Below are 140,426 nucleotides of genomic sequence, written 5' to 3'. Positions count from 1 at the left end.
GAATCAAATTGCATATTTATTCCCATAGCTTTACATGATTTATATGATTTGATGCTTGCAAAAGTATGTTTTATGGTAAAGGAAACAGAATGGATAGTAAACACGGGACTTAGAATGAAGCTTGGATTGAGAACAAAGTCATTCGAAAAAGTAGGGCAAAATAACCAATTTGGTAAACTGGGTACGAACACGCAGTAACTGCCGAATTCAGTTTTCAAATAGTTTGGAGGCAGTTTTGGGAGGATTGTTCAGACAGATTTTGGACGGAAAAAGAGAGAGGAAAAGAGATAAAGAGAAGAGGAAGAAGAGAAGGAAGAAATTCCGGCCAACATTCCGACGATCCGTCTCCAAATCTCAATTCCACTCAACGAGAGCATGCTTCCTATGGTTTTCATTGTGATTTTTACCATGTGTTTAGGCTAAACTCTCAATGTTGCTCCAAGTTGTGATTTAGGCTTGTTTGAATGTTTCTACACCTTTGAATTCACGTTTGACATTGTTGATGTGTTTAATGTTAGATTCTATCACTTTAGAGACCTCTATCGTTATAAATGTTTAATCTTTGTTTATCGTCTCTTTAACATAGACTTGGATTGAATAATCAATTGATGTGTTGTTGAATTTGAATTGTTCAGAGGATAATCTGACAACAGATTAGGTAAGTTTATATAGTTGATCTTTTATCCTCGCGCTTCCGTAGGAATTTAATATCTTTGAAAATTAGTCCATGGAACATGTGTTCAACTGACTGTGAACTATACGTTGCAAACATGTTTAGTGTAAGCGATTAGGTTGATAAATTAATCCCAAAATTTGTGCTTTTGATAGGTGTAGAATATGCAAGTCTATTGGTGTGTTGTTGGCACGATGGCACTATGGCCTGACACGATGACACGATGACTTATGACACAATGGCACGATGGTCTTACACGATGACACGATGGCCTTTCATATGGCACAATGGCACGATGGCCTTTCATATGGCATGTGGCCTTGCACTATGGCTCGGTGGCCTTGCACTATGGCACGGTGACTTGCACACTAGCTCGGCGGCCCTGTACATGATAGCTCGATAGCCTTGCACACGATGGCTCGATGGCCTTGCACTATGGCTCGACGGCCTTGCACGATGGCTCAACGGCCTTGCACGCGATGGCTCGATGGCCTTGTACTATGGCTCGACGGCCTTAAACGATAGCTCGACGGCCTTGCACACGATGGCTCGATAGCCACCGAGCCTTGTGCTAGTGTCCCTTGAGCCATTGTTCGAGTGTTGCTAAGTTCCTTCATATGAAACGTGAAAGATATGCGCTAAAATGAAAGGTTCAGAAGTCAAACATATATGAATATGAATGAAGATGATATGTTAATATTCAATCCACGTAAGTGATTTACTTGCTGTGACCCTGCCCTACATGGGCTCTACCATTTTGCATGATTTTTCTAATATATTTGAGTAATACATGAATAATAAAAGATGAGAGATTATGTGATACTTGGTGTATGGTACATCGGATGTTACAGTTTATACCTAATTTGTTTTTTATAAAAATTGAATCTTGACTATTAATATTAACGTAAAATTTCCACCAACTTATTTTTAAAAAATTAATCTTGTCTTTGTAGTAAAAGAGTCAAGTTATGATTTACTGGCACGTGCTATTCACACAGTGTGTGATTTTGTGTGTTTGTCTTTATATATGGTTGACAAACGATGTAAGACAGGGGAAGGGTATTTCACCAAGTTAGAAATGGTAAGAAATTGTTAAAATCTTCTGCTTTTCCTATATTTGTCTACTATAATTAGATGGAACAACGCAAATATTTTGAAATTTCTAAAACCATAATTGTCATTTATAAATTGTATTTTGAACATGATTTTGTTTCTTATAACACATTCACCATTATGTATATATGGTTTCACTACCTAATCATTTATCAATAGGGTTGGCAAGTATCTGGGCATTCCTATTGCATCGAAGAGACTTGCTTAGTTAGACTATGGATAATTGATCGACAAGCTGACGGATAAAATAAAAAAATGGCCAAGTAAGACTCTTTCTTTTCCTGGGCGCATGGAACCGATTACATCGGTCTTGCAGAGCGTGGAAGCTTATTGGCTTCAAGCCTTTCCGATACCTGGGACAGTCATCGAGAAACTCATTGGGATTGCTCGCACTTTTCTTTGGGGAAAGAATTATGGTAAAGTTGCATGAAATGATGTTTGCAAGCTGAAGAAGGAAGGAGTTTTGAGAATCAGAAACCTCAAGGCTTGGAACTCGGCGCTTCATGCCAAGATCCTATGGAACATTCTCTCGAAGAAGGACTCTCTCTAGATTTGTTGGATTCATGCAAAATATATTGGCAACGGAATGATCTGGGAGTGAACGGCGCACAAGAAGAGGGACTCCATGTTCATCAAGAAGCTCTTATCCACCCGGGATGAGATGTTGGGCAAGAGCACTAGAGACGAGATCACAGCCCTCTGGAGCACATGGTTTGTGGGAAAAAGGGTTCATGAGGCTTATGACTGGTTTAGATCGAGAGGTGAGAGACGTTTCTTGGCTAAGTATGTTTGGAAGGACTTTGTCCCTCCTAAGTGACAAACTCATAGTTTAGGCTTGTTTTATGGGTGATTAGAGAGTGCTTTTGATGGTTTAAGATGTTTATTATAGGTTTTTCACCACATATACACTAATTAGGTGAGTTAATGGGTTTGTCGTAGTTTTGTGATGAAAACAGGTTGAAACGAGCCGAAGCTGAATTTTGAGGAGTTCTCCAGAAGAAAAACCAGACCGGGTGTTTCCCTTTTCTCGGAAAACCCGGTTGGGTGTTTTGCAGAAGCTGTGCGGGCTCTAGAAGAAAAACCCGACCGGGTGTTTCCCATTTCTCGGAAAAACCGGTCGGGTGTTTTGAAGAAATTGAGCTTTGGGAAGAAAACCCGGTCGGGTGTTTCGCCACTTACAAATCACCTGACCGGTTGTTTTGTATGCGTGCTCACTTACTCCTGATTTTCACTCCGAGTATGAAAGGGTTCTCACTCATTTTCGAACCCTACTTCCCCCACTACAAAATAGAGAGAGAAATCGAGAGATTCAAGAGGATTGAAGGCAAGGAGGCTTCCATCTTCAAGAGATTTAAGAAGAAAGATTCTCCCCAACATCAAGTCCACCTTAGGGAGTTCTATTTTCCATTTCTACTATGTTTTCCTTTGATGTTCTTGTATTTACTTTTGTTTTAGCTTCCATTATGAGTAGCCAAGTCTTTATTAGGGATATTGGTGAAGTTTGTATGGAATTCACGGGTTAAACCTTGATTTATGCTTATCTATCTCTTTGTGGTGGTTTTGTTGGTTATTGTGCTTTTTCATTGTCTAATTGCTTAGCTACCAATTGGATATGTCTTGTTCTAATTATTGTCATTGAGAGATGCTTAATTAGATTGTTAAATAATCAACAACTCCGTGCGTTTAATGTTATCGAGAGATGCATAGCTAGAGAGAGGGCTTGGGTCCGTAGGTTTTAGGAGTCGGTCTTGAAGTGTAAGGAGGAGACTCCGACATTAGAGGCCGATCAACGCGTTAGATGCACCCGAGAGGGGGTCTAACCAATTAACTCGACCTTCCTAGCCACCCGTGAGACCCAATAGATGAGCATGATCTCTAGGTGAACACCCGTGATACATACCAACGGATCCATATGCCTATCTTCTCAAATTTATGCCAATGGTTCCATGATCCGGAACCCAATTCTCCGATTAGTCCAAAAGGCTTGCAACAATCATCCCTTTGCACGTGCCGAAACAGGGAGTGTACAAAAAGATGAGCTATTTTTGCTATGGTGCCTTGTACACAAAATGCCAATGAATATGGTTCACTATATTGTGAAGAACATAGAGCGAGCGTCAAAGAGGAGTACGGGGACTGTATGTTGCGGTGCTGTGGTGGGCGCAATTGCGCGACACTTGGGTGTGAATACGAGGGGACTTGAGCAGGATATAGGGTCTAAGGTTATGGACATTGAAGCACTCCGGAGATCACATGATCTTGGAGTAGATGGAGGCCAGGCCTTTTTCTTGCAAAGGTTAAAGGATCACTTCTCTCTTCCGGACCCCATCAACACGTACATCAATGGGCCCGTGGAGAAGAGAAATTGGAAGATGAATTCCCCAATCCACCAAGCCATCGCTTCCCGATACCCGAATAGAAGATTTGAAGAAGTTGATCCGGATGAGTATGAAGAATTTGAACATGCGGCGTTTCCTGAGGCTCCCGAGGTCCCCGAGCACTTGATGATAGGGCAGGCGAACGAAGATGAAGATGAGGTGCACGAGGAACCCGATGAAGAGATGCCGCCACATGGTGATGATGGAGCCGGGACAAGCGCTCAGAGGACAAGAAGCCGCCAAGAGAGAGAAGAAGAAGACTACAGCTCGATCAACGAGAGGATGACACGTATGGAGCTTCGGCAGGAGGAACAGTGGGCCCGGAACGATGCACGACTGACCCAGTATGAGGCGAGGTGGATCCAGTTTGAAGCTCAGAATGACGCGCGATGGAACCGGTATGAGGAGAACTGGAGTCAATTTACCGAGTTCAACACTGCGCAATGGGCCAACCTCAATGCCCGGTTCTATGAATTTCGCGGCCCCTGGCAGCATCCACCTCCGCCTTCACAGTGAAGGTCCATGGGAGATCCACTCTCTTTCAAACTTATCCTAGCTTTGCTTGGAATAAGTTTGGAGGGTGTCTAGTGGATTCCATCTTCTATCTCTCTCTCTCTCTCTCATACTCTCTATTTGATGATACCCCGCCTGTACCCCTATTTTTTTATGCTATTTGATGATGATACGTGGGCATGTAATCTTAACTCATGACATTCTTTGATTTTGGATTTTGGGGAGTGTTTCCTTGTTTCTGTGTTCCAATTGTTTTTGTGTTTATGTTTCTTTTTTAGGTATGTTTTTCTTGTTTTCTTAGTGTGTTTAATAATCTCCCTCGGGTAGAATGATAGTAGGGTGAGAGAAAGTGATGTTTGAACGAGTGTGAGGATTTGTTGGAGGAGTTGCTAATGATAATTTTGTGCAAAAATTTTTGAAAATTTTGTTGATATGGCTAAGTAACATGTAATTTTCATTTCAAATTGCCTAAAGTGAATTGCATGGTGCCTTGTCGTTTGCCAAAATGACCTTGTGAGAATTAAGCCTATATTACCCATAAATGTGTGTTTTATCTCAAGCATGTCATATGTTTCTAGAACTTGCTCGTGATCTCCTTGAGTCTACATAGTGGCTATAGAGATAAGGGAGGATGTTAGGCCATTTTTATTAGCCAAATCCTATTTTTACCCGTTATGTTAATAATCCTTGTTGTGAGCCTATAAACATTTTCTTTGACAAACTGAGGGGTTGGAATTTTCATGTGGGACTTTTGAAAAATCAAAGAGAAATGTGGAAGTGGTGTTGGCAAATGAAAAACAAGTTTGTTGAGTTAGAAAAGAAAAAGAAAAAAGAAAAAATAAAAAAATAGTGATGATACCATGCAAAGCATGGAGAAAAAGAAAAAAAAGGAGGAAAAGAAAAGAAAAGAAAAATGAAAGCGAAAAATGGTGAGCAATTGACATTTGGTGAAAAAGGGTGCCTTGAAGGTTGAAAAAGAAGTATTGAACAAAAGTGGAATATTGGTAGATGAGAAGAGTCTAGGCAAAGCCTAGTACTAGTTAAGATTGGGGAAGAAAGTTGGTAAAGTTGAATGTCATAACTTGGGGATTAAAGTCATTTTAGCCAAAAATTACCTCACCTATTCAAAGAGCCTACATTACAACCTATAGAAAAGACCTTCGGACCTTAGATATTTAATCACACTGTAGTAGAGGAGAGTGTAGATTTCGAGCAAGCATATGGTAAACTATGCATGATTTGATGATTTGAGAGTTATGTCAAGAGCCTATACACTTTGAGAGTGAGTGAAATTTCTAAAATGAAGATTGCATTTTCTCCTTGTGAGGGCAAATTGGCAAGGTTGAGTACATGATAGTAGCTTGAAGCAATACTTTATAATGTTATACTTGTGTACGAGGCCATTGATACTTGTTGATTACTTTATTTCGACTGAGGCAATGATGACACTCCAACATCCTTACATGAGTTTGTCTTCTTATTTTCTTCTTCTTGTTTAGGGACAAACAAGTGTTTAAGTTTGGGGGAGTTGACAAACTCATAGTTTAGGCTTGTTTTATGGGTGATTAGAGAGTGCTTTTGATGGTTTAAGATGTTTAATATAGGTTTTTCACCACATATACACTAATTAGGTGAGTTAATGGGTTTGTCGTAGTTTTGTGATGAAAACATGTTGAAACGAGCCGAAGCTGAATTTTGAGGAGTTCTCAAGAAGAAAAACCCGACCGGGTGTTTCCCATTTCTCGGAAAACCCGGTCGGGTGTTTTGAAGAAATCGAGCTTCGGGAAGAAAACCCGGTCGGGTGTTTCGCCACTTACAAATCACCCGACCGGGTGTTTTGTATGCGTGTTCACTTAATCCTGATTTTCACTCCGAGTATGAAAGGGTTCTCACTCATTTTCGAATCCTAACTTCCCCCACTACAAAATAGAGAGAGAAATCGAGAGATTCAAGAAGATTGAAGGCAAGGAGGATTTTGAAGTGCTGCCTAGGTTCTCTGTCCTCGATGGTTTCGCATGTGGAATTGAAGTGTATCCAACTGATCAGGAAGAGATTCCCGACCCAGCTGAGTCGTTGATACGACGACCGAGACCTGACTTCAAACAAATTTCCTCAACCCATTTCTACTGGCTAGTATAATGGAGGTAAGGATCGAATCCCACGAGGATGGACACGTTTTGATAACTGTGGTGACTTTCCTGGGTGTTTTGGTTAGCTACCACGCTTGGGTTGAGATTTTACCTAGACGGGAAATAAAGGTGGTACTCTACTGACTACTAGGCGGAATAATAACAGACATATGAGAGTGTTCGTGAAAGTAGGGGACAAGGTGTATCAGAGACATACGGAAAGTAGACAGTTACTAAAAGAGGAAAGTTAGAAAACAAAGTGTATCTGATGGCTGGGGGCTTTCTGACAAGTCTGGATAGTACCTCTGAAAAGTAGGGAACAAAAGTAAAAAGTAACTTAAAAGTAAAAGTGGTTCAAACTAAAGTTGATTTTGACGTTTTATTCTTCACCAAGTATTAACAAAAATCATATGAACACAGACACCATAACTAAACTTCAGATTCATGAATTCAAACTCAAGACCCATCGATTAAAATGCTTAAACTTAATTTAAACGGTAAACTGCAACTTTTACTTCTACTGACTGACATGCAAGGTGGTAATCACGGCTCAGAAAAGAAACTCATGCACGAAAACTTGACTAACTTAGCTACAACTTCAAATCAACAGCTCTCGACAAGAAATAAAACTTAGAAATTGAAAGCAATGACTAAATCTAACTTCCCTAGGCAGAATGAAGCAAACTCAAACCAAAGTGACATGCGAAATAGAAACTTCATAATGTAAAGGCTGGAAATTAACAAAGTACTTCAAAAGAGCAACAACGATGAGTGTTTGCAAAATAACTAGCAATGAACAAAAGTAAACTTTAAACTAAGAAAGCGATTAAGATTGTTTGTGCCACTCCGGGCGATGATACTACTATACTACTGCGATAACTGGCTGGAAAGCGAACTGATGACTTCTTCGGCAGACTCTTGGACGTCAAGTGACCATGGCTGTGGCGAGGAACGAGAGGTAAGATAATGCTGAAGGATGGATCTTCTAGAGAGAATTCTACTAAGTGTGTTTTTTCAAACTCCCAACCGAACTCCTTCTCTCTCTCCAAATGGCTTCTTTTATAGGGAGGCTTGCCCTTGCTTTTAGGGTAGACTTCTCCCGCACTTTGACCTTTTTGCCCTTGTAAAAAAATCATCCCAGCTATCCTCCTTCTCCATCTCGAGCCTTTTCTCTGGCATGCATTCTGGTCAGTATCGCACCCTTCTAGTGCCCTTTTTCACTTGCGTCACACGAATCGCCACCTACTGGCTTGGATCCTTCAATCCTGCACACTTAAGCAACTGTTTTGCAGATAATACATGTATTTCACGACATACTGACCAGTAACCAAGGCTTAGAATACGACTTATCACATCTTCAAGAGATTGAAGAAGAAAGATTCTCTCAATATCAAGTCCACCTTAGGGAGTTCTATTTTCCATTTCTACTATGTTTTCCTTTGATGATCTTGTATTTACTTTTGTTTTAGCTTCCATTATGAGTAGCTAAACCTTTATTAGGGATATTGGTGAAGTTTGTATGGAATTCATGGGTTAAACCTTGATTTATGCTTATCTATCTCTTTGTGGTGGGTTTGTTGGTTATTGTGCTTTTTCATTGTCTAATTGCTTAGCTACCAATTGGATATGTCTTTTTTCTAATTATTGTCATTGAGAGATGCTTAATTAGATTGTTAAATAATCAACAACTTCGTGCGTTTAATGTTATCGAGAGATGCATAGCTAGAGAGAGGGCTTGGGTCCGTAGGTTTTAGGAGTCGGTCTTGAAGTTTAAGGATGAGACTCCGACATTAGAGGCCGATCAACGCGTTAGATGCACCCGAGAGAGGGTCTAACCAACTAACCCGGCCTTCCTAGCCACCCGTGAGACCCAATAGATGAGCATGATCTCTAGGTGAACACCCGTGATCCATACCAACGGATCCATATCCCTACCTTCCCAAATTTGAGTGAAAACTACCTTTCATTTGCTTACTTGTTCTTTGTTCTCAGCTCGTAGTTTAAGAAAAACCCAAAACCCCTTTTATTAGTCTAGATAGTGTTCAAAGTTGGATCATAGTACTCAAGCCGGCATTTAGTCTTCGAGGATCGATAATTTTAACTTGCCATGTGCTACATACCCCATACACTTGTGGGTGACATATTGGTTGCAAATTTAGCATGAGTCACTAAGTAATCGTTCACTACTTGGCTCGCACTTCGAGGACGCCTTTCCACACGGGATCGCCTCCACTTTTTGGAGAATTTGGACGCCACTTGTTAGATTTGCCACCAGAAGGAGGAATCAGTGGATCACTTTTTCTTCAAGTGCTCGAATACTTGGGCAGTTTGGGGAAAGATCATGCTTTGGCTTGACATTGCGAGAAGAACAACAACGATTAGGAGTGTCATCAAATGGGCAGGACGACAGATTCGAGGTTCACAGATTGTCCAGATGGCTAAGAGGATTGCACTCATGGCTACAGTGACGATCATTTGGAGGACCTGGAACAAGATTATCTTTGATGGGAAAACTTGGGACGCAGCTGGGGTCATCTTTGAGATAAAAAAAACTACCTACAACATCTTGTACTCACACTATCCACATGATCAGGTTCTTCTCCACCTTCCAACCAGATTATAGAGCTCATAGGTTTTGGATGTTTTTTGGTATTCGACGCACTTTGAGTCACTCATTAGGGTACTCTTTTTCCCCTTGGGGAGTTTTATCCTATGAGGTTTTTTTCCTCAAGGGGTTTTAACGAGGCCCGTCCACTCTAGGTTTAGATGGGTGACTAGAATGATCATCCTTTTTGGGGGCTTGCCCCGTGTTGTTCGTTTCTTGGTCTTTACCATGTTGCTTTGTACTAGCCAACTTGTGGCTATTTCTCTTGTACTTCCTCGGATATGCCCGAGTGTATGATGTAAACGTTTGATTTTGGTTCTATTTGATTTATTTATTCATAAAAAAAAATAGTGTTGGCAAAACAATTTTAGTACTTAGATGGATCATGCAAATCAATCTACTTATACCCAACATTTTTTTATGAATAGTTACATTCAAAAAATACATAATTCTTTTTCTAAAGATCAAAATATTTTGTCATTCAGTGAATCTAGAAATGAATTAGACAAATAGCACAACATCACAAACTGAAATTATTCCTATTGTTTTGAGTTACGTTCAAATGTTCCCCGCTTATGGAATCAACTACCATAATCTATACAAATTAAAATGATGGCCACATTTTAATTTCACTTCTCTAATTTAGGCATCTAATTTAGGTATCGACCATTATCTCATTACCGCCACGTACATATTCTAAGTCAGAATAAAGTTATTTATTACACAAGGTCAGATGTGTGTATAAATTATTTTTTATTTTATAAAGTTAATTTAGAAGTGTGAAACTGTGAATGATGAATGATAAATCTTTTAATTTGTGGCAAATGATGTTTTATAAGGTGGTGTGTTGGTGTCTGATTCGTGGATTTGACTGGAAAATAAACGATTTTACACTGTTAGTACTAATGATAGACGGACCTACCTTATAGCTTGGAGGGTCCTTGGAACCCAGTAAGCATGGGTTTGAATCCCCTCTATTGTAACTTTTTGGTGTTGGTGTCTATTTTGTTTATCATTTATTATTAATTGACTTATTTATTTTGTAACTTGCTGGAGTAATTTTTATTTTCTCACATTAGAATTTGTGTAATTTTTGTTTATTTTTTTATTTGTGTAAATATTGTTGTTCTATAATCATAAAATGGGTAAAATAGGAGAAAGAAAGAGAAAATATGAATAAAGTAGAAAAGAGAAAGATAAAATGTGAATAATAAATTAGGAGTGACTATCCATTTTTCATACGAGACTAATTTTGGTGGATGAATAGAAATGAAAAGATGAGTCTACTTTTTTTTGGACGGATGAAGTAAAAATTTAAACCCCCCATTGTACAAATTGAAATTAATAATAGGGGTTATTTGCCCGTAAATGAATTTTAAAAATTTTCTGATTTTTTTTCCTTGAATTTTTTATTTTGAATGTAAATATATGAACTTTGGGCTTTTATGATTTTTCTGCCCAACAAATAATTCTGGCCAAATCATAGCTGATGTAGAGTACATTTGACACATTACTACCAATACGAAAGGTGCCAAATCAATATGACATGTTAGAGTGTCCACAATAGTGAAATAGCCACGCTTCAGTCATAAAAAAACTTGTTCGCCTAGTCATAAAACTTGTTCAGCCACGCCTCATACTTTTTTAGTTGTTGGTATATTTTAATAGACTATAACAAAATCAATTGTACAAAAATAAATAGAAAAAAGAACACAATTCATTAAAAAAAACATAATTCATCCCCTCAAGCCGCCGCAACAACTGCATGACATCCCCAGCAGCCTCCGCCTAATAGTCGGAACCCCAGCTGGCCCAACTGAAGAAGTATATGAAAAACCATAGTTGAAAGAGAAAATAAGATCGAGAGATAGATATTGAACTGCAGTGCCTTTTTCTTTCTTATTGCACAATGGGTTCAGAGTACATGAGCATCATATTTATATACAAAGAATGAGAACAATTCAGAACACTAACAAACTCAGATATTTAAGCACATAAATCTCAACAGTAGACATTTAAGCAGATAAATCTCAACGGCAAATATTATCTTCTTTCAGCTGAGGTGAATCGCTCCTTTGGTCCAAATCAGATTTAATACATGCCATGTTGCACGTTTGGCATTGCAGCTCATTTACGCCATCGTCAGATTGATCGATCCTTCTAACACCAACAACTGTTTTATGAGAGCCTTGTACGTCCGCATGATCCTCGGGTTGGTTTCGCTGGTCAAACGTCCATAGACCTCGACCAGCTCCTTCTGCCGCTAAAGCATCAAGTTATCGGACATCACCTCCGCCTGCGCAGACATTCCCAGGCGAGATCTAGAAGTAGAAGAACCGGCTCTTGCGTCCCGAATAGTGGATTGCTGACTTGGTGGACGTCGGCGGCGGGAAAGTGTGGCCGGAGGTTCCTCCTCGACCTCTACGTTGAAGTCGATAGAATGTAAGCCACTATTGCTGCTGTATTGCCCGGATGCTCCGAGTCTCGTCCACTTTGGCGGCGCCTGACCCTCTTCCTCACAGACGACATTGAATTTCAGTCAATTCATGAGAACGAGATATTCATCCCAGTAGGTGAATTCGAAACATTTCCCATTCTTTTTATGCATCTTGTACGATAGTTTCTTTATGTCGGCCTCGTTGTGGCCGCTCTCGGCTAGGCGGAGATTGTTCGTGTGGATGCCCGAGAACCTGCTGACGATGACTTGAATCCTTTTCCATTTTTTGTGGAACTGGTCCTCATTCCGGCTTCAACACATTGTAGGTGGTGATGTTGTAGGCCCAGAAACCGCTTTCTGGATCCTCCGAGATTGCAAACCACGCCTTTGCCACAACAACGAACTCTTCCATTGACTCCCACCCCCTCTCCAGTTCGACGCCGACATCTCCATGCGTCCATGTATGGGTGCCGATGACGAGGGCGATACAAGATTCTCCCACTGCGTTGGACTGATACCCATCTGCTCGAATGTCATCGAATTAAAATCAGCGAAGGACTGGGGATGGGGCAAAGGGAGTAGTGGTATCAATCACTGGATTGTTCACCGCGTCAATGTTGGGCCGGTAGTCCCCAAATGCCGATTGGGGTCGATCCAAAGTCTTCTGGTTGGAGGGAGGACCCTACATCTGGGGTGGAGGGGCACTCTGATGGAACCATGATGGGATGGAGGGTGGACACCACATCTGGGGTGGAGGGGCACCGTACCCAAGCCCCATATCTGGCGCGGCGGCTGTGCCGGTGCTGCTGCCGGTACTCGGTACTTGAGTCCCGTTGCTTGAATACTGGCTCTCGTTGCTCGCTTATTGTGATTCTCCTGTGTCGTGGGAATCACAGTTGTGACCTTGCATTGTGCAAACTCTAGAGAGATGAAAATATGGTTGTGGATTTGTAGTGTGGACGTGTGAAGTAAAAAATGAGGAAGAGGTTATATTTATAGAAATAAATTAAGAAAAAAATTCGGAAATTAGCGTCGCGGCGCACAATAGACCGCAGCGCCACCATCTCGCCCACCACGCGCCTCCTCGTCGTCGTACTCGAGGACTCGGCTGTCCCCGACCGCTGCGGTGCCTCCTCGTCGTACTATAGACCGTCGCGGCGGTCTATTGTGGTTACTCTTATAAACATGGTAGTTGTTATACTGAAGACGATTCATGAAAGTTGTTTTACTTTGTTGCTCTATGCGGTGGTAATAATCTATTGAATATAATTATATTTTTATTGTTAAACTTGTAGTACTATGTTGTACTCCCTCCGTCCCAAGGAAGATGACCCATTTCTTGGGCGGCACGGGGTTTTATGCAATTTTATTTTGTGTGTTAAATGGAGAGAGTAAAATAAGAGAGAGGGTATAGAGTAGAGATAAAGGGATTTCCATTTTAAGTAATGAGTCATCTTGGTTGGGACAAACTAAAAAGGAAAGTGGGTCATCTTTAATGGGGCGGAGGGAGTAATTTCTAATGTATGATAAAATTGAAATCTCAAGATATGTTAAAATTGAAATCTCATGATATATATAGTTCGATTCATTCGATTAAATCAAGTGGTTCTCGAATCTAACCAAGAATTGTGTTTGTTGTAATGTGATCATCAGAACCTAACATATAACCAACATAGACGGCTAATGATGAACTTAAAATCAACCTCAATTGCTTAGTTATCAAATAAAATATTGATTAACCATTTAAGCAACCTTACCACTCGTATTTTTAGTTATTCTAAATTTTTAAATAGAGAGATCAATTATACGATGAATTAATGTATTAGTTGAGGTTTATGCTCCATATTTTTCTCGGACCATATTTTTCTCGGATTCAAGTCCTCTATGACCTAGTCTTTAAATCTATGTTCATTTATTTATAAAAAAAAATTATATTAGATGAGACAAAGTCAATAAAAAGAAATGTAGAATTTGAATTTTGGAGACATAATTTCTTTTATTGCAAAATCAAAATTTAATGATAATTTGTTTCAATTTTTCGTTATTTATGTCTGGGGAAAAATACGCCTACGATTTGGGACCTTCGCGTGATAAACTTGAAGCTGGAGGTCATATTGGCAACCAGTTCACCCAACATCCCAACCGCCACAATCCCTAAATTCATCCCGGAATGGTTTGGTGGCAGAGGCGGCGGCGAATCGGAGAGAGAGCGGTGGTGGAAGTTTTAGCGGAGAGAGAAGAAGGGTGAAGGTTTTTAGCGTCATAAGAGCATTTCCAATGGCTTTAGGCCAGCCACAGGCTAGCCACTCTTTTTCCCTGCCATGTCATCAGCACTAAAACTCCACCTGTCACATCATCATTTTAATCAAATAGGCTAGCCACAGGCTAGCCGCAATAAAAATAATTCAAAAACAACTACATTTACGGAATTAAACACAAAATACGGAATTAAATTTATGACACATATACGGGAAAAGTTCGTTAATTTTATTTAAATAAAAAAAAGTATGTTAACTAAAAATAAAAAAATTTACATAATAAAAAAAAATCCGGGCTTTCACACACGAGCCACCGCCCCACTCTACTCCTCACTGATTTATTAAAAAAATACATTAAAAAATGCAATAATTTTATATAAATTAAAAAAAGGTTCATCCTAAAAAAAATTACATAATTAAAAAAAAATCATAAATAAATCCATTAAAAATGCAATTAAAAAATGCATAAAAAATACATTAAAAAATGCAATTAAAAAATGCATAAAAAAATGCAACCGGCTAGCCGAAATTGAGCCTACAATGGCGGCTAGCGGGATCGGCCAGCCGTCGGCTAGCGCCCGCAAATCGGCTATAGCTCGCCAATCGGCTAGCCGAAATGCCGCTGGCCGGTTCCAATGGTTCGGCTACCCAACCGGCTAGCGACGCGAATCGGCTAGCCGGTGGGCTAGCCGCTATTGGAGATGCTCTAATTAGATGAAATTGGAAAATAAGATTTGTGAAGATTTTTATTGACTAACACAATAATATCTACATATTCCTAGCACTGTTTATATGTGCTCGAAAAGTTCCAAGCACAAATAAGTGGGTGCTCGGAAACATTGGTGGAAAAGATAATTTATTGTGAGCACGTACTAGGAGCTCGAGAATTTACTAGCACATTCATAGGATGCTCTGAAATTGCTCGGAATTGCAAATACTTATTCCGAGCACGGTCAACGTGCTCGGAATGTGCTCTGTAAGTACACAACTTTTCATCCCTCCGTCTACTTGTCTTTGTGCTCGGAAAGGTCCGAGCACATATTGATGCTTGGAATTGTGTGCTAGGTAACCAGTATTTTTTTTTTAGTGTGAATTCACATACTGGTCAGGAATTAGATATGATATTTATGAAATTTCGGGTTCGGGTACTCAAATTTTTGGATTTGGTATCCACGGATACCTGAATTTACAGGCATAGACGGGACACTTGAATTTGGGAACTGTCTATGTAGCTACAATCGATTGAGAGTGGGCCAGCCCGATCATGTTTCAAGACAACAAAAAAAAGTCGTACTATAACTTTAATAAATTAAAGTTGTGATCATAAACAAATGAATCACATTTAATGCTGCTTTTTTTTTTTATCCTTATCAAGTTCTCATGTGTATTTATGAACATATATAGGTCTTAATAATGTTATAATGCCCAAATATTAATGTTTTAGAGCTTGCTTAATAATTTTCCAATCATTCGAAATCGCAACGCCAAAATTAATCAAGCTAGGTAGACAGAATTTATTAGTAAATCCAAGTGTCCAAAATCTAGTACTCCAGTGAATAACAACACATATAAAATATAGCAAAGAATGATAATATGAGAACTAGTCACACTTGGATTTCGGAAGAATTTGCCTGCCAAAACAAGATATTAGGCATGTTATATCCTGAGTGGCACAACCTTGGTAGCAAGCAAGGCTCCCTATTCCTCCTCTCCTTGCTCCACAGTCCACTCCACACGACATCGTGCTCCCGCCACATCCTATTAGGCATTGCCCTACTTGGGATTGGCCCTCCGCAGGCTGCAACACTACTACCATGCATACGAGCACCATAACGAGCAATCCTGCAACCAAAGGATTTGAACTCGTGACCTTCATCTTATTGTTATTGATATAATATTTTCGATTGAGGAGCCTGTCACTTGATATTTATAGTGGGGAGGAGAGGAGCCATCTTGATCATAATTTGAATTTGTAGAAACTTATACTTTCCTTGTTTAAGACTTTTAGTGCATGAGAATGGTGTGAAGGGTTGTTAAGGTAGTTGTTCTTTTTTCATGAGTGTCTTATTTGCCTTCTCTTGTCAACCACTTGGATTATTGCTTTTGGTTAATAATAACACGCAATTAATGCTCTTTAAACTCGGGGTCACAACTTAGAGCATCCACAATGGATGCCCGATCTCACGCCCGATCGGCCGAGATCGGGCTCGGGCGTGATCGGGCATCCATTGCAGGCGTCGGGCACGCCCGAGCGCGACCGAGAGTTCGGTCGCGCCCGATCCATCGGGCGTGCGATCGGGCGCCTATTGCAGGGTCGCGCCCGATCACGCGTTGGCCCGATCAACGCGGATTTTTTTTTTCTTTTCCAATTCTATAAATATACCTTAATTTCACTCATTTTTCACACAACTCTCACACATCTCTCTCAACTCTCTCTCCATTGCAATATCTCTTTCACTCACTTTTCCAAAATGTTTCCCGGGGAAGATATTGGTCGGTCTATGGAACGCGCAATGTTTACTTTCGGGAACCAGATTCTCGCCGGTATTCGTGCAATACAAGAGCAAGAGCAAGCCGAACAGCAAGCCCAAGAGCAGGTCCCCGTCGAGAGCATGTCCTAGCTCATCAACGCCTGTTCGAGGACTACTTCGCCGAATATCCCCGGTGGGGCGTGACGGTTTTTCGCCGACGGTTTAGGATGCGGTGAGAGCTGTTTCTCCAGATTGTTCACGCATTGGAGGCGCGCGACGAGTACTTCCAGTGGCGGGAAGATGCGGCCCACAGAAAGGGTCCATCCCCGCTGACGAAGTGCACGGTTGCGCTTCGTCAGTTGGCATACGGCACTACGGCGGACATGTTCGACGAGTATCTTCACGTCGGGGATACAACTGGCCGGGAGTGTCTGGTAATTTTTTGTGCAGGCGTTATTGACGCCTTTGGCGCCACATATTTGCGCAAGCCGAATGCCCAAGACTGTCAGGACCTGCTGCGGATGCACGATACAGCGCACAGCTTTCCTGGAATGTTAGGGAGTATTGATTGTATGCACTGGGAGTGAAAGAATTGTCCTGCAGCGTGGAGAGGCCAATTCACCAGTGGGTATAAGGGTACCCACCCAACGATGATCCTTGAAGCAATCGTTGACCATTGGATTTGGCATGCTCACTTTGGCGTGGCGGGGTCCAACAACATCATCAATGTGCTGAACTCGTCCAGTCTCTTCACCGAGCAATGCAATGGCAACGGTCCGGTTATCAGCTTCACTGCCAACGGAAGACAACATCATATGGGGTACTACTTAGCCGACGGCATTTACCCGAGATGGCCAGTTTTCTTGAAGACGATCTCCTGCCCAACGGGTGCGAGGAGAGAGTTTTTTGCGGCAAAGCAGGAGGCTGCACGGAAGGACGTGGAGCGAGGATTCGGTGTGCTTCAAGCGCGTTGGGGAATAGTGAAAGGCCCGACTCGTTCCTGGTACATGCATCATATCGCCAATGTCATGTACGCGTGCATCATCTTGCACAACATGATTATTCACGATGAAGGTCGTGCAGCTAGCCAGTGGTCCGACGATGAAGCCGCTCCGAGCGCAGGTCATGCAGCCCCGCCGGTCGTTCGAGGTTTACCCTATGGACTCAGCGAGAGTTTACAAGCTCAGGAGAGCATGCGCAACCAACAAGCTCATCTTGATCTCATGAACGACATGATTGAAGAAGTTTGGACACGTAGTGGTCGTTGTAATTGTACCTCTTTATTGTAAATTTTTTTAGAAAAAAATTAAGTAATGTACTCCCTCCGTCCCAGATTTGTAGTAACATTTTGCCATAAAAGTCCGTCCCACATTTGGAGTAATATTTAGAATTTACCATATTTGCACATAAAATTTTACCTCATTATTCACTAAAATTACGCTCAAATGCCATTATCTATATTAAAATAAATCAAAACAAAAATAAAAAAACCAAAAAGTCAAAGAGGGACCCACCTTCAACCAACTCACTTCATTTATTATACACTCCATCATCTCACTTCATTTATTACACACTCCATCATCTCACTCCACCATCTTATTTAATTAATTACACACTCCATCAATTCCTTAAAACTCGTGCCATAACTAAATATTACTACAAATGTGGGACGGAGGGAGTATGGTTTTTTCTAGTTCTTTAATTTAGAAGTCTAATTTTGCTATTTATAATTGGTAAACATAAAAAAATTAAAATTAAAATTGAAATGAGAAATGGATAATAGATAGGGGATGCACTAGGGCTCCACAATTGCAGAAAGATAGGGCATGCTGACGTGGCAACCACTAGGGCTCTCACTAGGGCATGCACTAGGGCATCCATTGTGGATGCTCTTATATTATTGATAACTACTACTATCATATTTTTTTCCTTCTATTATATACTCCCTCCGTCCCGGATAATTCGTCCCAGTTTTCCATTTCGGCCCGTCCCACATAATTTGTCTCACTTCACTTTTATCATTTTTGGTAGTGGACCTCATATTCCACTAACTTATTCCTACCCACATTTTATTATAAAACTAATATATAAAGGTAGGACTCACATTCCACTAACTTTTTCAACCCACTTTTTATTATAATTCTTAAAACCCGTGTCCGGTCAAAGTGACCCGAATTATCCGGGAGGGACGGAGGGAGTGCTATGTATATAGTTCATGTTTCGAACCTATGTAGCATGATCGTCACGTCTCCTATGCCATCCTAATTAAATATATATAATACCAAACAAAATAAATTAGAGTAACAATATATGTTAATATAATTAAAAAAAGATCTATGAGTTTTGAATGCAATTTGTTAGAATTGGCCACTCACACCCTTATAAAAACTTTATAAGGATGAGAGTTATCTACTCATTTATAAAGGAATCAGAATCATCATTTTGTCGATGTGGGACAAAAAGAAGTTTCAATACGCTCCCTCAATATATGGGCCGAATCTCAATATATGGGCCGAATAGATCACGAACTTCCACACTTGTAACAAATAAATCCATCATTGACATGTTCCGACACCATATTAGAAATAAAGTACTCACATTTTTCAAAAACCTTTTAAGCGAGTAACCCAATTCTAACATAGATAACTCTATTCTATGTGTGACTGAGATAAATTTTGGCCTCCCATGCAATTCAAACCCAATACCAATAAAGTGGTGATTCCATGGTAAATTATATTCAAAATAATTAAGAACTGTGGCACAATTCATTCACGGAATAATAATTAAGAGGACATTATAGTTTTATTGATACACAATGGAAAGTTTATTTAATTACATGTGTTATAAATGGAGGAAATGATAATCAAGCAGGAAGATCCTTATTGGTGATGCATGTATTAACACATTTAACGTCGACATTCCCACATTCCTCAAAGCATGTAGTTTTGCCACCGCTAACACTACATTTGGCCGCACACATCACCACTTTCTCGCTGCATTCCAGCAGGCACTTCCCCATATCGTTCCCGTCCTCTGCTCCTTCCACCACTGCCGTCGCCACCAGCATCAGCACCAGCACCAGCATGCTCATCACTGCTCGTGCCATCTCTTAATTTTTCTTGATTCTTGATGTATTTTTGTATGGTATTTGAGTTTGATATGACAATGAAAAGCATGCATGTATATATATTAGATTAAATTTTAGGTAGGAGTTGCTTCTCAAAAGCCTTCTCCCACGAAATGCTAATTGTGTGAAAGTTTGTTACATAAAAATAAAAAATGTACTAACTAATTACATTACGTATGCTAATTAATTAAGTATAATCTCTTGTTATTTCGAACATTGCTTGTTTATTTTATTATGTACGATATGTATGTATATCTTCAACTTATGTTTATTTGTTTGAAATCCCAGACTTTGGATCATATTGTACTTATGGCCAGAGCTAGATTGATAACAATGCAGATGAATCACCTGCCTAAATATTGAAATGCAGTTGGGTGAATTTTTTTCTATCAATAATTACAACTCTCCAGTGATGAATTTTAAACATAACTTGGTGATAAATTTGAGGCAAACGATGCCTATGGGTGATGAAACTATGTACTCTAATAATTAAAATTTGTGCTAGAAACTACAATAAATAAGGAAGTAGTCACCCCTCCAAGGGTAAAAAAGAAAATAGAAAATCCGGTGATGAATTTTAGCCAAATGACGCCGTAGGCCCGTATGGGTGCACAATACCATCTATTGTGTTTTATGCAATAGCAGGGGATCGGGGATCCTTGCCCGATTCTAACACGTTTCCGTCTAGGCGGGAAAATGAATGGACTCTTGAAATTGGAAAAAAATCTTAATTTTATGCTTTGATTTTCGATTGTTCATACACTTACCACTAGTCCGAAGAATATGATATATTGTTACTAATGCATCAATCATCCACTAGTCCGAAGAATATGATATATTGTTACTAATGCATCAATCATCCATGCAATGTATTAAAAACTGAAATAAAATGACATTCATGCACAATAAAATGATATATTTCCCCATCATCTTTGCTAATACATCATGGACTCCAAATATCTAAAAAGAAATGTGCACATAGAAGTTGACAAGGTTGATTTATCCATTAATAACATCTCCTCTCAAATCAAAACATAAGTTAAAGCTCATCCATCTCAACTCGTCCCATTTCTCATGAGCATTTTCCCCGTCAAACCACACGCGATCGCCTCGTTCGGAATCCCTCTCACACGCTCCACCCCTTCCGCGAACACCACCCCCATCCCCAAATGCAGATGCGGCTCAATATGGCAATGAAACGCCCAAACCCCAGGATTATCCGCCACGAACCTCAACGCCGTCCACCCGTAAGGAAAAATCACCGCCGTGTTCCTATACGGTGGGTCCCTCAGATTGAACCCCGCCTCGTCCCCCTCCTTAAACTCACCCTCCCCGTACCCCACCACCCAGAAATCATGCCCGTGCAGATGCCACGGGTGAATCTCGCTCACGTTGTCCTTGAGCGCATTCGCATTCTGCAGCACCACATCCACCGTCGAGTTAAGCTCAAGCACGTACACCCCGCTCCCGTACGTGGAGTTAGGGTTTGGGGGCGGCCGCATCACGTTGTACCCCGGTGGGGCCCGGTCGGGTGGGCTTTTGGCGTCGAAGGCGTTGGTGATGTTGTATTTGATGGAGCCTAGGTAGGGGGTGGTGGGGAGGGTTAAGGAGATGTTGTTGATGGACCATTTGGTGTAGCCGTTGATGTAGTTTTGGGTGTTTAGAAGGATGATGCGGCGGTGGGGGGTTTTTGGGGGTTGTGGGGAGCCGGGGAGGGAGAGGATTTTGTGGGAGAAGGCTTTGCTGGAGGGGTAGTCGTCCCAGGGGGGGGAGGGGGGAGGTGGGGAGGTGGGGGGGTGGGAGGGGGAGGTGGGGAGGTAGTTGAGGATGGCGAGGGCCGGGGGAGTGTGGGGCTCGCGGCCGCGGACGGTGGCCGAGAGCCAGTAGTTGTGGGTGGGGGATTGGTCGGTTCGGAAGAGGACGGAGTAGCTGTCGCCGGAGTAGACGTCGATGTTGTTTACGGTGAATGGCTTCACATAGTTGCCATCCGCTTCCACCACCTTCATCTTGTGATTCTGTACGTTTATTAAATGATCTTTCGTTATATTTAAAATACTAATTTAATTAAATTAAAAAAATAATCTCAAATTTATACCTTAAAGGGAAAAGTGCGAGTAACCTGACACCCTGACACTAGGGGAGGGAGTAATACTTCTTATGGGAAAATTTAAAAGCCACATATTGTAAATGAAAATTTGAGTTAAACATTATGTCATGATGATGTTATACTTATATGAGAACGTTATAGTTAGGCGTGGTATAAAGAAAAAAGTGATGTTGAGAGGTATGCATTGAAACGAAATGACACGTGTTAATCTGTGTCCAAACATATGGGTTGAAATTTAAAAGATTTGGAAGCGGAATTGACCAGCACTTTGGTTAGGCCCACTTGGTTTTATTTAGAGCCATGTCACACTCAGAAAATATTATTCTAAGATATGAAAACATCTTCAAATCTATATTTACAAACCCCCCATTTTGCTACCAGTCTACCACTGTTGTAATATCTGATCGAAAGTGGAAAGACATGCTAAAATAGTAAACTGAACTCAAGTCTATCCTTTTGTTTTACCAAGAATGTTATGCATAACACATTTTTGCAATATTTCAGATGCAGAGAGATGAATCATTTTTTAGTTGAAAGCAATATTTTAGTATTTATTTCCCATATTGATAACTTTTCCTTTTTCCCATACTTCAAATCGGATTGGATCGAGAATTAATTTTAAGAAAATAAAAAAAAGTAGAAGCGTATGTTAGTAACGTTACCCCAATAGCCAAGTTGAGTGCAGCCAGTGCAGTGGAGCTGGCTATCCTGAGCCGGTAGGTCTTGTTGGGGTGGACTTTAAGGATATAAGGCGCGTACTGTTCATTGCCTCTTAACTTGCACGGGGCTGCGGTGGAGTTGCTAAAATGCGCCGCTAGTGAGCAATTGAACTGCCCTCTCCCATTGATTAACAAGGTCTGCAAACGGCACCATGATTAATTAAAAAATAACATTGAAAAATATATGAAATGATTTAAGTATTACAATTACCCTTTACCAAGATGTGAAACATTTTTCAAGAATGAGATAAGATATTTCGAATTAATAACTAATAATTTGAAATTATATTAACAAGTAGCCATACATATCGGCACAAACATATTCCACTTTTTCTGCCAAAATCTGTAAAATACTCATACCTTGAACTTGGCATTTTACGTAGTTTATTTATCAATTTGTCGGTTGTCAACATTTTTTAGGCACCGAGAGACATTAATAATTGAGCATTATCAACCAATTTAATAAATATAAATTACTAAATTAAAGCTTTAAATGAAAAAAATACAAAAATGGTAAGTGGAGCACCGAAAAATGAAATAAAAGTTCTCTAAGCTGTAAAAATGAGTACATTTGTTGAATGAATGATATGATATGATATTAATTTACTTGAAAAAAGGTGTATACATGAGTGTGTTAACATAGTGATTTAGTGGCTAATGCTTGATTCTATCAAGTCATAGTCTTTAAATTTATATTCACTTTCTGAAAAATAAAAGATGGAAATACAGTCGCACACAGTATAAATAAAGGCATATGTCAAAGAAAAATTGCTCCATAAAGCCATGCAAATGCAATGCACTTTCTTAAAGTCTATACATTATTTGGAGACTCTGAAGGGAAAAAAAAAGTGATTCTAAAAGGCAATAATATTTTGAAGTCTGCGGCTAAGATTAGAATTCACCTCCTTTATATTCCCATTTCACGAATTATCCTATTTTATCAATTTTGTTAAAAGAAGTAAATTTTGGAAATTAATTAACCAATTATCTCATAATAAAGTGAAGAAAGTTACCTGTGGCTCACCAATCCAACGCATGGGTTTGGAAGAGAGATCAACCTCTTGTTCACGAGAGCCCTTATGCCACCAATCACTCAGCAGAATACTGAACTCTCCATCATACTCAAACTTCTCCTTCTCCCCGTCCGCCACGTCCACGATCAACGACCCGTACAGCCCGGCTGACCGTTGCATACCGTAGTGCCCATGGTAAAAGTATGTCCCCGCCTGCACCCGATCATCTTACATTTTTTTTAATTCTATAAATGGAAAACAAAGGAAAAAAAAAAGTTTCTACTCCTGCAAAAAGTGGTATTCATGTTGTGGACCACTACCAACCACTCATTCTGTCTCATTGAGTGTTGTTTAGTAGTAGGAGTATGTGTCAAATTTTAAAATCTCGTTAATTTTTCCCACTAATTAATTACTACTACTTCTCTTTAATTTAATTTGATCCATGTTATCAAATTGCTATACTAATTACTATACGTACCCGGTCGACTTTAAACCTATAGACAAATGCCTCTCCCGGACTAATGGCACACTGCGAGATCGAGGCCGTCCCATCGGCCCACGGCGTCCCAATCTGCGGACAGAACAACTCACCTCAAAAGACTAATATATTTTCAAATGTAATTAATTAGTGTCATGGAAATGGAAACAGAAGAACTCATCTCAAAAGACTAATATATTTCTAAATGTAAATAAATGCGAATTGAAATGAGTAGTTTGAACATGTAACCTGTCTGATTCCGTGCCAATGGATGACAACGCCCTCGGTGTGAAGCTTGTTGGTGAGGTGGAGATGAATGGTGTCTCCGGCCTGGGCACGTATAGTGGGGCCGGGGAACTGGCCGTTGATGGCGATGACCACACCTTCTTGGCCATCTGGAGACCAGTGCATGTATTCCACCTCCCATTTCAAATGCCGGACTTTAGCAGCCGTTGCAGAGTTTATTATCAACAAAATGAAAACCAACAATGAAGCAACAAACACACCCATCTTCTATAAGAGTGGGTGAGTTTGGGAAGATAGTATAGTGCACCACTTGCAATAGTGGTGTTAAGTCAGTCACATATATATTGAAGAGAGAGAGAGAGAGAAAGGGGAGGGGCAGTAGAAATTAGACAAGTAGTATATTTTTTTTTAGAAATTAGACAAGTATATATTCAGTAATAGTACGTGGGTATAGCTAGCTGGGTCATAATATTCTTCTGAGTGTGTTTACACACCTTTATAAAAGTTTGAAATATCATGAAATTTCTTCATCATGGCTAAGATATTTTATTTCTGTTTTTTATTTTTTTATATATATTTTTCTTGGGAAATATGAAGAGTTAATGTATTGTAGAAAACATGTAGAGGATCTATGTATCTTATCTATAATGTTGCTAATATATGTACTACTTACAATAATTATGCTTCGCAAGTAATTAACAGGACTACTTGAGGACATATAAAACTAATCATTTCTTTCTAAATAATTACTTTCACAGTTCATTATTACATGTCTTTAACTTTTCGCTTTTTTCCATTTCCTAATAAATGACATATTTCACTTTACTAGTATTTTTTATAAATGGACATCACTTTTCTCTAACTCATCTCTATTTCATTTTATTATAAAAATAATATAATATAAAAATATGATTCATATTCTTATAACTTTTTCTATAATTTTACTTAATCAAACAATTTCTTAAAATCTGAGTCAGTTAATTATGAGATATCTATTGACAGATTTTTTACCATCATTTCTCTAGACGCATATACAATTATTTTGTTAAAAATTAATTGGAATAAATAGATTAAAGCTCCCATTTGTTTATACGGGATTGGAATTATGCCGAATTAAATTGGAGTAATTGTATTGCAGTTCTATCACAAATCTAGTTTGGTAATACTATTACAATGTCAAATCATGTTGTTTAATAATTTAAAAAATTACTCCCTCCATCCCGGATAATTCGGATCACTTTGACCGGACACGGGTTTTAAGAATTATAATGAAAAGTGGGTTGAAAAAGTTAGTGGAATGCGGGTCCTACCTTTATATATTAGTTTTATAATAAAATATGAGTAGAAATGAGTTAGTGAAATATGGGGTCCACTACCAAAAATGGTAAAAGTGAAATGGGACAAATTATGTAGGACGGACCGAAATGGAAAACTGGGACGAATTATCTGGGACGGAGGGAGTAATTATGATTCCGCATTGACTTTGACTTGATGAGTATCATTATTTGTATTAATTACTTATTATATGTATATTTTAGAATTTCAAAACAAAATTATATTGGAAAATCTCTTTAGTGGCTCTCTATCACCAGTGGTGCAATTCTTTAAATTATGCCAAAACTAAAACTTGAAATATCACATTATTTTTCACATTATTAACAATGCGTAAATTTATACTATGTGAATGTTAATAATCAAATAATACACATGTTACTATTAATGAGATATATACATATAGTCTCTGCATTTGGCTATAGTGGTAACAGGTAAAAGATCATGATAAAAAATTCCCAACATCACTTTATACATTTACCACCTTACAAGTATTATTTACTTGACCAAATATGACATATAAAAATTCAGACCAGGTTTAAATAAAAGTGACAGTTTACTATTAATGAGATATATATATACTAAAATAGTATCTGCATTTGGCTAAGGTGGTAAAAGATCATGATAAAAATTTCCCAACATCACTTTATACATTTAAAAGCTATCCCTCGTTACTTATTTACTTGACCAAATATGACATGTGACGACTGTGCACCAAAACCAACTTCATTTGTCAAATTGCACTTTAAGTTTTGTGTTTTAATTATGTTGATATTCACACAAGCGTATCAAACAATATGTGATAATGCATCATTAAATCCAGAGTCTCATGTTTGCATGTCATCTAGCTACATTGACTATCTTCAACTTTACTAAAATCTCTTATAAAATATTCTCTCTGCCAGAATAAGTTTTTTACTGCTAGAACAAGTCAAATTTTTTTCCTTTCTACCATAGAATGGTCACTAAATTCAATAGAAATTCATTGCATACAATCATATAGTATAATATTATCTGATGATTTTTTCTTCATTATTCCATCTTTTTGGTCGAGCCAACAAGTCACTCATTGTATCAACCAACACTTCAACACCCGTGTCAAGCGAATCTCCAATGGTACCATATTCAACCTTAATTAATCTCATCATTTACTTCTTGAAATGTTCTTGTACCTTGCCTGCGAGCATAATCTTTCGAGTAAAAATGTACTCTCTCCGTTCTGCCATAAGCGAATCACTTCTTTTGGCACAAGAATTAAGAAATTGGTATTTAAAGAGTTAAAGTGAAGAAAGGAAAGTATGAAAGAGAGAGAGAAAAAAAAAATAAAGGAGTAAAAGTAATAAAGTAGGTGTAAAATAAAGTAAGAAATGATTTTTTTTCTTAAATAAAAATGACTCACTTATGCACTTTTTGGAGTTTCCTTCTCATCTTTAATTAACATGTCATAAATCCGAAATTACCTGTTCTTTCATTATATGATATAAAATGATTTACAGATTTTCCAAAGAAAAAACAATTAGAATAAAAAGTCAATTAACTACACAGAGATATTGCTAGCCTAGTAGTCTAGTACTACTACTACTGTAGATAAATAAAATAGTATTCTGTCAGTAAATTACTTTTAAGGGAGTATAAATTAACTTATCTCGATAAGGCATGTTAGGGTATCATCACCCTTTAAAATAACACCATACCATCATTTCTAACCAATCATTTGTACACGTGGACGAATAACGACATGGCCAAAAAAAAGAAAAAGAAAATCTGAAAAAGACGGCCAGCAATTTGTTGCTCTTTATCCAACAATTTTTCTTGTCCAGCAATATCCGATATACTATACAGCAATCTATAGATTGCTGTGTAGTGTTTGTAATATTGTTGTGTAGCGTTTATAATATTGCTGTATAAGTGGTGTCACGGTGTCACTTTAAAAGGGGTTGTCATTTTAACACAAACCTATCTCGATATTGTATAAAATTGAATTTGTTCAAAATTATCTGATATTGAGTGTGTCATGGTAAAAGGAAGGCCAAGTAAATAATTATATGTGACATTTTTCCGAAATTAGCTAAATCAACCTATTTGATCACACACTTTGATCGGTCAAAACGCGGTATTCACAGTCATGAAACTTTAAGATCAGTTTCCACTGCTTTATTACATCATTTTAATGTGACAACTTCTCAGTGCTAGGGGTGGTTCGGCTTATATTAATATTATGGAATTAAATTTATAATAAGATATTTTGTGAATTGTGTAGCATATAAATCATGTATATTCGTACTTGACTGGAACCAATTTTTGTTAGAATGAGAAATAAAAATAGTATGAAAAGCTGGCTCGATTTTGTCGTTTGCTATAATCAAGCCGTTAGAGAAGTTTAGACATTTGAATATGCTTCACTTTCTTCTGCAAACTTATTTATCTAATGCCTGAAATTTTATGTATTGTTTCAGCTCCAATTGTTTGGCGCAACATATGTTTGGTCGTTAAATATTTGGTTCGTTCTGATAAAATTTACACGGTATTGTTCATGGACTATTTTATATTTTTTCATTTATTAGTAAATGTAATTTTTTTTCAGATAAAAAATTGTACACCATACTTTAATTAATTATATAAATTTGAGTAATTTCCACAAAAATAATGTGAAATGGCACCTTTTTCTTATTGGTTTATAGCTTTTTTTCCTACTTTTGTTTTTCTTTCCCACTTTGCTTTTCTTTCCATCATGGGCTGCAAGATCTGATCTTTCTCCTATGAAAAAAATATGTTGTTTCAATCAATATAGTATTTCCTCAGTCCATTATAAATAAAATATTTTTCTTTTTAGTTTATTCTATTAAAAATGAAACGTTACCTAAAATAGAAGGAAACATCTCTATCTCTACTTTTTCATCTCTCTTACTTTACTCTCTCTTTATTAACTCACAAAACAACACCACATAAAAACACGTGTTGATTCTCAAATGTTGCATATTTAATGGGACGAAGAGAGTAGTATTTATTTTCTACTAATTTCTCTGTGAAGGTAGAAATCTTGTCTGCAACGGAAGGCGCACGTTAGAACACCTACTAGTATACTATTTCTTCTGTTTCATAATAAAAGAGACATTTCTTTCCGGCACAAAGATTAAGAAAAAACGTGTAATATATTAAATAAAAAAGATAATAGAGTAAGAGAGAATGAAAAGTAGCTAGAGTGAGAAAATATTTTACTACTACTCCTATTTACTAAAAAATGAAATGACTCCACTACTATGAAACGTCCAAAATGAAAAAATGACTCTATTACTGTGAAACGGAGGAGTAGTAGGAGTATTAGTATCTAACAATGGTACACTTGTGCCCAATCTCTAAAATTAATAAGAGTATTATTATTTTCACATAGTGATGTGTCTGTCCCCAATAGTATTCGCGCCTCAATCCAATAAAATTTAAACAAGAAAGCCCTTTATATTAAGGGTAATGGGCTCATTTGAAATATGAATAAAATCCTAAAAATACTCAGTTACTTGCTTTTACAAATTACAACTTATACATAAATTCATCATTTATCATGGTTCCTTTGACATATAAAATTGACCTGAAATCTACAAATAATTGAAATTACCTAAATATTTTATACAAAACAAAAGTAAGTCAATGCCAATATTATCTTAGAGAATGAAGACAATTACGAATCTTACTGAAAATATGTTGCATCTTATCACTAAATTAAAAGCTAATGTGATGGTTACAACTTGCCTCGTAGAAAAAAGTTTAATATATAACCTTATAGGGTTAGAGTGTGTTAGGTAGCTAGGCGTAATTTGAACCATTTATCCATAAGAAAATATGATGTTTAAAATATGCAATATCGTTTTAAGTCCCTCCAACGCAGGCACGGATCTAATGTGCAAGCAGGAGGGGCAAATGCCTTCCCTCAAAATTTCATATCTATGTATAAAATCTATTATAGAAAAAAATTAATATTAGTTTCTTCTTTAAATGCCCCTCCTCAAATACTTCAAATATCCCCATGTGTATTTTTGCCCTTGCAATGATCATTTTTTGGATCCGTCCCTACTCACGTCAATCTAGCTTATTCTTTCTCGTACTTTTTCCTTGAACTACAGATTTTTCCAAATCTTCTATGACGTACGAGGTTAAGCACTCGACGTGTAGGTTGACCCGTGTTTATTCAACATGTCCGAATTAAGGTTGATCATCTTTCACCATGTTTTAAACACTTTTGTGTTTGTTCAATAATTTCAAGCTTCAAAACTTCTCTTTCATATGTTGTTGGTTGTGTGCGTAACTGAACTTATCCGTTGAACCTATCTTATAAAAAATATTACCTAAATATGTACGAACAGTATTACATCTATGCAGTGGGACAATTATCATAATTTTGACATATAATGAAAACTAAATATTTATTTAATACTACTTATATTTTCCAACAAAGTATAAATACTATGAACGAAGCATATTTATATCTATATGGTTTTATATATTCCATTTCATTGGGTTACTATGTACTTCATTTATTGATATTTTTATTTTACTATATAGTATATCTATTCACTTATTCTTGAACTTGAAAGAACTTGTTCCATGATGTATTTTATTTGTACCCGTGTAAAGAGAACAAAATCGATGAATATTAATTATGAATATAAAATATCAAAGGGGAATATAAATATATTAATAAAACATTGTAATTTAATCCACCATCACCGCCCCAATCATAAATATGTACGGATGTCTAACGCCAATGGGCTTCAAATAAATAAGTTGAAATCAGTCCAAAGATATATAAGCGCATACATAATTTGAATGAAGTTTGAACTAAATTATAGATCACCATATAAACAATAAAATAATTTACGCGAGTAGAAGCTTTTGTCATTTTCGTCAACTTATTTTATGACATAAAATGTTCTAATTATTGGAGCTAGACACTCGCTGTAAATATAATTAGAGTAGTACTTATGAAGTTATTATTTTCGAGAATATATAATCCATCATCTCACACGAATTCACCGTGATAAATTCACATGTGTTATAGTACTTTATTGTATATTAAAAAATGTTGGAGATACTATAATACCGTAACTAGTCAAACCTATAATGCAACAAGACAACTTCTTTTGTACTATTATAATTCAATCAAACAAATTTTTAACTCAAAATGTTGTATTATAATTTCAATCAAATAAAATAGTTACTACTATTATTTTTAACTCAAAAATAATATTCCATAAAAAAATAAAATCATGGACGCGACAAGTGTTATTATTGATCATTAATCTCAATCAAACTATAGTATCTGTCGACAGAGACATACTAATTAATAAATATGAATAATTGACACAAATTATTGCCTAAATTAACCTGAATTAGGACTATTCAATACGTCTATTTTAATATTTGGCATTTCACAGCGTCAACCTAATTTGCAACCACCACAAATCAAATATTGTAATCCATATTCTAAAATCATATTCAAATGCTGATGTCGGTCACATTACGTATACTTTACGGTGGCGTTCAGTTGTCATGACTAATAATCATGAGACTATCCATCTAGGATTAAGTTGTGGGATTATTTTAGTTGGAGGGGGAGGCTATGACTAATTATCATGAGACTATCCATCTAGGATTAAGTTGAGGGAGTTAATCTTATGAACCAAACATGATACATATTTAATCATGAGATTTAGTCTTACCAACCGAACACCCCCTACAAGTATAGGCAATATATACGCTTTGAAGTTTTTAACTAGTTTGATGTTGTATACTTGCTATCAAATGTGTGTTTTACTATAGTCCCTTATTTAATTAATTTTGCAAACAAAAAAGGCAGAAATTGATTTAATTGAATATATTATGTTTCGAGTCTAATTAAATGAGTCATCAAAAATATGTTTAAGCTTGTCCTACTTATAACAGAGTTTAAATGAGTTTTAGCAAAGATATTTCTGAGACGATCAAATTTTATGCCCACTCAAATGACAACGTACACATGTATTTATATCTTTATTTACATTTGGAGAATTTAAATCCTCTTACATATGTCTTCGATCAATCAGAAATGGTCATGTAAAATCAAAGGTGGAGAAATTAATTTTGGTATGAGCAATATATTATAAATATTAAATTAAAAAATTGAAAATTAAAGATGGCGACATGGCGTATGAGTTTCTGAGAAAGGAATATAGAAACTGTTGAGTTCAAGCTTCAAACCATTTTACATTGGAAGATTAAGAAGGTGCAAGCAATATATAAATGTAATCCTCCACTTTAGTATGTTTTGAAGAGTATTACAAGAGCAAAACTTAAGAAATTTATCTAAAACGGACAATATCATATTAGTGTAGAGTCAAGGTGTGGGTCGTCCATCCCTAACACAAACAAAACTATGACTAATATGAAAAATTATTTCGTGAAGCTATATTTTGGTCATTTGATTACCTTTTTACACAATATTCATTAGAATAATGTGACGATATATCTTAAGCAGGACCCACATCCAATCGGTTATTGGTAATTACTTGATCTATATATATAACTCGTTATAAATTAGAAAAGATATAAATATTGTATATTCGAAAGAATATTCTATTCGATGGATGATGGTGGTCACTATGATCATTACTAGCTAGGAGTATTAGGCTAGTTACTATTACAACTTTAAATTTACATGACACTTTATCTAATTATACATCAAATCTCATCACTTTTCTTCTCTAATTATACTGTAAATTCAAACTCTTTTTTGCATTTTCTTGGAAACAACATCAAATATGAGTATAGCTATTGCAAAATTTTTGTGACATATACTTAAAAATAGTGTAGACAGTTTAATATAAAAGGTTAGAGCAAAATTATATTTTAGAATGACATATATATACTCAAAAAATATATTTGAGCTTAGTGTAAATAATTGAAAATGGTGATTAGAATAGTATTTATTGCGTTACATCTTCTTACATTGTTTAAATTAGTGTTGATCATTGTTTAGAAGAAAAAGGAGTATTATGGCCTTTAATTTGTTCCTTAATTTTATAAAAAATGTTTAGAAGAAAGACAGAAATAAAATTCATGCAATTTCTCTGATGTGATCTAGCATCTCAGGTTTTGTGTTCAATTTATTTATGCTGAATCTTAAATTGGTTATTTTAATACCAGTACTAATATTTATTTTAATACTACTTTTATTTGAAAAAATTGAATTTAAAAATTATATACGTACTTTTGAATTGATAAACTCTAGTTATCATTTTATAATTAATTAACAAAAGTGACAATATGTTTTAAAAATTAACTATATACAGTACGTAACCTCTTGAGATTAAGTACAAAATTCAGTTAAACACGTACAACATTAAAATCAAACAAAACAAAAAATGTGTCTTTCTTGTGTTCTCAAGTATCAAACGAAACAATATGCGAAAAAACCTTTATTCATGATTTTAATATTTATTCATAAATATGCAAAAAGCCTCTATTCATTCATAGGTATTTTTGTATTACATGAATATTGTTTATGTTTCATTATATAATCCAATAATGTAAGTTAATACTTACATACACCACTAATAATAAAATACGAAATATAACTAAAAAGAATATTAAAATCACATGCCATTGGGGCGACAAGAAGTTGCGAACGAGCACAACTTCTTTAACCCTCTATTATTATTCAGTAAAATTAGGAATTCTGTTAAAATGAAAATGAATCCCCCCATGGATTATGTCATCTTTAACCATTTACACTAAATTCAAGTTCAACTTTAAGTATATATCATATATATTAAAAATTTTACTCTAATTATTTGTATCAAATTTAAATTTTACATAACTTTTTAATATATGTCTCACAAAATTTTTGTGTAGCTACTGTACACACACTTATTTGGTGCTATTCCAAAGAAAGACGAACAAATAGATTTGGATTTACAATATAATTGAAAAAAATTCTACATAAAAAAATGTCCTCGTGTGTGACTAAAGATAAACCTTAGAACTTTCTATGATTTAGTTGTATTGCTTGATATATTTGTCTTTGCGCATAATATTATGATGATCGTAAACGAATTAAAAGTTCAAAATATAACTACTATTAATTTAGGACTTAGGAGTATAATAATAGTCTTGTCTATATAGCTCATTAATTTAATATTTATAATGTAATGAGGCATTTATGTGATGACATTGCTTCTTTATGGAAGAGATTATCCATACCATTTGCTAGAAATGTACACATGGACAAATGGATCCTATTTGAAAAAAAAAAATTATTCTCAACACAATCTCTCTCCTCCACCTAGTTTCTTTCTTCTGTAAGAAGTTTATATAATAGAAAAATATTTTAAAAAATCAATCGGGTTGTGAAAAATCGTAAATGCAAAAGCTGCATGAGAGAAGTAATAGAGAAAAAAAGAATATAGTGGGAGAGAATGGTTGATGAGGTGGCATTCAATCGGTTGGTCAAGGGCCCCTCGCCCCATCCCACCGCGTAAAACACGTGTATCAGACTGCCGTCACACAACTATTCTACTCCATTAATTTATTCAATTATTGCTATTACTCATTTATTTCCTTCCAACTAAATTGTTTCAAACAACTTAACTATTCTACTATTTTAATATTCGAATAAAATAACTAAATCACAGAGTCTCTCTTGTAACTTGTATGTTTAGAAAAAGAATCAAACATAATTTTTTTGGAGACGTTTGAATTCGACACATGTTTTAAAAAAGAATTTTATTAAAAATGAAGAACACAGTCACTTAACTCAAATGCAAAATTTTCGTCCCTTTCATGTTAAAAACTCCATCATTTCTCCGAAGTTTCCCATAAATTGTTGTCTTCGCTACGGTTAAAAGCTGTGTTACTCCAATTGAAGCAGCGGGTGGTGAATCCCCACTCTCCTCTTAATTACCTTCACTTCCTCTTTTGTCCATTTCATATCGTTTGTGGTGTTCGACTCTTTCACCTGATCATCACGCCGATTTCAATTTCAAGTATATCTCCGTTTCAATCTCATATACCTACTTTATTTTACGTGATCCAATTTTGCTCTACTTACTTGCTATCTTCGCTCAACTCTTGTCTTGTTCGAAGAATTTATCGATTTGGTTGATTTTGCGAGTCGTGATTGAGTTTTCCTCCAAGTAGGCAGGAGATTTTTTTCATTATTGTTGGGATTTGGTTGGTAAAGTCCACTGCTTTTCCCCTAATTTTGATTTTTAGGTGACCGTTAAATTCAGATTAAGATATTTTACAGTAGATGCTGGTTTTGTGCTTGTGATCTAACTCTCTCTCTCATGATTGCCATTATTCTTAATTTTTTTAATTATGGATGATTGCGGTCGTGATTAGTATATCCAGGTGATGCTTATTTTACTCTTCTTTGGCCACGCTGTCAAGTTCAGCCGATAATAATTAAATAAAATAAGAGAAGTTGTCTAGTAAGTACGTTTTGGATAATAATTAATCTTAATCTGCTGCTATAATTAGCGATCATTGTTTCAACAATATGCTAACTGAGACATTCCTCCCAAATCTCTTACCAGAATTTTGATGTATTTGAATTTGATCTGTTTCTGTTGCTGCTAATTATGGGGTAAGAGAAGCCACTCAACCTCCCTCCCCCAACCCTGAATCCTGATGCAAGGAATTGTATCTTCTTGTACATTCTCAATTTGATTTGGAGCTGCTGTTATCCTATTAATTCTTAATGTTTGGTTGTAATGAAGTGCGGTCTCATCTTATGATGTTGGATGTTTCAAAGATAACATCAATGATAGATCTTTTCAATTCCTAACTGTAGGTGTATGTCTTTTTCATATGAGTGTGTCATCCAGCTATCATAAAAGTTATGGTCTCTAATTAAGACAAAGTTTAATTTCTGAAGCCTAAAAATCGAGAAAAATGAAGGCTTTGGATATTTTAAGCATTCTTTTGAAAGGTTGACAGGTGTAGTTATTTTAGTATTTGGGATCCCTGAAGATTGCAGTACTGCTTCTATGCAGGAGATTGACTAGGACTGCTCGCAATATCAACCCACCAGATACTCGGTTGCAAATGAATCAACCCAAAATTAAGCGTAGAATTGGGAAGTATGAGGTCGGAAGAACAATTGGTGAGGGAACATTTGCTAAAGTTAAATTTGCCAGAAATTCCGAGACTGGAGATGCTGTGGCTCTCAAGATTCTTGACAAGGATGCCGTCCTAAAGCACAAAATGGCTGAACAGGTTACTTCTTATTTCATAACATTATTAGTCATGTTCTTCTACCTAGTATATCTGATTCACCTTGTAGTTATGCCTCTGTTACTGTAATTCCTTACAGTGAAATGGCCTCATCCATCTGGCTATGGATTGCTCTAACATATCTTCTAAAAATATTTGGCAGATTAAGCGTGAGATAGCAACGATGAAATTGATTAAACATCCCAATGTGGTTAGCATATATGAGGTCTCTCTCTCTCTCTCTCTCTCCTCCAAAATTTGGTTTCTGTTTAGTGCTTGTTTAGCTGCAAAAAGTTTCCAGGGAGACTCTGTTCTGTGTTTGAGAAAAATTGTATTTCTATCCATAAATATCCACACATGTCAGTCATTTGTTCAATCGGAAAAGATTTTTAATCTTATTCTGCCAAAATGTAGTATTTGCTGGAAACCTGTCGATTTAGTTCTAGCTGTGCTTACATCATCTCAGTTTCTTGATTGCGACTAGCTTTCAATTACTGAATATTCTTATATTTTACAACCTTTTTTCTTCAGGTGATGGCCAGCAAGACCAAGATATTTATCGTTTTGGAGTTTGTCACTGGCGGAGAGCTCTTTGACAAAATTGTAAGATGTGAACTTCCTTCAGCTCCTAGAACTTCACATGCACATGCACCAAGTGGAGATCAAACCTTCAGTTCCTAGAACTTTGATTCTGTCATTTTCTTGCAAAGATCTCATGACATAACTCTCATGTTTTAGTTGGAATACTGGCAGTTACTGTTTGTCGATTGTGTGGTTTGAATTTGAGATATGTGACTGTGAAGGTAAATCATGGAAGGATGCGAGAAGAAGAAGCCAGAAGGTATTTTCAGCAGCTTGTTAATGCTGTTGATTATTGCCATAGTAGGGGGGTCTTTCACAGAGATCTCAAGGTATTTGACTTGCTTTAAACTTTTCTATTGATGTTACTTTATTATGCTTATCTTGCATTGCAACTGCTGCAGCCAGAAAACCTACTGCTGGATGCTGCGGGGAACCTTAAAGTTTCTGATTTTGGATTAAGTGCTTTGTCTCAACAAGTCAGGGTATATCTCGGTCTAGTTTAAAAAACTTGCACTAGTCCAAATTGGCTTGCTTTATTTTGTTCACTTGTTTGACTGAATTTATTTATAAATTTTTAAATGAAATTTCTCAAACTGTTTGCCTAGATATATGGAGTGGTTCACTAAAAAAACTTCTTATTGTGAGAACTCTTGCACCGAACCTATAGAATAACTGAGCTGGACCTGTAAGTAATTCGCGATATTTGCTGAAGGTAGAGTCCAGTGCAGTTACTTTATTGGTTGTTTTTTTCAGTTACTTTGAAGATATTGTGCAAGAGTTCTCACAGTTTACATAAGTCACAATAAAAAAGTATACACATGTATGTGAACTCTTAAATAAGTACTATTCCTAAAACTCTGTTCATGGGCTACCTGTCAGTTTACATATTTAAGTTGAAACAGAATCAGTTTGGGATAAAATAAAAACTGTAAACATTATTTTGGCAGGATGATGGTTTGCTGCATACTACTTGTGGGACGCCAAACTATGTTGCTCCTGAGGTTGGTTACTGAATATGTACTTCATTTTCTTATTCTTCTTCTAGGATTTGATTGACGAGATTATGATCTTCTTAGGTCCTTAATGATCGAGGTTACAATGGAGCAACTGCAGACTTGTGGTCGTGTGGAGTCATACTGTTTGTGTTGCTCGCAGGTTACTTGCCTTTTGATGATTCTAATCTTATCAACCTATATAAAAAAGTGAGCACTTGAGATTTCCCCAGTGCAGTGTTAATCAGATATCTCATTTATATTAAATCTTTTAATGTTCTCAACCTCTATCGTATTACTTCCAGATATGTTCAGCTGAATTCACCTGTCCCCCTTGGATTTCCTTTGGTGCCATGAAATTGATAACTCGGATCCTGGAGCCAAATCCGGAGAAAGTAAGACTATTATCAATTGATGGAATACTAATTGTTAGAATTGTCATTATTGTTTTCTTAATTGTACTACCTATTGTGCTGTGACATTTTTCTCAATGAAATCCTGCATTTGTGTGCTTAATTTGAAATAAATGGTACACTTTTGTATGTGTAGAAATGTAAGGTCTATAACTTTTACATTTATGCAGCGCATTACGATTCCCGATATTTTGGAGGATGAATGGTTTAAAAAGGATTACAAGTCACCATCTTTTGATGAAAAGGAAGACGCAAATTTGGATGACGTGGAAGCTGTATTTAAGGATTCTGAGGTATTTCTTGCAAGCACATGGAATTATTCTTTAAACCCATAGGCCAAAATATATAGTTCTGGAAATGTCTCATATTCCTTTGCATACAGGAATATCATGTAACTGAGAAAAGGGAGGTGAAGCCAGCTGCCATGAATGCCTTTGAGTTGATTTCAATGTCAAAAGGTCTGGATCTTGGTAATCTATTTGATGAACAGGTACGAGTCCCTTTATCTTCTTCGTTTTCCAAGAATTATAGTTATTGATTACAGAAGTAGAGAAAAGAATTAGAGTGGAAACTTACCAGCCAATTTATCAAATAGCAGAGGTCTAAGAAGGCCTAAGTGGAGAACTAGATGTACTTAGGTGCTATAACTTCAGAAATCCTATAGTCGATGAGAGCTAGTTGTATTTGTTACAAAAATCACTGTTTAACCATATTTAGTTATTTCATTGCTGTATAGAATAATCCTATTAGCTTATCTGTATTAAAAACAAACTAAAATTCACAAGGGAGTGGCTAATGTCAAATGCTAACCCCTGGAAAATGACTGTTAATGACCTCATTATTGTTTAGGAAAGTAGTGGTAAAAGTTATTGTGGGTGTTCAAGCTCTTATTACATGGTGGAACTATTTTCTTACCTCATGCACTTTTGCTTTCCCTGGCACTCTGATTGCAGGGATTCAAGAGAGAAACGAGGTTTACATCTAAATCATCGGCAAAGGATATAATTAGTAAAATTGAAGAAGCTGCAAAACCTCTTGGTTTTGATGTCCAGAAGAAGAATTACAAGGTATATTGAGCCCTCAATGCAATTACACTTCTGCTGTATGTCCGGACCCATGATGTAATAAAGTTAGATTTGTTCTACACCATATGATCTCACGTGTTGGTCATCTTGGTAATAGTACTTCTCTTTCTCTGTCTCAGATGAGGCTTGAAAATTCAAAAGCTGGAAGAAAAGGCAATCTCAATATCGCCACGGAGGTATATATAGTATCTGATAAAAAAATTGTGACTCTTGAACCAAGTACTTGAGACTTTTTTGTAAATACAAGGTATAGTTAATTTTTATTGGGTGCTTTAATCAGGTTTTTCAAGTGGCCCCTTCTTTGCATATGGTTGAGGTTAGAAAAGCAAAGGGAGATACTTTGGAATTCCACAAGGTACTCCTACTTCTTTGGATGTTTTTGTCTAAACATCTTAATTTCTAACATGAATATATGGGCTTTTGCTGTCAGCCACATCCTAATTTCTAACATGAGTCACCCCCCATCCATTGTCTTTTCATTGTTGGAGATTTTAACTAAACTAAGTGATGCCATTGCTGCTTATGCAATCTTTATGGAATTCTCCCATCTAGGGATCTCATGGATCTAAGGAGAGAAATTTAAATAGGCCGTTGTTTACTTATTTGATACTCCCTCCGTCCCAGGGTGAGACGTATTCCTTTTTGGGTCGACCCCACTAACTTGATGCATTTCCTTCATTGGCCAAAAAAACAACACTGTATCTCTCTACTACTTTTTTCTCCCTTACTTTTTTCTCCCTCCTACTTTTTTCTCCCTTACTTTTTTCTCCCTCCTACTTTTTTCTCTATTCAACTATACTGAATAACACTACCTAAAATCATGTGCCCAAAAGAGGCGCTCCACTTACCGTGGGACGGAGGGAGTATAAATTAGTATGTGGTAACTGTGAACAAAAATATCACTTGATTGTCCATTCCATAGCAATATATCAATAATTGTAGTGCAGAAACTACATCATCTAGACTTTTCCTTTAACTTGGAACAAGAATATCAATACTGGGTGGAAAATCTTGTTTGTCGAAATTAAATAAAAGCTCGTGAAATCGGATCCTGAATTGGGGCAATATTATTTAGTGCCCATCATTGCTCTTCATTCTTGCATGCATTGTCATCTTCGTTACATATACGTGTGCATTTTACATGTAAAAGAAGTAGAGCCAGTGACTATATGGAATGTAATTAAGAGATGTATCATGCTCTATGCGCTCATTTCTGTCGTATTTATACATGCAGTTCTACAAGAACCTCTCCACCAGCCTTGAAGATGTGGTATGGAAATCCGAAGATGACGCCCCACACAAAAAGTAGCAGTGTTTCTCCGATGAAAAGCTGCAGCAGAAGTCTCTTATAAGTGTGTTGTTGTTTCTTCATTCTTGATTTCTCTCACCGGACATTTTTTGCACGGCTAGATATTTGAATGGAAGTGGTTTTGATGCTGTTATGAGACTTATGAGATGAGATGTGGCTTTTGATTAGGAAAATCCACTCTTAACTGTATATTAGGGACTCTCTTGATAAAATGGAAGTTCCAAAAAAGAGACATCATCTTTTAGTGCCAAATTTAATTCACAACTCATAACTATCAGAAACTACATGGAATATAAAAGTAACAGGTTTCTCCATTGTATTCACAGTATCTCCCAACATATTTCCAGATACACCAATAAAAAATAGTACATCTACTGTGTGTTTATTATTTATAAAACAGCTACCTCAATCTCCTATGAGGACTGAGCTGGTGATTCATAGCTCGAGCTGAGGCTCTTGGAGCAGCGGTGGATTTTTGGATTTCGAGGAGGGCGGCCAAGACCTCCGTCATGACTGGCCTGCTCCTGGGATCCGTGTCAGTGCAACGCAAGGCCACGGCCGCAGCCGCCTGCGCCCCCTTCTTAGAGTACTGCCCTCCCAGCCTTGAATCCATGATCCTCAACACCTTCCTAGTGTCCGTGAGGAACGGCTTCGTCCAGTCCACCAACGTCTCCTCCGCACCCCCGGCGTTCTCGTCCCCTGCCGCCCGTTTCCCAGATAGAAGCTCCAGCAGCACCACTCCAAAACTGTACACGTCGCTCTTGGGGTTCAAGTGGCCTGTGGCCACGTACTCGGGCGCAGCGTACCCCCTCGTGCCCACAACCCGGGTCGAAACGTGGGTCCTGTCCCCCTTGGGCCCCTCCCTCGCGAGGCCGAAATCCGACAGCTTGGCATTGAACTCCTGCATTGATCATAAGTACGTATTAGGTCGAATGCACACGCACAAGAGTGAGTCATTGAGTGAGATAAGAAGAGATGATGCACCGAGTCGAGAAGCACGTTGGACGCCTTGAGGTCTCGGTAGATGACATTGGCGTCGAGGCTGTGCAGGAAGGCCAGCCCCCTCGCCACGTCCACCGCGATCCTCATCCGAGTAGCCCACGGCATCAGCTGCACTCCCTCTGTCAATGGAAGACTTACTATTATTAGTACTTAAAATTAAACTAGCCATATATATATGCATTCTTGACCAACAAAACTCATCACTCACTTCTAAACAAGTGATTCTCTAAGCTCCCTTTTGGCATGTATTCATACACTAGAAGCTTCTTCTCTGCCTCCGAGCAATACCCAATCAACTTCACCAGATTCTCATGGTGCAGTAGCCCCAAATAGTTCACTTCTGCCTGCAAAAATCATCACTCATTATTAATGTCGCAATTGTTAGCAAGTTTTTTTTTAAAAAAAAAAAACACTAGAGAACTTAAAGCAGTGTATAAGTTTAATGAGTCACTCATCCTATGAATTTCTATCATAGTATTGAATATAAATCTGCACTGAAACCGTGACCCAGATATTACAAGAAAAAAATAAAAGAAAAAGAAAATAGTGATTAGGAATAGACATATTACAAGCCATTCTCGGTGGCCTTGAACGCTCTCGGGCTTGAGCTTCTTGACGGCAACGACGAGGCCGGTGCCGGGGCGGCAGGGGGCGAAGGTTTGGTCGTCAATCCAGCCTTTGAAGACGTAGCCGAAGCCGCCCTCGCCGAGGAGGCTGTCGGAGCGGAAGTTGCGAGTGGCATTCTTGAGATCACAGAAGGCGAAGGATTTGAGGTTGCTTTTCTCACCCAACAACATGCTGCTGCTGCATACCACTCCTGATTGCTTCTCCTCCGCGCCGCCGCCTGTCATCATCAATTCAAGACTCATTTCATTCAATCACAATTCACAACAACAACAACAAGTGCATATAAGTGTATAAATATTGATTGAGTTTTAAGTGTTAAGTGGTATAGTACCTGAGAATTGGCCAGAAGAAGCATGCGCAAGTTTAGCAGAGGATTTACCAAGGCAGAGACCCATAGTGAATGAAGAGATGGAGGAAAGGAGAGGGAGGCCATCCTCCACCCTTATTCACAAACACATGTTGTTTAGTCAAAGGATGAACAAAATCTACTTTGAAAATTGGTGACATTGTCTCTGCATTCTATGGTCCCACCTGGACTACTTTTTTTTTTATTAATGCAATTTACATTGTTTGACTGGGAATTCTCATTTTTCTAAGCATTGACCAATCTACTCTATCCTCAATTATCAACTACTAGTATAAAATACAAGTTTTTTTTAAGTCTGCAATTTTCTCCATCTGATCCAAATATAAAATTTTCAATCAAATTTTGATCTCATGTGGCTAGCACAAAAATTTATGTTGCTTAATCTGAATTATACTCCCTCTATCCTCATGCTAATATTTCTTTTCAGTATAGGATTCAAGAACAATTATTTTAAATGAGTTAAGTAAAAGAAGAATAAAGTAGAAAGGAAAAAAGTAGAAAGATGGAGAAAGAGATAAAGATTTTACAAAAAAGTTAATGACCCAACTACAGTGGGATAACCCAAAAAGAAATACGACTGAGCTACAAAGGGACAGAGGGAGTACTATATTAAACGATATTATTTTGACATCCTAATTTTTGAATTTGATGCGAATAATGTGTCTAACCGTATGTCTCGTAGATTTGTCGGGTTTGAAGGATGATCTGTCAAGAGAAATTTACACAGATTTTAAAATTTGTGATTTTCACCACCTTTCAAAAATCGTGAGAAATACTTTAATTCACCCAAAGTTTATAATTTTTCGTACCAATATTTCTCTGTCGGGTTTGAAGAATAACCTACTATAAAAAAATTGAGACAAATCTTTGAACTTTCAAAATTCATAGAAAATACAAGAATACAATATATATTTCGTGCTATCTCTTCACCGTCTATTTTATGTATCAAGGGTTAAATTGTCTCTGATTATAGGACTTACGATTTCATTTTATTCTACTATTTAACAGCTTAAACGAGATTTAGAAAAAAATAAGTAAAGAATGGATAGTTTATTTCGTAGATAAACATGAGAAATAATAGTAATTGACCTATCTCAATTTTTTCACCCTCGAGCAGTGTCAACTATACCAATTAATGAAATATTTAATGTATATACGACTTTGATTATATTGAACTGTTCTTCATAAATGTAAATTTCCAAATATAACATGTGCATATACTGATTATTATATGCAGTTTGGTTGCTGAGGCGGTGATATCATAAGAGTATATTTGTTTTTAAATTCCCTTTTGTAAAATGGATATTTCTATTTTTAGAGAACGTCAATATTGACCTAATTATTGATGTATCTGAATTATTTGAGGTGGTACGACTTTTTCCAATTATTTTTTAAAATAAAAATTCAGTTTTTTCTATTCGAACAATTTGTCTTAGGTCAAAAAAAAAAGTAGAGGGACGTCAAACTCTTTACATGGCAAAAATTCGGATTTACGGGTATCAATTTTAATTAAAAATTTAATCAAACTTCAACAAATTTAATTTAATGAAAAGTTAATTAATTAAGGATAAATAAATGCACTAAAAAATTAAAAATAAATAAATATTTAACGTATTAATTAATCAGTCCAGTTGTATTTTATTGTCAAAACGATGACGATTGTCTATGTTAAGAACATATCAATAATTAAATTCGCACCATCTTAATTTATTCTCTAAAAAAAATACATATAGATGTCGCTGACCAAAATCAAAATTGATTTGTCAAATATGTGATATAACAACTCTTTGAAGTTTCTCCATTTTGGTTGTCAGTTACGAATAAGGAAGCTTCAAATATATTTCTTGTTTGCTGTATACAAAAGAATTTGAATATTCTTAAAATCTCTTTAATTATAGGTTGACATAGACTCATTTGTCGCTTAAGAGGAAGTTGCATTTTCCTTTTGGAGAGTATATACCACTGCGACATATATATACTTTTCGAAAATTTATGTCCAAGAAAATTAGGCAAAAAGGATGCTTTATATAAATAGGTAGCTAGACAAACAAAAAATTATTTTCTGATGTGGCTATATTTAGCCAATTAATATTTTATGTTCCTCAATTGTTTGATTAGTTTACGTTGGGTGCTTAACTGCTTATTGAGTAATCATTTGTTCTTGTGCAATAATTTTGTTTAAAATCATAAAATTGATATACAAAACATTGTTCAAGCATGCTATAATTTTCTTAATTTCTCAATGTTGGATATTTATTTGTAATGTGAATGATTCTTGATGAGAATATGAGCACAATATTATAAATTGTTCTATATCATTAACTTGAGCACATTAGTTGTTATACTGTACATGTACTTTTAGAATTTTAGTTTATCTTTTACTTTGCATATTTAATTTTTTGTTTATTAATTTGTAACCCTCCGCTTTACATGTTTGGCTCATAAACCATAAAGATAAATTTATTTGAAAATGATTTGCACTTTCGAAATAACTAATGAAAATTTGTAGAAAAGAGCTATCACGATGTGACGAATATCTTTTCACTTAAACTAATTTTCTTTATGAATCTATAAGTTATTAGGATTTTATTTGATTTAGTTTAATTGGATTTTATTTATTTCTCTTGATATTTCTTTTATCTCACATATTATGAATATATAGTACTCCGTATGACTCATTGATCATAATTAAGAATGAAGAAATAAAATATTTTTATCATTCTCATTCATGGAAGAAACTGATTCCTTTCAGCTTCTTCTCAAAAAAACTACGCTCTTCAAATAATTTCTTCGATACATATATCAAATCCTTAACTATTACGTATCACGATCAAATTCCACTCCTTTTTTTTCAGAACACAAAAATATAAAATCAATCAATTAGCAGGAAATGAAAATTTATCATTAGTAATTAATATGAAAGCTATCCGCAGCCATAAGTCAACATTAAATCATAATGAAGTTTAATTTGCGAAGTTTTCCGTATTTGGACTGAGTCACGACGACTTTTTTAGTTCTAGTATTTCATAAATTTAGTTTTATTAACGAAAGAAAATCTAAAAAATTGTGTCACTGTCAATGAAAACGAATTTATAGAAAATTATGATGGTCATTTCAATGAATTCGATGAATCTAAATCAGAATTAAAATGGATATGACCCATTAGAGACATCCCTTCTTTGAATGATAGAAATAGAATAATCGCTAAAGATGTCCCACTTGCTTTATAATGCGAAAAATGCCCATACAATCGAGCTTGAAATGATCTACCTGTAATTTTGTTGTATTTTTGTTATTTTCTAAATTAAGTTTATCTTCTTTTCTGTACTGTTATCTAAGAATTAATAAATAATCAATCAGTAAATTAATCTAACATTTTCTTTATGCTTATAATTTTACAGTGTGTATCCCACCATCGTTTTTGAAAAGGAATTGTTCCTAAACATATGATTATTAAGTTAACATAAAAATCGCTATTTTTAACATTTTATTTTTTTCTTCAATTCTCAAAATCATCTTTTATAGCAAAGTTTCTTTTTTTTTCTTCTTCTTTCTTAATGGAATTTAATTTGGTATTTAATATTATAAATATTTTATCATCTATTTTAACAAAATATATTTAAAACGTGTAATAGGATTAGGTGATAATAAAATTTTTGGCTGATGTACATGTAAGTCGTAACTATGAATGGTACACAGTTATTCACTGCTATAAGTGAGAATATAATATTGTATACATTGTCAATTACAGCTGGTTAAGAAGTCTATTGCATATACTGATATTTTATTTTGGTCTAAAATACTATATTTAATAATTTTTATTCTAAACATAATAAATTGGCCTATTTTGGTCCTAAAAGTGACAGTCACATTAGTTTTGATGGTTAAAACTATTTTGATCCAACTAGTACCTCAAATATTATACTACCATAAAGTCAATTTTGGATTCATCAACAAATGGACATTTTACGATTTTGAGTGAATAGTTTTAGATTTGTTACTTTTTTTTGAGCGTTATGTGCTAAATAAATCAATAAATACAAAATCATAAATTCAATTAATTATATAAACGATCCATGCTTTGAATATAATCTCACATTTTCGATTTTGTGAGCTGCAATTGAGATGAGAAATAAACTACACTTGATATAAAATTCCCATCACTATTTTGGGAACTCAATTTTCACCACAATACAAAACTCAAAACCTGTTTATTTACAATGCAGAGTTGTTACATAAATTATTCAGACCACACATTCACCATTTCCTTCCAAATGAAAAGACAATTACAAATCAAGAAAACAAAAAAAATAGCAAGAAAATTAGATCTCAAGGCAACTGACACCAAACCAAAAAAAAAGGAGCCAATTCCACAACAAGTCACCACCAAATATTCCATCAAGGCAGCCTATCTCTCTACTGTTACATTCCCTGAAATATCGTCAGCTCGCTCGATCAAGCTCCTGCATCCGGCCCAGCTAGCGTAATCTGTTAAAACGAGAGCATCACAATGTGTTCCTTGTGACGAAAATTCAAGAAGGTGAAACTTACATTACAGTCAAATGCAAATCTTCTTGCAAGCATGATAGCTGCGTTTCTTTCTCTCTCCGATTCAAATGCTAATACGAAGGAATGTCCTGCTTTCGCCTGCCAGTATACGGCCTGTGCTGCAGCATTCCCACCGCCTCTAACTCCACATAGCTGAGCACACCAAGAAAATTTTGTCGAGATTGTTTACATCAAACTTCAACGAGGATTAGACAGATTGCTACTTCAAACTAAGAAGCAGTAGTCATTTGGTTGATTCATTTAGTCTTTGAAGGATATGATTATTTTGACTGTACATTTTGTTAAACTACTAAATAGTATTAAGAAAAAATATTTGGTTCTCGATGAGTTGAGACAAATGCCAGAAACACGAATCAAACAAGGGCGAGATGAATACCTGCATTGAATTGGAATAGTATTCTTTTACGAGTGTTGTCTTGGCTCGGCAAAGTTTCATTCTCATCTTACCAACATGCAGTACATGGATGGCGTGCGAGTCATGATCTGCCCCATTCATCTGGATGACGACTACCTGCAAGGCTTTTCATGGAAAACGTGAGCAGCTGTGGGAAAAGAGAGAGCATGCGCATTGTTGTCTGTTGAAGTAAAAGAACAATCCATCTTATCAACAATATGAAAGCCCAATATTTATATTTTTTTATAAGACATGCTATTCACAGACTACATAATTTGAGTATGTTTTTCTATAGAGCTACCAGGGAGCAATGAATTGGATGAGTACTAAGTATCATTTTTGGAACTTTCGGGTATATTGAAGTACTAAAATATTAAAATTCAAGAGTAGAAATGTTCCCGAAAGAGAGGCTACAGCCACCTCAGAAATCAAACAAACAAACAGCAGTTGACTACCAAATTTTTCAATGGAAATGCAGGAATTACATACATTGAACTCAGTGTCATGCCTTCTCACAAGTGCTTCTACATAGCTTCCCAATCCTGCAGCTGTAATCAGAAAACAAGGTAAGTTTCCAATAGTCGAAAATCGCCAAATTTTAAGAACACAAAAGGTAATACTGACAAACCAGGATCGACAGGTCCAGAGGTTGCGACTGTAGTTGTTTGATCATTAGCCGAAATTTCAGCTTGAAGCATTCGTCCAACATCACAAGGCTCGGGAGCATATACAGATTTGGTAGCTCCTATCATCGTAAAAAGCCAGTTATAATCAACAAACATCATAAAATTGCAAAGCATAATAATTTCGAGCCACCAATGCATAGAGTGGTAGTTGAAAAGTGTACATTAGAATAAATGCTAACAGAAAATCAAGTGCAACAGCAAGACACCGTGGTGAACATCTAGATATTTAGATAGTAAATTTTGCTTATAACAGCAACAATGACATCTTTACCTATTGGCAGATTCACTAATACAAATGATTTATTAAGGTGCAAACAAGGACGACAGCAAACAGTTAAGCAGAGCACATACCTGATATAAGCTCCTTCTTGCCACTCTCAGGCATTAAACGATACCATTGAATTGCACATTCCGAAAGTTCTGGAGCACTATCAGAACATTGATATATAAACAAAACTGAACCTAATGCCTCCGTGCCATCTATGTCATACAAATGGGGTGTGTTTTTACCGCCATTCCTGGTTATTGCGAGCTGCAAATAGTCAACCAAAAGAACATTTAAGAAGGGAATTTGTGTGCGTGGGTTGGCAAAGAGGTAGAGTGCTTGATGCCCGGAACAAAGGTTATGGGTTCAAGTCCACCATGGCACGGTCTTTAAAATTTATGTTCAGGTGCCAATCAAACAAATAGAAGGAAATTTGAAGGATACTTTAGAAATTTTAGACATTAAAGAATAAAATACTGACAAACAGAGGATTGGCAGAAGAATGTCATAATTCATTAATATGCAGAATACGCACTGGTAACTGCAAACTAAATATTGCACCTCATATATTCACTTAGCCCAAAACTTAAGACTCTTAGTTTTACTTTTGGAATTGGAATTGCTTGTGTGGCTCCATGCCTCCATTTCCTAATAAGGGACTCCTTAGCAAACCTTATATCCTAAAAGGTAAGAAGTCTTTTGCAATTTGAGGGTGATTACCCGTGCTGAATATTGTACTTGCAGTTTGTCTGTGTTTTATCACTGTGACTTTCCTTTTTTGTCACGGAAGGCAAGCTTTTTGTTTCGCAAGGATCTTAAGCATGAAAACGAACGAAATAGAAGCAAATTACAACCTATATGCACTAGAGTCGTACTTTACTTTCTTCTTTTACAGGCCCATGATTGGCACAACTTACCAAATTTAGCTACTACAGATAGTCATTAAATCTTCCTTCTAGCAGTAATATATTTTACCCAAATTGAGATGAGTTTAAGCCATCAAATTTTTGCATTAATGAACAAAACCCACCAATAGGCAAAACCAACAATTCCTAACTGATAACTAGAAATAGAACATACTATACAAAAGGATGTACTAAGATAAAAAGGTGAGATTTATAAAAAATACCTCCTTCTGAAGCTGTAGCGAATGCTTTGACTTTTCAGCAAGTTGGATCCTCAATGCTTGAAGCTCATGTTCCATATCCATGACCTGAAAAACAGGTATGTCTCCTGAGTGAGATACAGAGTACAGACATACACGCACGATATCTATGTTTAAAAAAAAAGTACTGATTCATAATCTAAAGTATATCTTCCCAAGAATATACTCCAAAAGCTAAATGCTTAAGTATTTAAACCATGTGACTGCTATAATATTAAATGTCTTATAGATTATGATATAATATTTGAATTCTATAGATTATAGGAATAACACCATGATTCTTTTTAAATTATACTTCTTGATTGGTGCTGAGCTAACTATAGTATTGTATTGACTACTGACTGAAACTCCATGATAGCAAGAATAAATGAAACAGATGTAATACCCTACTAGGTTGATGTAGCATTTTTATTCGTCTAGCCTCTTGAACCTCCTTCATCAATTCATCCAAGTCCTGGTCATGGAAAAAGAAAATAGACAGCACAAATCAATGACGCTACTTTGGGATTTATAATAGAGTATGATATCTTGTAAAAGCTAACGATATGAACTTCTACAGGTCAGCTTTTCGTATTTTTTGATATGCAAACACGTTAAATTACTTCTCAAGTCTCAACAAACATCTAATGCTTAACAGTGGGACTCCACTATCACTATGCATGCTTACAGAAGTGTGAGCAAAAGGCTATCACAGAAGTCGTACAATTCATGAATAACAGTATACCCCAAGTTATGCTTATGCACTGAAAAAAGCCATCTTCACCTCTTATTACATGCATATATAAACCACAAGTTGGAGAATTCGTTCAAGAACATAAATAAGACACCTAGCTGTTAGGAAAGATCTAATAGAAAAGTCTTGTTGTAAGTTCATTTCGGTTGAATGAATACTCATTGAAGATTTAAAGCACCATAACAGAAGTACAAAGCCACACATATAGCTGTTTTTTTAAATCTAGGACGAAGAATATCTATTGGAACCTGTTTCCCTGAAGCTCGTGACATTCGCTCATGTTCCTGAAGAGCCTCTTCTACTCGCTGGACTGCTTTTCTAGCATTCTCAATTTCAGCCAGTGCAAAAGCTCTCTCTTCATCAACAAGTTTCTTAGCATCGTTAGAAGCCTAAAAATGATACTTTTCAGCTTTTCTCCTTTGGTAATGGAAACAAACAAGTTCATTATAGAACAAACATATACAGCAATTCCACCTGTTTCAAAAAAGTTGCAAGCTTTTTTACTTCTGCCTTCTCTTGAATGAGCTCTCCTTCTCTCTGAGTTAAATGAACTGCTAAAGCTTCAACCTATAAAAATTAAAAAAATCAACAAATGGGACCATTGAGGAAGACACGTATGATATAATTGCATCTAAGTAAGGTAGATAGAAGACAGTAAAGGACCAATATAGAAGCAATCATTTGGAGATTGAGAATAACCAACCATAGCTATAGCTTCTTCCACATCATCTTTGTTTGAGCCAGCTACGCGCCCTCTCAGTGCTTCAAGTGTGTCCCTGAGTTTCTTTAGAAGTACATGTTTCTCTAGTGTGACTGCCTCTTTGAGCCTAGCCTGGAAGCCAGAAGCAACCAACTTTACAATACTTGACATCAATTTAAAGACAGAATCACAGTTTTGAACTTGGAAGTACTAAAATGAAACACGGATATATGATATGCCTTTGACAGAGAGCCGCTTAAAGAGCAGACAATTCAAAACATAGATTACAAAGTAAAACCAGTTCAAACAAGAGGGGACCTCATCAGATAGCTTTGCAGCAGCAGCCAAACCCTTCTCAAATTTGCTAGCAAGGTCGCGCACTGAGAGGCGTTTCTGCTGCTCCAGCAATAGGGCAGTCTCTCGTGCAACCATGTCTTTCATAGAGGACATCTCAGCGTCTTCTTTCACCTCTACGATTTGATTGTTGGCACCAATTTTATAATGTGGAAAGCGACTTGTGGCAAAAAACACATCAGTAGAAACTGGAGAGACTGCATCCTTTTGCGTTGCATAGCTATAATCATGGGTTAACCTCGTCATGATTGAATTTTCCTAAATGCAGCAAAGAGAACACAGTTTCAGCAGTAATACAGTATCTTGGTAATTATAAAGGAACTTCACTAGATACTTGCTCCCAATAGTAGGGAATGCATTTAGAATTATATATTGAACTTTTATACCTCAGGTTAACCAAACACGAACACATTAACCAATAACCAGTCAATCTAAAACTTGAGAGCAAAATGTAAACCCGCACAAAATGAGAAAAGCAAAGAGTCTTACAAGCAATTCAAATGACACACACACACACACACATATACATATATTTAGGCTTTTCAAGATTAATTCTTTTCTTTGTTTTGCTGTGTTTTTTCTTAACCAGGCTGATTCTATCTTATGTACTCCTAGTATTTTACACCTACAGGCTACAGCACATGAATGCAAACATTAATCTGAATTCTGACACGATTTTCAATTCAACCATACAAAAAATAGAGAAGAAGGCCCAAAAGAAAAAAAAAATTAAGGTAAAGGAAAAACTAACAACCGAAATATACTACTCCTATTCACTGTATAACATCAACTACATCCAATTGCTGATATAGAACTCAAATGTGATGATCAGTCCCCAAAAATACAAAAAAAAAAGAGCAAAATCGTTCAATGTAGACAGCAAATAAAGCTCACGTTGCAGAGCGTTGAAACCATTAAAAAATTGTCCAATTCTAGAAGGACATGAGAAAGAAAATGATGTTGATTCTGAATAAGCAAATAAAAAGGAGACTGAACACGGATGCTAATTAGCAAAGGTAGACTAAAACAATGCTAGAATTTACCCACAGATCATGTCAGTAGAAGAAACTGGAGAGGATGTTTGACCCCAAAAAGTAGAAATAAACAACAGCTTTGGTGTTTAAATAGCAGCAGTTTTTGAATGTAGATAGAAAAAGAGTAGTATGAATGTAGGAAGGAAGGGGCAGAGAACTGAGAGAAGAAAGAAAAAGGCAGTTTGAAATAAATGGCCTTCTTGTTTGCTTTTTTAAAAGCTATTGAAACAAAGAAAAAGCCGCCCTAATTATACAAACATATGTTGACATATATATACTGCCACCGGAAAAGCTTACCCATCAACCAAAAATTTGATCTTTGTTCAATAATCAACTACTAAAATGTATACATATGTGATACTGATGATGCTGATGAAGGAAAGTTGAAATTTTTTCTTGGTTAGGAGTGTTTCAAGATTCCAAAAGATAACGAGAATAAATTAAAATTATAGTTAGTCAACTATACGATAGGGACAAAATGAGTTTTTATTTCTCTTTTTACTAGAATTTAAATTACTATTGAATTTGTGATTGATATTTGTGGTTGCTTGAAATCCCCTCATTTGTCGTGCAAGCATAATATTTTGATTACTTTAATATATGCATCTTATTTTATTGTAAATATTTTGTTTGTAGAGTACGTGTACAAAATATAGATTGAAATTGAAAGATACTAGGTTTTAAAAGCGATGAAAAAATGGGATGATTTGCTCTATAATTATTATGTATTCTGTTACTATAGTTGGATATCTGTATTTGATTGTATTATATATTGGTGAGTGGATAGCATGGAGTATTAAAATTTCATGTAGTTTTATCAAATAAAAGATAAAATCATTTAGTTGACATATAGAGCCTTAGGGAGGGTACATTCATTTATTTTGCACGTTGAAAGATTTAATACTATAAAAGATGTATGAAAAATATGCTAGACTTTGAAATATAAATACTACTACTAATGTAGGGATTGAATCATAATCACATTCCAAATCATAATTGAGGGACTGAATCAATTTGTAGCCATTGGCTTCGTTAAGTTAGATTTTGAATATATCTAATACGTTGCTTAATATTCTTAATCAGAAAAATAATTGCGAATCAAATACCGCGGCTATATTAACCTATAATTGCTAAACAAATACTGCGAGGTATTAAAAGAATCAACAAAATAACCATACAGGCATAATCACATAAACAAGTACTTATATTATTTTAAAAATAACGTATGAAACATTAAAGTGTGTGATGTAAATATGTAATACTTGGGGGTGGCGAAACGGGTTACCCGCAGGTATCCGCATCCGACAAGTCGAGTACCCGTACCCATTTTACCCAAATTTGTTGTCCTAATACCCGCCCCGCGGTATATCGGGATTACCCGATACCCGTGTCGGGTATCCCGTACCCAACATTGCGGGTACCCGTACCTGACCCAAAATCCTAATAAAAAATTTGAAAACCATAATAACCGTCAACGTTCCTTAATTTACTTTATTAATATCGATGGTGATGTTGAATAGATTGAGAATAAAAGTGAGGGGACACTTTATAGCTAATTCCGGTGAGTTTTCAATTGTATGTTCGTTGGAATATAAAAATGTTTTAAAAGGACTCTTAGATTATATAAAGTACTTCCATTATTTCCCCTTAATAGAGGTATTTCAATTTCTTCACTCATTTTGGAAATATAATAATAGAAATACTCTTCTCTACATTATTATCTCTCTAACTTTATTTTTTTTCCGTTCTAACTATTTAGTTTTAATTTTTCAAAATGAGTGCATATATGGCTATTAAGTAAGTAGGAGTATTATTTCACTATTTACTTTTTTTCTCCACTTTGACTATTTAAACACCTTTATTAATATGGAACAGATGGAGTATTAAAAGATAGAATATGACTAATACTAATAATAACGGGTATTATCGGGACTAACGGGTATACCGCGCGGGTAGTGGGCATACCCGCTACCCGCAAAACTCTAAAACACATTACTCGATCCCGCCCCGTTTCTCGTTATCGTCGGGTAGCGGGTCGAGATGGGAATTACCCATTACCCGCTACCCATTTTGTCACCCCTACTAATACTATATAAGTTGCATACGACATTAATAGAGGAATTACTTCCCAAAAACTAACGTGATTTATAAAGTTGATTTGGAATTCCACGGTTGAGCATTTAATATTCGTAACTCAATAGTAGGCTCGACAAATAGGTATCGCATTATTCAACGAATAACTTGAATTTATTGTTACACTAATCCACTTAACCTCACATTAACTTCCTATCTCTAGATTTTTTTACGCTTTTGTAACATGTTTTCGAAGCCGTTATTAGCTAAAGAGATATTTTTACGCTTTGTAACATGTTATTTGAAGCCGTTATTGGTCGCGCATCTGTTCTTTAAAATTCCATTACAATTAAAATTCATGAAAACTTGATCGGAGACTCAACTGGACAAATAGAGCAACAACAACCCCCCGAATAGAGAGATTTTACGATCACAACAATAACGAAATCCAGTCGTAGCAAAACAGAGGGAGAATCAGTGTCTTGCATTCAACCTGAACCTCCGGTACGATTTAACCTTGAATCATCAAATAACAAGTTATACATCGAGTTATGGAGATGAATTAAGTTACTGAATGAATTTGGTTACTTTAATTTGATTGTTTAGTTGGAACTTGGAAGAAAATTTATTATATTTTATGTGAACTTAAAATTATCTAAAGGTCATGTATTCGTGTAACAATTGGTTTCACTCACATGAGTAACAAAGTGCCCACCTACTGTTTTGTCATATTTTTTAATTTTTTTACGCTTTTGTAACATGTTTTTGAAGCCGTTATTAGCTAAAGAGATATTTTTACGCTTTGTAACATGTTATTTGAAGCCGTTATTGGTCGCGCATCTGTTCTTTAAAATTCCATTACAATTAAAATTCATGAAAACTTGATCGGAGACTCAACTGGACAAATAGAGCAACAACAACCCCCCGAATAGAGAGATTTTACGATCACAACAATAACGAAATCCAGTCATAGCAAAACAGAGGGAGAATCAGTGTCTTGCATTCAACCTGAACCTCCGGTACGATTTAACCTTGAATCATCAAATAACAAGTTATACATCGAGTTATGGAGATGAATTAAGTTACTGAATGAATTTGGTTACTTTAATTTGATTGTTTAGTTGGAACTTGGAAGAAAATTTATGATATTTTATGTGAACTTAAAATTATCTAAAGGTCATGTATTCGTGTAACAATTGGTTTCACTCACATGAGTAACAAAGTGTCCACCTACTGTTTTGTCATATTTTTTGATGTTCCTGTGGCTCATCCTATTTTAACTGTTATAGGTTGGGTTTAATTGGCAAAAGAGGAAAGTAGTCAAAAATAACAATTTAAACATGTTTCATCGCACTAGTAATATAGTAGTAGTTAATATGATCTTATAAAATTGGGCAACCACTCATTAGAACAAAACTCTGCCACGTTTTTCAATGACAAGCGTAGGTTGGGCAGTACTATCATGTTCGGGCATTCATCCGTCTTATATTTATCTATGTCGAGCTCACGGGTGCCCCTATTTTTATCTTTGTTAAGATCATTGGTGCCCTTTTCACAAGGTTCTCCGTGTTTACAACAAACTCGTGTTTGTTTCTTACTTTTACCTGTCCGATCACTACCAATACACATCACTCAAACCTTATCATCGGCATCAGAATCCTCTAATGATCTCATATAATCATCATATAATCATCTGGATCTTCTTCATCCGATGGAATTAAATCTAATATCCTTAGTTGCATTATAATGTTTTAAACATGTAATATCTATATTACGATAAAGTTAAACTGAAATCATTTAAATTAAATGTACATTTATGTTGTCGTAGAGTTGTATAGTCATGACTCTTATCTAATATCACGTTCCACCTCTCACAGCGTTGAAGTGCAGTTTCAGAGTTTTTCAATTCCCAGAACTCGGCCAAATCTGGTACGAGTTCAATGAGCCATAACTTCAAAGCCTACACAGCGCCTTTCAGGTGTTATATCGGGTTTTCCTTAATTTTTGTACTCGAGTTGGTAATATATTTGCTCAAAACATAATAAGATAACGAACTCCAAGCGAAGTTCTCTCGTACCTTTTCATCCTCAATTAAATTCCACAGCCATGGCCTCATTGCGTTTTGTCCAAGCCCAAGAAATACTGTGTGAACTATAATCAAGTTTTTAACCTTGAAAATATGTGTTAGATTCAGTTCCAAACCCCTTATCCTTAAGATCCCTTCAAATATGTGGTTCATACCTTCATAATAATGTGTGAACCCATTATTATGCTAGTGTATTTAACAATCTACCCACCAATAGAGAACCACTTCAGTATAGATTTGCCATCTATCTGTCGGGCAAGGAAATAATGTATAGCACTGGTTGACATTGACTGCTTCACACAGCCTTCCAATGACACTTAAACGGAATTTGCTCTCTTCTTTATCTTTAGATTTAACATCGACATCAACATGTCGATCAAACTCACTCTATTGTATCGACTTAATGTGTCATGTATAGTCATCAAGGTAGGTTTCATCCAGTTAAACACAACCTACTTTCATCCAAGTAAACCCAACCTATAACAGTTAAAATAATCGTAAACAAGACGAGCCACAGGAACATCAAAGAATATGACAAAACAATAGGTGGACACTTTGTTACTCATGTAAGTGAAACCAATTGTTATACGAATACATGACCTTTATATAATTTTTAGTTCACGTAAAATATCCTAAATTCTCTCCAAAGTTCAAACTAAACTTTTAAATTAAAGCAACCAAATTCATTAAGTAACTTAATTCCTCTCCATAACTCGATGTATAACTTGTTATCTGATGATTCAAGGTTAAATCAAACTGGAGGTTTAGGTTCAATGCAAGGCACTAATTTTCCATCTATTTTGATACGGTTGGATTTCGTCATTGTTATGATCGGAAAATCTCTTTATTCATTGTTGCTGCTCTATTCGTCCGGTTGAGTCTCCGATCAGGATTTGAATTTTAATTGTGATGGAATTTTAAATAACATACACGTAGCTAATAACGGCTTCGCACATTTAAACTTAAATGGGTGATAACATTGGAAATCAGTGATAATATTAAGAGACAAAGTCGTCGGATGCTAAATACCCGATTTTAAATTTCAAACGACTCCCAATGTAGTATTAAATTTAAATTTTAAACAAATGGGATCACATTTCACCTTGCAATATTATGTGATTTTAGCTATGTCTTTAACAAATCCAAAGCAATTACTTCCTCCATCCATGATTATAATGCTAAGTTTGACTGGATACAGAATTTAAGAAATGTAATACTAGTTGAAGGTGGTTCATACTTTCATATATTTGTTTTATAATAAAATGTGAGTGAGATAAAGATAGTAGATTGTGGGATCCATTACCAAAAGTAGTAGAAAAGTAAATGAAACATTTATTGGTGGACGGACGAAAATGGCAAAAATGAGACGATTTTAGTGGGCGGAGAGAGTACATTACAAATGAAAAGTAGAATACAGTTCAACCAATACTTTGTTATAAACTAAAAAACTCGTTGTCTGAGCTAGTGTGTGGTAATCCAATTCGTAGATCCCCTTACGCAGAGGCGGAGCTACATTGAGGTATGGGGTATCCTTTGCACTCCAACCATTTTGAGTTTCAACTAATACATTACAAATTCAATCGCTAGCTCACTTGGTTACACAAGTTGAATGGGAACTAGGAAAATATGGGATTGAAACCCACAATCTCTGGTTTTGTGGATGATAATTTGGGAGTGACTATCCATTTTGGTTAACGAACAAAAATGGAAAGATTAGACTATGTTTTTAGACGAATGAAAATGGAAAGATGAGACTATTTTTTTTGGACGAACGAAAATGGAAGAATAAGACTATTTTTTAGTGGGCCGAGTTTTGTGGATTTATTGATTTTCATAACTATTGTTTTTTTAGATTTTTTCATAGCTAAAATGTGAATGATAATTACTTAAAAAGTGAATGATAATTTGGGAGTGACTATCCATTTTGATTAACGAACAAAAATGGAAAGATGAGACAAATTTTTTTGGACGGATGAAAATGGAAGAATAAGACTGTTTTCTTGTGGACCGAGGGAGTAGTAATTTGGAACCCCAGTACCAAAATCTTGTGTCCGCCAAAATCTCATTACCATTACCCCAAAGACAAATTCATCTTTCCGTATACCTGTCATAGCGGGTGTCGTCTGAGCATTCATCTCGAACTCTATCCCTTACTTTTGATACCTCCCTTGTAAAAGAAACAATCAATAACACAATTTGTTAACGTGGTTTGGCAGTAATGCCTACATCCGTGGGCTTAATTGAAACGATACAAGCAACCAAGAGATTACAAAAAGATAGGAATATTTGGAAAAATCACAAAGAAACAGCTACAACACTTGAAGAAAATAGCTCTTATAAAAGCTTGATTGGAGCATGCTTTTCTTGCTCTAGGTTGAAAGTGGTGTTCTTGTTCTTTAAGTTTTAACTAAACTCCCTCCAACTTCATATTTCCCATCAAAGTCGAGGTATGTGATAGGTACTATCTCCGTCCCACTTAAGATGTCAACATTCTTGAGTGGCACGAGATTTTAGGAGTAGTTAGGTGGAGTAAGTAGATAGAAAAAAACACTCAGTAGTTGAATATTTTAATAAGGAGAGAGAGTAGAGGAAATTATTTCCAAAAATTGAAAGTGGACATATTGAGTGAGACAAACTAAAAGGGAAATATGAACATTTGAGTGGGACGGAGGGAAGTATTTCTCTTCATCTTGTGCTCTAATGATGTGATTGCATGTGCAGCTGAGATTGATTGTAGATTGTAATGTTTAAAACTGACATTTTATCGACAAAGAAAAGTATGCATGTTGGCTTGAATTTCGTGTATATATGTATGCTTAACAAAGTGTATTCCATTGTTGTATGTTTATGACCAATTCATGTCTGTCCCCATGTAATTACACTACAAGAAATCTATCTATTAAGGACACAGTCATTTGCGTTGGAGTATTTGAAAAATTACTAAATTTTAAGACGCAAAGAAAAACCGTTGTTAAAAGTTTTCATATTTAAGACGCAAATAGAAAAGTGTCGTTAAAGGTTTACACATCTAAGACACTACCGGAAAGCGTCTCTAATTTTAAAAGCAAATCAGAAATAAAATCTGCTCCTCTTCACGCTACTTTTTATAGCTCTTTGATTCTACGTTGCAGAAAAAAAAATTGGTTCAATTTAAAGTTTATGTTCTTCGATTTCAATTGTAGACAAAAATTGTTTCGATTTCACAACTCTTCACGTCGTCTTCTTATTCTTCGATTTCAATTGTAGGTTGAAATCGGTTCAATTCAGAGTTTCTGTTCTTCGATTTCAATTGTACAAAGAAATTAGTTCAATTTCGCAACTTTTCACGCCTTCTTGTTCTTCGATTTTCCATTGCAGACGGAGATTCGTTCAATTCAGAGTTTTCGCAACCATTCACGGCCTCTGGTAGTTTCCGCAAATCAAATGCATTTGTAAGGTAATTGGATAGGGTTTATGCTTTAAATTAATTAAAACCTAAAACATGCTTTTCTACGGTTTAGCTATTATACCTTGATGATTCTCCAAAGAATCGAAGATAGCTAGCGCCTTCTCCACGTGAAGATCTTTAGTACAAAACCACAGATCTTCTGTCTGGTTCTCGGACTGTAAACTGATATCAGGGTGGGCTGATCTCACCAGTATACTAGGACTTAAATAAAGAAGACGGAAAACCTATCCCGCGAAGGAGAGAAATCGTCCCTCACAGTATATGAGAGGGGGACGAAAATTTTGCTAGAAATTAAGTATATTTTCTGTCTCCTTTATTCTCCTATTTATATTAAGTCACATATTGGGCCCAGACAGGGATCTATGGAAGGTTTTGGATATGGGCTCCTCCAATTAGCTGTTTACTAATTAAATTAAACACAATTTGATATAAGCTTATAATTGGAATATTACGAGCAGCCACTACAGAAGTAATATTGCACTCCTCATCCAAATCCGAAATTATAAGTACTTCGGGTTTCCATTGCTTGATATTTATTTCTCGCGCTTAAGATAGAAACATCCATTAATTAATTATTGTCTGCTAAGGACTTAATTAATTAATATCTTTTTTAGTCCAAGAGTGGACTCACAAGAAATTCTGATTTATTATTCTTAGAGTAGTCAAACTCCAACTAGCTAGGTTCCGAATAATAAAACCTTATTTCAAGCTCCTCTTGAGGATGTTATCAAACGAAACTCACCTCGCGCATGATTCAACATAATAGCAAATTAGCAATCCTAGCACCGCTAGATATTAATCACCACTACCCAATATACTAGGCTTATTGGGTTGCGAAAAACCCGCACTATTTGATAAGTCAAAGTAGTGCATAATCAATATTGTATGCTTAATGCTAATGTACATTGATTAAGAAACAACAATTTACAAGACCTCGTCTTTCAGTAGATAGCATAAAGACTGTCTCGCTGTTAGATCCATTCAGTGCTATACCACACCAACGTCATCTTATTTCAGTAAGGCTTAAAAATAATCGGACTGACATTGCAATCTTTCACGATAGGTAGTCTAAGCCTATCTAGGTTGTGAAATTCTTTTTTTTTGTTTGTTCAGAACTGACCGTGTTACCTTAAAGTGAACGACGCCCACAACCGGTCTACTAAAACAAAGACTTAGACTTTGTTAAGTTACTTATACATTTAAACATGTAATAAACATCCATTAAATGTAAAACATAACAACATTATGATAAAAATAATTTGTTTATTCCTTTGGAAAATAAAATAAGAGTTTTAACAGTATTCAATCACTCGAAAGGTGATTTATAGTATACAAACTCTAACAGTTGAATGATGGAAAATTTTGAAGATGATTTAATTGACCAGATATAATGTCACTGCTACTGCTATGCTATATGACTGAATAACAGACTAATTGTTTCTGGCTGGATTTACTAGGAATACTACTACTTATTGTAAATGAAAAATGTAGTACAATACCATGTTACATATAAGAACCTAATGTTTAGGCTTAGTTATGAAAGTTAATATTGATTTTATCATCCCCAACACTAGAACACTTATTCAGGATTCAACTACATCTTCCATTATGTTGTTATTCATTTGGATGATATCCATAAGTATTAATGTTTGTTCTCAGATTTAACAGAAACTCTACAATGATATATTGAAGTTTCATTTCACGACTCTAACCATTGGAACACCCTTTTAGAGGTTAGTTTGGTTTATAAATACTTATTATATTGAATGAAGCATCTCTCACGTTGCTTTATTAATATCCGTGAGGTGTGAAGTAATGCAAGATTGATGTGTGCGAATATTTTTACAGCAAAGCATCTTGCTGGTTGGTGAAAATGGACAAGTCCATAGCACCGTGTGGCCTTATTCGAGAAGAAGTTAATCTGGTAATTCTGTTTTAATAAAAATTTATGCTATAGAATTAAGAATTCTACCTTTATGTGAATCTTGAACTGAACTGATTAATATAGGATAATACTTCTTGTTCGTGCACAATAAGCCATCGAATCCTCATTCATTACACCATCAACTCCACCATCAGTTTTATCAAGGAGAACAACACTGCAGCTGTCCTTATGCCTAGATTGGCTCCAAAAGCCGAGGTTTGCTAAAAATTTTCTGCCATCTTGATACATGAGACATGATACATTATTCATAATCTGAAAGTATCACAAAGGCATTGAAAATTATAAGTTCATTATGTTAGTCAGGGTTGGAGCCATAAATATAGTTATATGGTAGAGGTTATAACCTATTCAGTTGTTTCTCGGCTATTAGGTTTGGGTATTGTAATGGTGTATGTGTTTTTGCTTATAATTGTAATCTTGAGATATTTGTAGTCGTGGATCTTCTAATCATTATAATCTTGAGATATTTGTAGTTGTGGATCTTCTAATCATCCATTAACTTGATCCAATATTTTCCTTATGTTCTAATAGGATATCCTGGTAACTTTACCCGACTAATGATAAAGACTTTTCTAACTCCCCAACTCCCCTGGTGGTTCATATGAGATATTGCCTTTGTGATTTGTCTTCTTGATTTTGTGAACTCCCGTTTTCTGTTTGTGTCTTTATTATAATATTTGTCTTGGAATTTTGCTCCTGATATGGTGATTCTTTGATTTATCAGGCTATCCAACAAGATAATGCTTCACTCCTAAATTGCATTCCTAGATATGATGATGGACATGCTCAAGGTATGAGTTCTCATCTTTTGCTTTTTTCCTGGTTTACTATCTTATGCTCTTTATTTTTCCTTCAATTCTCAGTTTTGGCCCTACAATTGGATGTGTGTGTGAGAGAGACAGGTCTATAGAGAAAGATGAAGTGATATTATAAGGTAGTAGCAATGAGATGGGTAGTAGCCTCCCAATATCATACTCCCTCCGTCCACAAACAATAGATCTATTATTGTTCGGCACGGGTTTTAATGTAGAATTGGTAAAGTAAGAGAGATGAGGAGAAAAAGTAGGTAAAGTAAGAGAGATAGGGAGAAAAAGTGAATAAAGTATGAGAGATAGAAGAAAAAGTGGGAATAGTATGAGAGATAAACTTTCTATTTTTAGAAAGTGATCTATTTTTTGTGGACAGAGGGAGTATAATAGTAGATCTGTAACTATTTGCATTTCTCACTGATTTTTGTAAATATATAATGCTTCTTTGGCATTTGCAAATTATTTTTCTCTATTGTAATGAAACTCATGCAGATTAGCATTTATAAATGAAGTTATGGTTGAAGATCATTAATTATTAGTGAAGATCATCTTAATTGAGTATTTTATTTTGATTTATTCTCTTATTTTATTCCTTAAATTGCATTTGGGTACACTTCTTAATAATGTCTCTAGAGACGCTTTTTAAAAAAAATGTCTCTAATTTGCATTTAGGGACACTGTTAGAACTGAATGTCAAGATCAGCGAAGAAGATTTGGGAGAAAACTTGAGAGAGATTTTATTTCTTGCTGGAGTGAATTTGGGGAAAATTTAAAAAACAAATTTCTCCCTTTCTCGGCTATATATGAGAAAAGGAAAGCATCAACTCAAAAGTTGATCTAAGGGCTACAAATGCATCTATCTAACTAAAAGAGATCAATGGCTAAGATTTAAACACTTATTTAAAACATTAGCCAAAAAATTCACTAAGTGTATGAGCTATGTGAGCATATCTCTACAAATCTCCACCTTGCTCAAATAGCTCCAACAATCTGCTGAAGTTGGATCAGCTCCCTGCACAACTCAAGCTTCTCCCTCGGCAATGCTTTTGTTAACATATCTGCTGGATTGACTGCAGTAGCCACTTTGAACACTTCCACTTCACCTTCTTCCACTTTCTCTCTGATGAAGTGTAGACGCACATCAATATACTTGCTTCGCTCGTGAAATTCTTGATGCTTAGCAAGACATAATGCACTGCTACTATTACAACCAATCGATACAGACCTCTGTTCCAGCCCAAATTCTGCAGCTAAGCCCTTAAGCCAGAAGCTCTCCTTGACCACCTCTATTAAAGCTACAACATGTTGGAGGCTTGACTTCCAGCTTACAGTTGAACCAAACATGGTGAATACATACCCGGATTGAGATCTTATGTTATCCACATTACCAGCAAAATCAGAGTCACAAAATCCCACAATTGCATCACCAGACCAGGAGCTTGTTCCTCCATACCAGATACCCAGTTTTGATGTCCCTTTTAGGTACCTTAGTAGCCACTTCAATGCTGACCAATGCTCCTTTCCATGTTCAGACATAAGTCTGCTTGTTAAGCTAACAGCTTGAGCAATATTCGGCCTAGTGCATATCATAGCATACATCACACTTCCTATGATGTTAGCGTATGGAATGAGTTTCATCTCCTGCCTTTCCTTCTCAGTCTTTGGCCTCTGCTCCACTGACAACTTGAAATGTTGAGCCATTGGTGTGCCAACCTCTTTCAAGCCATCAATCCTAAACTTCTTCAAGAATCTCTAAACATAATCAGCTTGCCCGAGCCATATGCATCCATTTTTTCTATCTCTGACTATGCTCATGCCAAGTATTTTCCTTGCAGGCCCAAGATCTTTCATATCAAACCTTGATCTGAGATCCTCTTTCACTTGCTTAACTTCCTTTATACAAGAACCAACAATTAGCATGTCATCTACATACAACAACAAGTATGCAACAGACACTCCACCTCTCTTCTTAAGATACACACATGAGTCATACTTAGATCTGATGAAGCCACAACTCATCATGTGGCTGTTGAACTTTTTGTGCCACTGCCTACTAGCCTGTTTCAGCCCATAGAGACTTTTATTTAGCTTGCAGACTTTCATCTCCTGCCTTGGGCTAACAAATCCCTCAGGTTTTACCATGTATATGGTTTCCTCTAAGTCACCATTTAAGAAGGCAGTTTCACATCAAGCTGCTCTGACTCCCAGTTCTCCTTTGCCACAATAGACATCAACATTCTTATGGAGTTGTGCTTCACCACTGGGGAAAAGACTTCATTGTAGTCTATCCCATATTCTTGGCTAAAACCCATCGCAACCAGCCTGGCCTTATATCTTATTGAGCCATCAGCCTCTAATTTTTTTCTTAAAAATCCACTTACAAGTAACCAGCTTCCTGCCCTCCACCTTATCCACCAAGACCCATGTTTTGTTTTTCACCAAGGATTTCATCTCCTCATTCATAACTAGCAGCCACTAATCACTTTCATGACTTTGCATAGCTTCTGTGTAGGTCAATGGCTCCTCAAGCTCCACCTCCTATGTTGCCATAAGTGCATAGAAGACTATCACATAGTAAGAAAAACTTGGAGGAAGGCTTTGGTACTCTTCTGGCCCTATCTCTGGCCAACTTATAATTTCTCAGATCTTCACCCTCAGTGTGAGCTTGATTAGTCCCAACATCAGAGCTGTCATGGCCATCACTCATCAGCATCATTATGTACTTGCTGAGCCTTGTTCTGATCTTCTACTTCCCCTGGCTCCACCTCAAAGTCATTATCACCACTAGAAACAACTCTGACCCCATCTGAACCAGCCACCTTATTTAAATAAGGCATATCATGCTCCAGAAATATCACATCTCTGCAGATCAGAACCTTTTGTTACCCAGGCTCAATGCACCATAACATGTACCCTTTAACTCCCTTTTGATACCCCAACATTACACACATTAATGCCCCGGAGTCTAGTTTCCCTTGTTTCACATGTGCAAACACTTTGCAGCCAAAAGGCTTCAAATCTTCATAGCTTGAATGTTTTTCATACCATCTAAAGTCTGGAGTGTCTCCACCTATGCTAGATGAGGAATACTTATTCAGCAAATACACTGCTGTAGAGGCAGCCTCACCCCAAAATCGTTTGGCCATTCCAGAGGAGAACAATATGCACCTAATTCTCTCAACAATGGTCCTATTGGCCCTCTCAGCCACACCATTCTGCTGAGGGTTCATAGAGACAGTCCTATGCCTTTTAATTCCCCTTTCCTTACAGAAAACATCAAACTCCTTAGACACATATTCGAGCCCATTATCTGTCCTAAGTCACTTCACCTTGCACCCCTTCTCTAACTCTACCTCAGTACACCAATTTTTAAAGGTGACAAATGCCTCTAACTTCTCCTTTAAAATATAAATCCAGATCTTCTTAGAATAATCATCAATTAGTGACATATAGTATCTACCTCCACCAATGGTACTCACTGCTGGGGCCCATAAGTCACTATGTATGTAATCTAAAGGAGAAGTAGAGACATGTTTACTAGTAGGATATGGCTGTTTCTTGGCTTTGCCCTTGATGCAATCTTGGCAAGGATCTGGTTCTTGTGCTTCATCAGCTGAGATAATCTTTCTCTTAATCAATTCTTTGATGCTCCCCATGGCTGGATGACCCAGCCTTTCATGCCACAATTTAAGGCTTGTGTGCTTTGTCAGATTCACCTCATCTCTCTGAATCCTGACAACTGAAGCATAAAGATAATACAAACTACATCTTCTTTATGCTGTCATAACTACATCCTCCCCTTTCTTCACCCACATTTTTCCACCAGAGGAAAGGAAAGAACAACCTTTTGCTTCCAATGACCCCAAAGACACCAGATTCCTCTTCACTTCTGGAATGTACCTCACATCTGTGAGAAGCTTTATTGACTGATCTTGCATCTTGAGTCTTATTGTACCTACTCCTCTGACATTGCAGACTTGATTAGTCCCGAGAGTTACAGTACCAGATGCTTCATGAATCTGTTCATACCAGCTCAAATTCGGGCAAATGTGGAAACTACATCCACTATCCATTATCCAAGAGGCTCCATCTATGGTCTCCATAACATTTAATGCCTCAGATTCTTGATTAGTCTCCACACAATCAGATGACCAGGTTTCTTGCACCAAAAACACACCCTACTCTCCTTCTGATCATTTCCAGAGGGCTTGGGTGCATCAAACTTTTTCTTGAAACCTTTCTTTCCTTTGAACGCTTTAATATTCAAACTATCCGAAGAGAGATCAGCATTCTTAGTACCTGCTGATTGCAATTCCTTTGCTCGCAGAGCTGTTTGAACCTCCAAGAGAGTGAGTGTTCCTTCCGTCCCATACATGATCGAATAGCGGATTTGATCATACGCCTTAGGCAGAGCATTGAGGAGGAGTATCACCTTATCTTCATCTGCAATAGTCACATCGATGTTCTCAAGATCATCGATGGCTTTATCAAAATCCTCCAATTGCTCCATCACCCCTCATCCTCCAAGAACTTGTACGCATAGAGTCGTTGTTTCATCAGCAGCCGGTTGGCGAGTGACTTCGTCATATAAAGAGTCTCCAGCTTCGCAAGAATCCCAGCCGCCGTTGTTTCTTTGGCGACCTCCCTTAGCACTTTATCGCCGAGGCATAGAACCACAACACTATGAGCCTTCGCCATGATTTCAGCTCGTTTTGCGACGGCCTTCTCATCAGGATCAACCGGTGCCTTATCTTTTTCCTTCTCCTTATCTCCTTCAAGCGCCGCCGAAAGCCCTTGTTGAATGAGCATCGCGCGCATCTTCAACCGCCACAGACCGAAGTCATTTTTTCCGGTGAACTTTTCAGCCTCGAACCTTGAAGCCATCTCCTTTCGTGAGCTCGATTCCGATCAAGAAACGCAAACACAATTCGCCTCCTATTGATTCCCGCAGACGGCGCCAATTTGTTAGAATTGAATGTCAAGATCGGCGAAGAAGATTTGGGAGAAAACTTGAGAGAGATTTTATTTCTTGCTGGAGTGAATTTGGGGAAAAATTAAAAAATAAATTTCTCTCTTTCTCGGCTATATATGAGAAAAGGAAAGCATCAACTCAAAAGTTGATCTAAGGGCTACAAATGCATCTATCTAACTAAAAGAGATTGATGGCTAAGATTTAAACACTTATTTCAAACATTAGCCAAAAAAGTCACTAAGTGTTTGAGCTCTACTACTTAGTGTCTCTAAGTTGCCTTTTTAGGGACGCTTTTTAAAAAACGTCTCAATATTATTTCATCGACGCTTCCATTTTGCGTCCTTATCTTGTTTTGGCACGCTACCATTAGGAACGCATTTTAAAGTGTAGGTGATATATTTAACAACATAAATTAACGTCTCTAATGCAATAAAAAAGCGTCCTTAGACGTTATTTTTGTTGTAGTGTTACTTGTATTTGGAGAAGGGCAATATCTATAAACCAGCAAATTCAAAGAAGATGACATGTCTGTGTCAAATAAATCTTAGGTGATTGTTTGTGCTTTATTAATGCTATAGAATTTATAATATGTGATATAAACAAATACTTTCAACGCCTTGCCGACTATGAGGCCACCTTTGCAGCAACAACTTTTTTAATTTCACAAATTTCTAATATTATACTATGTACTACTAGTACTTATTCTCCTATGGAGGAATATTTTAGATGTCAATATTAAACAAACAAATAAGAATATTCTGCAATATGCATTTTATGCTATAAAATAGTACTAGATGATAGGAGACGGAGTATATATTCTACTGTAAATAAAGATGGAGTATATATTCTTGGAGATGGTGATGATAGTATTATTCTCATTCGTTTATATATAAACGAACACTGAATATAAAGACAAAAATCTTAATTTATAAAAAATAAATACAAGTGCAACTTTACTAAACAGTACTGAACTGAGATCCGATAGGAATAGGTGAAAAGCAAATAAAAATTTCGTCATTTATTTCTCGCCGATTCTAAACTTTGTTTATCCCTTTTTTAATTGAAAAAACCATATTTGATTGATAAATCAACAGCAGTATACTAAAAACTTGTTCGACAGTTTTGTCTGTGCAATATACATATTTCTAATAAAAATGTCAAATGAAGTAGCATATCAAAATTAATAAAAGTAACATCGCTTATGCATGCTCGGATTCAATACCATATAGCGTTTGATCAACAAAAATACGTATAAAAAATTACTGAACTTGAGAATAATAAGAAAAAACTGTAGAATTGGGTAAATTTGTGTTATATTATTCACAATGAATTTGTACATCATATATAGGCTAAGAGATAGCCATACAAGGTAAGATCTTACGCAATCAAATCTTCCTAATTACAATCAAAGAATATTATGCAATCTTCTTCCTTTGTAGAATATTCTGTATCTTCCAACACAATCTTCTTCCTTTGTAGAATATTCTGTATCTTCCAACACTCCCCCTCAAGTTAAGTGACGGGATTACCGAAGCTTAACTTGCCCAAAACCTCTTGGAAACTCTTTGCCGAGACTGCCTTAGTTAAGATGTCTGCCAGTTGGTCTTCTGATTTCACATAGGGGATCTCTACTATCTTCTACTCAAGATTCTCCTTTATGAAATGTCGATCAATTTCGACATGCTTCGTCCTGTCATGCTGTACCAGGTTTTCTGAGATATTGATCGCGACCTTATTATCACACAACAATTTGCAAGATTTCTGGGGTTCCAAGCTTAACTCCTTCATCAATCTCCTAAGCCAAAGGATTTCGGTTAATCCGCTCTTGATGCCTCGAAACTCTGCTTCGGCACTAGAGAGGGCGACCACTTTCTGTTTCTTACTTCTCCAAGTCACCAAATTCCCACCAATAAAGGTGAAGTATCCTCCCGTGGAACGTCTGTCGACCAGATTCCCTGCCCAATCAGCATCAGTGTATCCATGGATATCTAGATGCCCGTTTTTTTGAAACAAAACTCCATGTCCGGTGGTTCCTTTCAAGTAGCGAACAACTCTAAGTGCTGCCTCCTAATGTTCTTCCTGCTGGCTATGCATGAACTGGCTTAAGACTCCCACTGCGTACGCAACATCCGGTCTAGTATGGGATAGATAGATGAGTTTCCCAACTAGCCTCTGGTATCTTCCCCGATCAGTAGGAGCCGCCCCCTTGATGAGTTGAAGTCCGTGATTCTGAACAATAGGAGTATCTGCCGGCTTATAGTCCAACATCCCTATCTCTGTCAAAAGATCAAGAACATATTTTCGTTGACTAATGAAGATTCCTTTCCCTGACCTAAGTACTTCAATCCCGAGGAAATACTTGAGGTCACCAAGATTCTTCATCTAGAATTCCGTGGCTAAATGTTCCTTGAGTTGTTGTATTTCTTCGACATCATCTCCAGTAATGATCATATCATCTACATAGATTATTAGACAAGTGATCTTTTCCTTTTCCCGTTTGATGAAGAGGGTGTGGTCGGAGTTACTCTGTTGGTACCCATACTTCTTCACCACCTCTGTAAATCTTCCAAACCAGGCCCTTGGGGATTGCTTTAGCCCATATAGTGTCTTCTTCAGTTTGCATACCTTTCCTTGCTCAAACTCTTCTAAGAATCCTGGTGGAGCCTCCATTTATATAGGGTCCTTCAATTCTCCATGAAGGAATGCGTTGGTCACTTCGTACTAATGAAGTGGCCAGTCCCTATTTGCCGCAATAGAAAGAAGAACTCTCACAGTGTTCATCTTCGCAACTGGAGAGAACGTCTCAGAGTAGCCGATCCCTTGGGTTTGAGTATATCCCTTTGCTACCAACCGATCTTTGTATCGCTCGATACTTCCATCAGGTCTCCGTTTAATTGTGAAGACCAATCGGCACCCCACTGTATGCTTTCCATCGGGCAATGCGCTAATCTCCCAAGTACCATTCTTTTTTAATGTTTTCATCTCTACAAGCATTGCATCCCTCCAATGTTTGATCTTTACTGCTTCTTCAAAGGTTCGAGGTATCTCCTCCTCGTACAGTGCAGTTTGGAAAGCCTTTGCCATTTTGGAGATGTTGGCCTCAGCGAAGTTGGCTATTGAGTACCTGCTCTTTGGCCCTATTCTTTCTGGAGAGTATCTTTTCGGAGGGATTCCCCTAGTACTCCTAACGGGACGCACATACTGCCTTGTATCTTGATCAATACTAGTATCTTCTTCTTCTTCTTCTTCTTCTTCTTCTTCTTCTTCTTCTTCTTCTTCTTCTTCTTCTGTACTAGGAGGGTCAGAATTAATAACTGAACTATTAAGATGTGGGCTAGATATTACCTCGGATTCCGTTCCGGTTGGATCAGAGGATCGCGGCAGAAGTGTCGTTTGACTCATTTCTGTAGATAAGCTCGTCTCATGAACAGTGCCAACTTGCTCTATTGGCCCCATATCGAAGTGACTTGGCACATACCACCGAAGGGAGTCGGTTTCTTGGGTCTCCCCCTGAGTCCCAAGGTGGTGAAAGAATTCTGTTTCGAGAAAGTTGCAGTTCATGGTAGTGATAACCCGTTTGGGTTTTGGATCGTAACATCGATAGCCCTTTTGATTGATCCCATAACCGACAAAAACACACTTAATCGCACATGGTGAAAACTTGGTTCTTTCGTGTTTTGGAATGTGTACATAGACCGAACAGCCAAAATTTTTTGGTGGAAGAGATAAGTATGCGGGAACTTGTGTCAAGGTAGCCAAGTGGTCTAGTGGAGTTTTTTGGTTTAGTGTTTTAGTGGGGAGTCGATTGAGAAGGTAAATGGAGGTGGATATGGCTTCTGGCCAAAAAGATGGTGGAACTTTTGAGTCAAATAGGAGGGCTCAGGTCATTTCTAGGATGATTCGGTTTTTTCGTTCAGCAACTCCATTTTGTTCGGGTGTGTGAGGGCAGGAAGTTTGGTGGATTAACCCATTTTCCCTAAAAAATTGAGCCATAGAATTGTTCACAAATTCCCCCCTCCCCCTCCCGCCCCGTTATCTGAACGTAGGATTTTAATGGATGTTTGAAATTGGGTTTGGATCATTTTATAGAACAAAATAAATTTGTCAACAACTTCTGATTTTTGTTTCATAAAATATACCCATGTGGCTCTACTACAATCATCCACGAATATCACAAAATACCTAAAACCAAGACTAGTACCAACAGGCGCACGGCCCCACACATCAGAATGTATTAAAGAAAAAACAGTCTTAACACGAGTATCATTCGGTTTAAAGGTGTTACGGTGGCTCTTGGCCAAAACGCAAGTTTCACAAGAAAAATTCTTAGGAACAAAAAGTTTGGGAAATAAAGATTTTAGATAACCCGGAGAGGTATGACCCATTCTTCGGTGCCAGAGCCAAGTCTCCTGAGTGGTGGGTCCGTGAGCAAGCATCGTCACACCATCTTGTCGAGCGATCTCGTCTACAAAATAGAGCCCACGTCGTTCAGTGCCATGTCCAATAATCTTCCCCGTCTGGATATCCTGTAAGAGACAAAATGTTGGTTGCATTAGCAGAGTACAATTCAAATCCTTAGTCACATGACTAATTGACATCAACTTCTGAGATAAATTTGGAACATAGAGGCAGTTCGAAAGTTGCACATTCGGAAATATTTCTATAGTCCCTGCCCCCTCAACTGGCATTATTCCTCCATTGGCAGTTTGTATATGTGACTTAGGGGTCTTATGAAATTCTACAAAATCTTTTCTATCATAAGTCATTGTATTTGTGGCCCCACGATCGAAAATCCACCCTGTATCATCAATTTCATCACTATCCCAGGCCTCAAAAGCATATGACAAACTTTCTAAGGGTGCAAATGAATTCTTGCAAATAATGGGTCGGATTCCGTAATACTCATTAAATGGGGTCCTTTTTCACATTTTTCATTAACTGGGGACTTAATTGCAAGAAAGAAAGTATTAGGGTTAGGGTTCTCACTCCCCAACCCTTTACCTCCACTTTCGGCGCCGTCAAGCTTGAGGGAGGTGATCATTGCCTCGGCTGTCCTTCCTCCTCCGTTGTCGCCGCGCCGACCACCGCCGGTTTGGAGACCACCGGTTTCCGATCGCCGCTCTTGGAATTGAGCCGTTTCACGGCTCCCTTCTGCCCCTGCTCCTCCCTGATTTTTTCCTCCTCCTTCTGTTTCGATGGCTACCTTGGCCTTCGCCGCCTTCTCCTCCTCCCACCAGTCTGGATATCCAATTAATTGGAAGCAAGTTTCCTTTGTGTGCTTGTGCATCCCACAGTGGGAACACCATAGCTTTGATTTTTCCGGTTTGATGTTTCCGCGGCGGTTTGTGGTGGGGCGCTGCGACGGCGGCGGTGGTTGACTCCTGTGTTGAGGTTGCGACTGGCGGTATTCTCTGGCTCCAAAGCCGAACTCTACTCCCGATGATGAGTCGCTTCCGACAGCGGTGGTGGGTGATTCGGATGCTGGTGACATGATTTTCAATCGAGCTGCCTCCCGTTTCACCCATCCGTACGCCTCATCGACTGAGGGATATGGATCCTCCTTGAGGATCTCGCGTTTGACCCAATCGTACCTCTCGTTCAATCCGGTGAGAAATTTGAATAATCTCAGCTCCGATTTGATGCTCCGATACTGTGAAACTCCTTTATCACAGCAATCTACGGTCTTGTGTGGGCACCGATCTATATCCATCCATGCTCCATGGAGTCTACTCCAGTAGGCCTCCAAACTTGTTTCCCCTTGAGTGATTCTGCCTGCTTTATCTCGCAGGTCATATATTAGGTACGAATCTGCCGAACTTGCGAAGGTTACGGCGAGCGTATCCCAAAGAGATTTCGCCGTTTGTTGGTGTGCGAAATCGGCTATAATATGTGTCTCCATGTTGTCAATAATCCATGAGAAGACTATCAAGACTATCTCCTCCCAATCGGAGTATCCCTTCTCTCCTGGTCCTGGTGGAGTCGGATTTCCAGTGATGTGGCGGTAGACTCCTCTGCCGCCGATGGCCACCTTCATTAGGCGAGCCCATAGTGAATAGTTGGAGCCGTTCAATTTGAAGGCTACGGTAACGCTTTTACTCGATCTGATCTTCTCGGCAATCGGCTCGATTTGTTCCTTATTATCGTCGGTCATTTTGATTGTTGGTTTCTCGCCGTCTCGGTCGAGAATTGTATATCTGTTCTGGGGTTATTATCTTGGGGCTATGATGATATTTTTCTGAGCCGATGCCATGTAGAATTGGATAAATTTGTGTTATATATTATTCACAATGAATTTGTACATCATATATAGGCTAAGAGATAGCCATACAAGGTAAGATCTTACGCAATCAAATCTTCCTAATTACAATCAAAGAATATTATGCAATCTTCTCATGATCTCGTGCAATCTTCTTCCTTTGTAGAATATTCTGTATCTTCCAACAAAAACCGCTATTTATAAGCGAGGAGAAACCCTGTAACCACAAAAAGAAATAAAACAAATAAAATTAAAAATAAGCCTGGAAAAATTAACAATCTTTTTTGTCCTTAAATAATGTTGAATAGCCATAACTCATCATGTGGCATAGCGACATTTTAATTCCTCAATTGATTCACAAGTACCACACGAATTTCAAATCATTTTGACGTAGAAAACATTTTGGACTTTATCGGCTCATCACGACATTTGTAACTATATCATCAGCTATGAATTTGGATGTCCAACAAATTATGCATGTATGATAATTAATGAATATAATATATGCGAGAAATAAGGAAATCTTTTTTGCAGAACATGAGTGAGGATATAAATATAATTAAGCAACTTATACAGTGATAATATGATAATACTAAATAATGGACAGGTGTTACTTTAAGCAAAGAAATTAAAATAGATAGAGGGGGTCGTCATTCATCACATCACATGTCCACCGACACCCCAACCTCTTTAATCTTTATGCTTCCCTTTTATTTTTTCAAGAAACTACTTATATTATCCCTTCGTGAATTGAATTATTAATACTAGTAAACATAATATAGTACTAACCAAAATTACTTTATGTATATGATTTCAGCTTTAATTACCTTAATCCCCTCAAAAACTAACCATTTGCCGCGTTTCACTGACCGCCCTCGTTCACTGTCAGCCAACCAATATTCCATCCATCTGTTTTTCTAAATGATAGTACTCCTAATTAAATAAAAGTATAAGATCATTTGCTCTAATTTTATTTATTAAATTTGATAATCGTAATTAATAATCAAGTAAGATAGATATCATAAGATTGTGTCTAATATATTATTGACGGCCTAGTTGATGAGAAAAAGGCCAAAATTACATGTGTTTTCTGTTATTACTATTTGTCAGTACTATTTTATTTTACATTGAGCTTTAATCAATACGAAAATTCAGTTATATCTTGTTCAACTCAGCCAAGGGGCTCTAAGTCTATAGATGAAAACTAAAAATAAGCTTTACTATGCGCTTAACTAAAATGATCAAAAGCATTTGAGGTTAATTAATTAGAAAACAAAAAAATAACATTGGGAAATTAAATGTGTCCTAATTTAGTACTCGTTTGATTGATTCCACTTAAAATATAAAAATAATTGATCTGAAAAATTGATTGGATTAATACTTTGAAATTAGTGAAGTTGTGGTAAAATTAATTTGAAAGTTCCTACTTACTATACATAATCTTATACCTCGATTCACTAAAATATTCTACTTATTCGATACAAAAAGGAAAAGATGAGAAAATGGAATAATCTTGGTTTATTTTTGTTATCTTATCTCTTTCTTTTTCATCCTTTTGTCCATTCTTATATTGTTTAAGTTTTCCAACTGTTATCGAGTGAAATCACATACTAATATCCCCCATCTTTTCAAGGATTGAAGAAATGAATTTTTCTTTATTAAAATTAATGAAAATGGGGAATAATAATGTAATTTAGATGCAAAAAATATCAATACATGTTTAAATCGATAATTAAGTAAAATAATAGTATTTCCATATGATCCAAGATATAGAGAGAATATATAGTTATAGAGTCCCACTCTGCAGGTTATGTATAGTACTACATTAATATCCATCCATCTAATTAATTAAAGGTGAAATTTACACACACCAACTCATTATATACACATGAGAGAGAGAGGGCAATTCCATTAATTTGACTTTTGATAGAGGAATATATATTAAGGGATACTAACTAAAGCTAGCAAAGAAAATGGGAAACAAGAGTGGTTTGATCTTCTTCATCTTCTTCTTCTCTCTCGTCATATTACAATCAAATGTTGATGCCTACCAAAACTACACCGTCGGCGACTCTCTTGGGTGGTACGACCTCCTCGAAAACCCCAAAGTCGACTACCGCAACTGGACCGCCGGCAAGAACTTCTCCCTCGGCGACTTCCTCAGTAATTCTCTCTCTCTTGATCACATCATACCATCATTCATTTATTCATCTTTATTACTTCTACTTATTCCTAAATTCAATTGAGCATTTAGTAAGAGTGTCCCACTCTGCTACTTAATTAATTCGTACGTATATTATTTTCAAAAAGAGAAAAATTTGCAAAGATATTTTGTGTATAGTAGTGCTCCGATCCATGTTTAGGAATTGCCACATTTGTGATCAAAAGTGCGATACGTGAGTAAATGTAAGTTTAGCTTTTCTTAGCAACTTCATTAGTTTACGAGTTAGGGTAATGCAATTGAGTTTAATTATGGTGTAATGATTGGGGCAATATTAGATAATTCGAGTATTACGATAACATTCTAGCACAAAGTAACCAATCATAGCATGTGATCAGAGGGAGAGATGAACAGTTGGCGGCAGGTCAGATGTAATGTCCAAAAAAGATTTGATGATAAGTAGTGCTTCTGACAGCTGTATTTATGCATAGGTTAGATAGAGTTGTATTTTGTGGGCAAGTTCATATTTGTTACTGTTGATTCACTTTTTAGTAAAGAGCATCTCATGTGCACTCATGGGGGGCTGTCTTGCATTTTGGGCAACTACTGATTCCAAGAGTATAAAGTCAAAGACTAAGTTATCCCAAGTTGAAATTTTATTATCTTTTTAATTATGTTTAAGATCAGGCTTCTGATCAATCCATAACTAAATACAAATGTATTTTTGGATAATATAGTGGCCCATTTTATTTTATACAAGAAAAATAAATTACGGATGTCATTTTAAAATTATTTTGTGTTAGCATTTAATTCATTTTTAGACTTTTTATTGTGAAAGAGTTCATTTCCTAGATCTGAAATAGGTCATTTCATATATGCAAAATAGGTCACTTCATCACTTACTATTATAAAAGACTATTCTATCCATCAAACAGTTTATCCTCTTTGAGGTGTCCTTTTGAGGTGTTCGGTTGACAAGACTAAAATCTCATGATTAGAAATGTATCATGTATGGTTCATAAGATTGACCCCCTCAATTTAATCATAGATGGATAGTCTCGTGATAATTAGTCATCAAACTAAAATAATCCACAACTTAATCCTAGATGGATAGTCTCATGATTATTAGTCATGACAACCGAACGCCACATTTATGAACTAAACGCTCTAAAAATAACCTCCATGTTTGGTTATTCAGTAATACACTAGGATAAACTTATTTTTTTCTCACTGTTCTGAGACTATATAAGACATATTGGAGTTTAAGTTTATAGATGAACTTTTGGACCACAAATAAACAACGTTGTCAAAGGATCGGTTCAAATATTAGCAATTTTACTCTACAACCATATATAGGATGACTTTTTTTTTCTTCTTTAATGTATTTATATTTTTAAGTAGTAGTATTATTAGTATATGTTACCAAATTTTCACTTGACATTTATATTTTGTTTTAGACATGTGGACGATGGAATCTATTAGGTGTTATTGTACTTAATCGTGGTTGATTTTTTTATTTTTAAAGAATATCTTTTGTTCCATAATTAATTAATATTATTATAAAACAAATGCAGTTTTCAACACGGACAACAACCACACAGTAATCCAGACCTACAACTTCACAACATACAAGCTCTGCGACTACGACAACGCCCTCGACAACGACACCATCGAGTGGTCCGCGGCGGACCCTTCCGCCACCGCGCCACAGCCGGTCTCCGTGGCAGTCCCGCTCACGAAAGTCGGGATGACTTATTTCTTCTCGAGCGACTACGACGGGGAGCAATGCCTCAACGGCCAGCGCTTCCAAATCAATGTCACATACGGGCAGGGCCTGCCCCCGAGCCTACGGCCCGACGACACCTCCCCGGGACCAGTCGGCCCGCAGTCGGGGGACGACGAGTCGGTGCCGGACACCATGGTTCCCTCCAATTTCGATAATCCTAAGGATAGTAGCGATGATAATCAAGATGAGGCCTCTAGTTCTATTCCGTTGTTGGCTTTTTCCAACTTGTTTGGGGTTTGGTTACATGGATTGCTTGTTGTGTTTGGCTTTTTTGTGCTGTGTTGTTAATTTTTTTGTTTGTTTAATATTGGTTTGTATAATTATTTCTACTTTTTAGAGGGGGTGTTGTGTTGTATAATTAAGGTGTGTATCTTAGAGGTGATCATATAGTTGATATATTTGTTTTTATTTATTACATGCTGGAATAAAATGAGATGCATCTGCATTTTGCAATATACAAGTAATAAAATATGTTGGTTCTCTCCATTACTGTGAATCGCAAAAATCAAATGTATTAGTAGACAGTAGTACTTAGTAGTAGGAATCTATTTGTTCAATTTCAACTATCAATCTTGAATTAGTAGGAACTTCGATGAGCATACTATACTCAAGAGTGTATGCTTGACGGTCGTCGACTCCAAGTAGTCATTTATGCTAAGGTTGAGCTCTGGAGATCAGTCAACCTGGACTTTCCATCCAAATACTAAATATGATATTTTCCCTATGTTTAGATATTTGAAATGATATTTCAAAGTTATATTGTAAATTTATTCAATATAAATAAATAAAATAATTTTCATCTCCTTTTTATGCAAAAATAATTAAAAATATTTTTCAATTCCTCGTGTATGAATAAACAAGACATAAAGTATTATTTTTGTTAAAATTGAATATTCATAGTTAGTCAATTTTAATCTGTGCAGTAAATTATCTTAAACATTACTATTAGCTTTTTCTTCTTATTTTAATTTTACATGGTACCATAAGAAGAAATAACAAAGGAAGAAAAAGAAGAAATGAAAGAGAGATGATTTGACATAAATCAAAACATAAATTTTATTTATTTATATTCGATAAATTTATAACTTTTGAAATATTATTTCAAGTATTCAAATATGAAAATATATTATTTAGTACTTAAATGAAAAGTCCAAAAATATCCTCTATATCTTCGAGTCATTTTGGGCCCAAAACTCAACTTTGGTTCCATGAATCATGAATGTGATTATGAGATACTAATTGGCTCTTGTGTCGCTTTATAATTGATTCACATTTTTAAATGAGTCATTTTCTTTTTGACACTCTTTTCTTCTACTTTTTTCTCTCTATTTTTTATCTATCTTACTTCATTATCTCCACTTAATTAATAAAACTTAACTTTCTTAAAATTCATGCCAAAAAATAATACTCCCCCACCTAATGAAGGACGAAGGAAGTAGTAATTAAAAGGCTACAAAAATTCACCGGTAATTATTGAAATGTGAATAACTATCTGTATAGTTCACTCATTTTTTAATGATTCGAGAGTTTTGAATCATTTATTTGTATTAATAATTTAGTAATTTATATATATAAACCAATGCTACTAACAATTAGGGTGACGTGGTAATTAAGGTCTGGTCTCGCATTCAAAGGTGGAGCACTCCGATTTTGATTTTCGACTCGCACGAATTAGTCTTGAGAAGTAAGGCACTTTCATTCCAAACACTATTCATTCAATATGGCGGGCCTCTCCACCTCCGGCGCCTGGTCCTCGGCACTCTCAGGAAAGTCCGATGACGAGAAAGAGGACCTCCTCGACAGAATGCTCACGCGTTTGGCGCTATGCGACGATTCTAAGCTCCAAGACTTGCTCGCCAAGATTCTCCCCCTCTCCATTGCCGCCCTTTCCTCTGCTTCCGCTCCTCTCCGCAATAAAGTATTCTCTCTTCCCCTCCATACGCTTTACCTATTACTCAATTCCTCACTTGCTTATTGTGCCCTATCAGGAATTGTTCAATCGGAGTTTCTTCCAATATGTTTTTTTTTTTTTTTTAATGTTTGAACTTTTATAGCTCTGCGTGTATAATGGAAAATTAATGTGATCCGCTTACTTGTCTGGACTTCTACAATTGAAATGTTCACTTGAGTAGGTATTTAGCGATCATATTGATTTCTGGATAGCTGAATTTCGATTGGAAGTTTAGTTGATGGACGTTTTGTATTTCATCGGTTTTCTGCTGCATTACTCCGGCAGCAGAAATGTTGTCGAAATTCGTCTGTGGTGGCTTGGGTTTCCTAGTCATAGTTTCCCTGAATTTCTCATGACTTTTTCTGTGTTAATCATGCTCTGGAACAGCAAACTTCTTATACTTTCTCTTGAGAGTTGAGAGGGGATACACACACATCTGTGAGGTATAAGTTACAATGTGGGTGCAGACTGGGGCACCTTATCATCTGGTATTAGTGGTTAATGTTTCCTTGAGAAATGAAGTTGGGATTAATATTAATCATTGGTTGGTTGGATGCGATTACCTCAACTGTGCATTTACACTTTTACTTCTGTAACTGTCAGCTTCTATATGTGACTTTTCCCCATATTATTATTAGGTAATGGAAATCCTCAGTCACGTGAACAAGAGAGTGAAGCACCAGGCAACAATTGCCCTACCTCTGTCTGATTTGTGGAAATTGTACATGGAATCTAGTTCTGCTCCTATGGTTAGAAACTTTTGCATTGTCTATATAGAGATGGCAATTGACCGTGTGCAGAAGGAGGTAGGTCTTTGTTATTGAGTATTTGACCTTCTTAAGTGAAGACTGAAGATATTAAACATTTATATGGCCTAACCATGAAACTGCAGGAAAAGCAACTACTAGCTCCGGTATTTTTAACCAACATCTCTAAGCTGCCTTCCCAACACCAGGATATATTACTTAAGATCATAGCAAAGGTATATTTGCTGCCTTTTGTTATTTTCTAATTTGAAATACATTTTTATTTTACCGTTGTGCAAGTATTATTCTTGAAGATCATAGCAAAGGTATATTTGCTGCCTTTTGGTGACTGACAATCTTTAATTTAGGTTATTGGCGAATGCCATACATCTCAAGTCAGTGATGCGATTCTGGGACAATATAAGGCCTTAGTAGGTTCTAAGGACCTCGAGATATTTCTTGAGTTTTGTCTTCATACAATTTTGTATCAGCCATCTCCTCAGAGGTTAGACTATTATACAATATCTTTTCCCTGAAAGCATGTTCTCACTTTTCACAATGTGATTGGTCTATACATATAACCTAAAAAGTAATGTTGATGGCTTCCTTTGCAGTGGAGGACGCCCAGCTGGGCTTTCAACTATTCAATTTCGACGTGTTACTGGAAATGATCCCCTTGATTATGATAAGCTACGCAATAGAAAGGTGGGAAGTGTCAAACATCAAATGCTCACTAGTTATCCATACATCCAATAAAAAGTGTTGTCTATTACATGTACTTTGACCAACACTTTGAATGTCAGATGGGATATTCTTTCTTTTGCCTTTATTAAATATCACAAGCAATTGACTATTTGTATTCCATAGACAGGAATGCTTAATATAATTGAAGCTTTGGAACTTCAATCTGAACTAGTTTATCCTATCTATATAGCTGCTTGCACGGACAGGTACAATTAGTTGAATATTTAAAATAAAAAATGCAGACCAGTTTTTTAAATCTTTTAGAACTTTATATAATATGGTGCATGTGTTTTGGGGTTTGCTTTCCAACAGTCATGAACCTGTTATTAAGAAGGGGGAGGAGCTCTTGAAGAAGAATGCATCTGTTGTGAATTTAGATGACCAAAATCTGATCAACAAATTATTTCTATTATTTAATGGTGCGTATTGACAAGTTTATTTGTATTTATGTTTCCTTGTATATTTCTCTACTTTTGTATAAGACTTTGTAATGTAAGCATATCCTTTTATTTTTAGGTTTAGGTTGTAACATAGTCCATACTCGCTCTATATATGTGGAAGTTTTTGAACTTGTGCTGTATACATACGATTCTCTGATGCTACATATTTTATTCTCATTTACAGTGCGCCTTATGTGTTTTTCAACTTCTAGATCCACTTCACGAACAATGTATTTTTTGAATTGGGTAAAAATAGTTGAAGATAAAATCCAATTTGCTTTCGGAAATATTTTAATTTTTGAAGTAGCATTTACGTGAACCCTTTGTTTTTTTGAAGTCACCTGTGTTGATTTAGTTCTTTAAGTTTTGAGGTTGCACTTTATTTGGACCTCCATTTGTAAATGCCAAGCTGCTTTATTGTAAAACCAGTTTTTGTTTCATGAAATGTAGGAACCACTGGCTCTGAGAACATTGCTCCAGATTCCAAAGTAAATCCTGGAAATCTAGCCCTGAGAGTGAGACTGATGTCTATTTTTTGCCGATCAATTACTGCAGCAAACAGCTTCCCCTCAACTTTGCAATGCATTTTCGGGTGCATATTTGGTAAGCTGAAAACTATGTAATATGCTATAATATTAATTGTGAAGGCCTCATGAAGTAATGCCCGGTTATCATATATGTGGTGTACTGCCTGGTAATTTTATAGTACCATATCTTTTTGACGGATGTTCTCAAATAAAACCTATACGGTTTCATGAAAGTTCTACTCAATGCTTTGCTCATTCACTTCTCTGGTATATTGACATGGGATTTAATTTCTGGGTGGGTGAAAAGTATGTTTCTTACTTTTATTATCCAACCTCTTGTTCTAAATTATCTTAAACATCTCTTAGAATCTGAATGCTTCATAGTGATATCGGAGAATGCATAGATCCTAGGGCTCTTAACACTTAAGCTGATTGAAGAAATAGAGTTTTATATTGAATATATGGTTGGGCATTTTATTAGGATTGATTCATTCACTTATGGATGTGATTGTCTGAAACTAAATGAGTCCGTTCTCTCCCACTGAATTAGTCATAAGTAGACATTACCGACACTGTTAAAATACTTTCTGGGTGATGCTTACATTATTAGTATTCCAAGGTTCTGACTGACTGAAGTTAGGGCCTTAGGCTTGTTTGGGCGTACCCTAATGCACGTTCAAATACATTTTTTCATTTTGAGAAATTGAACATGTTCCTTTAGGATAATGAGTGCAAGGTGCGTTTGAGAGCCATTGTTCCCGGGAGGCTTATGGTGTTTACTTGAGTTCAGAAGCATAATGAATTTATGGACCTGCTTGTTTCTGTCTTGCTAAGAGATTGATGTTTGGCCCCTTTCTGAGTTTTTTGTTCAGCCTTTGGCAGGTTCTGGTGTGGATATTTTGTTCCCTTGTTGTAACTTTCATTTCTAATCTACCAATTACTTGTTTCTTATCACAAAAAAAGGTTTAAAAAACTTTCATGCAAATAAATAATAATATACTCTGACACTCATCGCAAGTCATGCTTTGTCAGCTGTTTAGTTTCTTTTACTGAATCACTGGAATTTTTTTTTGATTCTATATTTTTGCATTACTCAGGGGTTGATGCCACCTCCAGGTTGAAGCAGTTGGGTATGGAGTTTACAGTTTGGGTCTTCAAACATGTAAGTAGTGAACAATAATAATTCTGATTGGGATTCATGTAGTGTACATGGTCATCCTTTATATCTTCAAGCAGGATGTATACATGGAATTGTTATTTAGGCATAGTAATAGTTAGTAACATGCTATCAATCAATCATACTCCCTACGTCCCATAAAACACTGCTCATTTTGTCATTTTAGTCTGTCCCCCATCATATTGTCCATTCCATTTGTGGTAACTACCCCACCACTACCCTTTACATTTCTCCACACTTTATCAATTTACCAAGCATGACCCACACACTTACCTATTATTCCCGGTGAAATACAATACCCTTATAATAAATGTGGGCCCCTTTTTCCATTCATCTATGGACCTACCTAATATTTGTTAGAACCCTTGCTGAAAAGAATGGGCAATGTTTTATGGGACAAATGTAGTATTATGTTTTAATAGCAGCACCTCTTGTGAAATTATCATAGGATGGTAGGAAATCTTGTTCTGTCATCTTTCCTACTCATCCTCTAAAGTTTGGATGCATTTCAGCTATGATTTGTGATTGTCATTCTAAGTACTTGTCCATTTTCTGACCCTAAAAGTCCTTATGTTTATCAAAATGTTCAATAGGCTCCCTTGTAATATTTTTGGGATATCTATTGTTGTTCAACTCTATCATTTTCAGCATCATAACACTTGTTATGGTGTGTATTAGTTAATTTTACTGAGAGGAAGTGTGCAAGTGGAATGGGGTTGATTGATTACTGTTTGACAATCAAAGTATAGTTGATTCAATGGTTATGCATTACTTTTATATATTGTTTTGAGAAAGTGCTTAATTTTCTCAATGCCCTTGAAAATCTTATATGCATTCCCCCCTATAACTTTTTCAGTATGTATCTTTGCAAACCATGTCAATTAATGGATCAGTTGTTGGATCTTGATTCTTGTATGCTGAATTTTCTATGCAGCATGCCTTTTTGCTTATGTGTATATAAATCCATGCTCATACTGCTGGATCCATAATTGTAACCTCTTCCACCATCCTTGCAGGCTAGAATGGAGCAATTGAAGCTTATGGGTCCTATAATATTAACTGGAATTTTGAAAACTCTTGATAACGTCTCGTCTCCGGAATCTGGTCAGTTCCTCTGATCTTGTTGAACAATTATGGTGTCTTTAATTAGGCTTCTGAATTACACTGTTGTTGCCATAATTTTGTCATCATTTCAGATGCTGTTGCTAGAGAGACTAGAAGTTTTTGTTTCCAAGCAATTGGATTGCTTTCACAACGCATGCCCCAGCTCTTCAGGTATATTTTTTTTCCTGTTATTTTTTGGGTGGGTGGGACTTGGGAGGGTAACTGTCCATCTGGTACAGCCATGTTATGTGGATTCGATAAGTTCAGCGCTTCTTTATTGTTATCACTGGTAGGGAGAAAATTGATGTGGCAGTTCGACTGTTTGATGCTCTGAAGCTTGAGGGACAGTATCTCCGCTTGATTGTTCAGGAAGCAACAGCTTCCCTTTCTGTTGCATATAAGGTATAAAACACTTTGTTGCCTTCTTAATATTTTAACCTGCATTTCTCATCTTGCATGTTGATGGTGACTTTTTTGGTTTCAGGATGCTCCCCCAAAGGTGTTAAAGGATGTGGAGTCACTGCTGTTGCAAAATTCTCAAGTGGTAAATCCATTGCTATGCTTGTTGACAAGGCCTATTCATCTATTTTCCTCTTATTAAGGTGGTTTTGCATAATTGGTTAAGCTCAACTTATCTTCATCTTTTCACAAGGAACAAAGTGAAGTTCGGTTTTGCGCTGTAAGATGGGCGACATCCTTATTTGATTTAAAGCATTGTCCAAGCAGGTTTATTTGTATGCTTGGAGCAGCAGACCCAAAATTGGACATAAGGTAACTTGCTTTACTCAGAGTTGGTTTCAGGCAATCTATGTTTAAACTGCAGACCAAGACTTTTTCTTTTTTAGTTAATTAGTTCTAGTCACAAATTAGTGATCCTTGTACTTGTAACAATATTATTGGAATGTTTGAATTATCTTCTCAGAGCCTGTTCAGTTTGAATGATTATATCTCATGATTGAGTATGTATTATGTTTGGTTCATGAGATTGAATCTCACAACTTAATCCTAGATGGATAGCCATATGATAATGAGTCATAGCCACCCCCTTCCAACTAAAATAATCTCACAACTTAATCCTAGATGGATAATCATATGATAACGAGTCATTGCAACTGAATGGCACCTTAGAAGATTTTTCTTTAAAATGCCAGTCTTCTACTAAAACTCTAAACTGGCTCAATTTTCTGTGTTTCTTCTTAATTTAAAAGGTATCATAAAAAAGTTCATGTTTATTTATCATTCCAAAGTCTTTTCCTCAAACACTGAACACCTAAAAGCCTGCGAATATTTATGAAAGTTTAGCTTTCTGAAACTGCAGAATATTTGGCACACAATACGGTAATTTAAATGGTGGTATAGGAATTGGTGATATCTCAACAAGGAATAAGGCATTAAGTATTTGTTGCTTGATTTCTCATGTTGAAATGGATTCTTTGTGGTAAGAAAATACGGTCTTCATGAGATAAATGGGAGCATGGTTGGCTACAAGAGCCACTTTGGAGCCCATCAAAGTTCATCTAAAAAATATACACCGATTATCTCAAATTAATTGAGGTCATAGGAGGGAGTCACTGGGACTTTTGGTAAGATAAGTTATGCACATAAGTTCAGCTAATATATCCTTACATCTATCTCCTAATTGGTGCTTGTAAGAGGTGCTGAAAGGATCAATTTCACATTTTTATATTTTTTTCCTTTTTATCTGCTGGGTAAAGTGTAGAAGGAACTAATGTGTTGGGCCCTACCTAGTTCAGGAAGAAGTCTATATTCTTTGGTGTTTGGGCTATGGTTTTAGCCGAAAAATGCAGATTATTAGAGAATCTGTTAAGCATATAAGATAGGGAACCTAACTTTACACTAAACCATGGTCATAGGTAAATGGTTGACTTCCTATTATATGCCATTCCACACTTACCGTGTGGAACCGATGTGGGATTTGTATCAGAATCCTTGTCCATATATTTTGTGTTACGAAACACCATGGAGTTATTTAATTGTTATTTTATCTTTTAAGTTACGCTTAAGCTCACAGGTTGCTTTTACAGCCAGTCTTGTATTGGACTGTCATAAGTCAGTAAGATTAGTTAGTATTTAAATATGATGAAAGTTGTTATTTAGGGTTAGGAAGAGTTAATCAGAGCTACCGGTAATCTGCTGAGCAGGAATTTCTACCTTAGGCTCAATATGTTCTCAATTCTCATTGACTTCAAATATTTTTCTGGTGTTAATCACTTTTCTCTTAGTAAAGATTACCCTTGGCTCTATCATTTTGTTGGTCCGTTTGAGTTGTCCATGAGGCTGAAGAATCACTTGTGATGTATGGGAGAGTTGAAGTTCAAGTGTTCAACATAGCGTTCTCCTATTTTTGGTCAGTAGGTGGATTTTTCGTTCCTATTAGTACGGTAATAATTCGGTTTTCCAGATATCAGTTGAACAATAACCGGACTGAAATTAACCGGTTATGAACTAACCAAAAACCAAAAATTGCAATTTCGGTTTGGTCTCGGTGATTAGTATCGAAAGCGATCAGTTATCGGTGATTAGTCAAAACCGAATTAATCGATAAATAACCAAAATAATAAAATTCCCAAAAAATAAATTGAATACTAGCAGTGTTATTAAATACCATGGCATTTTTCTGTGGCAGATATCTAATCTTAGCCCATCAGGCTGAGAAATACATGGTTATATTACTTTATCACTAGAATTTTATAGATGTAGCTCATCTCTTATTTTCTATCCAAAATCAATGTTGGATGCTCATTGGGAAGGTATTGAAATTCTTGTATTTACTGAAAGTTTTGTGGAAATAGAATTATCCCAAGCAACCTGTGAGCTTAAGCATATATATGGGGAACTGTACTAATGAATGTATATATTCCAATAGATTTTTCATCAATGTATATATCAAGTTAATTTTTCAGTTTTTTTACCAAAATCAATAGATATATAACTGTACTAATGAAGTGTTTGGTTGACGAAAGGAAAATGAATGATTATAAAATCTAGTTTGTTTGGTGTACAATCACAAAGGGTATTTATTCTCTTTTCTATTGTTTGATTCAAGTTGCTGGCAGGTTTAATGGCTCAAGAAATTCCAAAGGATCAAATTTTTTGTAGTAACATAATCGAATTCTTACCAGAAAATAAAATCAACAAATTTGTTAATTACTACTACTAATTTCTGCATGAGAACAAAGAAACAACTTGGTTTATCAAAGAAGAAATAACTTTATTTCCCACATCGCAAATTAAAGAGAACCATGTCCACATGTGTGGTATTTGTTAACCCTAAGCATGACATATTAATACATACCGTTCTGCTTTGGGCTGCACTTTGTTCAGTTCTAGTGGTTACCCGAGTGAACTACTAGTTCTAACCGGTCAGTTATTTTATTAACCGAATGTCAATTCAGTGCGGTTCTGGTCATGGATTTGGGGAGTTTTTTATTCGGTTAACCGGTCAATTCGGTTCAGTTAGAACAGAATCCAACTAAATAATCACCCCATTTAACAAAACTTTATTTCATATGGAAAGAGGAGAGATAAAATAACCTATTAAGTTAAGCATATTGGCGAAGAAGATCACGTTCAGCAGCTCTTGTGAGCATTTTATAAATGCTGCGAAGTTTGGATGTAACCTGTCCAAAACTAACTACTCCCTCCCACTCAAGATGTCCACCTTTCCTTTTAGTTCGTTCCACTCAAGATGTACACCTTTCCTTTTAGTTTATCCCACTCAAGATGGCCACTTTCTATCTTTGAAAATAAATCCATCTCTCCTCTCTCTTCATTAAAATATTCAATTACCTTTTCCTCTCTACTTACTCCACCTAACAACTCCTCCTAAAATCCCGTGCCACTCAAGAATATGGACATCTTGAGTGGGACGGAGGGAGTACATAAAGAAGTTTAAATGGCAAGGTGAAAAGATATGCAAAGTTGGAAGTTAGAAATTGTTACAACTTATGTGCCTCCTGAAATTTAACCTATCTTTGTTTATTTGAAGTTTAAAGTGCTGTCTTTTTCTTATAATACTATAAATTTGCGATTGTTCACAGAGAGATGGCACTGGAAGGGTTATTTCCTGGTGATAAATTAAGGAACTCAGTGTCGCAAAGCATCTCAATTGAGTATCCCAAACTTTCAAGCATGCTGGCTTGTATCCTAGAGCAGCAGCCAATGATCTTACATTCTACTAGCGTTGGAGATACAAAGCTTCTTTTCCAGTCAAAGACTTATGTGGTTATGGTGAAGTTTCTGTTGAAGTGCTTTGAGACAGAAGCTGCTCAACCTAACTCATCTGATGAATCCGAGTTCTTAAACTCAGTAGAGAGACTCTGTTTATTGTTGGAAAATGCTATGACATATGAAGGTTCTGTTGAATTGCATGCATCAGCTTCCAAGGCTCTCATTACTTTGGGATCTCGTTTCCCTCAGGTAGATGATCAAATGGGTTTTTTTACAAAATGAATAACTTGATTTTACTCTCTTATTACTTTTTCTCATGACAGATGATTACGTCTCGCTATGCTGAAAAAGTTTTATGGCTTAAACAATATCTCAGTCATTTGGACTATGATACTCGTGAGTCTATGGCACGTTTACTAGGAATGGCATCCTCTTCCCTTCCTATTTCTGCTGCTACTGAACTTATTAGCGAATTGACGTCTTCAATTAGTGGAACACAAAAATTGAGGTTTGTCTCAGTGTCTTTCACCTTTAAGTTTTCATGGTCTCTATCTGCTATTACCTCATTATCATTGACTTTTTGGGATCCATAGGTTTGAAGCACAACATGGCCTGATATGTGCTTTAGGATATGTTACAGCAAACTGCTTGTTGAGAGCTCCTCCTGTAAGTTGTTCATCTTTCTAACAAACTGAGAGAGAGGCATTTATATATCTCATATATAGAATGCTAGTGGATATCTATGGATATGGTTAGCACTATTTACAGGTCTTAGTAAGTAGATGTCTTGGATTTTCATGTCTCCATACTGTTGGTATATATGGTTTTTGACTTTATATATGGTGTTGTGGTCTTGCTATTCTGTTTTTAGGTCTCGCGCGGTTATTCCTCTTACAATCAACAGTATAGAGTGAAAAGTATTCTTGCTTTCTTTCTTGGATCTTCATGTCTCTATACTGTTGGTATATATGTTTTTTGACCTTATGTAGTGCTGTGGTCTTGCTATTCTGTTCTTAGGTGTGATTATTCATCTTACAATCAGCAGTATAGGGTGAAAGTATTCTTGCTTTCTTTTGTTTTCTGTTTAGTTGATTTAGTCTCCCAACTTGCTTGAAATGATACGGGTAAGCAAGACGCTAGTGGCAAGTAAATGGGAGCTTCATCACTTTTGGTGATACAGTGATACTGCATCATATGCTGCAAAATTGAGATGAGGAAACCCGTTTACATGTAGAACCTGAATCTGGAGAAAATTTGACGGCATGCTGACTGCAGAACATAGCCAATTTTCATTGCTTTAACCTTGAGTGCTTTCATTAAGCCTATAAATTCTTTATATTCTTCATTTTTGAATTTTTTGCTTTTTATATTTCATATTAGTATGAATATATTAATAATGTTTTATTTATTCATTTGTCGACCGTCATATCCCACCATGCCGACCGCAATAACCTTGTGGTGGTTTTTTGGTCGACCACCATAAGCTTCCATGTGCCATTCATTCCTCTTTAAGTCATTCTATTTGACATTGGTTCAGTAAGTTCTAGTATAAAAATATTGCTTGGTTTGCTTGTGACAAATTTCTGAAAGTAAATTCTGATGAAGATGCTATAAACTTAGTAAATTTTATTTGTAACTTCATGAAGAGCCCCAGTTGGTAATTTGCTGCAATGTGAAATTCATCACAATTTGTTAGCTACATATTTGCTTTATTTCCTTCACCATTGATCTTATTCTATGTCCTTTTTTGTACTCACCAGATCTCCAATTCAGTGCTTCACAGTGTATTGAAATGTTTGGTCGATTTAGTTAATAACGAGACTTCCACATTAGCTTCTGTGGCGATGCAAGCTCTGGGACATATTGGAATCTGCACCCCACTGCCTCCACTGGTTATTGACTCTGCTGAAGGTGAAGTAATTGTGCTGTTAAATTTTCATGGTTTTTTTGGCATTTGGTGCAACTTTGAGTGATTCAAAATCGTTTAGAGGTGATAATACCAATTTTCTTTATAACTCTGCAGTTTCAACTTGGACCGTCTTGCAAAAAAAATTAAGCAAACTGCTTGCTGGTGATGATATCAAAGCAGTGCAAAAAACTGTGATCGCTTTGGGGCACATGTGTGCAAAAGAATCATCTTTGTCACATCTAACTATTGCTCTTGATCTGATTTTCAGCCTTTCCCGATCGAAGGTAGGTGACCCGTTTCGATGATTATTAGACGATCAGTGTCCGTCCTTACATTCTATGATCTTGTCTCCCTTGGAAGATTTTTATTTTAAGGAACTTATAGCATATATTTTTTTAGGTTTACTTTAATGAGATGAACAATTCTTTGGAAATTAAACTATATTTTGGCTTTTTAAATTTTTTAACAGGTTGAAGATACACTATTTGCTGCTGGAGAAGCTCTTTCATTCATGTGGGGAGGTGTTCCTGTCACTATTGATGTGATACTCAGAACTAATTATTCCTCATTATCCATGAGTTCTAATTTTTTAATGGGAGATACATCCTCATCTCTGCCAAGGCCCCCTTCAGAGGAATTCCAAAACAATGAAGATTACCATGTTGCAGTTAGAGATGCTATTACCAGAAAACTATTTGACGTCCTTCTGTACAGCAACAGAAAAGAGGAGCGCTGTTCTGGAACTGTGTGGTTACTATCACTTACAATATATTGCGGCCATCATGCAAGCATCCAGAAATTGCTTCCAGATATCCAGGTTTGTACTCTAACGCTTGTTTGGAGTTTGACAAGGAGTTTGATTCTTCTTGCTCTGCCAATGGATGAAATAAGTTGCAATTGCCAGAGTTGCTGAAATTCTTCTCCACCAGAGTGCTTCTTATGCTTTACCAGAGATGGAATTGCAATAGATGCCTAAGTTCTTCGTTGTTTTGTTGCATAATGTTGGCACTTCATGTACTTTCTTATTCTAGCCATGATTTTGAAGAGCTTGTCTTTCTTGGTATGCTTTACCTCTGTCTCTACTAAAAAGGTCTAAAAATTGGCGCCAAACAAGGGACCAGTATTCTTCAATTGATTCTTAGAATAATTGAAAAATATAAAATAAACAGATGATTCTACCTTCTCCTCTTCTCTCTCTTTTTCAGCTGATAAGCTTAATCAAATGCATTTTTCTTCAAATATATGTGTTTAGTATATAAGAATTCATAAGTACATGGACCGTTATAAATTCACATCTGACTTAATGCAATATATTTTCTAGTGAGATATGTCGTATTACTGTGCCGAAATGTTTCCGAGAAGAAAAATTTGCACTGTTAGCTCTCTGAATTACTGAAAGGTGTTTCTGTTATACAGGAAGCATTTTCGCACCTTATCGGTGAGCAGAATGAACTTACTCAAGAGTTGGCATCTCAGGGCCTGAGTATTGTTTATGAACTTGGTGATGATTCTACAAAGAAAAATTTGGTTAATGCACTTGTTGGAACTTTAACTGGCTCCGGGAAGAGGAAGAGAGCTGTAAAGGTCAGTATACATGGCTTTGTGATCCTTTATCATGATAATACTTATTTTGTACTGTATTTTCCTACATTATTTTCTTGGATGTTCTTATTGTTATAATTTTCAGCTGGTTGAGGACACTGAAGTGTTCCAAGAAGGTGCCTTTGGTGAAAGCCCTACTGGAGGAAAACTGAGCACTTACAAGGAGCTTTGTAATCTCGCTAACGAGATGGGACAACCTGACCTGATTTATAAATTCATGGATTTAGCCAATTACCAGGCTTCCCTTAATTCAAAACGAGGTGCTGCTTTTGGGTTTTCCAAAATAGCCAAGCTTGCAGGGGACGCCTTACAACCTTACCTCCGTGCATTGGTTCCTAGACTTATTCGCTATCAGTATGATCCTGAGAAGAATGTCCAGGTGCTAATCTCTCATTGCTCTATGTACAAACACTTGGCTTGTCAATGTGCTGAGTATGATTCAGTTTCAAATTTTATCATTGGAATTTTTTGGATCTGATACTCTTTACCTAATAATTCCACAGCTTCTGGTTACTTTGTTCCATGTTGCCCCTAATCTTTGCTACTGAATTTTCTCTTTCTTTTCCCATTGGTGTATGAAATGAAACATTAGTCCCTCTCCCTTTTGATTTTTACCCTGACTAACTGCATTTGGTTTGTTTGCTTATCAGGATGCAATGTCACACATCTGGAAATCATTGATAGCAGATTCAAAAAAAGCAATTGATGAACATCTGGACCTTATTTTTGACGATCTGTTAATACAATGTGGGTCTAGGCTCTGGCGGTCCAGAGAGGCTTCTTGTCTTGCTCTTGCAGATATACTCCAGGGACGAAAATTTGACCAGGTTTCTGTCTATATATCCTTATACCATTTTTTTATTTATATTCAGGAAGTGGGAGCAGTATTTCTTTAATCTCCTAGAAATCAGTGAGAGTAGTTTCAGGCCTACTGGTAGGGTTAATCATATCCTGCATTGTTAATTTGTTGAAGTAATTTCCTGATTCTGTTTTCCCTTGTGATACCTAGTTCTTTGGTTTGAAATATGTAGTATTGATTCCTGAAACTCTAGTTTTCAGATTTTCTGTTTTAGTTTTGTCGACTTCTAGCTTCCATATATCAAAACAGATGCACCATAGAAGAGGAATAACACAACTTCACCATCCAAAAGCAATGACTTTCTGAACATATGTTGTGTTTGTAAATATGAAGAACAAAAGCAGCATTTATGTTTCTCCATTTTTTCTAATATATTTTATTTCTTTGAATAATAGAGTAGAACACAGACACATATACCTAGTCATGTTGCACACTCAATGAAGTTGAGTGATTCAAAAGCATTTTGATAGTTTGTAGTCTGTGACTTGTGAGCCTTTGTTGCTAGATGCCTGCACATCCTTTTGGTAGTTTGTGGCCCTTCTCAAAATTTGGGAAAATGCCTAAGAACGTATCCAGGCCTAACCAAGAGATAATAATAGAAGCTTAGACTTAGAGATGTAAGGTGCACAATGAATATAATGTATTTAGACACTTTTTTAGCTAATAACATCAGCGTGGAAGAAGAAAAGTATTGACATGGCTCATGCAGTGATAGGCGTATGAATTTTATTTTGATTCTATAATCTAGGTATCCTCTCTTATATGATTAGCCCTTTATTAAAATTAAATACTGCAAATAGGTTAGGCAATTGCTTAATTTCCACAAAAGTGTAAGGAAGAATGCCAGTTTTGACATCATGTCATATAAATATTAGTTTGATTATTGAAACGGGGAAATTAATTTGCAAAGCTCTTTACTGTTTAGGATTCATGGTCAGACAAAGTATCAGCATACTTGAAATGTATATTTTCCCCAGGTGTTCCCACTTCTTTATGCCACGAATAATGTGTCCATCATATATAAGTGACATGTAGCTGGCCTTTTCATTAGACTGTTTACTGCAACTCAGGTTCTCTAGGATCAGTATTAGCTGGAATGAGTTTCTTTTCTATTTCCTGCCATATGCATTGTTTTCATAATATTTTCTGGTTTCACATCTTATATAACTGTCAGCTAGTTTAGAATGTGCTATCCCGAGGGATGTGATAAGACTGTTCTCTTATGGATTTCTCTGCTGTTGTCATAGGTTGAGAAACATTTGAGAAGTATATGGATAGCTGCGTTTCGGGCTATGGATGACATAAAAGAAACTGTCAGAAATGCGGGTGACAGATTGTTCCGTGCTGTTTCATCATTAACTGGGAGGTTATGCGATGTTTCCCTCACACCAGTTTCAGAAGCGAGACAGACAATGGCTATAGTTCTGCCTTTGTTGTTGACTGAAGGCATAATGAGCAAGGTTGACAATATTCGTAAGGCTTCCATTGGTATGGTTACGAAGCTTGCAAAGGTAAACTATGTAGCTCTAAAACAGCTAAATTTGTTAAAATTCTCTTGGTGGCTCTCATTTCACTTAAATATATGAAAACACCTGGGGGGTTCCTGAATTCCTCTCTTCAGTTTCTATATTATCATCTGTATATTATGACATCTCGCATGTCGTCCAAGTTTTTATCATGGGAGGTTTTGTTACCATACTTCACAACAATCTAATGAACTCCAAACTCCTAAGTCCTACATTTTAAAAGGTCTCTATGCCGCCTTTTACCATGTATGTGAGTATGTCCTTTAGTTCTGCCGATGGTTTCCTATTTTGTACCCATGTTTTTTACAGTAGTGATATCTATCTGGTTACGGTTATTTCCTGCTCCAAAATTTTGTAAGATGATTGTATCCTTAATTGTGTTCTCTTTGAGCTTTCTCACAAAATTGTATAAGCTTGATCAAAATTTAAATTTTACATCTTCCTCTGGTGGCTAAGTGATCTTCTTGTATTTTAATAGTAAGGGCACAATATAGATGCATTCTCATAGCCTATTTTCCTGCCCACGGTTGTTAACTTTTTTTATTGACATTTGTAGGGTGCAGGAATTGCAATTCGGCCGTACTTGAGTGATCTGGTTTGTTGCATGCTGGAAAGCCTGTCTAGCCTTGAAGATCAAGGAATGAATTATGTAGAGGTCTGGCAACTTATGATCTTATGATCACTCAAATTGTGACATTTACCCGTACGCTTATTTGCAATTCTGTTTCCTTTTCCCTTTACTGCATTTGTTGATTTTACAGAATACTGATCAATAATCTAGATGTTATTACGCTGTGGCTGTTTATTAATTCTCTTTACTGTTTCCCCCTACTTTATTAACACATATTTTCTTTCTGTCTACTAGATGCATGCCGAAAATGTGGGTATACAGACTGAAAAACTAGAAAACTTGAGGATTTCAATTGCCAGAGGATCTCCAATGTGGGAAACTCTTGAATTCTGCATAGACGTTGTTGATTCCCCTTCTCTAGAATTATTGGTTCCTCGTCTTTCCCAGATGGTGCGTTCTGGAATTGGCTTGAACACCAGGTATTTTGCAAATACGTATACATTCGTATAAGGCTCCGATAGCCATACATGTTGCATAATATTCAACCGATTTTTTGTTTATTTGTTCCTGAGATACTTTTTGAAGTCTGGTGCCATTAGGTTAAAGTTTCACATGAATATATAGAACTAAATTTTGAATCTAATGGGATCTGAATTCTCAAGTCAGTGCTTCTATAATTAGTTCATAGTTTGAAATGATTGTTTAGTACTTGATCTAGTAACCAAGGACTGTCATTCTGTCTTCTAATTACTACATATTCTATTTACTACTGCTTTCAGGGTTGGTGTAGCTAACTTTATCAGCCAGCTAGTTCAAAAAGTTGGTCTTGACATCAAGCCGTTCACTAGTACGCTATTGAGGCTCTTACTTTCAGTTGTTAAGGATGAAAGAAGTGCTTCGTCAAGACGCGCCTTTGCAAGTGCTTGTGCAATTGTTATGAAGTATGCAGCTCCTTCTCAGGCCCAGAAATTGATTGAAGATACTGCACGTTTGCATTCTGGTGATAGGAATGATCAGATTGCATGTGCAATCCTATTGAAAAGTTATGCATCCACAGCTGCAGATACTTTAAATGGATATCAAGCCATTATAGTTCCAGTTATTTTTGTTTCAAGGTAATGTCAGCCACTTTTTGTTTTACTTAACTATTATGATGTAAACCTGATTCTCTTTGGTTAAAAGTAAAGCTGGCTATATTGCTTGCCATGCATTTTGCTGAGGCCTCCCAGTTATCCCATTCAATTCCCTTACAAACAATGCATATGCATGTTTATGTAAACATGACTTGGAAATTCATGGTGTACATTAGAGATGTCAAGGATTATATGCATTTTTAGTTGCTGCTGATATATAGTATAACGCTTATGCTTTAAGAGATGATTGCATGCATAGAATGATATAATGGAAAGACTAGAAGAGCATATTTATAAATCTTTGCTACAATGATGCGCTGCATTCATTTTTTCTAGTCTTCAATTTGTAGCTGAAATTGCTGGGCAGATAGGGTTTAAAAGTGGGAATTGAAAGTGAAAATTTGTAGAAGAAACATAGCATTACTATTTTGTCTTCCTGTGTAATTATGAAATGGAAAAGTGAGTTTCTATTTGAGACGCTGGTGTATTTATGTTCCTGGTATATATCTTGAAATTCACAGGAATCTATATCGTATCTGTATTATTGACTGTTACATGTCTCGTGTTGACTGATCATGACACTTATTTTTCTACTGAGGCCTATCTTTTGAAACTATAAACTTTTAGGCAATGGACTTCGAAGTGTCTGATACGGATAATCATCGGTTATTCGAAAAATGAACAATTTTTTCAGAATAGTGAATTGTAATAGAAGCTTGTATGTATCTGTAACATTATTTGGAGCAATAATTTGTAAATTTTTTAACATGTATTGCACCTGTTTGGGTAATTTGTAACAATTTTCTTATCAGCATTTAGCACATAATGCAGTATTCTTGGCTTCTGTGCTAGGGTTATTAGCACATGACACATTTTTTTTCTTCTTATGTAATCATCATTTTAAGGGAATAGTGGTTAAAAATATTTGATTCATAGGCTTTTCAGCATCTGGGATAATATCAATGCGTCTATTTGTTGAAGCCTGTTAGAAATCCATAAATTCCATCATTTAGTGCTTATTAACTTGAAATTCGGTTTTCTGCTTTTTATCTTCTTGTTAACAATACCTATTTTAAAACATGTCCTTGTTGTCTTTTGCAGATTTGAAGATGACAAGACTATTTCTAGTTTGTACGAAGACTTATGGGACGAAAATATGAGCAACGAAAGGATTACTCTTCAACTTTTCTTGGGAGAAATTGTTGATCTTATTAATGAAGGAATCATGTCGTCCTCGTGGGCAAGTAAAAAGAAGGCATGTCTAGTTTCTCCTCTCCTTAGTGAAGCTTCTTATTTCTTAACCACATAAGCAAAGTTATCCCAAGTGGTCACACTATTCTTCCTAATGTTAATTCACTTAAAAGTTGGATTCGATCAAATGCATCTTTTGAATGTGCAGGCATCATTGGGAATCTGTAAGCTCAGCGAAGTCCTTGGTGAATCACTATCTTCACATCATAGTATTTTATTGACCTCTTTGATGAAGGAAATTCCTGGGCGTTTATGGGAGGTATTTACTCCAATTTTGAAACAGTACTTATCCTACAATTTGAAAGATAAATTGGTTATGCTTGCAAATGGAAAATGCAAATGTTTAGAATATGATGATTTAAAGTCACTCGTGATAACGGGATACACGAAACATAATTTTTTAAGAGACAACAAATTTAAATTAAACCTTGAAAGCCTTTTTAAATGACTAAATGACGTAACGAGGATACCTTTCTCTGGCAAGCAGTAAGATAAATCATATTAACCCATTAGAGAGGAGTAAAGCCTAAGAAGAATGTATATAGTGGACTATTGGGGGCCATATTGAGCAAAGAGTGGAATTTCTAATATTGAAAACCCCGTAAATACATTGACTTTATCTGGAATTGAAGGCCTGGAGACAGTGGTGTAACCTCTTCTAGGAGCGCATGGCTTTGCTCCCAATTGTTTTTGAAGTCGCAAAAACAAACTATCTTAGAGCTAGTCAGTCATCTGTCAATAATATTCTGAAATATAATATGCTACTTCACATCTAACTTTTTCAAACCCAGCTTTGCTGACTCTCGTCTCTTGTGCTGCAGCTATAAAATATTATTACGCCAGTTATCTGTCTATATATATTTATTATATGTAAATAATGATTATATGTTTCTGTACATGGCAGGGAAAAGAGGTTATGTTAGATGCATTGTCAGCTCTTTGTTCATCATGCCATGAAGCTATTTCAGCATCAAATCCTGATGCTCCTAATGCTATATTGAGCCTTATATCTTCTGCATGCACTAAGAAAGCACAAAAATATAGGGAAGCAGCTTTTGGCGCTCTTGAGAAGGTATACCTCCATTCCTCAATGCACTTGTTACCTTGACATTGGCTCCACATGTTTTTCTTTCGTGCATGTTGGATGATGGTAAATCATAACATACCTGCCATCAGTGTTGAAGACTTGAAGTCAGTTCTTTTCCTTTTCTTTCTATAGCACGAACAAATAGTAGTAAGCCACTTGACCCTTTTGGCCAACGACCAGAAATTGAATAAAAGCAACATGGTATATGGAATAAAAGCCATGAAGTTGCAAAAACAAACTCTGGCAGTGCCAATAAATCATTTTCTGAAAAGGGGTTTAGCAAATTCACTATTTGGCAATAAAAATGAATACCGATTACCGAATCATGTGAAGCATTCTTATCAAAAGCAGATAGTTAAGATATCATATTTTGTCAGACTCATACTGGAATCTTTTTAGGCTTAAATCTTATTTCTTTTATCATATCAATTTTAGGTTATCAAGGCATTCAACAAGTCTGAGTTCTTTAACATGGTTATTCCATCTTTGCTGGAGATGGGAAATTCGCTCACTGTTGCTAAATCAGGTACCATAATTCAATTTGAAATCCAGGTCCTAACAACCCTCTTAAAATGAGAAGCGAGTATCAGAATTTTATGAGCAGCTAGCTACATTAAATTGTTATCAATGCTTTATCCTTGCAGTATTATCTTCATTTTGTTATGCTGTGTTGTGGTGTTTCTGTTTTTTCTCATGAAATCTGATAAGCTTTTCTAGTAATGTGGGATTGAAATCCCTTGCTTTTTCGTTGTGTCAAAATTACATCTGCGACTCCGTCAAACTATTATCTAGATCCTATCTTTATCTCCTTATTGTTATTATGCTTGAAACTCCCCATGCGTCTAAAGGATAATTTATATGTTGACCCTTCTGTTCTGCTTCTAGATTGATAATTAAAACCATTAGCCTGATTTAAAGTGATGTGAAACCAATCTGGTAAAAGTAAACTATCAATAAGAATCATGTGCCATATTCTTACCAGTAGGTGATGGACTCAAATTTTTTTCTGTAGGAATCGATGCTCACTAATGTTTTCTCAGTTAAGAGAGCAAAGGAGATTTTCCCTTTCCTAGAAACAATGATAATTAGATAGACGTTTGATTTATTGACCACATTTGAATTATTTAAAGTCATATTCTATTGTGAATGTGATGCATTGGGTCACTCTTTTTGCAGATGCAGATGAACCAGATACTTCACCAACTTCTTTACAAGAAAAGTTATTGAATTGCATTACTGCTTGCATCCATGTAGCCACCACTGCCGATATCATCAAACAACAGAAGAACTTCATAGATTTATGTTTATTATCTCTCTCACCTAAATTCTCTTGGACAGGTAGGTGTCTTGTCTTCACCTAGGCTCTGTCACCTAATTTCTCATCCTTATCAAATCTTCTCATATTCACACCACATCTCCTTTCATGTATTGGGCAGTTAAATTGTCAGCCTTTTCTTTTAGTAAAGAGCTTAGTTCAAAGCTGCATAGTAGTTTGAACAACTCACAAGATGGTGCCTTGCAAGCCAGCATAACCGCTTTTATTCATGAGGTAATATCTGGTTCCATAGTTCTATAATTACACCGTAGAACATATATATGGGGCTCTAATGTGGCATCTTAAATATTTGCAGTTATTTTATACTCTTTCGCCTGAACTACTTAAGTCCCTGCGCACGGTAAAAATTGGGCAGGTGTGATAATACTCTCCAGTTATCCTTCATTTTCTTTAAATACATACGATTATTGGTGCCTGAATTTGAATATTTGATGCGAGTATTGGTGAACGGATTGCAGGTTCATTTAGCATGTGCTGAATGTCTTTTGGAGTTGACGAACAAGTTCAGGGAAGCTCTGCCTGCCCAGTGGAGTGAGCCGGAGTTTATGAGTGAGCTCGTTGAACTCTCTGAAATCGAAAAGAACGAGCAGGCCAAGTCTTTGTTGAAGAAATGCATCCAAATCTTAAAAGATGATGTAAAACCCTCACCTTAACTTTTTTTAAGTTGTACCACCACACTTGCTGCATTCACTTAAAGAAACAGAGTATATTTACCCAATGGTTTATTATTGCTAGTTTGTAGCAGACATATTCCCCTGAATAAAAATATATACACAGCTTCGAAATGAACACCAATATCATATTTTAGGGGAAATTACACAATACATACAAAATGTTTTACCAATGTTTCAATTTAGTACAAAATGTTTTAAGTTAACATAAATCATACAAAATGTTTTATTAGAGTTTCAAGTTTATACACTCCATTACATTTTGTTTAACACCGTTAGTTCCTATGAGAGTAGATTGTTCAAACAATTCAAAGTACATATTTTCTTCATTTCACTGTCTTACTCAACATCAAACTCTACATCCATGCACACTTTGTTTCCATGTAATGTTTTACTACTATGCTAACAGACACACTCAACATCAAATTAAAGTTGTGGTACAAACTCTGATTAACAGTAGTACCAGCTATTAGTGCCACGGCTTCTGCAATAATAACTGAAAAATTCATCTCATTCATTGAGTGAATGAAAATTCTTGGTGCCAAGTTATCAATGTTGTCCATGAATTACAAGGCCTCTTGAAGAGTGATTAAGCCCACCAAAATTTCTAAGTAAAAAACAAATTTTGTAGATTTTTTTAGTCAATTAGATTAGCTTTACATTTGGAGGAGGAGGGATGATCTTCTAGAATGGCTCACTGGTGTCGGTCTTATCTTCTTCAGAGTGATAGGCGTTCTTAATTTCTTCTTCAAAGTAATCTAAGTGTTGTAAATACCTAATTTATTTTTCAATTTACCAATGAGTTGGAGCATATGATAAAAAGAACGGTGTTAACAAAATGTAATGGAGCGTATAAACTTGAAACTCTAATAAAACATTTTGTATGATTTATGTTAACTTAAAACATTTTGTACTAAATTGAAACATTGATAAAATATTTTGCATGTATTATGTAATTTCCCCCATATTTTACGATGCTAACTTCGTTTCAGTTGCATTCAGATTAAAATTTTGATGATTGGAGTGTTTAACAAACCATTTGAAATGAACATAATTCATAGTACTTGTTCTACTTTCATTTCCTAGTTTTCGTAAACATTGTGGAGTCTTCTCGTTGTTCCATTTAAACAAATGGAAATAATGCCACTGAAAGTTATATACGTATTTATTTACATGTAGTTATTTACAGTTAAATCAAAACAAAATTAAAATGCATGTTAACGACCACATAAATTTCGAACCTCCATTAAAAATTACTCCCTTCGTCAGCCATTAGAAGTCCCATTTATTGTCAGCATGAGTTTTAAGAAATGTTAAGAAAAGTGGATTGAAACAAGTTAGTGGAATAAGGATCTCACTTGTATATATATTAGTTTTAAATGAAATGTGAGTGCAATGAGTTAGTGAAAGGTGAGACCCTATTACTATTTATGGTAAAAAGTAAATCGAAACTTCTTTTTGCGGACGGACTAAAATGAAAAAAATAGGACTCCTATTCGCAGGGAGTATTTATAAATTGTAATAGAGACTCATATACATAGACTCTGTATCTTATTGCAGAATTGCATAACGGTCATATTTAGATAATTTAGATGTCATTTTTAGTTTGTTTTTAGTTCATTTTAAAATTATGAATGTCATTTTTAATTCGTTTCAAGCTGTCTTTCCTAAAATTAACTAAAAGCAAACTAAAATGATCTTTTGTATATTTAATATATGATAATTGAGTTTTTTTTAACATACACTAATCAAATTTTGATTTTTGCACTGTACATTGATTTAGTTTTTGAGTTGATTTTACAAGATCCGGTATGATCAATATATATAGATCAAGAATCAACGGATGTGATTAAATAAAAACTTTAAATATTCTATAAACTACAAACTATGGTCTGGACCATTAGAAAATATTAATAAATAATAAAATAATAGCAACAAAAAATGTCAATACAATATCAACGGTTGAAGCTGTCTTGATATTTTTTGTTCTTTGACATTTTTTAATACTCCAAATTATAATTTGAAGTTTGTACAAAATATAAAGCTTGCATTTTATCAGTGCACGTAAATAATAATCACTATAGAAACGTCTATCACAATTACTAGTATTTACAAACATTCAATTACTCATTTCCCTAGCTTCACAATTACTAACATTCAATTACTCAACATAAAATAATAAATCTCCATAAATCAGTTTTCTTTTTCTTTCTTTATTTTTCATTTGTAGTTTTTCGTATTTTCACAATTCATAGATAAATGAAGTCGGTTTTACTCGAAACACCCAAAATCAATAAGTATTTCGGAATATATAGAATGGTAAAATAAGGTCAACTTTAGTGTTTTGTTTAATTTATGATCAACTAAAGTAACCGTATACTCTCTCCTCAGTCCTCACCTCTCCAAAACCCTAAACGCCCAAACACGGCCGGCGGCGCCGATCATCCATCACATCCATCAATGGAGGACGTCTGCGAGGGGAAGGACTTCTCGTTCCCCATCGAGGAAGAGAAGATCCTCTCATGGTGGGACGACATCGACGCCTTCAAATCCCAGCTCGACCGCACCAAATCATTTCCCGAGTATGTCTTCTACGACGGCCCTCCCTTCGCCACCGGCCTCCCTCACTACGGCCACATTCTCGCCGGAACAATCAAGGACATCGTCACTCGCTATCAGTCCATGACGGGGCATCACGTCACCCGACGATTCGGCTGGGATTGCCACGGCTTGCCGGTGGAGCATGAGATTGATCAGAAATTGGGGATTAAGAGCAGAGAAGATATTCTCAAGATGGGGATTGGGAATTACAACGAAGAGTGCCGGGGGATTGTGCAGAGGTATGTCGGCGAGTGGGAGAAGACTGTGGTTAGAATGGGGAGGTGGATTGATTTTAGGAATGATTATAAAACTATGGATTTGAAATTCATGGAGAGTGTATGGTGGGGGTTTGCGCAGTTGTTTAAGAAGGACCTTGTTTACAGAGGATTTAAGGTAATGTATTAACACCTTCTATATTGAGTTCTATATTGATCTTATTATGCTTCTCTATTTTGGATTGAGGAACTACTCTACTTAGACATTTGATTCGTATTATGTTGCTGTTTTTGGGTAAATTTTGCGGATGTTATTGTGCAGGTCATGCCTTACAGTACTGGCTGTAAAACTCCACTATCAAATTTTGAAGCCAATTCCAATTATAAGGAGGTTCCTGACCCCGAGATAATGGTGGCTTTTCCTGTTGTGGATGACGCTGATGGTGCTTCATTTGTTGCGTGGACAACAACGCCATGGACACTGCCTAGTAACCTTGCACTCTGTGTCAATGCTGGTTTTACCTATGTTAAGGTCCGGAACAAGTTTAATGGCAAAGTCTATGTGGTTGCTGAATCTAGATTACCGGAGCTTCCTGTTGAAAAAGGGAAGAAGAGTGTGCCTGATGGTGCTGCTGAGAATTCGAATTCAAAGCCCAAGGCGTCTGGTGGCAAAGCTAAGAATGTGGAAACATATGAAATATTGGATAAGTTCAGCGGTGCTTCTCTCGTTGGAAAGAAGTATGTCCCTTTATTCAATTACTTCAGTGACTACTCTGATGTGGCGTTTAAGGTTGTGGCAGATAATTATGTGACTGATGATAGCGGTACTGGAATTGTTCACTGCGCTCCTGCATTTGGTGAAGATGATTACCGCGTCTGTCTTGGAAATGGCATAATCACCAAGGGGGAAAACCTGGTCGTGGCAGTGGACGATGATGGGCGTTTCACTGAAAGAGTTGTTGAATTTCACGGCCGGTATGTGAAGGATGCAGATAAAGACATCATTCAGGCTGTGAAAGAGAAGGGCAGGCTTGTAAAAACTGGAAGCTTTACTCACAACTATCCCTATTGTTGGAGATCTGATACTCCCCTCATCTACAGAGCAGTGCCCAGCTGGTTTGTGGCTGTTGAAAAGATTAAGGACCAGTTGCTGGAGAACAACGAGAAGACTAGATGGGTGCCTAACTTTGTGAAAGAAAAACGTTTCCACAACTGGCTTGAGAATGCTAGAGATTGGGCAGTCAGCCGAAGTAGATTTTGGGGCACGCCTCTTCCTCTCTGGATCAGTGAAGATGGTGAAGAGATTGTCGTCATGGATTCCATTGAAAAGCTTGAAACACTTTCTGGTGAGAAGGTAACCGACTTGCATCGTCATAAAATTGATCATATTACTATCCCTTCAAGTCGTGGTCCAAAGTTTGGTGTTCTTCGCCGGGTGGAGGATGTCTTTGATTGTTGGTTTGAGAGTGGATCCATGCCGTACGCTCATATCCACTATCCATTTGAGAACGTGGAACTATTTGAGAACAATTTCCCGGGAGATTTTGTGGCCGAGGGTCTGGATCAAACTCGTGGATGGTTTTATACTCTCATGGTTCTCTCCACTGCACTCTTTGGAAAACACGCTTTCAAAAACCTTATTTGTAATGGGCTTGTGTTGGCTGAGGATGGGAAGAAAATGAGTAAGAGATTAAAAAATTATCCTCCACCATCTGAAGTGATAAATGACTACGGAGCTGATGCATTGCGTCTCTACATTATAAACTCTCCAGTTGTACGTGCTGAACCATTGCGTTTCAAGAAGGAGGGGGTGTATGGTGTGGTAAAAGATGTCTTCCTACCATGGTATAATGCTTATAGGTTCCTTGTGCAAAATGCTAAAAGACTTGAAGTGGAAGGACTCGCACCATTCACACCTGTCGATCAGTCTATCCTTCATAATTCCTCGAATGTCCTTGACCAATGGATTAATTCTGCTACGCAGAGTTTAGTCCATTTTGTAAGGCAAGAAATGGATCTTTATAAACTCTACACGGTGGTTCCTTATCTTGTGGAGTTTTTGAACAACTTGACAAATATATATGTTCGATTCAATCGGAAGAGGCTGAAAGGTCGTACTGGGGAAGAAGATTGCAGAGTTGCCCTTTCGACTCTTTATTATGTTCTTCTCACAGCATGTAAATCCATGGCGCCATTCACACCATTCTTCACTGAGGTTCTTTATAAAAATCTGAGGAGAGCAACTGGTGCATCTGAAGAAAGCATTCACTTTTGCCGTTTCCCTGAAGTAGAAGGGAAGAGAGGAGAACGGATTGAAGAAAGTGTGAACCGAATGATGAAAATCATTGAGCTTGCACGTATCATCCGTGAGCGCCATAACAAGCCTCTCAAGACGCCACTAAAGGAGATGGTGATAGTTCACCCTGATGCAGACTTCTTGGACGATATTGACAAAAAGCTGAGGGAATATGTGCTCGAGGAGCTAAATGTGAAGTCTTTGGTACCATGCAACGACACTCTTAAGTATGCTACGCTGCGTGCAGAGCCTGATTTCAGTGTGCTGGGGAAAAGGCTTGGAAAATCTATGGGTGAGATCGCAAAGGCAGTGAAAGGGATGTCAACAGAAGACATCTTGGCTTTTGAAAGAGCGGGAGAGATCACTATCAAAACACATGTTTTGAAGCTCAGTGATATCAAGATAACTAGAGAGTTCAAGCCTCCTGCTAATGTAAAGGCTGAAGATATGGATGCTAAAGGAGATGGTGATGTCTTGGTGGTATTGGACTTGCGCAGTGATGAGTCTTTGTATGAAGCCGGAGTTGCTCGTGAGATTGTGAACCGGATCCAGAAACTGCGGAAGAAAGCTGCACTTGAGCCCACTGATACTGTAGAGGTCTTCTTCAAGTCATTGGATAAGGATGAAACAACGTCTCGAGAAATTGTAGAGTCGCAGGATGCATACATCACAGGCGTGCTTGGGTCGCCATTGCTGCCACATTCTTTGCTTCCTCCCCATGCTGTGGTCCTTGCCGAAGAGAGTTACCATGGGATATCAAACCTCTCCTTCACGATCATTCTAGCAAGGCCAGCGCTTGTATTCAACTCGGATGCCATTGCTGCATTGTATGGTGGAAGCACCAAATTCGCGCAGGGATTGCAGGCCTACTTGTTGGCGAGGGATCACCATAATTTGAAGACAGAATTTCAACATGGAAAGGGCAAGGTGAAAGTTGGTTGCATTGAAGATCTGCCCCCGGTGACTCTGGTGTTGGGTGAACATGTGTTCTTGACCGTTGGTGACTGCGTCTCAAGCAAGAAAGGGAGCCTGTGATTTCCAGTGTTTCATCTTTTTTTGGATTATTGTTGGTTGTTCTTTGCTATTTTCTGGGATTGTCAGATTTATTTTTGTCAGCACTATCGTTTTTTATACTCCTGTTTTTGCGTTAGCCTTTGTTTCTTATACTCCATCTATCCACAGGCGATTCTAGTGAGTAGTCTCTTTGATCATTTGTGACGCTTTAGAGGGTGGGACAAACAGTTGATCTAAGGATTTAAACATGCTCCATATCTGTGATTTTGCACTTCCTTTGTTTCTGTTTAAATGATGCTTACATGTTTATATATATACCAAAGTCTTAAATTTAAACAAAGCTTGTAACATTTTTTCACATTTGCCCCCAAATATTTATTTCCAATTTTCATTTTTCCAACTTTCAGTCATTATTGTTCCAAAAACATCTCTCTATTTTGCCAACAGGAGATAAAAGGCCAAAGCTATTATCTGAATGGACCAAATGCATATATATAATACATGATGAAGTATGAACAAAACCAGATAGATTAAAATTCAGAGATAATACTAATACTACAATAAATATGCGATCAATGAACAACAAAGATAGAAATGGCAATTGATGTCACAAAAGCAGCATAATTTCCTCAATCATCAGTTCGGATCCAGAGTCTATATGGCAGAATTATGGGTAGTACTTTGTGCTGACATAACGGTAGTATGAAGCAACGATTTCCTTATACTTCTTCATTCGTTCCTCAGGAAGTCCTTGTATTCATTATTCTCTTAGCAGCATCTGTTGTTATTTCTTCATAAACCTGTTGTAGAATGAAAGAATTTTGGGTTAACAACTGTAATTAATCCTGACACTTTGATTCAAGGTATCAAAAGTGAAGAATCAGAATTTTACTATACTTACTAGTTTCTTATAAACTTGTTGAAATGCCTTGCAAAATCTTTCTGCATCAGCTGCACCCACCTACGAAATGGACATTGCAAATATATATAATCCATTCTTTTGAACCTTTGTTGGAATATGATTAATCTTCATTCTCTTATAAGATAAAAATGGTAAGGCGAGACAACTTCAAATTTTCCAACGTTTATACAGATACATGAAGCACACGTTTTAAACAAATACACTATTAAGGCTGCCAACAAGTTTTCCAGAAAAAAAGTAACTAGACCCAAAACTAGTCAAAAAAGTACTTAAAAGAACTCAAAACTATTGGCATCATTCACAAGACAGTTAAAACACAACATATACCTTCTTCTCAGCAGCCGCCTTTAGTTTTCCCCAAAATGCTTCTGTGGTTGCAAATCAACACAAAGATAATTGATCAGTCACTATTCTTTAACAGAAACACTCTAAGTCAACATCTGCCAATGGCATTATTTATACAGTTTTCCACAGTCCACACTGAATTGTTTTATAGGGATAGGGCTAAAATTGATATTTGTTTGATCCCAATCCACATTCCACACAGATAGACAATATCTGACATGGATTAATTTAAGGAGATAATTTCCCAATGAACCACAATGTTGTCCAATTAGCATCAATCAAGATCAGTGAGCTAGTACCTACTCAAGGATCAGCTCTCCCACAAAACTTTAATGCTAGCTCAATCAAGAGAGTTGGTATTTAATCTCTTAGAACAAAGTTCGTCATAAAGACAGTGCTAAAACAGGATAGGATCTTTGTAAGTGAAAGACCACAAAGATTGAAGTCAGGTTAGGGTAACCGAAACAACACTTTATATAGTGAGTCAAGTTTATGCTTTAAGGGCTTTAGGAATTGAGATAGACAATCTCAGACACCTGATTTCAGCTTCAAAATATGTATAGGAATTAGATATACATACCTATATTACAGAATATCTGGTTTCCATCTATCCCTTCTCTATAGTCTATATTCAAAAGACTGAGAAACCCCTAAAAAGGACTGATAAAGGACAACCATTCACATGCTTTTATCTATCTTTTCCTCTAATATAAATATTACATCGAGAGGTAGAAAAGGATTAGTACATGGCTAAAAAAATTATTTTTCATTTTTGAACATATTCATTGATTATAGATGTCCTTCACAATTAGTTTAACACTACCTACTTCTTAATTAATAAAGTCTCTAACCAAATTAGCTACAAGATTTAGTGTAATATGGTAGTTAATCTCTAATATTTAAATCTAGAATTAGTTTAAAGTTGTGTTATTACTATGAAACTATCAGATCCCACATATTCAACATTGGCTACCAGAGGATGTATGAGAGCGATAGTTTGAGAACAAGTAAGATACATTGAACTAAACGAGAGTTTATGCCTAGTAATATTATAAAACCAACAAGAGTCTCTCTACCAATAAGTCGGATTGCCTCACCATTATTATCCTCAGTACTACATCCATCTTGCCGTTCCTTCAACTGAGAACATATCCAGATGTTAGATAACAGTGAAGAAGCAAGCTTAACAGTACTGTGCCAAAACAAAGCATGCAGTACCTCTTGACTTGGAGCAGGTCCAGATAATTGGCTTGAAAAGTCCGAAGCAGCCTGCAAATGCACAATGTTCCTAAAATTAAGCTGGATATGTAATGGAACCTTTTATTTTAATCATTGGAAATGTTTAGAAAAGCTCATAGCAATATGCGGCTACTCATAACAACAGACTGAATTAAGCCAGAGGGAAATGAATAGCACAATTGATATCCAGGAAACAAACACAAAGATGAAATTCCGTCTTATGAATAACTATCTACACACTAAATGAACTTCGAGCTTACCCTAAATAAACAGAGAAACACATGATAAAAGCTTCAACAATGAGGCATAAGAAAAGTAGAAAACGTCTAGTTTAGGAAAAAAAAAAAGAAAAAAAAGAAAGGGAAGCAGAAAAGTGTAAAGGAATTCAACAGAAGGCGCTATTCATTCTATCTCCTAACAGATCACAATCAAAATATATTCAGCTACAAGTGTGCGAGCAAGGCTCAGTGTGTGCGAGTGTTCGAGAGCTGAGAGAGAGAGAGAGAGAGATACGCAATAATCGGTAGATCGGACGACTGGGAAGAGCTCGAGGAGCTGCCGGAATTCATTCTCGTCCATCGGAATTCGAATTTTTGCTGAAGCAATTCTCAATTTGTATGAGATTCCTTCCCCTTCTCCTCCCCTCTTTATTTTCCACGCTAATTTTGAGGCCTAATTATAATATTCATATTATCGTTGTTTCCATATTAAAAAATTGAATTTTAACATTTTGTTGAATTGGCGTTTTTTACATATAATTGAGAAATGTATTAAAATGATATAGAATGAAATCATTTAAATTTTTCGTACAATATGGTATGGTTTTTACTTTTTATAGGACCAATATCTCTGTAAAATTAAATAATAAATTTTTTTTGTCCGGTTAGTAAGGTGGTTTAGCTCGAAATCTGAAAGTTTTAGGTTACGATTTATGACTCGAAAAAATTATAAAATAAATGATATACTATAATTGAATAGTTCGACAATCCGATATGATTAGCTCAAACTCTAACGACTTGACACGATTGGCATCCTTGCATGATAAAGAATGTGTAATTAGGAGTACTATATATAAAATTGTACTCCCTCCGTCCCACGAAAGATGACTCACTGTCATTTTTAGTTTGTCTCAATCAAGATGATTCATTACTATAAATAGAAACACCTTTATCTCTACTTTATCACCCTCTCTTACTTTACTCTCTTTACTCAACACATAAAAATAAGTTGCATAAAAACCTGTGCCGTCCAAGGAAGGGGTTATCTTCCTTGGGACGGAGGTAGTATCAAATTCTTTGTCTGCAAAGTTTAGAAGAATTTAACATTAATTTTTATTATACTGTAAATATTTTTAAAATTTTTATTTACACATACCAATCGCAATCTTATTTCTTTTTTCTTCAAAAGGGTCGGGGCAGTTTCGATAAGGCCTAACATTACACTTTATAGGCTAAGATTGTTTTCTTTGATAAAGTAATATTTTTTCGAAAAAGTCTCTAAACACAATACGTTTTAGCAATATGTCTCGCAGAAAAGTGACAAAATTGCATAACAACATTCCTCTAAACCAGAGTAATTTTGAGCCTTATTAATGATAACAGTGCATTTATGAGATTACATGTCCATTCATCTCTTTTCAGAACCTTGAATACTACTATGAGAAGTGTCTCAACAATTGGATTCTTTCCCTCATGTCTTATAAATGATGGTAGTATACGTTGTATACTCTACTAAATATGTGAATGATCAGCAGCACTCTCTCGAATCTCTGCGGCTGATTGCAATCGCTGTCTTGGAGCCCGATGGACGCCCTAAAAACTGGCTGATATACTCGCCTGCTGACAAGAGCTTCCCCATGTCAACATTGGTCTTCACACCAAGACCGTTAAGCATGTACACCACATCCTCAGTTGCAACATTTCCCGAAGCTCCCTTGGCATAGGGGCATCCTCCCAGACCCGAAACAGATGAATCCACTGTGCTAATTCCCATCTATCAAGGGCTAATCCGTCAACAACCTCGTATAACTCATTCATCCAACATTTTCTATCCTGGAGGCTGCAGAGGATATTTTTTTGCCTCTGCACTCTCGCTCACTTTGAAATCTACTAGAACTCAATATTCAATTCTAGTAGATTTCAAAGAGGATGTGCAGTGCAGTTATGGTGGTAGGAAATGAACTAGATCGTGATTGCACCATACAAGATTAGAAAGAAGTTACTCACTTGGAGGGATAACAGAATATTAGGTAGAGACTGTCCATATGTGTCATGGAAATGGACAGCAAGCTTCTCGACAGGCACAACAGCCATCACAGCCTCTAGCATAGGAAGTACAGTACCTATGCCAACATAGCCTTTAGATGTCTCCAAGAAAACAAGAAATTGGGGAAATGTCAAGCAATTTTCTTATGACCTTTATTGTCCAGAACAAAATTACAAGCTAAATGAGTCCAAGTTTAAAGAATGGTGAACATTTTTTATTTTACGACGTATGATAGTAAACATTGAAACACCCAAACTCGGGGAAATTTTCTTTTAACTAAATGTAATATTAACTCTATTTTCTGAAGTGTGCACACACACATACGGAACACATAAGAACATTTATAAAATTTTAATATAAATAGACACACACGGATATATATGTATCGCTGTATTAGTGTATACTGGCATACTTACATATTCATGCATTACATACACACAGACACGTGGAGGTATATTCGCATACTTTAAGTAATAGCTCACTGACATAAAGGGGATAAGTGCAACAATGAAACCCCTCAACATCTACTCAGGGGAGTTTATTTGCCTAACTTACTCACAAAAATACCTTAGATGTTAACAAGATCTAACAAACATGTACTACATGTTTGTTAATTTGGCTGTTCCAGCAAATGTAGCAACTACAAGTTGCATCATGAGGAAGAAAGATTATGTATCTAATTCACCAAAAAAAAGAAACAACAACTAGAAGAAACTCCGTTACCTGGTGTAGCAACTCCAACTGTATCTCCAAGAGATATCTCAAAACAGCCCATATTATGAAGTTCCTTTGCTACATATGCAACTTTTGATGGTGAGATATTTCCTTCTACTGGGCAGCCAACAACACAAGACACATACCTGTTGAAGGTTTACATAAATATTTTCAACCAAACTCAAACTAAGATTGTGAAGAATGTTTGTCTTCTCCAACAAGTGTTTACCGAGATTTCTGAAAAACTATTTATCATTTAACAGAGTTTTCATGATGTTCCACAGTTTCAAAGGTTGAATAAATATTGCATCATGTGTGTAGCGTCAGTTAATTTCTCCGAGCAGTTGTTGATATCAAGTCCATGCAAAAAACTTGAATCACAAGTTATCTCATGACTCGTCAGAAGATTCGAAATTTGAACTTTTCTCCTATTTAAGTTCTAAGAAGAAGAATTGAGTTCTGAAGGTGGGGGGTGGTCGAACATATCATACCCGCGCACAGGAATCGAAAGTTTTTTGGCAGCAGAAGTTACAGCACGATAGCGAACCAAGCTCTCTTCAATACTGCAATTTATATTTGATTTTGAGAATGACTCAGAAGCTGATGCAAATACAGCAACTTCTTTTGCACCCGCTGCAACAGCAGCTTCAAAGCCCTATGAAATTGTTATGAAATGTTAATTCTCATTCCATCATAAAGAAATGGCTGGAAAAATTTTGATTGCAACTAATACCCACCTTAATATTGGGAGTCAGAACAGGCAATCTAACTCCTTCCAAATTCTGAATTGCTTCCATTACATCCTTTGCATCTGCCAGCTAGTTAAGCAAATATAGGGAATTAAACAGATGAAAGAACAAAAAACTTTACTCTATGCCAGCTCATAGATGCTGTAGTATTCAAGGCCACAAATGTGAGATAATGAGAACAAACAGGAGAGAATGGCTTCAACACAAATTAGTACCTGAGGTACCCACTTGGGTGAAACAAAACTTGTAGCCTCAACAACAGCCAATCCAGACGCAACCAATTTGCGGATCAATTTGATTTTGACAGATGTTGGGACAACTGTTTTCTCATTTTGTAGCCCGTCCCTGGGGCCAACTTCAACTATCTTCACATATTTTGGCACACACTTGAAAAGCTACAGTTGCCAAAAATTTGTTGCTTAAAGGATATCATAGTAAATCCCCATAAATATGATGTTACACTATAAACTGACAAGGACTTCACAAAATGCTCCTTGGGGGAGAGTCAAGAAAATCTTCATTGAAAGAGCAAAGCAACTATCCTTGTTAACCCAATACAGACATGGTGATATACACAGGAAAGAAGATCACAAAAGCTGTTCCAAAAAAAACTGTTCGATAGAAGATTTTTTGAGGATCATATTTTACATGCTATCTGCAATTATGTTTTCTCTAATTAATGTAATATCCAGAGCTCAAAAATCAAAACTAATAATTACTTTTAGGACTTGGAAAAACTTTTAGCTGAATTGATTACCTTGTATTTTGATTCCCCGGTGTCATTTTCACTCATGTTTCTACTGACCACCGAACCTCTACCTAGACTTGAAGTCCTCTGAAACAAGTTTCTTTTATGTCTTCTCCATGTCACATGCTCTTGTTCGTACTCTCCAAAATCTTCGCTGAAAATAAAAGCAGATAAATTGGTGTGCAAGTTAAAGTCATGTCTTAAAAGCGGTTATCACCACAATTCACTTGATCTTGTAATTTCTTATTCTGAAAGAAAAGTAATAAACAAACAAGGCCAATAACAATGAAGAAAGGCACACGTAGAAGCAGAAAACCATTCCCAGGTGAAATTTCACTTACTTGCAGCTATTAGATAAGCTGCAACTCCTCCCTTCAATCCAGCAGTTTCCCATTCCCATATCTTCTGGGACAGGCCTGCATGCACCGGATGAGAACCTATAAACTTGGTCAATGTTGCTCAAAGCTGGGAGCTTGTCAAGACCAAGAGGCTCCTCCAAACTTGACATTGTTGTGCAAGTGATTGCAGCAGTAACTGGAATAACAAGAAGAAATAGCTTGCTTTCAGAATAATTCAAGGCCTATAAGCTGGCAAAAGTCTATTACTGATGCATTAAACATAAATAGATAGAAGCTGTCAACAATTCATTAGCGATGCATGGAGAATCATAAACACATTGTTATAGCCAAAAATCTAAGATACCCTGATTTGAAGGAAAATTAGTGAGTAGTCGTATCAGGACCAATATTCTACATTTAGTTTACTTCAAGAAGAACTTACAAATAATCAAGAAAGTAAAATAGTTAGAGCATTTGTAAAGATCATGAGACTAGAGACTTATGTGAACATATGTAGAGTAAAATTGTTTGAAAAGCTCTTAGTAATGAGAGTCCAGAACTTCTGCTTTACAGATTCAGAGGTTTATAGTTATAAGGAGCCAAGGAATACGAAGAAAGTGAAGCAGAAAATTTGTCAACTACTCTTGCTTCTTTTCATCCCACAACCAGTCCTAAGTTTTTCCGTAATAACTTTACATTAGGTTGAAATGAAGTACTCTCTGCTGCTTAATTTACATAAATTTCACATGATAACTTGTACTACTACTTATCAGATAGTGACCCTGTTGGAATGAAGGAAATATCAAATTGCAACTTGATAATGCCATATTCAACTGTTGTTATCCTCCATGAATTAGCAAGATGAAAAAATGTGGCCAGGTAACACCTGTGCCAATTCCATAAACTACCAATCAAACAAAGCAACAAAACTCTGCAACAGTTCTGAATCTATTCTGGAAATGGCAAAGCTTAAAACTCCAAATAGGTCCAACCTTAATAAATGTCACCTATCCAACCTTAAAAAAGTAGATAACTTTTGAAATTTTAACTCTCATTTGAGATAATCATGCTGATCTCCCTGAACATTCATCCAAAGAGTACTCTAATGAAGCTCTAAAACCTCCCTCTTCAAATCAAAATCTATCCATCTCTAGTCATCTCAAGCGCGAAAAACAACAATCAAGGCATTCAAATGAACCTCAATTCCCATTCCCCTTTCACCGAAAACATGTGTAATCCCCATTATCTCCATCACAAGATATAATTTTCAAAATTCGAGCAACAAACAAAAATTGTTTGCATCCATGTGCAAAACAGAAAAAAAAAAACAAATAGTTCATGGAAAAGAATCCAATACCTAGAATAAAAAAAAAGGGAAACCTGCAGGCTTCTGAAATCGGAAACGAAGAATTCAGAAAAACCTTGCAAACAACCCTTTTTCCCTAAATAAGTTAGAGCAAAGCCGAAAAATTGAGGTGTTGTAGCGAGAGACGCAAGAAACGGGAGAGGTAGTGGTTGGTGCGTAAGGGACAGAATAGCGAACAAGGCAGCGTACAAACGTGACGGAGAATTCTGTATAGAATAAATGCACAATAAAAAGATCAAGTGCAGTTGTTGGTATGTGCGCGTGATTTTGATTGTGATTGTGATTGTGATTTAGGGTTTTGTAGGTGCTGGAATTATGAATTTCTTGCAATTGGGACTTCAATTGAATGCAATGGCTTGCCAGCACTAGGATTCTAGAGAGAGATGGAGAGGTATTGTGATTGTGGGAAGGTTGGTAGGTAGTTTTCAGTTGGAAGTTGCTCAATTTCCCACCTTCATAAATTTTTCATTTTTTAAAAAAACAATTATTAGTGGTAATCTCTTTATCTTTCCTTTTCCTCACTTTGTATGTATGTATATCCCATTAGAATTACTTAAAGTTGATGCCTTCATGCAATGTTTGTTCGGAGACTAAATCATTTCTAGTAGATTAAATAGTTTTCTATTTTTAAAATCACTTAATTTAAAATGAAAACTATGTCAAACAAAAAAAGAAAATAAATGGATTTAAAATAATTAATCTAAAATGACTTAATCAAGCTATGTCAGGTTATCAACATTCCAAAGTCTTTTTTTTTTCTTTCTACAAAATGAGAAAAGAGAAAATAGTAAAAGTAGTTAGCGGGTCTTATATGTCAAGCACAAAAAGAAAAAAAAAATCAAAGAAAGCTGAGGAGTAAATATTTTTTTAAAAAAAACTATAAAATGAAAAATCTATTTAAAATGCGATAATATAATTTGAGTTCACGAAAAATAAAATAGATAGAAAAAGAATTCGACGGTCTTGAGTAGTAATGCTGATGCAGATCATTGGTTTTGATTTGTGTTTGGTTTATGTTTGTTGAATTTGGGGTGGCTTCAAACCATTCTTGTGATATTATATTGGCTTAATCATATTAATTTAGGATAAAAGAACGATAATTTATGGATCATTAACAATTTTGATATCAGGATAGATAATGCTCCTAAATGAATTTTACAAAAAGCAATAAAAATATGAAGTCGTTTTGTAGGGAATAATATTCTACTCATTATATGAATGGTTCACTTTTTTTTAATATATATACGCTTTAAAGCTAATTGTTATACTAGTATTATATTTTGTAAAAATAGAGATTTCATAAATAATACAAATTTGCTGTTTAGTTTACTAGATAAAATAATAGTAGTATATAATATAAAATTAAATTATAATATTATTTAATAGGAGTGGATTGTCTATAACTTATTATTATATGATATCTATTTAGAGGATTAAATTATAAAATTCAATGTCATAAACCAAACATATAGTACAAATTTAATTGTGAAATATAATCTTACAAATTGAATACTCCTACTATATCTTTATTTTTGAATGGAAGAACGTACATTATTTACGCATACTATTATAAATGAAATTATTACATTGGGAATATTTTCCTTCCATTCATCGATTCTGTCTCCATTAGCCTAGGGATTGAAGAATTCCAACAACATTGAGCTTCTCGAAGCTTTTTTGGGCGGTAGACTATTTACATACGCCAAAAAACAAATTAATAGAGTGGCCCCCTTCAAATCACTGCCTCACAAAATATCAGTGTATAAGTAATATTTGAGGCCACAAATATAATTAAATTAGGTATGTTAATAATATTGTGGCTACTGTAGTGTCACCGAACCAACCTAGCTGGAATTGGGTGGAATAACATACGACTTACTTAGCTACCTTTACTTTTTTATCTCTTCTAAATTATTGCGTTTTTGGAAATAATTATAATTGCCTCCATATCAACCACTTATATACTGGAATATACTAGTAGTATTCATGTGTAACACAATTACTTTGTTAACATAGGAGACCACAGAAAAAAGCAATTAGCAGCGTAATTGGGTAAATAAATTTGTCCAAGAAAATTCATAATAATAATACGAAGTACTTAATATCGCATGGATGTATTAATATGACAACCTTTTTTTATTTTGGCACCATGTCACCATTTTAGGTCTTTAGATCTGAAGATCGTGTGATTCTCAAGCTGCTATGTGACAACTAATTTTAATTATGTTCAATCATTTTAAAACGCTAAGGGGTAAAATCAAAATTTCATGTTCCCGATGTAGTTTTATGAAATGATACCAGATTGCAGTGTTATGCACTGAATATTGCAGTGTTACTATGATGATTTTGCAATTTACATATTACTTTATTTTTTTGGGATAAAGAGTCGCGCTAAATTTAGAGGATATTTCAAATTTGGTACAACTTAATATTTTTGAAATTGACTAAAATGTCCACACCTACAATTTCAAATAAGGTAGACTGCAATCTGCACTGAGCACTCTATTCACAAAATTCAACCACATGCGTCCATATAAAAGATCTAAGAGCCTATATTTATGGTATAGTGTTACCCTATATATCTATGGTGTCTCCACAGCGTCCCTTAATCATATAATCAATTACGAAAAATAAACAATCCTTAACTTGGCATCAACGCAAACGAAAGATATTTAATCAATTCTTAAGTTTTTGCAACCAACTTTATGCTGAGACTTTAGGAAACCTACTTTAAATTCAAATAATCAAGATCCTAAGTTATCTATCAATAATCTATCATAGTGATTTGTCAAATTTTTAACAAATTTTAAATTCTAGAATTTGGATTTTTTTAATTGAATTGGAAACCGCTTCTACATAGTCTTTTTTCTTTTCTTCTTTCTTTTGAGAAATGTTACAGCTACCTTACCAAGATTACAATCTCTCATCCTCACAATAAAGAATTGGATCCTTCAAAAAATGAGATCTAAACACTTAACGCATTTTGGCTCTTGCGAAAAGTACTCCAGCCAACAACCCTGCAATAAACACATAGGGAAATAATTAAAATAAAAATAAAAATAATCAAGGTAAAGATTTTAGTGCTAAGGATAGATAAAAAGTTACCGAAGAAAATGCTTGCAGAATTCTCTAAACTTGTTGGGACTTTGAAGATGAAGATTCCAGCAATAGAAAGGGGTATCTTGTTCAACGACCCAACGAGGCTGTACGACATGAAACGGATTAGCAACAAGAGTATGCCAAGACAAGCCCGATGGCTTAACTAGGTAGGGCGTGCAAAATCATTTACGTGGTCTCTATCAAAGAAACAGTTTCAACACAAGGTTAACGAAACTACAGTAGTTACGGTCTAGTTATCGAAATTGTATTCTAGTACGAACCAGGAAACAATATCGAAGTCGGTATTTCGTCAGCTACACAAAGGCTGAGAAAAGGGAAACTTCAAGAGATTACCTGTAAGTAGTAGCCCCTGTTTGATGGAGAAACCACATTGACGTGAAGCTGATCGCCAAACCGAGGAAGCCGCTAAAGGTCATCACCAGCCAGAAAGTTGGCAATCTCAATAGTGGTCTGCAATTGCCAATAAAAGAAATTAAATAAAACAAGTTGAGCATAGATCAACAGCAAATTATTCAACTCATTTATGGATTAATGTACCAGATTTTGTTACTCACGTTTGCAAAAGATAATCGACCTCGTTGAAAACAAAAATGAGCAAAACCCCTAGGGGCAAGGAGAGAGTATTGTTTAGCAAGACCATTGAGAACTCATTCAGCTCTCCAGATTTAGTGACTTGCTTTGCAGTATCCATGACCCGCCGCAACGTCAACTGTGCAACAAGAACATAATCAGCAACCATAGGCTATAAGCAGAAGATATTATTGCAAGAACAAGTGCTGATACATATCTTTTATACCACAAATCACTCTATGTAGTCACTCTTAAACTTAGACTACAAGTCTAGAAGAATAGACAAGTTTATGCAATTAAGAGAATATAATCCATGACTATGATACATAAACTGTAATGAATCAACATGAATATGAGTACGAGCATAATTTTGATCCTTGGTCGATAAAAATCCATTTATAATCCCACAATCTGATATGCCAGAAAAAGGATTGGGTCTCAACCAAACAAAATTCAAGAAATCAAAACGTGCCAATCATGCAATAAAGACGAGTCACTGTGGCTAGAAGACCATAACACAGAGAAGGTCACAGAATATTAATACTAGAGTAGAAATAGCATTTCATAGCTGAGCATCATCACTCATCACGAATTGACAAGCAAGCAATTACTTACAGAGTACGATGCTGTCAAGAAACAGTTGATAAACTGCCATGTGTATCCAATAGCATGAAATGAGAGATCCGTGATTCCTCCTGATATTGCTGAGATTATCTGCATACCATGAACGGATAGTAACAGATGATTCAACCCATCACAAGTTTAACCGTACGTAAATGTGTTCAGTTAGGGGATGTTGTTTCTTGGTTATCTCAAACATGACAGAGAGGTAAAAAAGGGCAATTATCTAGTTCCAACATTGTCAGATAATGGAAGATATGCTCCTTCACAAATTCAGCTGTCATCAACTAAAAGAATCAATGCCATGACGTAGATAACCAGATTTTTAGCACTGTAAGCCCTAGCAAACTTCCACATGATATGGGGAGTAATCTACACTCACTCAATGGAATATTTGAAGTTAAGTGACATCATCTATTAATATCTTTTCCACATGACTTACCATTATAAAAAGAGATGCCCAAACTCTGTTGTCATGGTGCTTGTTGAACATATACATTTCACCTATTGCGGTTATCACATTGGTTACATTCTTCAGAACTGTGACCATGGCCACGTTTATGTAACGTAGACTGCGAAAAAAGTATATGTAAGACAAATTTCAAGGAACAAGAGCAACTTGGGAAACTTTGTATGAAGGACTAGAAATGATGAACAAGATATTATTTGTTGGCAATCTTGCAGTTATGCTTGCAAAATTGGGGTGACATTTGATAAAACAAAGGGAACGCAAAGCCAAATGAGAGTTTTTGCACAAGAACTTTCAACATTTTTAGTAAAAATTTTATAGAACTTCTTTTGTAACATATTAATCAAGTGACAGAGGTATAAAGCCTTCCACAAAGTCTTTTTTTTTCTTTCATTTTTTTCTTTATATTTCCATATTAGTGACCTGGGCATTCACAGATTAGAAAGAAAGGGTGACACTCGTGGAAAAGAGGAAATCCTGGTATGCTCAATGTAGAAGTTAGAATACTGGGAAAAGGAGGACGTGTGTAGGAAGGTCACAAACCCATCATGCTATGGATAATGAGGCAACAGACGTCAAGGTGGTCAATTCACTAATATTAGAGGCTATATACTTTAAATCCCAACGAATTTTACGCGATTAGCATTACTAAAATATTCTAAGCCAACGGAGAATTAACGAAAATTTTATAACTCGAATCAACTGCATATGTTAGTAATATAAACACAGAAGCAAGCACCAGAACTAAAGGTAAATATTAGTCAATGATAGAAAAACAGTTGAAACTTGTCACTGCACAATTTATATAAAACAAAATAAATATGGAAAAGTACCTAAACATACTTGTGACTAGCATCCCAACAAAAATTACATTGACAGGCAGCCAGACTTTGATTAATCTCCAGGTGAGTGGTTCGGTCTTAACTACGCCAAGGAGACTTAAGATGGAAACAATGACTACAGAAACAAGATTCTGCAAGCATTGGTGAAATTTATTATTAGCACAGGAAAATAATGTCTTCAATTAACTGAATTATGTCAGTGTAGGATACTTATAGCTAAAATTTATTTGGGTTAAAAAGTGTTATATAGTAGAAGATAACCTGGTAGAGCATCAAAGATATTCCGGCATTAAAGTCATAACTGGAGAGGACGTACTTGTTCACCAGTATCATGCTGCATGATGAGATACAGTATGCGAAACCAGACAACAGGGCCTGATTATGTATTGTAATTACTCTCTTACTTCGTAAAGGTCGTTCTTTGTCCTCTACCAACCTCCGGCTCTCCATATCAATCTCATGATTAGAACTGTGAGTCTTCATCCCAAAAGATCTGAAAACAAGCAGCACATTTCAATTACTGCTATCGTTTCCACAAATTAAATCAGCCTAAGCCTTTTTGTTCAATTTATTAAAGTTTCATATTAGTGTAGTGGCAGATTTAACCAAGCAGTGAACTCCATAAGCGAGAATCATAAGTAAGCCATTGAAAGCAGATAAAAGTGTAAATACTTCCAGTTCTTTCACAAGTAAGAAAATCAACATTTAAAGCTAACAATTCAAACATCCAGAAGTATGGATCAACACAAAGTTTCACTTGATTTTATCAAAGTAGACACCAATCTCTTCACATATACTCAATTTCTGAATTTATAAGCATGGACATATTTGGTTTTTCTTCATAGCATATGCAATATGCATCAATTAAATATCGAAGAGCAATACAGGGCTCCTTCCATGCAAAGCAGCGTCCGTTATTTTGATTTTCCACATAAGGTCATTTGGGCACAGAGAGCAAGTTAGGGCCATTTTTGGTATACTTAGCATATCATTTTTTGATGGAATTTAGTTTTTTTCTTATGTCTAGACTGCAAGTGAACAATGCATCATAATCCAGGAAACCACATTGGCATCAGACTTATATGTGTAATTTGTCAAATCTCATAATCTACAAAACAAAGTTGCCAACCAATCATGAATCACCCAAATTGATTTGCACCTGCCGGAAACACCCTACTAAATTAAGCTGCATTAGATTCATCATCACCGTATTTGACTAACAGCAGATTCCTAATTCACCAACTCCAACAGCTTCAAATAATTCAGCACAAAAATTTCTACCAATTCCCATTGAAGTGTTGTTGCAAGATAGGCTAAGAAGAGCAGTAAAAGTGAGCAGCGAATAAAAAAAATAAAAATAAAGGTTATGCTTGGGCAGGATCTGAAGTGCATCATCCATACTTGAAAATGAAACCAAACCAAATGACCAAAAATATTCAGTAGAACAGGAGGTTTTCGTGATTTTTCCATATGACGAAAATCCTACAATCTGTTCAAATGTTTACTAGATGTAGAGAAGGGGCATTTAATAATCACAAGAACAAAGCAAGATGTTCAGCATTGAAGGAAGATATTCAAGCATAAAAAAAGGCTACGGTTTCAACTATGAAAAAAATTTATTTGAATTACACTCAGAGAGCCTTTCATAATTTTTTATAAGATGAGATGAATAACTAAATTTGATTTGAATATCAACTCGACTGTAGAGAAGCAAGGAGACTGCAAGAACTCTTCATGCCAGAAATGTACTATTTAAGCAGATAATAAATGCTTCAAGCTTCAACTGTAATCAAGATTTATCAATATTAACACTTACAGTCTTCAAAGATCTAGCAACTACATCTTTTTCAAGAAGAGAATAATTATTATAAATGCAGAGCATTGACATCAACCAATGCCATAAAGTCCTTCATGAATGGGCAGGGGAACAAAAATGTACATGTTCCTAAAAAATAGTACTACAAGATAGAGGCAGCAATAACGGATTTGGGGTTCTAGCAGAAAATCATACCAGCTACCTATAACTCCCTCCACAGGACGAGACAGTTACACACTCGATGGGCTTTAGGCTTATTGTAGAACTTGAAAAATATTCTCCGATTCCCACAACCAGATTTCTCTCCAAAAAACAATCAGGTGAGTCCAGAGAAGCCCCTTTTAGTAATTTTCTGCATAAATGAAAATTCGATAACATCAACACCAGGGAGCATTGTAAATTATACCATTCGAGATTGGCTGGAGCCACAGACAAAGAACCCTATAACTACATTAACCAAGTAAGCATCATAGCAACTAATAATTCTATACAGTAACATTCTCATCAAACCACATTGAATTGAATGGTTTCCAAATTGAGAATGTTCAGCAAAAATCTTGTATCAGGATGGGCCCAATAAATTGATTTACAACAATGATTGTGCATAAGATTTTGTGCAGGTATAAGAAAAATGTTTTATGATGAAATACTGAACAGCATTTCCAACAAAAAACATGTATTGATTCTACCCATATCACCAATACGAACTTCATTCACAATATACCCATGAAACACACGGACTTCAAATCAGCTAATGGAAGAAAATATGAACAAATCAAACTACAGAAAGAGCTAGGATGCCATCTTGATTTTGTCGCAGGCAAATCCCAATTAAGAAAAAACAATAATTCCATCTCACTTCACGTTCAAAAATCAAAACAAAGATTGCGATTAAATTACTTAAACTAACCTAAAGAGCTTGATTTTTTTGCGAAAGATTGAATCTTTTTCTGCTCAGCTGCTATTTAATGACGAGGGAAGGCCTTTCAGCATGATTATGAATTAAATATGAAAGAGATGCAGAGATATGTTAGAGTCAAAGGCGCACAAACGAGTGAGAGAAGTCCTTCCCTTTTCTCTCACTTTTTCAACATTACAAAAACTATTAAAAAAAAGGACATTTTGTTGCTGCAAATTTACTGTATAGGAAACTACTTTTCCACGATGAATAATTTTACAAAAAAATTGGTCCAACTAAATGAAATAAAAACATAAATATTGAAGGATTATTTATGTAATGATTCCATAATTTATTTAAAAATGATTAGGTTTTTCCCGCCATCCCCCAGAATTGAGGCATTTATTTTCTTGCTTAAATGCTACAGAACTTGTGAATAGTATAATTTAATTATTTCCATATTAGCCATTAATTAAAGAAGGCTCTATAGATTCAAATTCGATGCTTGCGGTTGTTTTATTTTATTCCCAATTGCTTTAATTAAAGTATTTTTGTCTATTATTCGATTCAATCAATCATGTTAATGCTTGATTGAGCCATAAAATTAGGCAACATCACAAATGAAGCCACGCATATAAAAAAGAAGCTACAGAATATTGAAGTCTGATTGACTCTTTTTTCTAGCAAATATTGCAATCAATTTATCTTAAAAGAAAGTTAATTTGCAATCATAAAGCTCTCATTTAGCATATACTCCTATAATAGAAATGCTGTCATTATTTACTAAGGTCATCACATGTAAATATCCCAAACATTAACATATCTAAACAGCCATAATGTGGCAGCCCACATAATTTTTATTTAATTAATTTTTAAAATTTAATGTACAAAATTAATTATCCAAATAACTATCTGTCTTTTTCTTATTATTTGATGGCTTCTTAACTGCAATTTTGTTAGGCATGATAGCTTTGTCGCATTGTGATAGCTCCATCTTTTTGACACAATAAATATAACTTTAATTTGATAGCTTTGTCGCACTATGATAGCTCCACCTTTCATTATATCCAAAAAATATAGTAATTCGTACTATCAATCAAAACTTTGGTAGCCATCCAATTCAACAACGAAGATTAAGTCAACCATGTACAAAAAACTCATAGAAGATTAAGTCAACCATGTACAAAAAACTCATATTGGAATAGTACCAACTTTTGTTCCTTTTGAAAAGATCCACACGAAATGCAGGAAAACAACCAATTTCAATAAAAGGGGGTATTTGAATTTACACAATTTACTCTTCAAACCGCAACAGTGGATTTTCCTCATCATAAGAAAGGAAATAGATACTTGAATGAACAAGAAAGGTGTTTACCTTGAGAATGGAAATAAGAAACAAAAAGAGCCAGCATTCATTATATACATGGAGGGAGACCTAGTTTCTTGCAATACAATTTTTTAGGCAATCGAGTTTTGCACGTCCCATTTCCACCGGACAGGGATATTCGTTGTGCTAAAACATCACTACATGCTCTCTAAAGAATTATCGATGTCTTCCCTAATGATCTCCATTTGATCATACTACCTGCCAGTTACCAATGTACTCCAAATATATAATCAGCAGACAGATGTGTGGCGCCACAAAAAATGCCCAAGGAGATGATTGTCATCATTCTAGGGCACAGAATCTTCCAATATGCATTGAGAGTCGGAGCCAATATCCACTTTCAGCCCTTTACCATGTGCAGCAATTAGCAAAGCTTCTGCACGGCCTGCAGGATCCACAAATTAAGAGCATAGAGAAGGCTAGGTAGGCAATGATAAGTACTGGGATCCTCTTCGAAAAACTGTAACAATAGGGTTTCACTTAGTATAGTAGTCTACGGGTCTAATTTTACTAGGCTCCTTGTTCTCTATCTTAAGTCATTACCATCTGATGTTTTTCTTTTATGGAAATTTGTATCTTAACAGGAAAGTATTCGGATAATGGTCCCTTATGTTTAGCAATTTGTACGGGTTACTTGATTATGGCCCTGCAGATTGGGAAGCACAACCGGGTGACTTTAGAGTCAATACAACTACCAAGTGCTTCCAATTGGTCACAAAAAGATATGATAAGCAGTAACTCATAAAGTCCCCACACATGGGTTTTAGCTTCAAATGAAAAATCTTGGCTGATGCTACAAGATTATGACACCGATACCTTTCATTGATTATTGGGGATATCTATAACTAAGTTTCAGTCCTTTAACTTAGGTCAATAATCAGCAAACCACACAACAAACCAGAAATCACTGATTTTGAATGTTGGCCTTCTTCTCATATCTTCCTCCATATTCAGTTAACATCCGTAATATCACAAATTTTGTCATAATCACAACTCTAAAGACAGATCGAGTACCAGCATAATCCCATAGAACTAAACGCACAAATAATTGCTGACACACAAAAAAAAATCTTTACTCTAAGAGCAGAGAACACGATTTTCATTTAGTACACTAACCATGATCTTTCTTCCTTTTCAAAAGGGGACTCATTGAGGGAAACAGAGTGGTGGCAAGCTCTCTGCTCTCATCCTGTTGCAAAAAGCAATAGATGATAAAATTTTAATTTCTTTCATTTTCTGAATATTATTGAGTTCTAGGTAACTGTTAAAAATTTAAGTGAAAGGCCAATGCTCAGAATGTCATAACATGCAAAAATATTAAATTTGCAATGCAGCATGTCACAAAATGGAGTTGTTATCCAAGCCAAAATGTAGGTAATATAGATCATGAATTTCTCAGAGATTAGGTGCACCTTGCTAGAGCGACTTCCTGTAAGTTTAAACCCATTCTTCCATACTGACGCTGGAACTGGAACAACAGAATATCCTGAGGCAACCAGGACTCCTAGCCATAGACCATACCCAAATCCTCCACTCCACCATCCCTTAAGTCATAAAAGAAGGTATGCTTCAGAAGTCGTTGTCAAAAGCAACAAATCTAATTTAAGTTGATGTCAGGAAATACAAAATAATAAAAATAAATTCTTAGTTGTTGAAAAGGCATGAAACATGGCAGAGTTGCACTTGCACCCCTTGGTCTGATTAAAAGCAAACATGATACTGTGCTTTGTTGAAGTCGAGTTTGATTTAGAGACATTGAAACTAGGGACAATTAGGACACCCTTGATGGCACTTAACCAGCAAACAGCAAACATGCTTACCTCTTAAAATCAAGAAAGCCAAAAATATGTGGAGATATTACCAATCAGCATCCATTGAACAAAAACACGTATAAAATAAGTAAAACACAAATTGGACAATTACACAAATCATGAAGTGCTGATTGGGATATACATAAGAAAAGCATCAGAATAGCAAGATCCGAACGATGAAGCCACAAAGTGAGAAAAGTACACAATTCATTTCAGGAAAAAACATAGACTCTAGTAGAAAGACTCTAACCTGCTTACCATCTTGAGGATATGGAATTGATTGCTCTATGTATGCAGTGGTTCCTGAAGTGAAAGCGAAAACAGAAATAGGGACCATTGTAGGTTAAAATAGAGATTTAAAAGAGAGAAGACACGTAGCTTATTGTAAAATTATCACATCTCAATATAAATATCAGAAATTTGATATTGTGATTACATAAGAAATATACACCTTCTACCCATAATTGTACCCTCCATGCTCAACTCTAGCAACTCATGTCCAGGACAAGACAAAAGTTGAATCAATGATGATATGGAAATAAATGACTGAGTATTCATTTTAATGAAAGATAGGAAGGAAGACTTTTCAGAAACCCGTAATCTTTTTATGTTAGTGATCTTCTGGCCCAAAAACATGCACTCAACACTTATTTGTTTTAATCAGACCAATAAAACAGATAAGCTTATAAATCCCTTATGCAGTGTAAACGTACCAATCGGAGCATCAACTTTTTGAAGCAATTGAATAATAGACTTTAGATCTAGACGTTTCCGCACTCTATTGCCAACGAGTACTTTCAAGTGGGGAGAATCATACACCTACAAGAAAGACGGGTGAAATGAAAATCAATAATCATTAACGGCGAACGGTCTTAATAACAATGACCGAGACATCTCCTTGAAGTAATGACGTAGGATGCATGAGAGTCTGAGACAAGTCAAGAAATAAACTTTCTCAAATATCTAAACCAGTGTCTACTCTCCATCAACAGTTACATACTACTAGTGCATAAGAGGCTATAACTACTGGATATGTAAACCATCACAAATGTAAGTAATAAGAATTTCAAAACGTTGGCAGTAGTATCACAGGGATTAATACAGCAGTCTTGATATGCGGCAGATGAACTAAAAGTGGAAACTTTCCATCATAAAAGGAAGTCACACGAGACAACAATAGTACAACTTTCAAAGCACGGTGTACATCTCCAGCAAGCGGCAGTTGAAGAAATAGAGAGAATATACAGCACCTGGGCGGAATTGTCGGGCTTCAAAACGGCTAACGCTCCGCTGAGATCCGGGTCGACTCCGATAACCCACCTCGTGTCCGCATTACCCGGGCCGGAGTCGTGAGGAGGCCGAATTGCATCATTTTGGGGCCTAGGGCAAGAGAGGGATTCCAGCCAGTTCAATTTAAGCTGTTGGGCATCAATGAGCACCTTTTTAGCCCTAGACTTTTTTGAGGTGGATGGCTCCGGAATTGTTAGTGTTTCGAGCTCTTGGGTGGTGGTGGCGGAGGCGGCGAGGAGTCTGGAGGCGGCGGGAGTGAAGGAGAAGAGGAGTGGTGGAGGTGGTCTGAAGGCGAAGGATGGGGACATAAAAAATTGGGGTTTTGGAGGGAATGTGAGTGCTGCTTCCATAGTTCCATTCAATAAGCGTAAGATTGAAATGGTATTCCTAATTGCAATCATCCATAGCCTGCTTCTCTTCACGTTTCACGTAACGTTTATAAAACAAGGATTTCGTGTTGGGAAATTATGACCATGGGAGTACTTTATCCCTACCATGTAGTGTTGCCTCATGCAATTGAAATCAACGGGTTCGGTTCGGTTCGGTTCGGTTCGGTTGGTTTGAAATCGAATAATAGTTTCGGTTTTGAAATGTAACCGGCATTTGGCGGTTAAAATTGAACTGATGAATCAGTTTTATTAGGCGAATTCAAATTTAAGGACAGATTTCAGAGTATGGTCTCAATTTGTTGATCTTTCGAGAACTTGAGATTAAATTTGTAGACCTATAGGATCGAGGCATGCGAATTTTTTAGAATAAATTATAATGTGAAGAGAATGACGGGTAGCTGATGGAAATCGTAATGTGAAGAGATCAGTGTTAGGGGTCGAGTGGTAGTCCGGAAAACGCCCGAAATAGCACTATGCAACCCTTTAACAACGTTTGGTATGCGACATATAAATCCAGCGACCTGATACAGAGGCTTCGGATTTCCACACTACACTTGCTACTATTTCCGTTTTCCTATACAGAGGCTTCGGGTTTCCACACTACACTTGCTACTATTTCCGTTTTCCTGTCAACACAATCACGGTATTGCGCAGGTATAAGGAGAGGGGTTTTCGCGATTTGGCTAAACGGATGTTTGTGTCCAATTTTACCCCCGATTTCACCAATCGAAGCATATTTCGCCCTCTATCTGGCTCAATTTTTGTGGATGATACTTTGACGGCCGACGGGCGGTCTCCCCTTTTCCACCCTAATTTCAGAGCACGATCATTCCATTATCTGAAATCCGAGTCACAGGTTTGTTTTCAATATCCGATTCATGGGTGTGGATAGAATTGTTGAGCTTTACCTCGCTCTATTGGGTTTGTTGTTGTATTTGATTAATTTTGTTTACCTCGATTTGGTCGGCTTGATTAATTGATTTCGTTCCGTCAAATTGATTACGTTGCCCATATGATTGTTGTGCATTTGGCGGCATCCGATTTTACCACAAATTCCATACGCAACCAATATGAATCGTCCTCTTCTTGAGGGCTATTGTTCGTCTTGTTGAGTGTTGTGACTAATTTGTATGTTATGCTCCCCTGAAATTTGTTTTGACTGCAACGTTGTTCAATCGTCTTGTTTTGGCTTTGTTTCTTGTTGTTCCTAAGTCCAGATTTGGTTGCCTTTGGGAGTGCATACATCCCCTGATTAGTTTAGTTTGTACTCCCTCCGTTCCATAGTAATAGAGTCATTTTGTCATTTTGGTACATTCCATATAATAGAGTCATTTTTCTTTTTAGTAAAAGTCAACACATTTTTCCACACCTAATTTACCCTCTCTTACTTTTCTCTCTCTTCATCTCTCTACCTTTTTCATTTTTTTATTTTATTCTCTCTTTACTTAACTCACCTAAACAATTTTTCTTAATCTCTGTGCCAAAAAGAAACGCCTCCATTACTATGGAATGGAGGGAGTAGTTTGTAGTGAACTCATCTCCTTATATGTTGCATGAAGATACTCATTGCATGTTTTATTTTGTACTTTGGCAGTATGGAAGACCGAAGAAAGAGAAAGCGTATTGAGGCCGAAGCCGCAGTAGTGATGATTGAGGACATTATTCGTTACCATCAACAAAACTACTTTGCGATTTTAAATATGGTTAGCAGCATGATATACAATTCGGTCAACAACTGGGATGATGATACTCGTGTCTCATACAACATGACAACCAAAATGTCGGCGCAAGTCGCACATATGAACCAACTACAGGGGTGACAGACATGGATTGCATTAACAACTTGCGGATGGATCGTAATGCTTTTGGCCATTTGTGTCACATACTCCGAGATAGGTGTGGTTTAGAGGACCAGCGGTATGTTCGTGTTGAGGAGCAGGTTGCCATGTTTATTAGCACTCTTGCCCACCATACCAAAACTCGTATAGTTGGGTTCCACTTCATTCGGTCGAAGCAAACTGTGAGCAGCTACGTGCATGATGTTATGCGCGCCGTTATTCATCTACATAGGACTCTCTTCGTGCAACCGTCGCCGGTTGATGATAGTTGCGATGACCAAAGATGGAAGTGGTTTAAGTTAAACCAATCATTACCCAAATACATGACTTACTCGTCGGGGTTTGTGTTTAATTTGTTTAATGTAACACACGGGTGCCTTGGTGCGTTGGACGAGACATACATTAACGTCCATGTTTGTACAACTGATGTTCCTCGTCACAGGTCTAGGAAAGGTGAAATCGCAACGAACACACTGGCGGTTTGCGACTGGTTTCTTCGGTTTGTGTACATACTCCCGGGTTGGGAGGGATCCGTGGTTGATTCAAGGATTCTTTGGGATGCTATATCTCGACCCAACGGTCTCAAAGTTCCAAAAGGTATTTATTATTGCTACTGTTTTGTGAATAGTCATTTATTATTGCTCTCTCACCTTCTGCAAGTAACCTATTATTTGACATTGGTTCCTACTATTTGTGTGACAACGGGTACGCCAACAGCGAAGGTTTCCTAACAACTTTCAAAGGCGTCCGTTACCATCTCAAGGAATGGGGGCCTACAAATCAGAGACCGAACTCAGCCAAGGAAATGTTCAACATGCGATATACAATGGCCCGTAATGTAATCGAGCGAGCGTTTGCAATTCTGAAGATGCGGTGGGGTATATTGCGTAGTGCAAGTTTTTACCCGATCGAGACGCAAACCCGTTTGATTATGTGTTGCTTTCTGCTACATAATTTTGTAAGGGGTGAGATGGGGGTTGATCCCGTGGAAGCTGAGCTAGATGCGAGTAGGGAGGATGGAGAGGGTGAGCCCACAGGCACACAAGTTGAACCACCTTCCGAAGTCCAGTTCGTCGACATAGTTAAAGCTTCACCCGGTTGGAATCAAAAGCGTGTTGATGTGGCGAACTACATGTGGGACAATCAATAGGTGTTATCTCTGTCCATGCTGTTGGTTGGGCGACGGTTAACACCCCTCGGGAGTTATGTGATTTGTGTATCGAACCCCTTCGTATTGTGATTTGAACATAAGCCTTGTAGCTATGACATACGCATAACTAATCTTTTTAAACTTTCGTGGTCGTTTTTTTTGTTGCATGAGTCGATTGGCACACAAAGCGATAATATGTTATACATAGACCACTACACATGACTAGTGGCGGACGCAGGATTTTAACGATAGGGAGTCCAAAAATAATTTAAAAAATATAAAATTTATATAAAAATTAAATAATAATGTTTAAATATTAAAGTCAAATACAATCATATCATAACATTTCTCTTCTATTTTTCATCTTCTGAAATCGTTGCATAATAGTTTCATTACTAACATGAACAAAGACATCATTTTCAATATAAGGAACTAAGCAATCATATAACAGTTGGTCTCCCATACTATTACGTAGAGTACTCTTGATGAACTTCATTGCTGAAAAAGCTCTTTCCACTGAGGCAGTAGCAACCGGCAAGATCAATGACAACTTGACTAACAAATAAACCAATGGAAAATTTTCATGCTTTCTTGTAGAAACCATCTTCTTAGCAAGACCACCAATCCCAAATACTTGTGAAAAATTTTCATTTATCCGCACATTAAAAATAAAGCTTTCAAGTTAATTTTCAAGCTCTTTCAAAGCAATTCCAGAAAATTCTGATATATAATAACTAGCAAGACGAAGCAACTTCTCCAAATCAAATGCAGAAAATGAATCTCTAGGATCAAAACATGTCATGCATGAAAGTAAGTCTGTGTTAATTTCACCAAAACGATGGTTTAACTCTTGAGCTTGCATGTCAATCATTGAACAAAATATCTCAACTCGATAAGAGGGGAGACTTCCTTTTTTCAGTTGTACGATTTGCTTTTCCTCGAGGTACAAACTCATCTTCTATGTCAAGAACAATTACCTCATATTTGTTACAGAACTTAGAAACTTCATTAAGCAAACCCGCCCAACCTTCTTCCCGCAATATTTACAAACGTGCTTTTACTACATGGACAAGATTCACAATGCAATCATTTTTCTGTAGCACTTGAGAGAGTTCTTGTGTGATTCCCAAGATTTGCTTCATAAGATGTAACATAATGACAAACTCAAAGAGATTAATTATTTCCAACACATCATTAGCTTCAAGCCTATGTGAATAATCATAATCATTCTCCTCACATACACAAGAACATCAGTATTATGAGAAAACAAATGCATCAAGTTGATAAAAGTACCATAATGCGAACTCCAACGAGTATCTCCAGGCCGCTTTAACGCCATCTCTTGATTCAATCCTCTCTCGGTATGAATTTCATCACTTGCAATCTGCTGTATAATATTCTCTCTCTGCTTTTCTCTAAGTATATCTACGCATTTACAAGAACTTCCAATAATATTACACAAACGGTTGACAGTATTATAAAAATACCCAATACTTGTATGCTTTTTGGCAACAACGACAATTGTGAGTTGAAGCTGGTGAGAAAAACAATGTACATAATAAGCAATGGGATTTCTCTTGAGTATCAAACTTTTCAACCCATTGAATTCTCTTCTCATGTTGCTTGCACCATCATATCCTTGTCCTCTCAAACTAGATACACTTAAATCATAAGTAGATAACAAATAATAAAGTGTCTTCTCTAGTGAGGTCGCAACCGTGTCACTAACATGCACCACACCAAGAAAACGTTCCATAACACATCCATTCTTGTCCACATATCGGCCCACAACAATGGGTGTTGTGGTGCGATATCCTTATCTCATGTTGCTTAACCCGAATGAGACTGTTAAACTATCAAAATTGGTCAAAATCGGGTTAAAACCGTTTAAAAATTGACGGAATTGTTAGTGTAGGACTAATTGTGATCCGAGTTGAAATATTCAGGATGCAAAAGTTCAAAAGATAAAGTATAGGACCAAAATCATAAAATGAGCATAAGTTCAAGACCAGTTTTGAATTTTACTTTTAATTAAAAACAGTCCATTCTCTTGACTGCTTTCTGTTTAACCTCTCAATTTGCTAAGAAAAATCAGTCGGTTCTACTGTATTTACTAAACACATATGACATACCTTTATTTGATCATCTCCCATTCTCAAAATCACCATTGTATTTTCTTCTAAATAATTTACCACTAATCTATGAATTTAGTTTTACCTTTGAATTAATTCCAATTTATAACAATCTTAGTCCAATGCCCTCGCCATTATATATACACAATAACAATTAAGCTCCATTACAACACCAAAAAGTAAAAGAAGAAAAAGAAAAAAAATGAGCTTTTTACTAAAAAACATGAGATCGTTACTTGAGAAATTTTCCGGCAAAGAGGAGCAGATGTCGATGGCTTCCATATTCCACGAGAGATCAGAGATTGAGCACTACTGTTCCATATGCCTAAACCGCATACGTGGCGGCGACAGCTACCGTAAGCTGCCGGAGTGTGGTGCTTGTATGGCTGCGATCGCACTCCGACATTCCCTCTTTCAGAGCTCAACTTCCCATTTCACTCTGTCAAAATAAATACGAGAGGAATGATTTCATAAACAAAGGTATCAGAATTAGGGAGGAAAATAGTATAGGGTAGTTTGGTCTATTTATAAATGTTGTTATAGAAATAATAAGAAAAAAGAAGAGAAAAAACAAAAAAATTACAAAAAACCCTTATTCTGAAAAATTCACATGTGTCAATCCCATATTTCGAAAGGTCAGCGAATTTAATGTCAAATTTCGAAAAGTCTGCGAAATTAATCACTTTTTCCAAAATTTCTCAGATAATGAAGGTGAAGGGCCAGAATTTCTACATAATTCCACGTAGGGACAGACCTAGCGTAGGCTAAGCCACCGCTCCAGCAGGGGCTTGGCCGGCGCCGGACCAGTATTCCGCCATGGTTGCTGGTGAAGTGTGCGTGTGTCTGTGAAAAAATTGAAATGGAAATACACGATGAAGAAGAAGATAAATGGAGAAATTTTAGTAGGAAACGTGAAAAACTTACAAATAGTAAAGCTAGATTATGTCAAATCTTATAGAGACGACAACTAGCAGTATAACCTAATCAATCCAATAAATTTTCCTATTTTATTCTATTCAATTCATTGGTCACCATTTTCGATCGGTACTTCTAGTTATTCTAATTTGCCAATCCAATTTTCATTAAATAAAACTATACAAATGTGTTTCCCCTTTGATTAAAAAATCAATTAATTAGGTATTATAAATTAAAGCTGAATATTTTATTTATTTATTCAATTTAAGATTGCATTTTTGTAATTGTAATAATGATTAGTGATGTTTATTAATACTATTTTTGGAAACAGTAAGTTAGATATGTAGATACTAACTTGTGATTATAATTTATCATTACTTTCAAAATGGAGATTTATTGAATTTTTGTTCATTATCTAGCATTTCATAAAAATGGAGATTTATTGATTTTTTTTTCATTATCTAGCGTTTCATAAAAAGTGTAAGACATTATTTATACAAATGAATAATTATTATTATTACTCCCTTCGTTCTGCGGTAGTTGAGTCATTTCATTTTCTACACTCGTTTTGCAAAAATGATACTCCCTCCGTCCGCGAATAGGAGTCCCGGTTGAGTTGGGTGCGGGTTTTAAGAAAAGTTTGAGTGTAATAATTGAAGTGTGTGATAGTGGAATGTGAGATCCATTTATATTATTATTTGCTTTATTTTTTGGAATAATGAAATCTAACATTAAGAGAGAGGGTGAGAAATTGCAATCAAAGTTTTTTTTTAATTTAAAATTAATTGCAGCTTCTAAACTAAGGGAACAGTGGGGTCATTTTTTATAGTCCCAAGATAAAATGTCTAACCGGGACTCCTAATGGCGGACGGATGAAAATTGCCAACCGGGACTCCTATTCGTGGACGGAGGGAGTAATAAATAGTTAAAATGGAAAGAGAGTAAAGTAGGTGACAGAATGAGGTAGATAAAAATATTCTTATCTACATTATTCTTTCTCTTACTTTATTTTTTCTTCACTTTATCTATTTATTAGTATCATTTTTCTAAAACGAGTGCAGAAAGGGAAATGACTCAACTATCGCAGAACAGATGGAGTATTATTTTAAATTCCAGCACCGGCTTTTTAATATTTCTGGTTCCGTCCCTGATTCCATGCATAGGGAAAACATCATTAAGGAGAAGTGCACAACTTCATGAGAACTTACAAGTTCCACTAGAGTTGGTCAATGAATGCATTTCTTATCTTCGAGCATAGGGTAGCACTGAAGGATTGGATACAATTATGAGGGCTATAGGTTTGTGAAGACAAAGGTTGCTTACAGTAAAGATTGGTGCATCTATATTTTGGTATAAACGTATTTTTGTAAATGGATTTTGTAATGCATAAGATACTATATTATTAGTTTTTGTCAATGGTTTGGTAGTGCAAAAGCTGATGGATTTTTGTAAATGGATTTTCTAATGCATAGGATAATGCATAATCAGTTTTTGTCAATGAGTTTGTAGGGCAGAAGTTGATGCACGATGTGTGTTTGTAAATGAATTTATTGTTGCACATACACCATATGAACCAATGCACACACAAGCCAAATAACCACAACAAACAACAACGAATTAATTTATGCAGCCCCAACAACCACAACATAATAATTCATCCAACACACCACAACAACATCAACAAATTAATCTATGTAGCTCCAACAACATATTAATTCTTAAACACACCACAACAACATCAACAAATTAATTAAAAATCCACATCACCAAGGAAGATTATCAAGGCTCGTTAGATGGTGGATTTCATGATAGTATCTCGTATAGTCACTTCCAAACAGAGCTGCACAGTGTTCCTCAGCCTCTGCTACTGCCCTATCCCAACTTTCACCTTCCATAGGCCATGGGTGAGGAGGGAGTTCGTCGAAGTAAGAATCATCCGTGCTCTCCCTCTTCGTTGGCTGAATCATCGTAAATGCCCAAATCCATGTTATATTTGTCGATCCAGCCGCCGAAAAGCTCAGGTTCAGGTGAGGGTGGCATCGCGGTGAGGGGGCAACGAAGTTGAACCCATCTATCATCATTTCGATTGTTCTCGGTCACAGTACAAAGAGGATCGAGAGAAACTGAGACAACTGCAGACGATGGGCCAACGTTGCCAGCCAGCACACCACGACGAGGGTGTTGCACCGTGAGGGGGTGGCGAGGATTCACCCAACCCTCTGCATTTGGGTTTGTGTTACAATTGTCTATGGTACAATTGAAATTGAGAGAGATTGGGCGGCTAGAAATAATAGGCTAACGCTGCCAACGTTCTCACAACGACGACATAACAATTAAGGGGAGGAAGAGAAAGCTTTAGGGGAAGAGAAAGAAGAGTCGGCGAAGAGACGGGGTTATTTGTGAATCTAAGGTTTTCCAAAATAGAGAGAGTTGCTAAAATGGGAGAGAGAGTTGCTGAGATGGGGGGGGGGGGGGATGAAATGAATATGGTGGTTGGGGTGGGTGATTTTTTTTTTCTTAAAATTGTTAAGCACTGATTAGATTTTAATTGTAATAAGGGAATCATTAATTAAGGTGTTTGAAATCCCTAATTTTTACCTAAAATGAAAATGTATCAACTTTGTTGGGACAATCTAAAGAGGAAAGTGATCTAACTTTTATGGGAAGGAGGGAGTACAACACTAGATATCTCATTGTTGCAAGAGGAAATAACTTTCAAAAGCTCAAGAAAGTTACCTTGATTTAAGGATCCTTCAGACTCATCATGTCCGCGAGAAGACATTCCTTGCATGATAAGATAACAAAGGAAAACAACCGTTGCATTTAATCTGCAAAGATAATCAAGCTTCTATTGTGTTGACTGCTTTGATAGAGAGACTTCAATGTGTTGAGCTTGGTTCATCAAATCCTGACATGCTAATCTACACCTATTATGAGCACTTGTATGATTTCCAACATGATCTCTTAATCTTTCTTTCTTGCCCCAAGTAGTAAATCCCTTTGATACAAAGGCATCTTGTCCATTTCCATGAAGTCTTGAGAAAAGATAACCATATAAGCAATAAGCAGCTTCCTTTGAAACATTATACTCCAACCAAGTCTTAAATTCATCAAACCAAAGTGAAACAAATTTACATTTTTGATTTCCATTACTTGTAGAAAGGAAATTATGGTTGCGTGGTTGACATGGAACTCTTAGTAAATAAGCTCTACGACCTTGTTCCATTGAGTTTGGTGAATAACTCATTATGTCAGGTTGTTCCTCGGGATCACTTGGAAGCTTCTCTAAATCAACTTTATCATTGTCTTTGTTCGGTAACTCTTGAGGTTGGAGAAGTGCAGGTTCATCCTCTAAATCAACTTTATCTTTGTCTTCAATCGATAACTCTTGTGGTTGGAGAAGTGGAGGTTCATTCACTGACGAAGATGAGACCTCGGCAACTGGAGAAATTTTCTTGAAATAACGATGCATTTATCTACATAAAATAAAATGCACCAATAAGTAAATGCATATTCGAAACTTAAATTGCATCTACTTAAAATAAAATGCACAATAAGTAAATGCATATTTAACTTAAATTGAGGACCACTACTAACTCATTGAAACATTACAAAATGAATATAATACTCAATTTTGCAATCCCAAATAAACAAAGTAAATAATTTTCTATAACAACAAGATATAGAATAAACAAAGAGAGATAAACAACTACTCCTTCTGTTCCATAGTAATAGAGTCATTTTGCCATTTTGGTACGTTCCATAGTAATAGAGTCATTTCCCCTTTTAGTAAAAGGCAACTCATTTTTCCACACCTACTTTACTCTCTCTTACTTTTTTCTCTCTTCATCTTTCCACCTTTATCATTTTCCACTTTATTCTCTCTTTATTTAACTCACCTAACACAATTTTTCTTAATCTCTGTGCCGAAAAGAAATGCCTCCATTAATATGGAACGGAGGGAGTATTATCTAAATATTATTCACAAACAAACAAAGTAAGATATATATATATATATATATAGTCCCATTATTCACAAATCCAGTCTTAAAGACCGAACTAGAGATCAAATTTGGGCCCTTAGATCTAGTTTTATTGTTTATTAATTTTGCTCCTTCATTAGGTAGACAAATTACTTCAACATAGGGGTATTTACGTCATTTTATAATTAGGGTAAAAAATTAGAATTCAATATCTCAAAAAATTCACTCATTCACATTCTCGTCTCTCTATCTCTTCTTCTCTCAAAACTTCTCTCAAAACCTCTCCGAAAATCTAGCTGAAAAATCAAGGAATCTTCATCTTCATCGATCATCTCTAGCTAATTCAACTGAAATCGACGACAGTCATCCATCATTCAGCATCTCCATTGGTCAATTCAGCATCACCATCGGTCGCTCAGCATCTCCATCGATCATCTCCAGCCGATTCAATTGAAATCGATGACAACCATCCCCGATTCAGAATCTCCATCAGCCGATTCGGCATCTCCATCTGCCTAGTTCGACATCTCTTCAGCCTAACCCAAAAATCGGACGTTAATTCGTAATGGTTGACACTCACAAATAGTCCACCGAAGGTGAACGACACCTATTGCTTTATTGTTTTTACTTTTATTTTTTTCCATTCTCATCCGTCATTACTTGTTTGGTACCAGCCACAAAGCGCGAATCTTCCTTCAATTTGCTCTAACAAATGTGGGCGTATGTATGTATAGATAAGTGATTAAATTCGTTGCAGTATCTGTGGGGTTTCAATTGTGATACGAGCATGAAGAGACATAGTAGAGGAGGAAAACAGTTTGAGGTAAGAGATGGTTGCTTGGAGTTGTGCCTTTGATGTGTTTGTAGAAATGTTTCAAAGAATGTAGAGGTTTGATGATTAAGTTGTGTGTTTTTTTGTTATTTATGTCGGTCGTTCTGACTCTCCAATATAATGAAAAAATAGCTGAATATTAAGCCTAAGGTTTATGTTTTTGGTGAAGATAAAGTGGACACAGAGAGTGAAGAAGATGATATAGCCTATCAATCATGTTTCTTGCTTCATCACTTTGTGAGCTTAGCTTTTGTTTCTGACTTGACTACTGTTTTGGAAAGCTTGCACTTGTAAAGATGAATCTATTATGCTTGATGATAATGTCGACTCGACTAGGGGATTTGAATATGCTTGCTCAACCAAAACTACAGATGGTCTAATTTTAAACTGATCATTATTAATTAATTCATAGATAGTGAAAACGTACGGAAACTTTGCTTTTCGAATGTATATAGCATTTGTTTGATCAAATGCTGGAATGAAGTAAACCCGTAGTCCAATGAAGTAATAATGGTTTTGAATGAAGTAAAATCCTCCTGGAATGAAGTAAATATCTATTCATTTTCAATATTACATATTTGTATTTATTATGATTTTTGACTAACAATATTTATTTTTTATGTTTTATACCAGTGTCTTGTTTTATTTTCTAAATAGAGTATATGTCCAAGCCTGGTCGTAGATATGCCATATGAAGAAATAAAGAATTTGTCCAAACTTGGTCGTAGATGTGTCAAATGCCACATAGTTGGTTGGCATGATTCAAGGAATTGCGACAAAACATATGAGAAGAAGCAAATATAAGTGAAGAGTTGTTTTAGTGATATTCTTTTGTTAGCATTTTGATTTTCTGAAAATGTTGTGATACATTTATTTGATTATATTTATTACTTCATTCCAATAGGTTTGATACTTCATTCCAGTAGTTAACTACTTCATTTCGGTACTTTATTACTTCATTCCACTTTGAATTTGAACCTGTTTAAACTTTTTGCAAACTTTAAAGTGAATAGAGTGTATGAATTGTTTTAACAATGAAGTACTTTATCTTTATTATGATGTATTCATA

The 140,426-nt window shown here is 36.3% G+C and overlaps 14 protein-coding genes and 2 pseudogenes across 21 annotated transcripts; 6 read left to right on the top strand and 10 right to left on the bottom strand.

Annotated features, from left to right (window-relative positions):
- Window positions 1-3,732: 3,732 nt before the first annotated feature.
- On the top strand, window positions 3,733-4,680 carry LOC148926661 (uncharacterized). The gene has a single exon (XM_089058504.1). The coding sequence runs from the start codon at window positions 3,733-3,735 to the stop codon at window positions 4,678-4,680; it is 948 nt and encodes a 315-aa protein (XP_088914630.1).
- A 12,712-nt stretch (window positions 4,681-17,392) lies between these two features.
- LOC125189510 (uncharacterized) lies at window positions 17,393-17,866 on the top strand. The gene has a single exon (XM_048086781.2). It carries the CDS (start codon window positions 17,393-17,395, stop codon window positions 17,864-17,866), a length of 474 nt encoding a protein of 157 aa, XP_047942738.2.
- A 2,733-nt stretch (window positions 17,867-20,599) lies between these two features.
- LOC125186118 (L-ascorbate oxidase-like) lies at window positions 20,600-24,653 on the bottom strand. Its single transcript, XM_048082438.2, has 5 exons — window positions 24,271-24,653; window positions 24,022-24,114; window positions 23,544-23,756; window positions 22,474-22,668; window positions 20,600-21,719 (listed from the first exon to the last, which is right to left on the bottom strand). The coding sequence occupies exons 1-5, from the start codon at window positions 24,529-24,531 to the stop codon at window positions 20,760-20,762; spliced, it is 1,722 nt and encodes a 573-aa protein (XP_047938395.1). The 5' UTR covers window positions 24,532-24,653; the 3' UTR covers window positions 20,600-20,759.
- A 9,704-nt stretch (window positions 24,654-34,357) lies between these two features.
- On the top strand, window positions 34,358-40,358 carry LOC125191350 (CBL-interacting serine/threonine-protein kinase 3-like). Of its 3 annotated transcripts, none has more exons than XM_048088893.2 (15): window positions 34,358-34,613; window positions 35,625-35,847; window positions 36,008-36,070; window positions 36,376-36,447; window positions 36,648-36,755; window positions 36,828-36,908; window positions 37,374-37,427; window positions 37,503-37,628; window positions 37,724-37,813; window positions 38,002-38,124; window positions 38,214-38,321; window positions 38,785-38,898; window positions 39,036-39,092; window positions 39,197-39,271; window positions 40,151-40,358. In XM_048088893.2, the coding sequence occupies exons 2-15, from the start codon at window positions 35,677-35,679 to the stop codon at window positions 40,223-40,225; spliced, it is 1,317 nt and encodes a 438-aa protein (XP_047944850.1). In that variant the 5' UTR covers window positions 34,358-34,613; window positions 35,625-35,676; the 3' UTR covers window positions 40,226-40,358. The 3 variants fall into 3 exon arrangements, with proteins under 3 accessions (XP_047944850.1, XP_047944851.1, XP_047944848.1); XM_048088894.2 differs by lacking the exon at window positions 34,358-34,613 and adding an exon at window positions 34,653-34,804; XM_048088891.2 differs by lacking the exon at window positions 34,358-34,613 and adding an exon at window positions 35,103-35,215.
- Window positions 40,359-40,518: 160 nt separating this feature from the next.
- Window positions 40,519-42,329, bottom strand: LOC125191351 (putative serine/threonine-protein kinase PBL3). Its single transcript, XM_048088895.2, has 5 exons — window positions 42,186-42,329; window positions 41,797-42,071; window positions 41,436-41,571; window positions 41,210-41,346; window positions 40,519-41,126 (listed from the first exon to the last, which is right to left on the bottom strand). Exons 1-5 carry the CDS (start codon window positions 42,247-42,249, stop codon window positions 40,626-40,628), a joined length of 1,113 nt encoding a protein of 370 aa, XP_047944852.1. The 5' UTR covers window positions 42,250-42,329; the 3' UTR covers window positions 40,519-40,625.
- Window positions 42,330-46,417: 4,088 nt separating this feature from the next.
- On the bottom strand, window positions 46,418-52,550 carry LOC125186392 (stomatal closure-related actin-binding protein 1-like). Of its 3 annotated transcripts, none has more exons than XM_048082746.2 (13): window positions 52,419-52,550; window positions 51,052-51,345; window positions 50,737-50,865; window positions 50,508-50,600; window positions 50,282-50,422; window positions 49,686-49,754; window positions 49,265-49,348; window positions 48,222-48,402; window positions 47,813-47,929; window positions 47,674-47,732; window positions 47,167-47,301; window positions 46,773-46,922; window positions 46,418-46,709 (listed from the first exon to the last, which is right to left on the bottom strand). In XM_048082746.2, the coding sequence occupies exons 2-13, from the start codon at window positions 51,331-51,333 to the stop codon at window positions 46,677-46,679; spliced, it is 1,473 nt and encodes a 490-aa protein (XP_047938703.1). In that variant the 5' UTR covers window positions 51,334-51,345; window positions 52,419-52,550; the 3' UTR covers window positions 46,418-46,676. The 3 variants fall into 3 exon arrangements, with proteins under 3 accessions (XP_047938703.1, XP_047938702.1, XP_047938701.1); XM_048082745.2 differs by lacking the exon at window positions 52,419-52,550 and adding an exon at window positions 52,135-52,339; XM_048082744.2 differs by lacking the exon at window positions 52,419-52,550 and adding an exon at window positions 52,131-52,338.
- Window positions 52,551-70,175: 17,625 nt separating this feature from the next.
- Window positions 70,176-73,608, bottom strand: LOC148926660 (uncharacterized). The gene is made up of 5 exons (XM_089059205.1): window positions 72,456-73,608; window positions 72,038-72,306; window positions 71,821-71,980; window positions 70,800-70,990; window positions 70,176-70,655 (listed from the first exon to the last, which is right to left on the bottom strand). The coding sequence occupies exons 1-5, from the start codon at window positions 73,603-73,605 to the stop codon at window positions 70,176-70,178; spliced, it is 2,250 nt and encodes a 749-aa protein (XP_088915331.1). The 5' UTR covers window positions 73,606-73,608.
- A 1,984-nt stretch (window positions 73,609-75,592) lies between these two features.
- Window positions 75,593-78,143, top strand: ENODL18 (early nodulin-like protein 18). The gene is made up of 2 exons (XM_048084037.2): window positions 75,593-75,873; window positions 77,446-78,143. The coding sequence occupies exons 1-2, from the start codon at window positions 75,684-75,686 to the stop codon at window positions 77,943-77,945; spliced, it is 690 nt and encodes a 229-aa protein (XP_047939994.1). The 5' UTR covers window positions 75,593-75,683; the 3' UTR covers window positions 77,946-78,143.
- A 1,135-nt stretch (window positions 78,144-79,278) lies between these two features.
- On the top strand, window positions 79,279-100,600 carry LOC125188050 (ARM repeat superfamily protein). Of its 2 annotated transcripts, XM_048084786.2 has the most exons (35): window positions 79,279-79,575; window positions 80,247-80,414; window positions 80,501-80,590; window positions 80,723-80,859; window positions 80,969-81,059; window positions 81,222-81,304; window positions 81,411-81,517; window positions 81,989-82,141; window positions 83,163-83,227; window positions 84,259-84,346; window positions 84,439-84,517; window positions 84,640-84,748; window positions 84,831-84,890; window positions 84,999-85,117; window positions 88,408-88,786; window positions 88,861-89,045; window positions 89,131-89,203; window positions 90,298-90,448; window positions 90,561-90,730; window positions 90,916-91,263; window positions 91,863-92,030; window positions 92,134-92,427; window positions 92,699-92,875; window positions 94,155-94,418; window positions 94,990-95,088; window positions 95,299-95,483; window positions 95,784-96,119; window positions 97,239-97,392; window positions 97,537-97,647; window positions 98,293-98,460; window positions 98,911-99,001; window positions 99,652-99,813; window positions 99,912-100,024; window positions 100,107-100,166; window positions 100,270-100,600. In XM_048084786.2, the coding sequence occupies exons 1-35, from the start codon at window positions 79,378-79,380 to the stop codon at window positions 100,462-100,464; spliced, it is 5,430 nt and encodes a 1,809-aa protein (XP_047940743.1). In that variant the 5' UTR covers window positions 79,279-79,377; the 3' UTR covers window positions 100,465-100,600. The 2 variants fall into 2 exon arrangements, with proteins under 2 accessions (XP_047940743.1, XP_047940745.1); XM_048084788.2 differs by lacking the exons at window positions 79,279-79,575; window positions 80,247-80,414; window positions 80,501-80,590; window positions 80,723-80,859 and having other exon boundaries at window positions 81,226-81,304.
- Window positions 100,601-102,826: 2,226 nt separating this feature from the next.
- On the top strand, window positions 102,827-106,789 carry LOC125187990 (tRNA synthetase class I (I, L, M and V) family protein). Its single transcript, XM_048084694.2, has 2 exons — window positions 102,827-103,476; window positions 103,621-106,789. The coding sequence occupies exons 1-2, from the start codon at window positions 102,943-102,945 to the stop codon at window positions 106,627-106,629; spliced, it is 3,543 nt and encodes a 1,180-aa protein (XP_047940651.1). The 5' UTR covers window positions 102,827-102,942; the 3' UTR covers window positions 106,630-106,789.
- A 286-nt stretch (window positions 106,790-107,075) lies between these two features.
- On the bottom strand, window positions 107,076-109,787 carry LOC125187992 (octanoyltransferase). The gene is made up of 6 exons (XM_048084697.2): window positions 109,628-109,787; window positions 109,094-109,144; window positions 108,973-109,015; window positions 107,858-107,898; window positions 107,510-107,569; window positions 107,076-107,408 (listed from the first exon to the last, which is right to left on the bottom strand). Exons 1-6 carry the CDS (start codon window positions 109,691-109,693, stop codon window positions 107,349-107,351), a joined length of 321 nt encoding a protein of 106 aa, XP_047940654.1. The 5' UTR covers window positions 109,694-109,787; the 3' UTR covers window positions 107,076-107,348.
- Window positions 109,788-110,677: 890 nt separating this feature from the next.
- On the bottom strand, window positions 110,678-115,723 carry LOC125187991 (Aldolase superfamily protein). 3 transcript variants are annotated; one of them, XM_048084695.2, is made up of 9 exons: window positions 115,286-115,722; window positions 113,932-114,124; window positions 113,600-113,744; window positions 113,058-113,237; window positions 112,831-112,911; window positions 112,585-112,748; window positions 112,103-112,239; window positions 111,340-111,455; window positions 110,678-111,106 (listed from the first exon to the last, which is right to left on the bottom strand). In XM_048084695.2, the coding sequence occupies exons 2-9, from the start codon at window positions 114,096-114,098 to the stop codon at window positions 110,861-110,863; spliced, it is 1,236 nt and encodes a 411-aa protein (XP_047940652.2). In that variant the 5' UTR covers window positions 114,099-114,124; window positions 115,286-115,722; the 3' UTR covers window positions 110,678-110,860. The 3 variants fall into 3 exon arrangements, with proteins under 3 accessions (XP_047940652.2, XP_047940653.2, XP_088914954.1); XM_048084696.2 differs by having other exon boundaries at window positions 115,309-115,722; XM_089058828.1 differs by having other exon boundaries at window positions 111,105-111,242; window positions 115,286-115,723.
- A 2,375-nt stretch (window positions 115,724-118,098) lies between these two features.
- On the bottom strand, window positions 118,099-123,814 carry LOC125187535 (GDP-mannose transporter GONST1). Its single transcript, XM_048084143.2, has 10 exons — window positions 123,643-123,814; window positions 122,928-123,084; window positions 121,178-121,409; window positions 120,908-121,047; window positions 120,048-120,177; window positions 119,600-119,698; window positions 118,969-119,123; window positions 118,748-118,864; window positions 118,400-118,497; window positions 118,099-118,311 (listed from the first exon to the last, which is right to left on the bottom strand). Exons 3-10 carry the CDS (start codon window positions 121,397-121,399, stop codon window positions 118,268-118,270), a joined length of 1,005 nt encoding a protein of 334 aa, XP_047940100.1. The 5' UTR covers window positions 121,400-121,409; window positions 122,928-123,084; window positions 123,643-123,814; the 3' UTR covers window positions 118,099-118,267.
- Window positions 123,815-124,985: 1,171 nt separating this feature from the next.
- Window positions 124,986-128,591, bottom strand: LOC125186641 (MutS2). The gene is made up of 6 exons (XM_048083046.2): window positions 128,079-128,591; window positions 127,542-127,647; window positions 127,079-127,131; window positions 126,430-126,561; window positions 126,134-126,206; window positions 124,986-125,402 (listed from the first exon to the last, which is right to left on the bottom strand). The coding sequence occupies exons 1-6, from the start codon at window positions 128,517-128,519 to the stop codon at window positions 125,305-125,307; spliced, it is 903 nt and encodes a 300-aa protein (XP_047939003.1). The 5' UTR covers window positions 128,520-128,591; the 3' UTR covers window positions 124,986-125,304.
- Window positions 128,592-131,832: 3,241 nt separating this feature from the next.
- Window positions 131,833-132,771, bottom strand: LOC148926659 (uncharacterized; annotated as a pseudogene).
- A 3,550-nt stretch (window positions 132,772-136,321) lies between these two features.
- LOC148926658 (uncharacterized) lies at window positions 136,322-138,014 on the bottom strand (annotated as a pseudogene).
- Between the last annotated feature and the right edge of the window lie 2,412 nt (window positions 138,015-140,426).

The sequence above is a fragment of the Salvia hispanica genome, chromosome 5 (genome assembly GCF_029641045.1).
Source record: "Salvia hispanica isolate PSC_SH4W2 chromosome 5, Shi_PSC_v1, whole genome shotgun sequence".
In the NCBI taxonomy this organism is placed as follows: domain Eukaryota; kingdom Viridiplantae; phylum Streptophyta; class Magnoliopsida; order Lamiales; family Lamiaceae; genus Salvia; species Salvia hispanica.
The sequence above is the reverse complement of the archived record's forward strand: the minus strand, read 5'-3'. Positions and strand labels throughout refer to the sequence as shown.

What these genes read in the sequence shown, in the direction of transcription:
- LOC148926661 (XM_089058504.1), top strand. Translation starts at nt 3,733, where the DNA reads ATGATCCGGAACCCAATTCTCCGATTAGTCCAAAAGGCTTGCAACAAT.
- LOC125189510 (XM_048086781.2), top strand. Translation starts at nt 17,393, where the DNA reads ATGGGGTACTACTTAGCCGACGGCATTTACCCGAGATGGCCAGTTTTC.
- LOC125186118 (XM_048082438.2), bottom strand. Translation starts at nt 24,531, where the DNA reads ATGGGTGTGTTTGTTGCTTCATTGTTGGTTTTCATTTTGTTGATAATA. An exon ending in ATTGGCACGGAATCAGACAG is followed by an intron (nt 24,115 to 24,270) that starts GTTACATGTTCA and finishes TTCTGTCCGCAG; the next exon opens with ATTGGGACGCCGTGGGCCGA. An exon ending in GTTGGATTGGTGAGCCACAG is followed by an intron (nt 22,669 to 23,543) that starts GTAACTTTCTTC and finishes TGCCGTTTGCAG; the next exon opens with ACCTTGTTAATCAATGGGAG.
- LOC125191350 (XM_048088891.2), top strand. An exon ending in GAGAGCTCTTTGACAAAATT is followed by an intron (nt 36,448 to 36,647) that starts GTAAGATGTGAA and finishes GTGACTGTGAAG; the next exon opens with GTAAATCATGGAAGGATGCG. An exon ending in CTTTGTCTCAACAAGTCAGG is followed by an intron (nt 36,909 to 37,373) that starts GTATATCTCGGT and finishes TTATTTTGGCAG; the next exon opens with GATGATGGTTTGCTGCATAC.
- LOC125191351 (XM_048088895.2), bottom strand. Translation starts at nt 42,249, where the DNA reads ATGGGTCTCTGCCTTGGTAAATCCTCTGCTAAACTTGCGCATGCTTCT. An exon ending in TTCTTCTGGCCAATTCTCAG is followed by an intron (nt 42,072 to 42,185) that starts GTACTATACCAC and finishes TGATGATGACAG; the next exon opens with GCGGCGGCGCGGAGGAGAAG. An exon ending in AAGGCCACCGAGAATGGCTT is followed by an intron (nt 41,572 to 41,796) that starts GTAATATGTCTA and finishes TGATTTTTGCAG; the next exon opens with GCAGAAGTGAACTATTTGGG.
- LOC125186392 (XM_048082746.2), bottom strand. Translation starts at nt 51,333, where the DNA reads ATGACGAGGTTAACCCATGATTATAGCTATGCAACGCAAAAGGATGCA. An exon ending in CTGCAAAGCTATCTGATGAG is followed by an intron (nt 50,866 to 51,051) that starts GTCCCCTCTTGT and finishes TCTGGCTTCCAG; the next exon opens with GCTAGGCTCAAAGAGGCAGT. An exon ending in CAAGAAGGAGCTTATATCAG is followed by an intron (nt 47,930 to 48,221) that starts GTATGTGCTCTG and finishes TTACGATGATAG; the next exon opens with GAGCTACCAAATCTGTATAT.
- LOC148926660 (XM_089059205.1), bottom strand. Translation starts at nt 73,605, where the DNA reads ATGACCGACGATAATAAGGAACAAATCGAGCCGATTGCCGAGAAGATC. An exon ending in AGTTGATGTCAATTAGTCAT is followed by an intron (nt 71,981 to 72,037) that starts GTGACTAAGGAT and finishes TGTCTCTTACAG; the next exon opens with GATATCCAGACGGGGAAGAT. An exon ending in CAACCGGAACGGAATCCGAG is followed by an intron (nt 70,656 to 70,799) that starts GTAATATCTAGC and finishes GATACAAGGCAG; the next exon opens with TATGTGCGTCCCGTTAGGAG.
- ENODL18 (XM_048084037.2), top strand. Translation starts at nt 75,684, where the DNA reads ATGGGAAACAAGAGTGGTTTGATCTTCTTCATCTTCTTCTTCTCTCTC. An exon ending in CTCCCTCGGCGACTTCCTCA is followed by an intron (nt 75,874 to 77,445) that starts GTAATTCTCTCT and finishes AAACAAATGCAG; the next exon opens with TTTTCAACACGGACAACAAC.
- LOC125188050 (XM_048084786.2), top strand. Translation starts at nt 79,378, where the DNA reads ATGGCGGGCCTCTCCACCTCCGGCGCCTGGTCCTCGGCACTCTCAGGA. An exon ending in TGGTTACGAAGCTTGCAAAG is followed by an intron (nt 94,419 to 94,989) that starts GTAAACTATGTA and finishes TGACATTTGTAG; the next exon opens with GGTGCAGGAATTGCAATTCG. An exon ending in TAACCGCTTTTATTCATGAG is followed by an intron (nt 100,025 to 100,106) that starts GTAATATCTGGT and finishes AAATATTTGCAG; the next exon opens with TTATTTTATACTCTTTCGCC.
- LOC125187990 (XM_048084694.2), top strand. Translation starts at nt 102,943, where the DNA reads ATGGAGGACGTCTGCGAGGGGAAGGACTTCTCGTTCCCCATCGAGGAA. An exon ending in TTGTTTACAGAGGATTTAAG is followed by an intron (nt 103,477 to 103,620) that starts GTAATGTATTAA and finishes GTTATTGTGCAG; the next exon opens with GTCATGCCTTACAGTACTGG.
- LOC125187992 (XM_048084697.2), bottom strand. Translation starts at nt 109,693, where the DNA reads ATGGACGAGAATGAATTCCGGCAGCTCCTCGAGCTCTTCCCAGTCGTC. An exon ending in TCCGATCTACCGATTATTGC is followed by an intron (nt 109,145 to 109,627) that starts GTATCTCTCTCT and finishes GTGCATTTGCAG; the next exon opens with GCTGCTTCGGACTTTTCAAG. An exon ending in TAGTACTGAGGATAATAATG is followed by an intron (nt 107,899 to 108,972) that starts GTGAGGCAATCC and finishes TTGCAACCACAG; the next exon opens with AAGCATTTTGGGGAAAACTA.
- LOC125187991 (XM_048084695.2), bottom strand. Translation starts at nt 114,098, where the DNA reads ATGTCAAGTTTGGAGGAGCCTCTTGGTCTTGACAAGCTCCCAGCTTTG. An exon ending in AGCTTATCTAATAGCTGCAA is followed by an intron (nt 113,745 to 113,931) that starts GTAAGTGAAATT and finishes TTTTATTTTCAG; the next exon opens with CGAAGATTTTGGAGAGTACG. An exon ending in AGTTGGAGTTGCTACACCAG is followed by an intron (nt 111,456 to 112,102) that starts GTAACGGAGTTT and finishes ATGTTGGCATAG; the next exon opens with GTACTGTACTTCCTATGCTA.
- LOC125187535 (XM_048084143.2), bottom strand. Translation starts at nt 121,399, where the DNA reads ATGAAGACTCACAGTTCTAATCATGAGATTGATATGGAGAGCCGGAGG. An exon ending in GTCGATTATCTTTTGCAAAC is followed by an intron (nt 118,865 to 118,968) that starts GTGAGTAACAAA and finishes TGGCAATTGCAG; the next exon opens with ACCACTATTGAGATTGCCAA. An exon ending in ACAGGGGCTACTACTTACAG is followed by an intron (nt 118,498 to 118,747) that starts GTAATCTCTTGA and finishes CATGTCGTACAG; the next exon opens with CCTCGTTGGGTCGTTGAACA.
- LOC125186641 (XM_048083046.2), bottom strand. Translation starts at nt 128,519, where the DNA reads ATGATTGCAATTAGGAATACCATTTCAATCTTACGCTTATTGAATGGA. An exon ending in ATCCTCAAGATGGTAAGCAG is followed by an intron (nt 126,562 to 127,078) that starts GTTAGAGTCTTT and finishes TTATGACTTAAG; the next exon opens with GGATGGTGGAGTGGAGGATT. An exon ending in GAAAAGGAAGAAAGATCATG is followed by an intron (nt 125,403 to 126,133) that starts GTTAGTGTACTA and finishes TGGATCCTGCAG; the next exon opens with GCCGTGCAGAAGCTTTGCTA.